A 144,179-nucleotide genomic window follows, 5' to 3' on the forward strand; every position below is an offset into this window, starting at 1 on the left:
TGCTGTACCAAGAAACTGTTGTTGACCCAATACTGAATATTCACCCTAATGTGCTCCTTGTGTCAGATGGAATCCCTGCATAATATACATCTATGAAGCCTTGAAGCTACCCTCCCTCTGTACTTATGTACCATAGAATAAATGGAGTGGTTCCTTTGAGGTATATCAACACATGTTTAGTTGCCTTCCAATAGATTTTGGCTGCCTTAACCATTGCTTGACCACACTCATTAACTACAAAACATATGTTTTTTCATGTGTTCACGAAATACATGAGTGACCCACAAGTTCTTTGTATATAGTAGCCTCCACTACTTTACCTGAAGTAACATATTCCTTCCTCCTATTATATACTAGAGGAGTCTCCATGGGTTTGCTGCTCCCCATGTGGAACTTCTTAAGTATCTCACTGGCATACTCTCCTTGAGCGATAAATGTTGGGTTTTGTTATACTCTTTCCACAACTAGCCCACGTAGTTAACCGGGGGGTTAGAAGGGGGGGGCGGTGCCCCCCTTCGTTGCATTGATTATGTAGTGGTGGGGGGTCATAAGGGGTTCGATGTGTACCCGTAACCCCACTTTATGGGGTCCAGGGTAGCGCCCCGAAAAATTTTGGTTTTGGAACCTATGTTAGGATGGGCGGACCCACCTATGGTTTTGTGCATGATTTTCACACATATTTTTGGACGCGGTGGTTTTTGGTCCATGGTATTGAACGCGATGGTTTTCGGTCCATGGTATTGGATGCTTCGGCATGTATAAATATGTATTATAACATTGAAAGGAACATAATGAAAAATCAAGCTGGTAGTCCTGGTTTTGGGATCGAGGGGAAAATCTCTATGTATATGTGTTTTATGTGTTATGCTCTCGAATTGTTTATTTTCTGTGTTTTAGAATTCGTATGTAGGTAATTTATGTACAGGGTTAAAACCTACAATAAATAGTTCCCCATCTCCTTGCCATACATCCATACCAACGAAATAATGCATGAGCCTCAGGTCCTTCATCTCGAATTCTTTTTCAAGGTGCTCTTTGCAATATTTTATCAGCTTCTCATCACCTGTTAGAATCAAATTGTCGACATATAATACTATAATCAACAATTTACCTTCAACCATAATATGGTAAAGGTTCGCAACTATTTCACTTTTGGTGCAGCCAACCCTAGTGAAATAGCGCCCAATCCTGGTGTACCAAGCATGAGGTGCTTTTTAAGTCCATACAATGCTCACTTGAGTTTGCACACATGCGGCTCTCTGTTGAAGGTCTCAAATCCTTCCAGCTACTTAATAGACACCTCTTCGTCAATCACACCATTGAGGAATTTTGTCTTCACATCCATCTGAAGTATCTTCCATCCGATCTATGATGAAAGTGCTATAATAGATATGATTTAAGCGTACTTTTATATTAGAGAAAAGGTCTCCTTGTAATCAGTTCCATCCACCTAAGATAACCCTCTCGCCAAAAATCTGGCCTTTTATTTCTCTGCACTCCCATATGTTGCTTGCTTTACCTTATAAATCCATATGGAACTTACCACTGACTTGTCTGCTGGTCTTGGGACCACTCCCCAAACATTGTTTCTCATAATGGAGTCATACTTATCAACCCATGGCATCAAATGATGTTGGTTTCTACAGTGCTTCCTCGAATGAGGATGGCTCAACCTCTACACTCTCACTCATTAGATGCATGTAACCAGTGTAGCGATCTAATGACCTTCTCTACCTACGTTGTGATGTGGGTGCTCCTACATTCTCTCTAGCATCACGCATCAATATGTCAGCCTCTCTGGTGCGCTCCCATCCATATCTGTAAGTCTCTGCATGAGTGGGTTCTTCCACTCCCTACTACTATGCATGTGGCTGCTCCACATCATCATGAGGTTCTTCCTTTGAAGCTAAAAACTCCTCATCTGCATGTAACTGAAGCTCCCTCTTAAGGGAACATCTGATAGGCTTCTCTTCTTCAAACTTTACATCATATCATATCATATGAATTACGATAGTAATATAAATTACATCATATCATATGAATTACGATAGTGATATAAATTATTAAAAACTCTTTACACTTTATAAAAAAACAATTCATATAAATTACATCATATCATATGAATTATAATTGTACTTTTCAATTAATTGTTTTGGTAATTTGATTCTATTTTCATATTTTTATATTAATTTGAATGAAATCCATATAAATGTTTAATTTTATCATTCCAAATAAATAATAAAAAACTATAATTTTATTTTTAAATAATAAAAAATTATAATTTTACCTAATAATATTACCTAATTTCACTAAAAACACCAAAGATTCCTTTTCTATCCAATCACTTACATCGCACTGCCTACGTACAAATTATTAATATTAATGGTGCTTTATAGTTTGTAATGTGACACTCCAGTACGATGGAAGCGCAATTTTCTTAAGCCATCACATTTTTAGAGTTCGTATCGTGACACTCGATGTCAACACAATATTGATAGGCCGCACATTTTTATCAATTACATCACGTTGCTTACATCATCTAAATTATTAAAGGTGCCTTAGAGTTTGTACAATGCAATACCTGCACAATATTTTTTTTTGTGAATTATTGTGATGCCAGGACGCAATGTATGGCGTCTAGATACAGAAAAGAGCCTTCTCAATTCTATCATAGATGAGAGAATTATTAATTTTAATTTTAAGACTATTTACCTTAACCCGTAAATAATTTTACTTTTAATTTTAAGATCCACATGTTAAGATAATTTTGAGAATGGTGAGAAATGATGTCTATTTCTGGGTTGATGAAAAAGTCCACGTATCTCATAAATTTTAAATTCACTTTCATTTGCTCGCATGAAATCGTATCTCATAGAGATTTTTTGGGCTAATTTTAGAATTTATATTTTATGATTCCTCACCTTTTTACTTTCTGTATGGTCAGTTTGAGTTGTAAAAGTTATTTTGTCCAATGATATTCAAATTCTATCTATTTTACAAAAGGACCAAACACATTATGATGTCTTATAAAAAGGCGAGTTAATTTTTTTTATGATGCATTACAAAAATGTGAGCTAAATCTTTCTAATTGATGATATAAGTATTGAAAACATAATTTTAAAGTAAATTTGGTTTATTCATTTAAAAATAATAATAAACAATTACGAGGAGTTTAAGAGATTAATTGGAATATAAAATCAAGGGTTATTTGTGTATTTATGTGTAACATATGAATAATATTGGTATCTTATATTTATCTTTAAGTTCTAAAATTAACATTGGAAACATAATCCATTTGGGTTATGTAAATTTGGCTTATTCACTTGAGAGGAAGATGAGAAGCCTCAAATGAACACCAATATTCATGAAAATCCCAAAAAACCTTGTGAAATATGAAAAAACGATAAAAACATTATTGTATTTATGTATATCTCTTGTAAATATATGCATCTCAAATTTTAGCTTACCCCATATTACATTTAGGCGAGTTTGACATTATATCAGAGCACACGTATAACTACCCTACTTAATAGTTTGAGCGACTAGTTTTGTGACCTAGCATGTACACCCTCACTACTCAAAAGCTAGTCAAATTTGTATCTTTGTCGATCTGAGCTCTCCTCCCTAACAATTCTAAGTAATCTTCAATGTTTTTTTCCTATTCTCTCTTTGAATTTTGAAACCCTAGCACCTAATACTATGTGTCTACTCTGTTTGTGGTCGTTTATCTTACTTTGACACCAATCTATGAAATCATAGAAATTTAGTGAAAATCTGCTGCATCGTTCAAGTCTCTTAAGCCCCATAGATGACCAAAATGACAACCACCACTTTGAGCTTTCCCATTATGAAACGCTAAAAAATGCCTCTGCCACCCTGAGTCCACCATCCAACTAATTCTCATATTATAGGTCCATTGGCACCTTCCATTCGCCTATGGTCTCAAAGATCCATTACATGTCCCATAGCCCCTCGAAACGTGAGTTCAAACTGCTCATTGTTAGAAATTAATTAACAGAGCAACGAAATATAGAAAACATTGCAGAAACAAAAATACAGAAACACATAAAAAAACATAGGCAAAAATATAGATGGTTCACCCAATTTGGGCTATGTCTACAGAGAAACAACCAGTCCTTCCTTTTATATTATCTAGCAAAATGAAGAGATACTTTTCGCACCTAAATTTTCCTTAGGCTGAAGGAAGGAAAAATTCAGGGTAACCACAAACCACGCTCAGTCTGGTAGCTAGCCCTACCAGAACAGGATAGGGCTCTCTCCAGGTCACACTTAGGAAAATAAACAATAGGGTCTAAGATGACTTACAATGAATATTGATTTAGGCTAGTAAACAAATGTGACAGAGGTATTTTGATGAATGACTGAGTTTTTTGGGATGTGTGGGGGCCAAGGAAAAGCATGAGCAAAGAATTTAACTCAAAGACGCAGATTATTTAGTGAGGCAAGACAGGCGGAAAGTCTAGCAATTAGATTTGAAATAATATGGAGTGGGGAGATTGTTTAAGAGTGTGAAAAGGGCATAAATACATGAATCCTTTTCAACAGAAGAAAACGTAGAACATGAAAACTATCCCAAGGAAAAGTAGTACACTGAATTCTACCTTTTTAATTAGAAAGCTTTCACTGGAAATGAATATGAATGAAAATATGAAACATAACGAAATACATATGAAACATAAAGAAGATACATTTGCTAAACTCACGCCACAGGAATCTCATCAACCAGAGCTGCAATATTTCATTAATTCTCTGTCAAAATGTACAGTGAGTGACTAGGTGTCTCTCCCACAGTTTCCCAGAAATTCCAACTTTGCAAATAGTGTTGCATACAATAAATAGACTATGCCACTGGGAAGTAGAACGACCCACAGTTGGGGAGTTTTTCAAATGATTACAAATTGGAAATGGAAAGGCAACCATTAGTTACATGTGCAGTATTACAGAAATGACAAATGGCTTGGGTGACTGCTCGCCCTCCTTTGCCACTTAGATAGGAGCCCACTTTTAGTGAAAATACTTTTTAAACATTGCCTTAGTTGCCGAGAAAAATATAGTGTAAATAAGCGGGCCCACTTGGAGAAAGTCGTGAATCGAAATGTCGCGAAGCGGAAGTGATTTTGACCGTTGGGTCCCTATGCGCCGTGCCTGGATGATCTCTTTAAGCTGTGCACTTGTCGTTTCTGTATCTGTATCATCATCATGAAGGAGAACAAATTCGGTGTCTCGTTCACCTAATGGCTCACCTGAAGGCCCCTCATCCTGCATTGGCTCCTTGCCTTTGTCCTGTTCCTGTGATGCTGATGGAGGAAGTGAGGCCCCTTCCACCCCGGGTGGAGGTAACACTCGCTTTGCCGCTGCAAACAAACGTATGGTGCCTTTTTGATATGTGATGAAAACTGGCACACTTGCAGTCTCATGGCGCTCATACCGATGAGAAGGTTCACCCTCATGCTTAACCTCTGATAATACCTATGAAGTGTTGAAGAGGTCAGGGGAGATGAAGTCATCCCAAGAAATGCCCTGCAATCCCAGCTGATGAACCACCAAAATCTTAATAAGAGAAAAGTGATAAACACTGATAAGTTGTTACTGAGGGGTCTTGTGCTGCATGAAGGTGTTCATCCTCTCTATGTTCCTGCAAATGAAATATGGGATGTTCATCATCCGTACCCTGGTAAAGTGCATGAGCAACTTGATGTGATAGGTATATAGACGAGAGAAACTCCCCTCACAGCGGAAGTTCTTCATGATCAACTTCATGAGTGGAGCATATTCATCTTTCAAATATCGGAATGGAAAGACTCTTGTGAGCTGCCTCAAGAAAGTGGCCTTAATGTAAGGCTCATAATGCTGCCAATCAACCTTCTGTTTCTTGTGCCATGTTTCTCCAACATTCAGTATGTCGATTGCTAATGAGACAGTTTCAGGTGTTAGTGTGAAGGTGACACCGGCCAAGATAGAGTGATCTCCATGTAGGTGAAGCAAAAAAAGACGGGCCAACTCATGATGAACTCGAACATTAGCTACTCTTTGAAAAAACACAAAACATGATAGATGCTAGAAACATGACATAGCAAGAGGGCATGCCTGCAATTTTGTTAAGGTGGTTGGCTCATCCCTAACATGTTTTCCACTTTTATGATGTCTACGGGGAGCCTGTTCTTCTAAGGATGAATCACTTTGAGTTTCCATATCATACTCCGATGAATGCTTAGATGCCATGACTGCTGTATGTGTATTGTGCTTGGACTGCCCTTCGATGATGATATGAAACTAGGTGTTGTTGTAAGATCTGCCACCAAGGGGAACAATGCATAAAGGGAGTGTTAGGAAGGGGAATAATATGATGGGAATAGGGGTTATGGGGGGGAATTTTGTTTAGGGATATGTAGGAGGGTTTGGTGGTTTTATAGGGTAGGGTTTTGGGGTTTACATTGACCAATGAGTGGAGGGATAGGGAATATGGGTTTAGTAATGTTTTAGGGTAGGGAAAATAGGGAAAAATGGGATAGGGAGGAAGGGAACAATGGAAAGGAGTGAAAAAATGAGAGTTGAAAGAGGAGCCTTGGCATCAATACCACAAGTTTGCAACCCTAGAAACAATGGCTTTGATGTTTTCTAGTGGTAGGTTTTCGGCGTTTTTATTGCAACTCTAAATAGCCATGAACTATCACTACATTCCATAAAATTTGATGAGCAAGCCAAGATATAGAGCCTACTTGTCAATTTGAAGGGTTTCAAAATGATTGGTTGCAAGTTTGGCACAAATTCGGGCCTCTGTGGGGGTGCACCGTGCAACAAACCCAGTGCGCCGCACTCGGTATATGCATCGCGCCTATGTTAATTTTACACTGCGGGGTCACGCTCTGTGCGTCGTGCTCCCTATGTGCGCCGCACCCCTCTGTGTGTGCAACGCACTCCTGAAAACGACTCCAAACTCACTCCAAACACATGCTTGCACTCTCACACTCACTTTGCAATGTTTCTCTCTTCCTTCGTGTTCACAATAACTTTGTTTCATGTGGAAACTTGTATATAAAGGCTTCAAAGTCATGTGTTTGATTTTTGCTTCTCCAAAACCCATTTTGCTAATGTTTTGTTTTGACACTTTTCACTGATTTAATGGAACACTGAATTTCACTTTTCCCTTTGAATTTTTAGCTAAAATGATGAAATTTTATGGCACTTTGGCAGGGGTCACACGACATGGCGTTTGGCCAAGGAAACCATGACTGCACATGAAGAAATCAACTAGAGACTTTTTTGAAAGCTATCACAAATGACACACTGTTTGACTTTTCTTCAAAAGAGAGTTTTGAAGAACAGTCGTAATCTGTCAACATGATGACGAAAATCTCTGCATCATAACTTTGTAAGGGCCTCCCTCTGGCCTGCATGGCTTTATTGTACATGTTTGAAGACCAATTTATCTAATCCCCAGACCTAATGACTGAAAATGACTCCCCCATTAAACGATCGAACATTGACTATCATGGACTTTAGTGAACCTTGGCAAAAGACATGAGCCAGCAGGTGGCAGACATGAGGGGACCTGACTAACAAGACCTTTTCCGTCAGATTATGGCATGCCCCTAGTGGAATACAGCTGAGTGGATGGAGCGAGACACCTAAAAATGAAATGCAGAAAGAGTTTTGATCTCTGACGGAGGACTGACAACACCGACTCTAACATTGGCTCCAATGGGGGATGGTAGCCCCTTGGAGGTGCCAAGAATGACAGATCTTTGGGAGAGCACACAATGCCTTCGTCCATTGGCTTATGGAGTCCATTATTCCGACAAACCAACATGACTCAATTTATTGACTGAAACTTGACTAAAACTGACTCAATGCAAATTGAAATGACTAAAAAAATTGACTCTAACAAACTAACTCAAAATACCAAGACCTGAACTTAAAACTTAAAGCTTGCTGGTAGTAGATGACCACCTGTGTTTCTTAAAAGACAATATACCATCAAACTATATCAAAATTCCAATGTAACCAATCAAGCAGATGCCTTGCCGACTGATTCTCCTGATCAGATCTCCTGGTCAACAACAGATACTAGTAACTGGGCATCCAAAAAAACAGTTGACCATGATCTCCTTCATCACTGAATACTGCAATAATCACCTTCACTGCTGACTGCAACAGATTTGCCATTGGATCATGAAAAACATGAAGATTTACCTCTTTCTGAGGAAACAAGATGTCTTTTTCTTTTGATTCTGATCTTCCTTCATAATGTACTTAAGAAAAAGTATGGTCCTGGTCCTCAAAAAATTCTGAACAAGTGGATGAGAAGATTTCCTCTTTAAAGAACATTTCAAAACATGAAACATAGGAAGAAGAAAGGGAATCCCGAATGGTCTGGTTTGCTGAAGTCTGAATATATTGTAGGTCATCCCCATATGATATGATAGCCAGATTGTCTTTGTATCCATCAATCATGAGAAAGGAAACTTCAAATGATTCTTGAAACCCAACACTAACATTTATATCATCTACCACAGATTCATCCAGAGAAACATTTTTACCTACTTGAACAAAATTCTCATCTTGTTGTTCATGAACAGACTGGATTACCTCTTTATGAAGGCTTCGTTCTGATGACATGAGAACGTTTAGATTCATAACTCTGTCTTCTTTATTCCAGATGATTTCAGCAGCGGGGTTCTCCTTCATGAGATTCGGCACACTGTATTCTTCGTCATTAAAATCTGACTCTATATCTGAAATAGTTGTCTTGACATTATCACATTCTGGAATTAGAACTGGACTTCCTTGCATGCTATCTTCTTCTATGGACAGATCTAAAACAACACTTTTTCTTTCATCACTTTCAGCCATATGGACATTTTCAACCTGCTAATCTATAAAGTTGTTTACAGGACTGTCATCCTTTTCAGCAGAGGAAGAAGTTCCACCATCACCTTCTTCACCATGTGCACACTACAGATCTGTGTTGACTTGAGTTGTAACATGACCATGCAAGAGTTGATCTATCTCATGTTCATACCGAGGAGATAATACTTTCTGTTGCCTTCTGCTCAAACAATGATTTTCTTCATTAATTTCAAGTGAAGGTGTATACAAATTTTTCTTATACAGCTGATCCATTTCATGTAATTTCTGCTGACTGTCAAGATGCAAAACTCCATCTTCCACCGTACTAAGATCTTGATCTTGCTACAAATTTTCATGATCGTCTTTATGTTGTTGAAATGGATTTTCATACAATGCTTCCATGATTTCTCCGTCCATCAAGTCATCACACCCATAAAAATTCTCAAGATCTTCAATAAAACTACGAACATGGCTACAACAGTCCTAAACTAAAGCCAAGGATGGATATGATTCTTTATACCTTTCAAAGAATATTGCATGAAACTCTTTTAAACAATGAATAGAGGCAGGTGGCAAACTTTCATACCAAGATCGGACTTCGTTTTCCAGATTAGCCATAAACATTTTCATCAAATAGTCTTCAGGAAAATTGATCTTTAGTTTATTCACATGAATGTGAAATTTCACCAAATGAAGAGCAGCGTCATTACCTTCCACATTTCTAAACATAGGCAAATTCTGAAGCCAATCCACCTTGGGAATTTTATTTGGAAAACCTGGGATGTGATCTCGGCTCATGGGAGCGTATCTTCTTGCAACCCGTTCCATTTTGAAAATCTCAAAGCTATTGGTCTCTCTGCAGTGGAGTCACCATGAAGGATTGATTGCTGGATTCTTCAGTGAATGGATTCGCCAGGTGAATGATTTCAGCCTTCTTATGTCTGATCGTTGTTCACCATCAACAATCAGCTATGAACTTGAGATATGTACTGGGGCAAGACAATCTTCAAGCAAACCATTTTCGTCCCCAGTATGGTCACCACTATGTTAGCACCTAAATTTGCCTTAGGCTGAAGGAAGACAAAATTCAGGATAACCACAAACCACGCTCAGTCTGGTAGCTAGCCCTACTAGAAGAGGAGAGGGCTCTCTCCGGGTCACACTTAGGAAAATAAACAATAGGGTCTGAGATGACTTACAATGAATATTGATTTAGGCTAGTAAACAAATGTGACAGAGGTATTTTGATGAATGACTGAGTTTTCTGTGATGTGTGGGGGCCAAGGAACATCATGAGCAGAGAATTTAACTCAAAGACGCAGATTATTTCGTGAGGCAAGACAGGCAAAAATTCTAGCAATTAGATTCGAAATAATATGGATTGGAGAGATTGTTTAAGAGTGCGAAAAGGGCATAAATACATGAATCCTTTTCAACAGAAGAAAACATAGAACGTGAAAACTATCCCAAGGCAGAGCGGTACACTAAATTCTACATTTTTACTTAGAAATCTTTCACTGGAAATGAATATGAATGAAAATATGAAACATAACGAAATACATATGAAACATAAAGAAGATACATTTGCTAAACTCACGCCATAGGAATATCATGAACCAAAGCTGCAATCTTTCATTAATTCTCTGTGAAAATGTACAGTGAGTGACTGGGTGTCTCTCCCACAGTTTCCCAGAAATTCCAACTTTGCAAATAGTGTTGCATATAATAAATAGACTATGCCAGTGGGAAATAGAATGACCCAAAGTTGGGGAGTTTTTCAAATGATTACAAACTGGAAATGGAAAGCCAACCATTAGTTACAGGTGCAGTATTACAGAAATGACAAATGCCTTGGGTGACTGCTCGCCTTCCTTTGCCACTTGGATAGGAGCCCACCTTTAGTGAAAATACTTTTTAAACATTGCCTTAGTTGCCGAGAAAAATATAGTGTAAATGAGCGGTCCTACTTGGAGAAATTCACGAATCGAAATTTCGCGGAGCGGAAGTGATTTTGGCCTTTGGGTCCCTGTGCGCCGCGCCAAAAGCTATATGCGTTGTGCCACTTTGGAGGCGATTTGAGGTACCTTCTGGAGTCCAAATTATGTCCAAGCATGCTTTTTGGAAAGCCTTGCATGTCTACTTTCCAACCCAGGTGGAATTTCTGAAGTTGGTGCTCCTTTTCCCCTCCAAAACTTCATTATCCCAATACTGATTCCTGTGTGTTAAAATAGGGGCAAAGAGGTCATTTTTTGAGTGTTTTTGACCTCCTCGGGACTCAAAACTTGCCGAAACTTCTTTTCCATGCACTAGAAATTATGATTTTTCATGATGAATCCAAAAATTCAAACCATTTGTGATTTGGAGCTCCCAATCCTAAGCGCCGCGGCAGTGGCGTGGCGCACAAGGGGAAAAACCCTGTTTTTTGCACAAAAATTTCCAAAAACACTAAAAATGCCCCAAATTTCTTGAAATTTGGGCTGGAGCTTCCTTAACAAGTGTTGTGTCGGGCCAAAGAGGCTTAGGCCAATATCTAAAGTCAATCGAGCTCCCTTTGCCTCTTTTTCTTCTTGATTGCCTTCCTCAATTTCGCCTTCAAATTCCTGATTCGGGCCTTGCACACATTGTTTCGCGCCATGTAGTGGAAAGCCATGTGTCTCAGCAATGCATGGTACTTGTCAGCCTTGTCCAGCAGCCTCTCCAAGTGCATGTTAACTCTCTCGAGATTGGCCTCTCGATCCTCATTAATCTCTTGCTCCAATGACGTGAGCTCAACTCTTCTCATTTGTGCAGCTTGGCAATGCTCACGAATGTTTTGTAGCTCTATGATCACTTACTGATCCTCCAGTTGTTTGTCCCTATGCTCCAGATATTTCATGTTCCATTTGGCTCTTTCCAAATCGAGGGACAAGGCTTGAATCTCTGCTTGCTGCTCCTGGATGATCTCTTTAAGCTGTGCACTTGTCGGTTCTATATTTGTATCATCATCATGACGGAGAACGAATTCAGTCTCTCGTTCACCTGATGGCTCCCATGAAGGCCCCTCATCCTACATTGGCTCCTTGCCTTTGTCCTGTTCCTGTGATGCTGATCGAGGAAGCGAGGCCCCTTCCACCCCGAGTGGAGATAACACTCGCTTTGCCGCTGCAAACAAACGTCTGGTGCCTTTTTGATATGTGATGAAAACCGGCACAGTAGAAGTCTCATGGCACTCATACCGATGAGAAGGTTCACCCTCATGCTTAACCTGTGATAATACCTATGAAGTGCTGAAGAGGTCACGGGAGATGAAATCATCCCAAGAAATGTCCTGCAAGCCCAGTTAATGAACCACCAAAATCTTAATAAGAGCAAAGTGATAAACACTGTTAAGTTGTTTCTGAGGGGTCTTGTGCTGCATGAAAGTGTTCATCCTCTCTATGTTCCTGCAAATGAAATATGGGATGTTCATCAACCGTACCCTGGTAAAGTGCATGAGCAACCTGATGTGATAGGCATATAGACGAGATAACCTCCCTTCACAGCTGAAGTACTTCATGATCAACTTCATGAGTGGAGAATATTCATCTTTCAAATATCAGAATGGAAAGACTCTTATGAGCTGCCTCAAGAAAGTGGCCTTAATGTAAGGCTCATAATGCTGCCGATCAACCTTCTGTTTCTTATGCCGTGGTTCTCCAACATTCAGAATGTCGGTTGCTAATGAGACGGTTTCAGGTGTTAGTGTGAAGGTGACACTGGCCAAGATAGAGTGATGTCCATGTAGGTGAAGCACAAAAATACGGGCCAACTCATGATGAACTCGAAAATTAGCCACTCTTTGACAAAACTCAAAACATGATAGATGTTGGAAACATGACATAGCAAGAGGGCATGCCCACAATTTTGTGAGGGTGGTTGGCTCATCCCTAACATGTTTTCCACTTTTATGATGTCTCCAGGGAGCCTATTCTTCTAAGGATGAATCACTTTGAGTTTCCATCTCATACTCCGATGAATGCTCAGAAGCCATGACTGCTGTATGTGTACTGTGCTTGCACTGCCCTTTGATGATGGTATGAAACTAGGTGTTGTTGTAAGATCTGCCACCAAGGGAAACAATGCAAAAAGGGAGTGTTAGGAAGGGGAATAATATGATGGGAATAGGGGTTATGGGGGGGAATTTTGTTTAGGGACATGTAGGAGAGTTTGGGGATTTTATACGGTAGGGTTTTGGGGTTTACATTGACCAATCAGTTGAGGGATAGGGAATATGGGTTTAGTAATGTTTTAGGCTATGGAAAATAGGGAAAAATGGGATAAGGGAGGAAGGCAACAATGGAAAGGAGTGAAAAGATGAGAGGTGAAAGAGGAGCCTTGGAATCAATACCACAAGTTTGCAACCCTAGCAACAATGGCTTTGATGTTTTCTAGTGGTAGGTTTTAGGCATTTTTATTGCAACTCTAAACGGCCATGAACCATCACTACATTCCTTAAAATTTGATGAGCAAGCCAAGATATAGAGCCTACCTGTCAATTTGAAGGGTTTTGAAAATGATTGGTTGCAAGTTTGGAACAAATTCAGGCCTCTGTGGGTGTGCGTCGTGCAACAAACCCAGTGTGTCGTGCTCGGTATATGCATCGTGCCCATTTTAACTTTACACTGCGGGGTCGCGCTCTTTGCGTCGCGCTCCCTATGTGTGCCGCGCCCCTCTGTGTTGTTGGGAAAAGTATCCATTCAGAATTCCCCTATCCCACTCTAAGGTGTGACAGTGCCTTAGCAACAAACAAGGAAAACTACTTTCGTATTCTTCTTTATGAAATGTAAACGAAGAGGAAGGATGTAACTAACCTGTGTCTTTCGCTAGTTTGTTGATCCAATCGCTCTCCTCTTTGTTTGCTTCCCGCTGCCTGCTCCCTTAGTGGCCCAGCTTCACCAAGTTCCTGCAAGATCACAGAAGAGGAAAACTACACAAAAGACATAGATTTACATTCATAAATAGTTTAGGATCAGATTTAAACTAAACATGCAAATATAACAAAGCATCATTGATACACAGCATGTAGAAGAAACTCAAATAGTTTTATAGATATAATAAGAAAGTCCAAGAGGAGATACAACCAAGTGAGTCCCGATCTAGCATCTACCTCCCAGCAAAGGAATCCCTTCCTCACCTCCAACAAAGCATAAATCACCCAATGCACTAATCTTAATCTCAAACCAACAACAATTCTCTGCAAAGTACAAAATTCCAGCCTCCTGGATCTCTGGGTGAGGGATCCATATATAGATGTAAGCAGAGAGGATGAGTCAGCCTATGTTTTGACTTGTGGCTTCTCTCTGTCAGTTCTTTCTTCCACTTGGAGGCTGAGAGCCTCTTACTCATCACTGGTCGAATTCAGTGAGGCAAGTGTCATTGGAGAAGATTCTGGAAGCTTCCATTGTCTTTCCACCTCGTTGAATGACTTTGCCATTTTTCATTTCCCGCTCAACGCACCCTGGTAGTGCATTCACCTATGTTGCAACGCACCTAGCCAGTGTATTTGGGTGCTTTGCAACGCAGGCAACTACTGGAGCCTCTGAATTGATCCTGATTTGACTAGTTTTGAGCAGTTTCTAGTGGAGAACTTCTGGGAGAAGCTGTCATTTGTTGACCTTGTTTCTTTAGGAGCTGGAACAACATCTTTAGGGACTTAGGATCCCTTGGTTTATGGACATTTCATGCTTATAGCTGTAAGGCACAAAAATGTCTATAACAGTTGCCCCCTAAAGTATGAGGCCGTTTATCGGGTGAAATGCTTTATTAGGAGGATCCGAAGTTCTTTCAATGCTGGGAGGAGACTTGTAATAAGATACAATACAATACATTATTTTCATACTGTTTTCACGATCTAGCTGAGGCGGGCATTCCCATGCTCAGCTTTATAAATTCATTTTTATGTACAGAGGACAGACAATCGTCTGATGGTAGACTGATGATTCTGATGAAGTCATCATCCTTTTGATAGGATGATTATCTGTGTTGCAATGCTGTACATGTCAAATGTTTTTATTTTTCCTGAATATATATCGCAGCCCGGATGGATGAAACTAGATCCGGGGTCTTCAATCTCGTCTTATCTTCACTCTAAGTACAAGTCGATCCATGCGAGAAATGTTTTGAAGTCGAACATGGAAAGACATCGCTTGATTACCAGTCAATGATGTAAACTGTTAACAAGCGCGAGAGGAATCACCGATAATGATAATGACCCTCAAGGTACTGCAGTACAATTCACGTGGTGTGAATAAAGGACTTGGCGTCGAACACCATGCAAAATCTTTCGGTCGAAGGTCATTGATGTATACCTGTCGCCGGAAGTGAGAAACTTGCCATTGAGGCATGCAAGCTTCAAAGTACTGAAGGGGTGTTCCTAGATCAACTTCTTGGATAATGAGCTGATGTCGACAAGAAGCGATCCGTCAAAGGAGGGCCTTGAAGTATCCCACATCAATGACACGGAACGGAGCAAATGATTTTGATGGAGGTGAAAACGATCTGATGATATATGGTTCAGGGTGGCGGTCATGAAAGGATGAAGTATAATGTATGGTAGTGGATGGGACACGGTTGACTTCTCTGGATGACTTCTCTTGAACATATCGGCGACACTTATATGATGGATTGGTAGCATTTACCCCAAAGGTGGATGGTATGGCGAGACCATGGTGATGTGACCGGTGAATGAAACAACCCAACCCGACTCAGGCACGGAGTGGAAGTGTCATGTTCAAGAGCGACTTGCTACCAATAAAGATTCTTTGAGTTTCTTCCCAATTTTTCCCTAGTCATTGCTGACCAGTACCTCTTTATTTTTGTCAAGCTTGAGGAGGATAACATATGCTAGTTCTATAATTTTCCCTTCGGGCAAACCCATCGCTATGTTTTAACGAGCCTAGCGATAATGAAACTCGTTCTCGTCTAAAGACAAGTTTGTCGCTATTAATGTTTTTAACGAGTTTAACGACAAAGATAACTCAGTCCTTTTCATTTTTAGAGAGTCTGAAAAGGAACGTAAAGGTAACTCCGGAATTCCTTTTTCATCATCTAATCCCTTAAGTCTGAAAAAGTATAAAACAATACAGAAGGGATGAATTTTCGATAGTTTTAATGAGCCGAACAAAACAAGCGCTTGATCATTTTGTGCAATAATCCCTCAGGTCCAAAAAGATTAAAATCTAGAGGAGGGATAGCACTCGCGGTCGCTTTAACGAGCTGGAAGGCCAAAACTCGGCAATCTTTTCATATTTTACGAGTCAGATGAAAAGAGCTTAAAGAAGACTCGTCTTTTGAGGAACGAGTGATAAGACGGGTAGCAGTTGATTCCAGGTAAGGGTTGGAATTTTCCAATCACGACAGTGTCACAAGGATGGCTAGTGAAATCACTCTTCGCAGCTGTTCCTCAAAATGGGTAAACAATCAAATGGAGGCGAATGATCGGCCAATGGACAAGTGGAGGTGACGGTGCAAACACGACCAAGGCTTTAATGGCTGATAATGTTACATTCGCGGTGGTTATTTACCGGAGGATAGTTCATTTTTTAACGAGCTTAAACGCGGATTGAAACACTTGCTCGGTCTTATGTTTATTTTTTAACGAGCATGAGCTATGTGCTAAAACTGCTCGATTAATCCAGTCATATGATAAGAATGTCTCATTTAAGATGCCATTTTTTATGGAGCTTGCACCTTACAAAGCTTTGCCCCGGATCCTTTCGTTATGCAAGTTCGGAAACGACTAATCCTACGAGTTTAAAGGGTTAGCCTACAGGTTTAAAGGGAGGACCTAAAAATTTAAAAAATAAATAGCCGCCCCTTGCTTTCACTCCAAAAGGTTTGCATTCCCCCAGGTATAAAATACGATTTCAAGGTTACCCCTCAATTTGCAGATAAAACATTTGTTCTATTAGGAAGGGCCTACCTCTTTCAGGTTATCCAAAGATTGTCTCATTTGCGCAACAAACAAAAAACTTCTTCGGCGATGTCTACTGAGATAAACAAAGGTAAGCGGCGCCGACCCAACTTACATAACTTTGACAAAAGAATCTTTTTCTAGAATAACCCTCTTCGAGCATGGGTGGGGTACAGACTAGTCATATTCTCCCGCGGAAACCTACCCTATACCCAAAGTTTTCCTGCCGAAGCAGACTAGGACGCATGCCCCCTGGGTTCCAGTCATATCCCTCCGAATTACTCACGCTCATCGGGAGGATGGACCATGGGTTGAGACACTTCTTGCGTGAAGAGACCATTTAGGGATGGTATATGACTATTTGTGATGCGTGATCCGGGAAATGAAAGCTGGTCCATGAGTTTGACCACTTTTCCTTCGTGCGGAAAACACATTACTCTAAAGAGTGAGGAGACGATGGCTCCCATGCAATAAATATAGTCTCGTCCAAGGAGTAGGTTATAATCCAAGGGTCCTTGAACGACCATCACGTTCATTTGAACGGTCTTCCCTTTCAATGTTATGGGCACATTGGGGAGGATCCCTAAAGGTCGACTGGTTCCTTTATCAAAGCCTGTCAGATTTCTCATTTAAGGAAAAAGCGATGGTGAACCAAGCGCTTTCCAAGCAATAGAGGAAAGGATACTCACAGAAGCCCCCTCATCAATGATGGTACCAGCCATGACCATTCTATATATTTGAACGATAATTCGGAATGGTATGCTGGCTGGCAAATGGGGTCTGCCTAGTTGGTTCCAGTAGAAGGATACAACTAGGTTGCTTGGTGGTGGGACTGAGTAGACGGCCGGGTACGGCTCTGATGAACTTCCTTCCTGCGATAAAGGAATGGCTGGATTGCCCCCGTGTTCATCGGAGTCTATGTTGATGAAGAGAATTTGGACGGTGTCATCCTTATCCTCTTCAGTGACTGTATCATTCGAAGATAAAACCTCTGAAGGCAAGACCGGGTCAACTGCCACCTCGACCTTTTGACTTTCGTCTGGTATGGATTCAGTTGGTTTATCTTCAATGATAGATGCTTCAGCTGACCACTTGAGCGGGCCAGCTGTATTCTCAACTAACGAAGGACGCGGCAAGAGTTTTTTATATCCAGGAGGAAGTCGTAACGGTGAAACTGGATGATCTTCCAAGACTCTTTTAGCCTCGTCTAAGAAGGGACAACGGTGGAGGGCATGGTCGCCTTCGCACAATCTACAGGGAGGTCTAGCTCTCCCTTTTTGTCTTGGAACTTCACTTTCGCTAGTTGACGGTGTACTTTCAACATGGCCATCAGAGGTTGTCGACACCGGATTGTGCAAACAGGGAGACCAGTCCCTTAGTATCCGAGGGATGCAACGACAATCTCTGTGAAAGTGGTCTCCCTTGCAAATGACACATGGCGATTTAGGCCTGGTCTGTGCTGTGTGTGGATTTTCATTAGACGACACTTGTTTTCCCTTATTTGCCTTTGGCTCCTTCTTCTTTTTCTCTTTCTTCTTCTTTTCCTTTTTCTCCTTAGGAACTTGGTTTTTAGATTTACCAGTCCCGTCACGCGAAGAGGAAGGAAGAGAGGAAGAATTAGAGGAAGTAGAAGGTTGATGGGAAATTCTGGACTCGTCTAACTGTTGATTTGACTGTTCCGGAATAGTGGTGTTCTGAACGACATTGGTTGAGAAGAGCCAGATTGGCAAGCCAATTGTCAGTCCTGGAAGCGACAATGTGGCCGTATGGGGCGCACCAACATCTCCCCAAGAGGAGAAGGGACTAGGATTTCCACCAAGGGGAATTCCTTGGTTGGTAGGCTCCATTTTCTCAACCTAAAGATCAACGCAGGAAAAAGGGTATGAATATTCCGTTTAAAATAAATTTTAACGACGCTTGGACACAACTTGCTTTTTCAATTTTAAAGAGTTGAGAAAAAGCAAAAGATGACTCTAGTCTCCTTCGATTTTTAATGAGCCTGAAGTGACAAGTGCTCAGATGGACCTTTTCCGTTAAGGAGTCTCAAAACGAACGAAAGGGACTGCTCTGGAGATCTAGGTAGAGGGTGTGCCAAACCAATCGCAAAAGCGCAGAATACTTTTTAGGGTACGGGCGGTCAGTCTTCCCGAATGCTGTGTTTAGTGCATTGCGATTAGTAGGGTGGCCGACACGACTTCCTATGGATAAAGGTTTTGAGCCTATAGGGGTCTCCCAATATATACTCGACGGTACGTGGGAGCACAATTCGTACTGGCACTTATCGTCTCTCAGGAGGAATCACCCAACCATCAGTGAGGCCAATAGTTACCAGGTTTTACGACGCCGGAACACGTCTCTAACCTAGACCTCTATGTTGTGCGTTAAGTTACAAAGCGTTGTTAAGTTCATTCAATTTATTTTAGGTTGATCTTTCTTAGAAGTTTGCCTTTTTGGATCACCACGAGATGTAGATACAATTCCTAAATGCAGTCTAAAGATGATAAGCAAGCTTTTATCTCTTTTCAACAATGAAAATCCTAGCTATAAAGGGAAAAGAAAGACACAATCTTTTCTCAAAGAGCATAGAGCACACTTTAAATGCACTTTTCCTAAATCAAGCCATGCAAACTGTCAAAATGAAAATGCACATATGCATGTATTTGTTTTCACTTTCTTAATATTGATGCCTAAAAAGAAAGTTGTTGTACAAATTTGAATTCGATTTCAAGTGAAAAACACAAACAAGCTTCTTTTCGAAATCAAAAAGACGATTACGACACTTTATGATTTTGAAGTAGACATTTGTTTCGACACTAGAAATTGATAAATTCAAACCAAAAGACAAAAGTAAAAGCGTAATCAACTGTCAACGGGAAACAAACTTACTCCTAAGATCAAAACGACACTTAGGACAGGTCTAGATCTAAGGGCGACAGTATGACTAGTTTACTTTAATAATGGGAAACTGCAAATGATGTAACAAATACACAAAAACAAATACAGTTTCTTTTATACAACTGAGGCAGAATTGAGGCAAAGGAAAGGGGTTTTCAGATAGGTACACACACTGATAATAGGCTGCAAAAATCAGAGATAAAACTGAACAAAATGAAGTAGAGAACCACAACTGCACAGGGCAAAGGCTGATCAACGCACCTGTTGCACAAAGAAACTGAATTGCAGCGCAGGTAGCCCTCTCAGGACGTGCGTTGAAATGCAGAACCTCTTCACAGAGCCTACGCTGAAGCAGAAACGAGAATTGTCTCTGGGTTCTGGGTCACGATTTGCAGTTTAATCTATGGTTTTTGGCCGGATAAAAGCTATCAATAAGGTACAATTAGAGGGATGATTTAAAGGAGGACTAAGAGCTATCACAAAGGGCAATTAGAGCATTTGTGGATCAGCTGTTCAGATCATAAACAGGCCCAGTGAATGGACTAGAGTAGCAGATCTCTACTTTGCATTTATAAATGGCAAATGCAGTTCGATTCGGCACTCCTGAGTTTATGAGGAGAACAATAATGGAAACACAAATAAACTAACTAGATACGCTCCCCAGCGGAGTCGCCAATTTGTTGTTGGGAAAAGTATCCATTCAGAACGCCCCTATCCCACTCTAAGGTGTGACAGTGCCTTAGCAACAAACAAGGAAAACTACTTTCGTATTCTTCTTTATGAAATGTAAACGAAGAGGAAGGATGTAACTAACCTGTGTCTTTCGCTAGTTTGTTGATCCAATCTCTCTCCTCTTTGTTTGCTTCCCACTGCCTGCTCCCTTACTGGCCCAGCTTCACCAAGTTCCTGCAAGATCACAGAAGAGGAAAGCTACACAAAAGACATAGATTTACATTCATAAATAGTTTAGGATCAGATTTAAACTAAACATGCAAATATAACAAAGCATCATTGATACACAACATGTAGAAGAAACTCAAATAGTTTTATTGATATAATAAGGAAGTCCAAGAGGAGATACAACCAAGTGAGTCCCGATCTAGCATCTACCTCCCAGCAAAGGAATCCCTTCCTCACCTCCAACAAAGCATAAATCACCCAATGCACTAATCTCAATCTCAAACCAATAGCAATTCTCTGCAAAGTACAAAATTCCAGCCTCCTGGATCTCTGGGTGAGGGATCCATATATAGATGTAAGCAGAGAGGATGAGTCGGCCTATGTTTTGACTTGTGGCTTCTCTTTGTCAGTTCTTGCTTCCACTTGGAGGCTGAGAGCCTCTTACTCATCACTGGTCGAATTCAGTGAGGCAAGTGTCATTAGAGAAGATTCTGGAAGCTTCCATTGTCTTTCCACCTCGTTGAATGACTTTGCCATTTGTCATTTCCTGCTCAACGCACCCTGGTAGTGCATTCACCGACGTTGCAACGCACCTAGCCAGTGTATTTGGGTGCTTTGCAACGCAGGCAGCTAGTGGAGCCTCTGAATTGATCCTGATTTGACTAGTTTTGAGCAGTTTCTGGTGGAGAACTTCTGGAGAAGTTGTCATTTGTTGACCTTGTTTCTTTAGGAGCTGGAACAACATCTTTAGGGACTTAGTATCCCTTTGTTTATGGACATTTCATGCTTATAGCTGTAAGGCACAAAAATGTCTATAACACTCTGTGTGTGCCGCTCTCCTGAAAACGACTCCAAACTCACTCCAAATGCGTGCTTGCACTCTCACACTCACTTTGTAATGTTTCTCTCTTCCTTGGTGTTCACAATGACTTTGTTTCTTGTGGAAACTTGTATATAAAGGCTTGGAAGTCATGGGTTTGATTTTTGCTTCTCGAAAACGCATTTTGCTAATGTTTTGTTTTGACACTTTTCACTGATTTAATATGATGAAATTTTTTGGCACTTTGGCAGGGGTCGCACGACATGGCGTTTGGCCAAAGAAACCATGACTACACCTGAAGAAATCAACTGGAGACTTTTTTGAAAATTATCACAAATGACACATTGTTTGAATTTTCTTCAAAAGAGAGTTTTGAAGAACAGTTGTAATCTGTCAACATGATGACGAAAATCTCTGAATCATAGCTTTGTAAGGGCCTCCCTCCGTCCTGCATGGCTTTATTGGACATGTTTGGAGACCAATTTATCTGATACGCGGACCTAATGACTGAAAATGACTCTCGTCCATTAAACGATCGAACATTGACTGTCATGGACTTTAGTGAACCTTGACAAAAGACTTGAGCCAGCAGGTGCTAGAGATGAGGGGAACTGACTAACAAGACATTTTCCATCAGATTATGGCATGTCCCTAGCAGAATGCAGCTGAGTGAATGGAGCGAGACACCTAAAAATGAAATGCAGAAAGATTTTTGATCTCTGACGGCGGACTGACAAGACCGACTCTAACATTGGCTCCAATGGGGGATGGTAGCTCCTTGGAGGTGAAAGAACGACAGATCTTTGGAAGAGTAGACAGTGCCTTTGTCCATTCAGTTATGGAGTCCATTATTCCGACAAACCAACATGACTCAATTTATTGACTGAAACTTGACTGAAACTGACTCAATGCAAACTTAAATGACTGAAAAAATTGACTCCAACAAACTAACTCAAAATACCAAGTCCTGAACTTAAAACTTAAAGCTTGGTGGTAATACATGACCACCTGTGTTTCTTACAAGACAATATACCATCAAACTATATCAAAATGCCAATGTAACCAATCAAGTAGATGCCTTGCCGATTGATTCTCCTGATCAGATCTCCTGGTCAACAATAGATACTGGTAACTGGGCATCCAAAAACATAGTTGACCATGATCTCGTTCATCACTGAATACTGCAATAATCACCTTCACTGCTGACTGCAACAGATTTTCCATTGGATCATGAAAAACATGAAGATTTACCTCTTGCTGAGGAAAAAAGATGTCTTTTTCTTTTGATTCTGATCTTCCTTCATAATGTACTTCATAATGTTGAAAAGTGTGCAACAAGAAATGCTTGTTGAGAATGCAACGAGATGATAGAGCTAGATAATTGTAGAAAACGTTTCTACATGGTATCAGAGTTGCTTGATTTGTAGAAGAGATTTTTACAGGATATTTAGCGAGGATTGATCATCGGATCTATTATTCAGGAAGTGTTTACATTTTATTTCTTCAGGCAGAGTCTGTGATTGGGCCAAGTAGCCTCTGGGTTCATCCTTCTTTTGGAAGGTGAGATATCCGGTGAATTCCCATACAGTCGATCTCTGTACAAGAAATACTATGTTCTCACGAATTATAGATCGGAAGCGGTTGAGTTTTTGTGATGGTGGAATTCGAATTTAATTCCAAAGCAAGAGCGAAACTCAGAAACATTCAGTGTGAGAATGGAGACAGTATGCCCCAGTATCTCACAAAGTTCACCCAATGCCGGGATGAGCTGAGAAGTGTGGGGGTGACTGTCGGATGAGGATGGTGAGTCTAGCACTCCTTGACCTTCCTAAGAGTTGGCATAGCTACTAGGACTCAGTGAATGGAAGGGAGAAACTGTCAGGATGGGATAGACTTTGGTCGGATCTTGTGCAGGAGGAGATTAGATGGAGCACTAGAGACAGTTCTTCATCCATGCAGGATGAGGAGAACTGTGCCTTAGCAAGTAAGGCGAAGAATGGGAAGGGGAAGGTTTCTCTTTTCGAACCTAGTTCTTCTAGTGATGGGAAGAAGGTTGACAAGTCGAAGGTGCGATGCTTTCGTTCTCATGAGATTGGTTCATGGGTTAGGAACCTGTATGCTCTTGAGGTTCAAGATGCATGCAAAGCCTTAAGCATCAAGGCAACTGATGGAGACCTGGTGGTTGAGAGGGAGCGTATATTACCTCTCAACATGCAGAGCCAGAAGAAGTCTTAGACGATTGTGGAGGATCCATGATTGGTGCAGTAGCTTCAGGAGGTTGTGGAGCAGCCACAACAAGGGAAGCTAAGAGGAGATCGAGTAGAGACATCTACTCATGCAGAGACCTCCAGTAGGGGGAAACTTCGAGCCAGGTGGGCTGAGGGATCGCATGCAGCCATACCTCCAGGTAGGAGGTGGGGTGATGTGGATTGATTGTCCCAAGGAGGAGGGGCAGGATCCTTGAGGTACACAAACTATTGGATGAGACCTTGCTACGGGAGCCCCGATGTGTAGTAGCAGGAACTGATTGATTGGGTAGAGACAGATGCAGATGCAACGACAGAGAGAGCGACAGTGCAGGGAATCCCAGGAAAGCGCATAGCTAGCAGGCTGCAGCAATGCGAGAGGCACAAGTGTTTTGCACAGTGCTAGGTGGCACATAGAGGTGTACAATGGTGCAAGATGCATGGAGATGTTGCAGTAGCGCGGATTTCAGAGAGGGAGAGCTTGTCAACAGTAGGTAGAGCTTCAACATCAGAGGGTGTTTCTATCCCAACAGTGAGGTCAGTTGGGAGGTGCAATGCGGATGCAATGCTGGGAGATAGAACCGGCAATAGACGGATGCAAACATAGATCAAAGTGACAGAGGCTAGAGCAGTCAAATACTGAAGAGCACAGAGGTGCAGAGTTTTCAGTCGACAGAGGCAATAGCAGTCAGAGACTTTGATGACAGAGAAAGTGGACCAGCCAAATGTGTTGCATGGAGAACATTCCAGAGTTTCAGGATCGGGTTTGAGAGGAAGCCTTTCTTGTTGAGAGGCAGTGTTGAAAAGTGTGCAACAAGAAATGCTTGTTAAGAATGCAACAAGATGATGGAGCTTAGTGGAAAGGAGTCGCCTTCACTAAGTGGGCCCGCAGGCAAATTATGGCGCAAGTTCTATCAGTGATCACAGTGTGGATGATCACAGTGTGGGTGATCACAGTATGAGTGATCACAGTGTGGGTGACCACAGTGTGAGTGATCACAGTGTGAGTGATCACAGTGTGAGTGATCAAAGTCTATTTTTAGACTGGCTGTCAAAAATAGAAAAGTCAAATATTATTGTCTCATAATAATATTTGGACTATAAAATTGATCTTATTCTCTTGGAGCACTTCAGAATGAGCTATGGATGTGGTACATGCAGATCCCAGAAGGAAATACGTGGTTACCTATGGGATGACTAATATTTGCATGCAGGACTTCAGTTAGAACTCAAGTGAGTTGAGTTTAGTGGACTGGAGGTGTAGTTGATGGAGTTGTGTTCAGTTTAGCTTTGTTAAACTGGTTGTATTTAGTCTAACTAGAAAATAGACTAGAGATGAGTTGGGTGAATTAGTTATTAATTAATTCACAAGTTATTAACTCATAATGAAACTATAGAATACATCAGTTAACTTAGTTGCATGTCAGTGCATGTTCAGTTCAGCAGGGACAGGTGTTAGAGGATCAGATTGCTATCAGTTGTGACTATAGTTGTGCATGATGATTTTCACAATTAGAGGGATTGAGTATGCCAATGAATTGGCCAATATCAAGAATTGTAGCCTGTGCTCACGTCCAACACAGTGTGAATGATTATTTGCAGGTCAAATACGAGTTTGGTAAACCATTCTAATCAGTTCTTGAGCAGGTATTGAGCTGTGGAGGCAGGCAAGCAACGAGGGAGATTTGGAGATCAAATCTGAGCTGTATTATGTGTAGCATGTGAAGATAGTACTGGGTACTTGTGAGGAGTATTGTACTATCTATTGTTACATGATTGAATCAATATAATATACAGATAGTTGGGGTTTTTAGTGAGATGCTTTCCCCGGGAAAATACTGTGTTGATATGTGTGATTAATGCTTCTATGTACGCCTGTGAATGTTTCTGCTTCTGTAAATTGATGATCAAGGTAGGGGAGATTATGTATTATGCATGTTCCACTTATAATTGTATGATCAAGATAATCTCTATGAATATGTGTTAAATTATTCAAAATTTCTACACAGAAAAAGTATGGTCCTGGTCCTCAAAAAATTCTGAACAAGTGGATGAGCAGATTTCCTCTTTAAAGAACATTTCAAAACATGAAACATATGAAGAATAAAGGGAATCCTGAATGGTCTGGTCTGCTGAAGTTTGAATACATTGTAGGTCATCTTCATATGATATGATAGCCAGATTGTCTTTGCATCCATCAATCATGAGAAATGAAACTTCAAATGATTCTTGAAACCCAACACTAACATTTATATCATCTACCACAGATTCATCCAGAGAAACCTTTTTACTTACTTGAACAAAATTCTCATCTTGTTGTCCATGAATAGACTGTATTACCTCTTTATGAAGGCTTCGTTCTGATGACATGAGAATGTTTGGATTCATAACTCTGTCTTCTTTACTCCAGATGATTTGAGCAACGGGGTTCTCCTTCATGAGATTCAGCACACTGTATTCTTGGTCATTAAAATCTGACTCTGTATCTGAAATAGCTGTCTTGACATTATCACATTCTAGAATTAGAACCGGACTTCCTTGCATGCTGTCTTCTTCTATGGACAGATCTGAAATGACACTTTTTCTTTCATCACTTTCAGCCATATGGACATCTTCAACCTGCTAATCTATAAAGTTGTTTACAGGACTGTCATCCTTTTCAGCAGAGGAAGAAGTTTTACCATCACCTTCTTGACCATGTACACACTGCAGATCTGTGTTGACTTGAGCTGTAACATGACCATGCAAGAGTTGATCTATCTCATCTTTAGACCGAGGAGATAATACTTTCTGTTGTCTTCTACTCAAACAGTGATTTTCTTCATTAATTTAAAGTGAAGGTGTATACAAATTTTCCTTATACATCTGATCCATTTCATGTAATTTCTGCTGATTGTCAAGATGCAAAACTCCTTCTTCTTCCACCGTACTAAGATCTTGATCCTGCTGCAAATTTTCATGATCGTCTTTATGCTGCTGAAATGGATTTTCATACAATGCTTCCATGATTTCTCCATCCATCAAGTCATCACACCCATAAAATTCTCAAGATCTTCAATAAAACTATGAACATGGCTACAACAGTCCTAAACTAAAGCTAAGGATGGATATGATTCTTTATACATTTCAAAGAATATTGCATGAAACTCTTCTAAACAATGAATAGAAGCAGGTGGCAAAATTTCATACCAAGATCGGGCTTCGTTTTCCAGAGTAGCCATAAACATTTTCATCAAACAGTCTTCAAGAAAATTGATCTTTAGTTTATGCACATGAATGTGAAATTTCACCAGATGAAGAGCAACGTCATTACCTTCCACATTCCTAAACATAGGCAAATTCTGAAGCCAATCCACCTTGGGCATTTTATTTGGAAAACCTGGGATGTGATCTCAGCTCATGGGAGCATATCTTCTTGCAACCCGTTCCATTTTGAAAAGCTCAAAGCTACTGATCTCTCTGCAGTGGAGTCACCGTGAAGGATTGATTGCTGGATTCTTCAATGAATGGAGTCTCCAGGTGAATGATTTCAGCCTTCTTATGTCTGATCGTTGTTCACCATCAACAATCAGCTATGAACTTGAGATATGTACTGGGGCAAGACAATCTTCAAGAAAACAATTTTCGTCCCCAGTATGGTCACCACTATGCTAGAACCTAAATTTCCCTTAGGCTAAAGGAAGGAAAAATTCAGGGTAACGACAAACCATGCTCAGTCTGGTAGCTAGCCCTACTAACAGGAGAGGGCTCTCTCTGGGTCACACTCAGGAAAATAAACAATAGGGTCTGAGATGACTTACAATGAATAATGATTTAGGATAGTAAACAAATGTGACAGAGGTATTTTGATGAATGGCTGAGTTTTCTTGGATGTGTGGGGGCCAAGGAACAACATGAGGATAGAATTTAACTCAAAGACGCAGATTATTTTGTGAAGCAAGACAGGCGGAAAGTCTAGAAATTAGATTCAAAATAATATGGAGTGGAGAGATTGTTCAAGAGTGTGAAAAGGGCATAAATACATGAATCCTTTTCAATAGAAGAAAACATAGAACATGAAAACTATCCCAAGGCAGAGCAGTACACTGAATTCTACCTTTTTACTTAGAAAGCATTCACTGGAAATGAATATGAATGAAAATATGAAACATAACGAAATACATATGAAACATAAAGAAGATACATTTTCTAAACTCATGCCACAGCAATCTCATGAACTAGAGCTACAATCTTTCATTAATTCTCTGTCAAAATGTACAGTGAGTGACTGGGTGTCTCTCCCAAAGTTTCACAGAAATTCCAACTTTAAAAATAGTATTGCATACAATAAATAGACTATGCCATTGGGAAATAGAACGACCCATAGTTGGGGAGTTTTTCAAATGATTACAAACTAGAAATGGAAAGCCAACCATTAGATACAGGTGTAGTATTACAGAAATGACAAATGGCTTGGGTGACTACTCGCCTTCCTTTGTCACTTCGATAGGAGCCCACCTTTAGTGAAAATACTTCTTAAACATTACCTTAGTTGTTGTGAAAAATATAGTGTAAATGAGTGGGCCCACTTGGAGAAAGTCGCAAATCAAAATTTCGCGGAGCGGAAGTGAGTTTGGCCTTTGGGTCCCTGTGCGCTGCGCCAAAAGCTATATGCACTGTGCCACTTTGGAGGCGATTTTGAGGTACCTAATGGAGTCCAAATTGTGCCCAAGTGTGCTTGTTGGAAAGCCCTGCCTGTCTACTTTCTAACCCAAGTTGAATTTCTGAATTTGGTGCTCATTTTCCCCTCCAAAACTTCATTCTCCCATGTCTACTTCTTGTGTGTCAAAATATGGGTAGAGAGGTCATTTTTTGAGTGTTTTTGACCTCCTAGGGACTCAAAACTTGGCCAAACTTCTTGTCCAAAAACACCAAAAATGCCCCAAATTTCTTGAAATTTGGGCTAGAGCTTCCTTATAAAGTGTTATGCTGGGCCAAAGAGGCTTCGGCCAATATCTGAAGTCGATCAAGCTCCCTTTGCCTCTTTTGCTTCTTGATCGCCTTCCTCAATTTCGCCTCCAAATTCCTGATTCGGGCCTTGCACACTTTGTTTCACACGATGTAGTGGAAAGCCATGTGTCTCAGCAATGCATGGTCCTTGTCAACCTTGTCCAACAGCCTCTCCAAGTGCATGTTAACTCTCTCGAGATTTGCCTCCTGGTCCTCATTAATCTCTTGCTCCAATGACATGAGCTCAACTCTTCACATTTGTGTAGCTTGGCGATGCTCACGAATGTTTTGTAGCTCCATGATCACTTGCTGATCCTCTAGCTATTTTTCCCTCTGCTCCAGATATTTCATGTTCCATTTGGCTCTTTCCAAATCGAGGGACAAGGCTTGAATCTCTGCTTGCTGCTCCTGGATGATCTCTTTAAGCTGTGCACTTGTCGGTTCTATATCTGTATCATCATCATGAAGGAGAACGAATTTAGTATATCGTTCACCTGATGGCTCACATGAAGGCCCCTCATCCTGCATTGGCTCCTTGCCTTTGTCCTGTTCCTGTGATGCTGGTGGAGGAAGAGAGGCCCCTTCCACCCCGGGTGGAGATAACACTTGCTTTGCCACTGCAAACAAACGTATGGTGCCTTTCTGATATGTGATGAAAACCGGCACAGTGCAATCTCATGGCACTCATACCGACAAGAAGGTTCACCCTCATGGTTAACCTCTGATAATACCTGTGATGTGCTGAAGAGGTCACGGGAGATGAAATCATTCCAAAAAATGCCCTGCAATCCGAGCTGATGAACCACCAAAATCTTAATAAGAGAAAAGTGATAAACACTGTTAAGTTGCTGCTGAGGGGTCTTGTGCTGCATGAAGCTGTTCATCCTCTCTATGTTCCTGGAAATGAAATATGGGATGTTCATCATTCGTACCCTGGTAAAGTGCATGAGCAACCTAATGTGATATGCATATAGACGAGAGAAACTCCCCTCACAGCTGAAGTACTTCATGATCAACTTCATGAGTGGAGCATAATCATATTTCAAATATCAGAATGGAAAGATTGTTGTGAGCTGCCTCAAGAAAGTGGCCTTAATGTAAGGCTTATAATGATTCCGATCGACCTTCTATTTCTTGTGCCATGGTTCTCCAACATTCGATATGCCGGTTGCTAATGAGACAGTTTCAGGTGTTAGTGTGAAGGTGACACTGGCTAAGATAGAGTGATCTCTATGTAGGTGAAGCACAAAAAGACGGGCTAGCTCATGATGAACTTGAACATTAGCCACTCTTTGACAAAACTCAAAACATGACAGATGCTGGAAACATGACATAGCAAGAGGGCATGCCCGCAATTCTGTGAGGGTGGTTGGCTCATTCCTAACATGTTTTCAACTTTTATGATGTCTCCGAGGAGCCTGCTCTTCCGAGGATGAATCACTTTGAGTTTCCATCTCATACTCCGATGAATGCTCAGATGCCATGACTGCTGTATGTGTACTATGCTTGGACTGCCCTTTGATGATGCTATGAAACTAGGTGTTGTTGTAAGATCTGCCACCAAGGGGAACAATGCAAAAAGGGAGTGTTAGGAAGGGGAATAATATGATGGGAATAGGGGTTATGAGGGGAAATTTTGTTTAGGGATATGTAGGAGGGTTTGGGGATTTTATACGGTAGGGTTTTGGGGTTTACATTGACCAATGAGTGGAGTGATAGGGAATATGGGTTTAGTAATGTTTTAGGGTAGGGAAAATAGGGAAAAATGGGATAGGGGGGAAGGGAACAATGGAAAGGAGTAAAAAAATGAGAGGTGAAAGAGGAACCTTGGCATCAATACCATAAGTTTGCAACCCTAGCAACAATGGCTTTGATGTTTTCTAGTTGTAGGTTTTAGGCATTTTTATTGCAACTCTTAACGACCATGAACCATCACTACATTCCATAAAATTTGATGAGCAAGCCAAGATATAGAGCCTACCTGTTAATTTGAATGGTTTCAAAATGATTGGTTGCAAGTTTGGCACAAATTCGAGCCTCTGTGGGTGTGCGCCGTGCAACAAACCCAGTGCGCCATGTTCAAGATATGCATAACGCCCGTGTTAACTTTACACTACGGGGTCGCGATCTGTGCATCGCACTCCCTATGTGTGCCGCGCCCCTGTATGTGTGCACCCTGCTCCTGAAAACGACTCCAAACTCACTCCAAACGCATGCTTGCACTCTCACACTCACTTTGCAATGTTTCTCTCTTCCTTGGTGTTCACAATGACTTTGTTTCTTGTGGAAACTTGTATATAAAGTCTTGGAAGTCATGGGTTTGATTTTTGCTTCTCCAAAACCCATTTTGCTAATGTTTTGTTTTGACACCTTTCACTGATTTAATGGAACACTGGATTTCACTTTTCCCTTTGAATTTTTAGCTAAAATGATGAAATTTTTTAGCACTTTGGCAGGGGTTGCACGACATGGCGTTTGGCCAAGGAATCCATGACTGCACCTAAAGAAATCAACTGGAGACTTTTTAGAAACTTATCACAAATGACACACTATTTGACTTTTCTTCAAAAGAGAGTTTTGAAGAACAATTGTAATCTGTCAACATGACGATGAAAATCTCTGAATCATAACTTTGTAAGGGCCTCCCTCTGGCCTGCATGGCTTTATTGGACATGTTTTAAGACCAATTTATTTGATCCCCAGACCTAATGACTAAAAATGACTCTCGTCCATTAAACAATCGAACATTGACTATCATGGACTTTAGTGAACCTTGACAAAAGACTTGAGCCAGCATGTGCCAGACATGAGGGGAACTGACTAACAAGATCTTTTCCATCAGATTATGGCATGCCCCTAGTGGAATGCAGCTGAGTGAATGGAGTGAGACACCTAAAAATGAAATGCAAAAAGAGTTTTCATCTCTAACAGAGGACTGAGAAGACTAACTCTAACATTGGCTCCAATGGGGGATGGTAGCTCCTTGGAGGTGCCAAGAATGGCAGATCTTTGGGAGAGTAGACAGGGCCTTTGTCCATTGGGATATGGGGTCCATTATTCCGACAAACCAACATGACTCAATTTATTGACTGAAACTTGACTCAAACTGACTCAATGCAAACTAAAATGACTGAAAAACTTGACTCTAACAAACTAACTCAAAATACCAAGACCTGAACATAAAACTTAAAGCTTGGTGGTAGTACATGACCACCTGTGTTTCTTACAAGACAATATACCATCAAACTATATCAAAATGCCAATGTAACCAATCAAGCAGATGCGTTGTCGACTATTCTCATGATCAGATCTCTTGGTCAACAACAGATAATGGTAACTGGGCATCCAAAGACACAGTTAACCATGATCTCCTTCATCACTGAATACTGTAATAATCACCTTCACTGCTGACCCCAACACATTTCCCATTGGATCATGAAAAAAATGAAGATTTACCTCTTGGTAAGGAAACAAGATGTCTTTTTCTTTTGATTCTGATATTCCTTCATAATGTACTTCAGAAAAAGTATGGTCCTGGTCCTCAAAAATTTTTGAACAAGTGGATGAGCAGATTTCCTCTTTAAGCAACATTTCAAAACATGAAACATAGGAAGAAGAAAGGGAGTCCCGAATGGTCTTGTCTGCTGAAGTATGACTATATTGTAGGTCATCTTCATATGATATGACAGTCAGATTGTCTTTTCATCCATCAATCATGAGAAAGGAAACTTCAAATGATTCTCGAAACCCAACACTAACATTTATATCATCTACCACAAATTCATCCAGAGAAACCCTTTTACTTACTTGAACAAAATTCTCATCTTGTTGTTCATGAACAGACTGGATTACCTCTTTATGAAGGCTTCATTCTAATGACATGAGAACGTTTGGATTCATAACTCTGTCTTCTTTATTTCGGATGATTTCAGCAGCGGGGTTCTCCTTCATGAGATTCGGCACATTGTATTCTTGGTCATTAAAATCTGACTCTATATCTGAAATAGCTGTCATGACATTATCACATTCTGGAATTAGAACTGGACTTCCTTTCATGCTGGCTTCTTCTATGGACATATCTGAAATGACACTTTTTCTTTCATCACTTTCAACCATATGGACATCTTCAACCTACTAATCTATAAAGCTGTTTACAGGACTGTCATCCTTTTCAGCGGAGGAAGAAGTTCCACCATCACCTTCTTGACCATGTGCACACTGCAGATCTATGTTGACTTGAGCTGTAACATAATTGTGCAAGAGTTGATCTATCTCATCTTCAGACCATGGAGATAATACTTTCTGTTGTCTTCTGCTCAAACAATGATTTTCTTCATTAATTTCAAGTGAAGGTGTATACAAATTTTCCTTATACAGCTGATCCATTTCATGTAATTTCTACTGATTGTCAAGATTCGAAACTCGTTCATCTTCCACCATACTAAGATCTTGATCCTGCTGCAAATTTTCATGATCGTCTTTATGCTGCTGAAATGGACTTTCATACAATGCTTCCATGATTTCTCCGTCCATCAAGTCATCATGCCCATAAAAATTCTCAAGATCTTCAATAAAACTATGAACATGGCTACAATAGTCCTAAACTAAAGCTAAGGATGGATATGATTCTTTATACCTTTTAAATAATATTGCATGAAACTCTTTTAAACAATGAATAGAAGGAGGTGGCAAAATTTCACACCAAGATCGGGCTTCGTTTTCCAGAGTAGCCATAAACATTTTCATCAAACAGTCTTCAAGAAAATTGATCTTTAGTTTATTCACATGAATGTGAAATTTCACCAGATGAAGAGCAACGTCACTACCTTCCACATTTCTAAACATAGGAAAATTTTGAAGCCAATCCACCTTGGTCATTTTATTTGGAAAACTTGGGATGTGATATCGGCTCATGGGAGCATATCTTCTTGCAACCCATTCCATTTTGAAAATCTCAAAGCTACTGATATCTCTGCAGTGGAGTCACCATGAAGGATTGATTGCTGGATTCTTCAGCGATTGGAGTTGCCAGGTGAATGATTTCAGCCTTCTTATGTCTGATCACTGTTCACCATCAACAATCAGCTATGAACTTGGGATATGTACTGGGGCAAGACAATCTTCAAGCAAACCATTTTCATCCCCAGTATGGTCACCACTATGTTAGCACCTAGATTTGCCTTAGGCTGAAGGAAGGAAAAATTCAGGATAACCACAAACCATGCTCAGTTTGGTAGCTAGCCCTACCAGAACAAGAGAGGGCTCTATTCTGGTCACACTTAGGAAAATAAACAATAGGGTCTAAGATTACTTGCAATGAATATTGATTTATTCTAGTAAACAAATGTGACAGAGGTATTTTGATGAATGATTGAGTTTTCTGGGATGTGTGGGGGCCAAGGAAAAGTAGGAGCAGAGAATTTAACTGAAAGACGCAGATTATTTCATGAGGCAAGATAGGCATAAATTCTAGCAATTATATTCGAAATAATATGAAGTGGAGAGATTGTTTAAGAGTGTGAAAAGGGCATAAATACATGAATCCTTTTCAACAGAAGAAAACATAGAACGTGAAAACTATCCCAAGGCAGAGTAGTACACTCAATTCTACCTTTTTACTTAGAAAGCTTTCACTGGAAATGAATATGAATGAAAATATGAAACATAACGAAATACATATGAAACATAAAGAAGATACATTTGCTAAACTCACGCCACAGGAATCTCATGAACCAGAGCTGCAATCCTTCATTAATTCTCTGTCAAAATGTACAGTGAGTGACTGGGTGTATCTCCCATAGTTTCCCAGAAATTCTAACTTTGCAAATAGTGTTGCATACAACACATAGACTATGCCATTGGGAAATAGAACAACCCACAGTTGGGGAGTTTTTCAAATGATTACAAACTAGAAATGGAAAGCCAACCATTAGTTACAGGTGCAGTATTACAGAAATGACAAATGCCTTGGGTGACTGCTCGCCTTCATTTGCCACTTCGATAGGAGCCCACCTTTAGTGAAAATACTTTTTAAACATTACCTTAGTTTCCGAGAAAAATATAGTGTAAATGAGTGGGCCCACTTGGAGAAATTCGCGAATTGAAATGTCACGGAGCGGAAGTGATTTTGGCCTTTGGGTCCCTGTGCGTCGCGCCAAAAGCTATATGCACTGTGCCAATTTTGAGGCGACTTCTAGGTACCTTCTAGAGTCCAAATTGTGCCCACGTGTACTTGTTGGAAAGCCCTGCCTGTCTACGTTCCATCCCAAGTGGAATTTCTGAATTTGGTGCTCATTTGCCCCTCCAAAACTTCGATCTCCCAAGACTACTTCCTGTGTGTCAAAATAGGGGCAGAGAGGTCATTTTTTGAGTGTTTTTGACCTCCTAGGGACTCAAAACTTGCCCAAACTTCTTTTCCATGCACCAAAAATCATGATCTTTCATGCTGAATCCAAAAATGCAAACCATTTGTGATTTTGAGCTCCCAATCCTAAGCGTTGCGTGAGTGGCACGACGCACAGGGGGAAAAACCCTTTTTTTTGCACAAAAATTTCCAAAAACACCAAAAATGCCCCAAATTTCTTGAAATTTGGGCTGGAGCTTCCTTATAAAGTTTTATGCTGGGAAAAAGAGGCTTTGGCCAATATCTAAAGTCGATCGAGCTCCCTTTGCATCCTTTTCTTCTTGATTGCCTTCCTCAATTTCGCCTTGAAATTCTTGATTCGTGCCTTGCACACTTTGTTTCGCACCATGTAGTGGAAAGCCATGTGTCTCAGTAATGCATGGTCCTTGTCAGACTTTTCTAGTAGCCTCTCCAAGTGCATGTTAAATCTCTCGAGATTAGCCTCCCGATCCTCATCAATCTCTTGCTCCAATGACGTGAGCTCTACTCTTCTCCTTTGTGCTGCTTGGCGATGCTCACGAATGTTTTGTAGCTCCATGATCACTTGCTGATCCTCCAGTTGTTTGTCCCTCTACTCCTAATATTTCATGTTCCATTTGGCTCTTTCCAAATCAAGGGACAAGGCTTGAATCTCTGCTTGCTGCCCCTGGATGATCTCTTTAAGCTGTGCACTTGTCGGTTTTGTATTTGTATCATCATCATGAAGGAGAATGAATTCGGTCTCTCATTCACCTGGTGGCTCACCTGAAGGCCGCTCATATTGCATTGGCTCCTTGCCTTTTTCATGTTCCTGTGATGTTGATGGAGGAAGCGAGGCCCATTCCACCTTAGGTGGAGATAACACTCGCTTTGCCACTGTAAACAAATGTCTGGTGCCTTTCTGATATGTGATGAAAATCGGCACACTAGAAGTCTCATGGCACTCATACCGACGAGAAGGTTCCCCCTCATTCTTAACCTCTGATAATACCTGTGAAGTGCTGAAGAGGTCACGGGAGATGAAATCATCCCAAGAAATGCCCTACAATCCCAACTGATGAACCACCAAAATCTTAATAAGAGCAAAGTGATAAACACTGTTAGGTTGCTGCTGAGCGGTCTTGTGCTACATGAAGGTGTTCATCCTCTCTATGTTCCTGCAAATGAAATATGGGATGTTCATCATCTGTACCCTGGTAAAGTGCATGAGCAACCTGATGTGATAGGCATATAGACGAGAGAACCTCCCCTCATAGCTGAAGTACTTCATGATAAACTTCATGAGTGGAGCATATTCATCTTTCAAATATCGGAATGGAAAGATTGTTGTGAGCTACCTCAAGAAAGTGGCCTTAATGTAAGGCTCATAATGCTGCCGATCAACCTTCTGTTTCTTGTGCCATGGTTCTCCAACATTTGGTATGCCAGTTGCTAATGAGATAGTTTTAGGTGTTAGTGTGAAGGTGACACTGGCCATGATAGAGTGATCTCCATGTAGGTGAAGAACAAAAAGATGGGCCAACTCATGATGAACTTGAACATTAGCCACTCTTTGACAAAACTCAAAACATGATAGATGCTGGAAACATGAAATAGCAAGAGGGCATGCCCGCAATTCTGTGAGGGTGTTTGGATCATCCCTAACATGTTTTCCACTTTTATGATGTCTCCGGGGAGCCTGTTCTTCTAAGGATGAATCACTTTGAGTTTCCATCTCATACTCCGATGAATGCTCAGATGCCATAACTATTGTATGTGTACTATGCTTGGACTGCCCTTTGATTATGGTATGAAACTAGGTTTTGTTGTAAGATCTGCCACCAAGGGGAACAATGCAAAAAGGGAGTGTTAGGAAGGGGAATAATATGATGGGAATAGGGGTTATGGGGGGAATTTTTTTTTAGGGATATGTAGCAGAGTTTGGGGATTTTATAGGGTAGGGTTTTGGGGTTTACATTGACCAATGAGTTGAGGGATAGGGAATTTAGGTTTAGTAATGTTTTAGGGTAGGGAAAATAGGGCAAAGTGGGATAGGGGGGAAGGGAACAATGGAAAGAAGTGAAAAAATGAGAGGTGAAAGAGGAGCCTTGGAATCAATACCACAAGTTTGCAACCCTAGCAACAATGGCTTTGATGTTTTCTAGTGGTAGGTTTTAGGCATTTTTGTTGCAACTCTAAACGGCCATGAACCATCACTACATTCCATAAAATTTGATGAGCAAGCCAAGATATAGAGCCTACCTGTCAATTTGAAGGGTTTCAAAATGATTGGTTGCAAGTTTGGCACAAATTCGGGCCTCTGTGGGTGTGTACCACGCAACAAACCCAGTGTGCTGCACTCAGTATATTCTTGACACTCGTGTTAACTTTACACTACGGGGTCGTGCTTTGTTCGCCGCACTCCCTATGTGCGCTGCGCCGCTCTGTGTGTGCGCCACGCTCTTGAAAATGACTCCAAACTCACTCCAAACGCGTGCTTGCACTCTCACACTCACTTTGCAATGTTTCTCTCTTCCTTGGTGTTAACAATGACTTTGTTTATTGTGGAAACTTGTATATAAAGGCTTGGAAGTCATGGGTTTGATTTTTGCTTCTCCAAAACCTATTTTGCTAATGTTGTGTTTTGACACTTTTCACTGATTGAATGGAACACTGAATTTCACTTTTCCCTTTGAATTTTTAGCTAAAATGATGAAATTTTTTGGCACTTTGGCACAGGTTGCACAACATGGCGTTTGGCCAAGGAAGCCATGACTGCACCTGAAGAAATCAGCTGGAGACTTTTTTGAAAATTATCACAAATGACACACTGTTTGACTTTTCTTCAAAAGAGTGTTTTGAAGAACAGTCGTAATCTGTCAACATGACGATGAAAATCTCAGAATCATAACTTTGTAAGGGCCTCCCTCTGGCCTGCATGGCTTTATTGGACATGTTTTAAGATCAATTTATCTGATCCCTACACCTAATGACTGAAAATGACTCTCGTCCATTAAACGATCGAACCTTGACTGTCATGGACTATAGTGAACCTTGACAAAAGGCTTGATCCAGCGGGTGCCAAACATGAGGGGAACTGACTAACAAGACCTGTGGGAGCGAGACACCTAAAAATGAAATGCAAAAAGAGTTTTGATCTCTGACGGAGGACTGACAAGACCGACTCTAATAGATACAACATACAACAAATCTTCCATAATTTCCTCTTCGCTGCCACACAGTCTTCTCTATCTTTCATGCTAAGAATAATAATATACAACTACAATACAATTCCCTTATATAAACCGAGGGTTGCCTTCTAGGAAAAAAATCCCTAAATTAACATAACTTCTACCATCAAATCATTCGCCCAGTGAATGGCTTAGATTGACTACGAAATTAGAATATTTTACAAGGAAAATTTTCATCTATTTTTAGCATTGGGGGCGCTACCCTCGAACCCCCATTGGGGGGGCTTATAAAATTTGTCATCACCCCCTCTTTTACCCCTTAAGGGCGATTAAACAGGAAGTGTTGCCACCCCATTAAGAACATGGATCCACTGAGGCTGAAACAAAAAACCTTTAAACAATCAAAAAGATAATCAGGCTCCACACCCAACAATCTCCCACTTGGAGACTGATTATATAAAATCCTTCATTGCCTCACTTGTTTGACAATGACTCCACTTGGATATGGTTGTTTCTAATCTTTTCCATCAAACATGAAGACCAATAGAGACTGAGTAGAATCTTAATTTCTCCATAGTTACAACTTTTGTTAACATATCTACAGGATTTTGGCTAGTGTGTATCTTTTCGAGCTTCAACTATCTATCTTCCAACAATGACCGTATGAAATGGTGTTTCAGTTTCATATGTTTAGTCTTGGAATGAAATGTTGATTTCTTTGCAAGATGAATGGCACTCTGGTTTTCACTGTATAACATGCCCATCTCTTGCTTCTTTCCCAATTCATCCATAAACCTTTGTAACCAAATCATTTATTTACTACCCTCTGTAGCAACAACATATTGTGCTTCCATTATTGAAAGTGCAACAATTTTTTCCAATTTTGAAACCCAATTAACAGTTGTTCCACCCACACTAAACACATACCCTGTGGTGCTTGTCATGTTATCGCTATCTCCTGCCATATATGAATCAATATATCCTTATAGAGCAATGTTTGAACCACCAAAGAATAATTCTTGATTTGTCCTACAACTCAAATAGTGGAGAATCCACTTCACTATCATCCAATGCTCTTTTCTTGGATTGTTCATATACTTTCTTACAACTCCCACTGCATGTTCAATATCAAGCCTTGTTCAGACCATTGCATACATTAAGCTTACAACTATTGATGCATATATAACTTTACACATATAATGCATATATTCTTGAGTCTTGGGACACATCTCCTTACTTAGTTTGAAATGGCTAGCCAAAGGTGTACTAATTGGTTCTGAATTCTACGTATTAAATATTTCCATCAACTTTTATATGTACTTACTCTAAGACAATGTTAATTTGTGCTTTTTCGTGTCTCTAGTTATTCACATACCAAGGATTTGTTTTGTATCTCCAAAATCCTTCATTGCAAATGAATTTGCCAAGTTTCCTTTAAGGACATTTATTTCCTACATGTTAGACCCTGCAACAAGCATGTCATATACATACAATAACAATATAATATATATGCCATCATTTTTCTTTTTAAGATAAATATAATGGTGAGAGTGAGATCTAGTATAACCTTGTTCAAACATAAACCTATCAAATTTGAGATATTTTTGCCTTAGAGCCTATTTTAATCCATACATGATCTTCCTTAATTTTCATGCTAACTTCTTCTTCCCTTTGACCTCATACCCTTGTGGTTGTTGCATATATATTTCTTCCTCCAAATGCCCATGGACAAATTTTGTTTTTACATCTAACTGCTCAAGATGAAAATCGTCTGCTGCCACTAGAATTAAAATTGTTCTGATTGAAGTCATTTTAACAACATGAGAAATTTTTTTGTCAAGTTCTATACCTTTATTTTGTGAAAACCCCTTCACCACAATTATAACCTTATACCTATATTTACCTCCATATACTTCCTTCAACATGTAAACCCATTTATTTTGCAATGTTATCTTACTTGAAGGAAACTTGACTAAGTCCCAAGTCTGGTTAAGCATCAAGGAGTCCATATCTTTTTCCATGGATTTCTCCCACTTCTTCCTGGTTTCTACATGCATTGCTTCTTCATATATTTCCGATTCACCACAATCAGTCAAAAATACATAATATAATGGAGGAGAGTATCGTTCTGGGGTCTACTTATCCTGTTAGATCTTCTAACACCACTTTCATGTGTCTGAGGTTCTTGTTGTTGTTGTGGTTGTTTTGTTATGGCTATTGATCATTATTGTTTTCATACATCTTTAGTTTTCTTTTGGTCTCATCATGAATTGCGTATTCTTTGTTTTATTTTTCGTATTTTTTTCCTTGCATTTGATCGTTATACAAGTCCTTTTCATTGAATATGACATCTCTGCTCCTAATGATTTTATGATTGTCATAATCATATAAGTGATAACCAAAATCATTTACACCATATCCAATAAAGGTACATTTCTTTTATTTTTCCTCAAGCTTTGTTCTATTTTCTTTATTGATGCGGAAAACGGCTTCACAACCGAAAGTCTTTAAAAATGAGTACTTTACCTTTTTACCCATCAATGCCTCCTCTGGAATACCACCATCCACGGAACTTAAAGGCCCTTTGTTTATTAGATAAACCATAATATCTATAACATCTTCCCAAAATTGTAAGGGAAATCATGCACACAACCTCATGCACCTTGCATGCTCCATTATTGTCTTGATCATCTGTTCTGACACACCATTTTCCTATGGTGTTCCCGGAACTGTATTTTCTCTACAAATTCCATGCTCTGAATAGTATTTATCAAACTATTTTCCACAGTATTCACCTCCATTTTATGTTCGGAGACACTACAACTTCTTTCATCTCTCATTCTCAACCAAATATTTCCATTTCTTGAAAGTATCAAATACATCAGATTTATTTTGAATAAAATAAATATAGGTTTTCCTAGTTGCATCATTAATAAAAGTAACATAATAGACAGAGCCACTGAGAGATGATACCTAGGAAAGTCCCCATACATCTGTATGCACAAGCGCTAATTTTTCTCTCTTCTTTTCCTTCCCAACTCTGATAAATCTGACTCTCTTTTGTTTTTCGTTAAGACAATTTTTCACAAACATCCAAATCAACATGCTTTAAACCTAACAACAAATTTCTTGAATGGAATTTGCATCCCCTTCTAACTCATGTGGCTGATCCTACGATGTCAGAGTGTCGTATATTCTCCTGTTGAGGTTAAATATTTAACAAAATTAGAAATATTGTTGCATAAATACAATGTACCAACCTTTTCTCCTTTTTCTCTTACCAAGTCTCCTTCAGTGACCTTCCAGGTTTTGTCTATAAAAGTAGTTACACAAACTTCACCTCCAAACTACCTTGTTGAAATTAGATTTTTCTCCAGATATGGAAAATGCCTTACCTCCTTCAATATCTATTGGTTTCCATTCTATTTATTTATAAAATCCTTACCCATTCCAACGATTTTATAGGGTTTGCCATCACCTAGAAAAACTTGTCCAAAATCTCCTTGAATAGTCATGAAAATTTTTCCTATTAGGTGTGGTATAGAATGAAGTCCATGAATCTACCACCTTAGCATCAATAATATTCTCTAATGAAATAATCAAAGCATATTACAACACATCACCTGTCACATTCTCCTCATGATTGTTCTCTTCTTTTCCATCTCCTTCTTTTCCATTCTGATATTTACAATCTTTCTTCAGGTGTCCTTTCTTCCCACATTTCTAGCACACTATCCCTTATCTAGATTTGGTTCTGCCTTTTGTTGACTTACTGTGATTACCTGGGCTCCTTCCTCTTTCCAGTTTTCTTCTCCTAGTCTCTATAGTAAAAGTATTACCTCATGTCTCACTGGAGATTTTCCATCGCATTTCCTCACTAAGGATGGCACCAACAACATCATCAAACTTTAAAGTACTAGATCCAGAGAGATATTTGCTAATAGCCATAACCAAGCCATTCCAACATTCTCGCAATGATCATTGAAATAATGGAGCCTTAACTTCATCTTCAAAATTTACCCCTACAGAACTTAACTAACTAGTAACCATGTTAAATTCATTTAAATGATGAACAACAGATCCACCTTTTGATATCGTCATATTAAATAGATGCTTCATAAGAAATACCTTATTTTAGGCAAAGTTTTTTTCATATAGTTTGGTCAATGTCATAATCAAGACTTATTTTGTCATTCCCTTTGAAATGTTGAATGCCATTGATGCTTCTAAACACAGTCGTGTTATTGCGAGTGCCTTTTTGTCGAGAATCTCACATTTTGCATCCATCATACTTGTCGGCTTCTTTGGTTTTCCACTCAATAGTAGGTACAAATATTTATGATATAGATAATATTCCATTTACATATTCCAAAGCTAGTAGTTTTTCTCGTTATTTTTCTTGATCCTAAACCTACCATAATTTTCCATTGCTCCCACTCAAACTAGTAACCCTTCTCTCCTGCGATTTTATCATCCAAATAAACCTTTGACTTTGATACTAGTTTTTATAAATTAATTAACGGATCAAAGAAATAACAAAAATATTGTGGAAACATAAATACATAAATGCATAAAACAAGACAAACACAAATATACGTGTTTCACCCAATTTGGGCTACATCCACAAAGAAACAACTAGTCCTTCCTATTACATTATCCAACAAAATGAAGAGGTACAACCTACACCAAATCAACTGTAATTTCCTCTTCGCTCTCACATAGTTGCCTCTCCCTTTCATGCTCAAAATAATAATACACAATCCTAATACACTTCCATCATATAAATGGAGGGTTTCCTTCTAGGGAAAAAAAACCATAAATTAACATAACTTCTACCGTGAAATCATCTACCTAATGAGCAGCAGAGATTGACTATGAGATTACAATATTTTACAAGGAAAATTTTCATTTATTTTTCACTTCACGGGTGCTTACCCTGAACCCCCACTAGTGGGAGGGGGTGGGCAGGGCTCATAAAATTCATCTTCGCCCCCTTACGGAAATTAATTGGGTGACGTTTCTGCCCTGTCAGGAACATGGATCCAATGCGGTTGAAACAAAAAACCTTTAAATAATCAATAAGATAATGAGGCTCCACACCCAACACTCGTCACTCTTCAATTCAACTATAACAACATGCTTGACTACCTTGTGAAGTGAATTCACATCAATCACAAAGCTTCTATTCATTTTTTCTACTATTCAAAATCTCTAAACCTCGAACAAAACCCTCTACTTGGTGTCTTTTACCCCTAGGTGGATTTTTGTTGTAGTAATTGGAAACAATTAGAATTACTCACTTTCTACTTAGAATTGCAGTGCAACTACCTTTAGTTTCTTTATGCGCTTGTCTTTTTGTATATTCCTATTCATGAAGAAATATTGAGCCTCTCACAATAGAACAAAGTCAACGCAAGGAGTTTTTGTACCATGTACAGGAAAAAAAAATGCACTCTAGAGCTAGCTTAGTTACAACCCTTCCTCCGAGCTCCTTTAGAGAGAGACCACTTATATGGTCATTGTTATATATTATTCTTATGTTCATAAGATTCACAAGCCAACGCTCCTCATTGCATCGAGAGGAACATTCTATAGCATAGTATGGAAGATATATGTAAGTTTGTATGTCCGTCCACGAATTTGAAATTTTCATTAATGTTTTCCAAGAAAAAATCTAGAAAATTTAAATTTAAATAATGATACAAAACATATAGGTTGAAACTATATACATAAAAATATGGATTTATCATGCATTGAGAGGGATCCCTCGAGGTGCAAGCCTTTCCTCAATTTCTTTACACTTCAAAAAAAAAAATTGTACCTCCATAGATTTGATCCCTCTAGATGCATGATAATTCAAGAGTTAGGTGGATCTAGGGGAGTTTTGCAACCAAGATAATCTCCATGAGAAATGTGAGTTAGTTTTGATTTACACTCTTTACCTTGGGTATAGTCTTTGGCATAAATCTTCAATTCTCAAAATATGTCAATTTCCATAAGTGAGAAACTATTTTCCCTTTTTCTAGCGCCATTAACAATGGGAGCTCAAATTCAATTTTCGTTATGGATCAATTTCTTTTATAGTTCTTTATTTTCTACACCATATACTTTGTCACTTTACTATTTTCATTTTCTCTCAAATAACCCTCTCTTTCATACGACCCAGTGGGATATGAACCAAGTTCATTGGATTCAATGTCCAAAATGCTAACCACTCCAGTCGTCATGAGTTAGGATATTGCTTAACATAGTAGCTCCAACTATTACTCTGAAAGAGGCATTCCTCATGTGGTAGAATTATAGGAAGTGGGAATTTGGATTAAAAGCCCTCAATCTATAGAAAACATACTCATCATTTAAACATATGTTCCAAACATAAGATTCTTTTAGACAAAATATTCACATTGGATGGATCACTTATTGACAATGGTATTCAATAGGCAAGAAGGTATATTGATCATACCACATAGTTTATTCTCAAGTATTTACACATCTTATAATGAATAGATATTAATATTCTCAGTTTGCATCTGACAAGGGGAAATGGATAGTCAACTACTAGTTTTGAAGTCATACCCAACAAACCTGAGCTGCAACCAGAACTAGATATTGCAACCAGGCCCTAGACACTAAGTTATAGATATAGCGAGAGACATACTGATATTCCATGGGCATGACTTGGTTGGTGTTTGGAATTAAACCATTTCCTATTTGAGACTATGGCTCCTTCTACCCATTTCATTAGTTTGTGATTATATTTAAACCATCATTAAATAACAATTCCATTTCACATAAAACTTCAACTTCTAGCAAGATTTAGAATCGTTCTAGATATTTCTTCAAGTCATGTTCTCTAGTTGGTGGTTATCCTTAAATCACCACTAATACAAGGCTTCAACTTCTACTACCCATTTGGTTTGTGTTCTTCCTCAAACCACCATTTTCAAATAGCACATCCAACCATTGGCTACTATACACTTTTGTATTTTATCCCTCTTCTTGAACTCACATACAACCCTAAGATTAGTGAGGGAGTGTTATAGACATTTTTGTGCCTTACATCTATAAACATGAAATGTCCATAAACCAAGGGATCCTTAGTCCCTAAAGATGTTGTTCCAGCTCCTAAAGAAACAAGGTCAACAAATTAGAGCTTCTCCCAGAAGTTCTCCACCAGAAACTGCTCAAAACTAGTCAAAACAGGATCATTTCAAGTGCTCCACTAGCTGACTGCGTTTCAAAGCACCCAAATACACTGGCTAGGTGCGTTGCAACGCACTTGAATGCACTACCAGGGTGCGTTGAGCGGGAAATGACAAGTGGCAAAGTCATTCAACGAGGTGGAGAGACAATGGAAGCTTCCAGAATCTTCTCCAATGACACTTCCCTCACTGAATTCGACCAGTGATGAGTAAGAGGCTCTCAGTCTCCAAGTGGAAGAAAGAACTGACAACAACATTAAAAGCATTCGACGGAAGGACATATACCCCATATAGTATCCTAAATAACTTGAAAGTCGAACTAGGAGGAAAAACAATAGAAATAGATGTTGAAGTCATCGATGGGAATCTTGATTACAACATCCTACTAGGAAGACCGTGGATATATGCCATGGCAGCTGTTGTGTTGACCTATTTTAGAAAGATTGCATTTCCCTTTCAAGGGGGGATTACGATCGTCGACCAACAAAACTTCCTCCCCAATGGTTCACAAGTTACAGGAAGCATTCCCATGATCCATGGAAGCCCCCATTCGCTTCAGAATATCGGAGTAGGCCTACTAAAAGATCCTATCCTAATGGGAACTTTCGCTCTTCCACCTCCAATTGATTTGGCGGAAGTAGCATCGATAGGAACCTGCAATATGATATCTTCCGCAAAGATCTCAGAAAACGATATCAACATGGATCAAGCAATGGTTTTGCCCCCGAGCCCAATAGAAATATTATAGCAATCAATGTTTCTGGCATGGGAGGCAAACCCAAATCAACGCTCGTCAAGCGTTTGGATGGATAGGTCTAGAGAATATGGTACTCCTTCAGATCCTTGGTCGCAAGTGCATGACACCGACGAAGGAATTCTCCAAGCTATGGTAGTTGAAGGAACGCCATGGAATGATTCCCACCATCGTTCTCTTCTTCCAAATTACGAAGAAGATACTCAAAATGACCTCTACCATCCCTCAGTAATTGATTTTCTATCAAATACTGTAAATACGGTGGATTCCGAGCGAAACTTGTCCAACATTGAAGAGACTGTAGCCATAAATATCTCGACCAAAACAGATATTGTAGAGAATATTTATGTCGGAAAATGTTGTTCTCCTTCAAAACTAGAAATATATAACGCTCTTTTTCGCGAATTCAGAGATGTCTTTGCCTGGTCATACAGTGAAATGCCAGGCATCGACTCGAGTATCGTTGAACACGAAATCAAGATGTATCCAGATGTCGAACCAGTATGGCAACGGCTGAGGCAGGTGCACCCTAAGAAAGCCGTTGCCATCAAGGCAGAAGTCGAAAAACTCCTGCATGCTGGTTTCATCTACCCGGTTCCGCTAACCGATTGGGTATCGAACATTGTCCCAGTTATGAAAAAACAGGGGACAATTAGAGTGTGTGTCGATTATAGGGATGTAAATCAAGCTTGTCCAAAAGACAACTACCCTACACCCTTCATTGACCAGATAATTGATGAATGCGTCAGATGCGAAATATTTTCATTCATGGATGGATTTTCCGGGTATAATGAAAAAAATATCCGCCCACAGGACCAGTCAAAAACTGCATTCATTTGTCCGTGGGGCACATTCGCGTATCGAAAATTACCCTTCGGTTTAAAGAACGCAGGGGCGACGTTTCAGAGGGCAATGAACTATGCCTTCCATGACATCAAGAACATCGTTCAACCTTATCTTGATGACCTTCCGGCTCATTCACGAAAGTGGACTAATCATCCGCAGCATTTAAGAGCGATATTTCTACGTTGCCGACACTACAAGATACGACTCAATATGCACAAATGTGTATTTTGCGTCAGTTCTGGTCGTTTACTTGGCTTTCTAGTCTCCAAGGATGGGATTCGTCTCGAGCCTTGTAAGGTACAGGCAATCATAAATTTGCCTCCACCTTCGAATTTGCTTCAGATTCAGAAACTCCAAGGGAAAGCAAACTTTCTGAGGAGGTTCATTCCAAATTACGCCGAACTTGCTAAAGGTTATACACGTCTTTTGAAAAAAGGGGTACCCTTTAACTGGGATTAGGTCGCGCAAGCTTCCTTTGATGCTTTAAAGGATTCCCTAATGAAAGCATCATTAATGTATGCCCCTGATTATCAAATAGACTTTAACCTGTATCTGGCTGCAGCAGATAAGACCATCGCAATGGTTTTAGTTCAAGAAGTCGATGGAATAGAACATCCAATTTATTATTTAAGCAAGAACTTAAATGATACAGAAAGCAAATATTCTTATGTTGAAAAACTAGCGCTTGCAGCAGTTCAAGTGATACAAAGATTTTGACACTATGTCCTCTTTCGAAAAACTACCATTATGTCAGATTACAACCCCATGACTTATATATTGTCGCGACAGTTGCTGGGGGGCAAATATTCAAAATGGATAGCAATTCTTCAAGAGTTTGATCTGGAATTTGTAAAATTCAAGTCAAAGAAAGCTCTAGTTTTCGCAGAATTATTATGCGATCTCCCATCGTCGTCCAACGATGAAACATCCGAAGAATCAATCGTGGATGAAAGTTTGTTTCTGATATCCGCAAGCAATGAGTGGTATGGAGATATAATCATCTATCTCCAGACCCAAAAATTCAGGCCAAATACCTCTCACTCTGAACAAAAACGTATTCGATACCAAGCAAAAGACTACATGATCATCGGTGATACACTTTACCGTCGTGGTATTGATACAGTTCCGAGGAGGTGCCTCACCCATGAGGAAGCCGAAAAAGCCCTGAATGACTGTCATTTAGGCACATGTGGGGGGAACCAATCTGGATATGCTACAACACAAAAAATCTTACGAGCAGGATACTTCTAGCCAACCATATGCAAGGATTGCATAACCGCAGTCAGAAGTTGCCATGCTTGTCAAATTTTTGATAGCAAAACCAGAAGACCACCCGAACCTTTACAGCTGATAGTTGCTGTTGGGCCATTCACCAAATGGGGCATCGATTTCATGACATGTAACACCACCTCGACCGGGGGGCATGGGTATATTATAGTCGCCGTGGACTATTTTACAAAATGGGCCGAGGCGATGCCTACATTAGATAATACTGGTGAAACAACTGCCCTTTTCTTTTTCAATCATGTAGTCGCCAGGTTCGGCGTACCACAGGCTATAGTCACAGATCATGGATCGCATTTTCACAATCACATGATGGTTGAATTAGCTGCCAAACTAGGGCTATCTCACGACAGCTCTACTCCATATTATCCGCAGGCCAACGGACAAGTTGAAGCGATCAACAAGGTCCTGAAACGCATGCTACAAAGGATGATCGGAGTTCACAAAAGAAGATGGCACCTAATCCTGTACTCAGCTTTGTGGGCTTACCGAACATCGGTAAGGAATGCGACCGGGTTCACACCCTTCCAACTGGTATATGGCCTGGAAGTAGTCTTACCAGTCCAGTGTGAAATCTCGTCTCTCAAACTCGCAATCGATCTCCTCCTCGGAACTTCAGAAGAAGAAGCTCATTTCTTGGAATTAATCCAATTGGATGAAACCCGTCATGACGCCGCGTTGGCTAACGAAGCCCATAAGAAACGAGTCAAGGCGCAGTTCGACAAAAATGTCAAACCCTGTGTCTTCTCGGAAGGTGACTTGGTCCTGCTTTATGACCAAGAATCCGAAAAACTGGGAGCGGGTAAATTTAACTCTTTATGGATGGGCCCCTACATTGTTAAACGGGTGTTAGCAAAAGGAGCCTACGAGTTGATGGATTACGATGGAATTCCACTGGCGCAACCTCGTAATGGGTTGTACCTCAAGCATTACTACGCCTAGTAGTAACCAATATGCTTTTGTTATATTTTTGTTTTCGCTAAGAGTGTTTGTTTTGGTCGAGTAATCCACCTTTTTACATTTATTGCAGATGTCAAACCCATTGGAACCATGTGTTGGATATGCTGACGGAGCGAGTCGTAGTTCGCGGAACCTGTCCTCCGCAGCCTGGGCCATTTTTGATCCAAGCGGCGAGTTAGTAAGTTTCAGAGGTGTATGTATTGGTCAATCAACAAACAATATCACTGAATATAGTGCGTTGATAGAACTTCTCTCTGATGCCATCACTCATGGTATACGCCGGCTAATCGTCAGGCTAGACTCACAGCTCGTAATACTACAGCTCAATGGTATATATTCTGTCTGAAACCTAGCTATTTATCGCATGTTCCTAAGGGTTAAGATTTTGGAAAGAAAATTTAATCTTATTCAATAATAACATATTTCCAGAAACTTAAACACATTGACCGACTCATTAGTGAACTATGTGTTAGATAGACATTTGCAACATTTATAAAAAGAAACACATCATCAATGTTCTACATGTGGATCACATAACTCAATCAGAATAAAACTCCGAAAAATCAAAAATACATATATAGCTGTTTATGGTTTACACCTAATGTTATGTAACCAAGACAAAAATCGGTCACACGACCCAAAAAATCAAAATGCTATGGGGCACCCTAGTCTAATGATGCTCGTGATAGCAAGTCATAGCCTGTGCGATCATGCGTAAGAGACGAGTCCATTGTTGAGGCACACCAGTAGTATGCCGCTGTAACTGCAAAGGTAGCTCGTCAATCCTCACATCCGGGATACCGAGAGTAAGGCTCTCCACCTGCTCCTGCACAGCTGTAAGAGTCTCGGCCACATTAAGGTCACGAAGAATAACCCTTCCGGTGGCCTCTCTTCCCGGGACAACAGCTGGTACTCTCACGCAAGCTACTGGACGAACAGGATCGACATCTGCATGTACACATGAGTTCGATTAGAGTCTTGATAGAACAAAGCACAAGGACATTATAGACAAAAACAGTAAACAACAATATGGTAAGAGATTTTACCAATAACATCCCACTGCTCGCCATCCGGCAGTACCAAATCTAGATCACCTCGGACGTCCATACCAGCATATGGATACTCGGAATAGACCATCTCCTGACGATCAAACCACCTGAAGAAGGTATCAGAAAACGAAATCTGAGATTGACCAGCATGCCTAGACATATGGTCAACCCATCTCTGCATGCGTGGTTCAGTAGGAGAAGGTAAGTCGAGTGCAATGTACTGCGGCTGCATCAGTGGTATCTTCTCCAAGGCAAAGGCGGTCAAAATGGAACCGAACCCAAAGTTCTTCAACTTCCCGTTCTTTATCTTGGTCAACTGCTCTTTCATAACAAGAAGTACTGCGTCGCATTAGTTGAACACCTTCAGTTGAAGGCATTCCAAGGCATGCTGCATATAGGATCTGTTGGCTACATGAAGAGAAGTGCTACCGGCCATCCTACCAAAAGTAAATAGGATAGTCCTAAGGGGCCTATCAGTGACATCACGGATGACGATCTTGCCGTCTTTACTCGGCTGAGACCCTTCCCTACAATACTGACGGACATAATCTCTCACAGAATCGCCTCCTCGGACCGAACCTAACAAAGAGATAGGGGCACCCGTCCTCGACAAGCCAGTCAAGAAATAGATGTCTACTACGGTCAAGGGGATATATTTGCCCCTGATCTGGAAAACCTGGTTGACAGGGTCCCAAGAGTCAAGCAAATGCTTCAGCAAGTTAATCTGCTGTCTCATGCTAGAGATACAGAAGAACTTCAACAAGCCACAGTTCCGCAGCGCGTTCACTGTAATAGGATCATGTAGGGAAATCATGTCCTCTTCTTCATGTTCTGATTCTCACCATGTAAGGGTCATTTTGCTCCAATATCTCTGCAAAAACAAACAAGAGAGGAGATTAGAACCTGATTTTGATGAGAAACAGGGAAAAATTCCATTAAAAACTATGCAACAACTTTCCCTTCTGCGCCCAACGCACCTGCACATGTGTTACAGGTGCGTTGAATGTCAAGTTACCTTCATGAGGACCCACTTTCAGTGCAGGTTTCGATGTACCCAGGGTGCGTTGATGGCAGAACGAGCCCATCAAACCCCAGGGGCTCAGAAAAGCAGGGAACAGGGCACAGAATGCAAAAAGGAAACCATGAAATGAAAGGGCTCGGGTTTAGCTCCTACCTGGTCCAGATGGCACCGAGAATCGTCCACAGAATCTCCCGAAATCAGCTGATGAAAATCGAGGGGGAAAACACCTCCAAAGCTCCAACAAACCAAGTTCAAATGAAATGGTAAAATGAGAGGTAAAAAACACTTTTTAATTGCTTTCACGTAGTTCGGAGTAAGGTATTAGTGTTTTAATCTCATTTTCAAAGCAAATGTTTCTAACTAGTTTGATGAAGCAGTTGAAAAATACAGTACTATCTTTGGAAAGACAGAGCTATCTATGGTAAAAATCAAAATAAGACCACTTAATCGAGCAGTTTTAGCGCATAGTTCAAGCTCGTTAAAAAATAAACATAAGATCGAGCAGTTTTAGCGCATAGTTCAAGCTCATTAAAAAATAAACATAAGATCGAGCAAATGTTTCAACCCGTGTTTAAGCTCGTTAAAAAATGAAATATCCTCCGGTAAATAACCACCGTGAATGAAGCATTTTCAGCCATTAAAGCCTTGGTCGTGTTTGCACCGTCACCTCCACTTTTCATTTGGCCGATCATTCACCTCCATTTGATTGTTTACCCATTTTGAGGAACAGCTGCGAAGAGTGATTTCACTAGCCATCCTTGTGACACTGCCGTGCTTGGGAATTTCCAACCCTTACTTGGAATCAGTTGCTACCCATATTATCACTCGTTCCTCAAAAGACGAGTCTTCTTTAAGCTCTTTTCATCTGACTTGTAAAATATGAAAAGATTGCCGAGTTTTGGCCTTCCAGCTCTTTAAAGCGACCGGAAGTGCTATCCCTCCTCTAGATTTTAATCTTTTTTGGACCTGCGGGATTATTGCACAAAAAGATCGAGCGCTTGTTTTGTTCGGCTCGTTAAAACTATCGAAAATTCATCCCTTCTGTATTGTTTTATACTTTTTCGGACTTAAGGGATTAGATGACAAAAAAGGAATTCTGGAGTTATCTTTACGTACCTTTTCAGACTCCCTAAAAAGGAAAAGGACCGAGTTATCTTTGTCGTTAGGATCGTTAAAAAGATTAATAGCGACAAACTTGTCTTTAGACGAGAACGAGTTTCACTATCGCTAGGCTCGTTAAAACATAGCGATGGGTTTGCCTGAAGGGAAAATTATAGAACAAGCATATGTTATCCTCCTCAAGCTTGACAAAAATAAAGAGGTACTGGTCAGAAATGACTGGGGAAAAATTGGGAAGAAAACTCAAGGAAACTTTATTGGTAGCAAGTCGCTCTTGAACATGACACTTCCACTCCGTGCCAGAGTCGGGTTGGGTTTTTTCATTCACCAGTCACATCACCATGGTCACGCCATACCATCCACATTTGGAGTAAATGCTACGGATCCATCACATAAGTGTCGCCGACATGTTCAAGAGAAGTCATCCAGAGAAGTCACCCGTGTCCCATCCACTACCATACATTATACTTCACTCTTTCATGACCGCCACCCTAAACCGTATGTCACCAGATCGTTTTCACTTCCATCAAAATCATTTGCTCCATTCTGTGTCATTGATGTGGGATTCATTAAGGCCCTCCTTTGACGGATCGCTTCTTGTCGACATCAGCTCATTATCCAAGAAGTTGATCTAGGAACACCCCTTCAGTACTTTGAAGCTTGCATGCCTCAATGGCAAGTTTCTCACTTCCGGCGACAGGTATACATCAATGACCTTCGACCGAAAGATTTTGTGTCGTGTTCGACGCCAAGTCCTTTATTCACACCACTTGAATTGTACTGCAGTACCTTGAGGGTCATTATCATTATCGGTGATTCCTCTCGCGCTTGTTAACAGTTTACATCATTGACTGGTAATCAAGCGATGTCTTTCCACGTTCGACTTCAAAACATTTCTCACATGGATCGACTTGTACTTAGAGTGAAGATCAGACGAGATTGAAGACCCCGGATCTAGTTTCATCCATCCGGGCTGCGATATATATTCAGGAAAAATAAAGACATTGAAATGTACAGCATTGCAGCACAGATAATCATCCTACCAAAAGGATGATGACTTCACCAGAATCATCAGTCTACCATCAGACGATTGTCTGTCCTATGTACATGAAAATGAATTTATAAATCTGAGCATGGGAATGCCCGCCTCAGCTAGATCATGAAAAAAGTATGAAAATAATGTATTGTATTGTATCTCATTACAGGTCTCCTCTCCAGCATTAGAAGAACTTCGAATCCTCCTAATAAAGCATTTCACCCAATAAACGGCCTCATACTTTAGGGGGCAACTGTTATAGACATTTTTGTGCCTTACAGCTATAAACATGAAATGTCCATAAACCAAGGGATCCTAAGTCCCTAAATATGTTGTTCCAGCTCCTAAAGAAACAAGGTCAACAAATTACAGCTTCTCCGAGAAGTTCTCCACCAGAAACTGCTCAAAACTAGTCAAAACAAGATCATTTCAAGTGCTCCACTAGCTGACTGCGTTGCAAAGCACCCAAATACACTGGCTAGGTGCGTTGCAACGCACTTGAATGCACTACCATGGTGCGTTTAGCGGGAAATGACAAGTGGCAAAGTCATTCAACAAGGTGGAGAGACAATGGAAGCTTCCAGAATCTTCTCCAATGACACTTGCCTCACTGAATTCGACCAGTGATGAGTAAGAGGCTCTCAGTCTCCAAGTGGAAGCAAGAACTGACAGAGAGAAGCCACTAATCAACTCATGGGATGACTCATCCCCTTTGCATACATCTATATATGGATCTCTGACCAAGAGATCCGGGAGGCTGGAATTTTGTACACTGCAGAGAATTGCTGTTGGTTTTGTGATTGATATCAGAGTATTGGGTGATTTATGCTTTGTTGGAGGTGAAGAAGGGATTCTATGCTGGGAGGCTGATGCTGGATCAGGACTCATCGGTTGTAACTCCTCCTGGATCTTCTTGTTTTATCAATAAAACTACTTGAGTTTCTCCTACATGCTTGTATATCTGATGTGTGTTATATTTGTATGTTTAGCTTAAATCTGATCCTAAGCTTTTTATGAACATAAATCTATGTCTTTGTGCAGTTTCTCTCTTCTGTGAACTTGCAGGAACTTGGTAACGCTGGGCAAGTGAGGGAGCAGATCGGTGGAAGCTGGCAAAGAGAGGATAGATTGGATCGAACAACTAGCGCAAGACACAGGTCGGTTCATCTTAATCATCTTCGTTTATAGTTCATAAAGAAGAATACAAGAGTATTTTTCCTTGTTTGTTTCTGAGGTCACTGTCACAACCCTTTGGGATAGGGTCGTTCTAAATAGACACTTTTCCCGAAAACAGGGAGGGGGGATGTTGGAAACATAATCCTATTGAGTTATGTAAAATTGGTTTGTTCACTTGAGCGAAATATGAAAATCCTTAAGTGAACACCAAAATTCATGAGAAATCCAAAAAACCTTTTGGAATGTGATTAGTATGCATCATGTTTTGTCTTAAATCATGTTGCATTTATGTGAGTTTTACATAAATAAATTGTCCATATCGAATAGTAGTCTTCCATGTTGGATACAAATCTAATGTGTTCACTCTTACACTTCATCGATTCATCTTGAAATGCATGTGGGTGCTTTACAAAACTACCATTTGATATTTTGTTTTTACATTTCTAGAAAATGCACATTCCCATATTTGAAATGCACATTAAAGACATGGTAAGGATCCAATGCAAGTTCTACAATGTTTTTTTTGAGTTCTTTTAGTTCTCTACATTTTATCTCATGTAATGACTAGGCATGTTTAAGTTCTATAAATATTAAAAGAAGTTGCAAGTGTTTCCATACGGAAGGAAAATACAATCTTTGGTATTTAAAATGCATGTATAGTGTTGAATAGGGATGCGACATTGTAGAATTTCAATGGAAAGTACTTCTAAGAATTCCATTCCTATATTATGAATTCAAATGAAGTGAGTGCACTGCAAACTAAATTGTGAGTTTGTAACATAAGAATAACAAATCGGGTTTTTGTTTATATATTTTGCTCGATAGGTTTTATACCATTATAAAAATCTCATTAGTACAAAATATAAGGGAAAACTAACTAGAGCATAATAATTCATACATATGTTATAGATTAGTGATAAATAATTAATATGCCACATAGATAATATATTGTAATAATGGGAAGGTATATTTGTTGAGTTGCCTTTTCATCTAGACTTTTACAATTCTTATCAAACAATTCTATGCTTGTGACTAGTGTTTTTAATCATTATTGTCTTATTAAGCTGATAGTTAGAGGCATTTAGAGACAATATCTATTAAATTAATAAATACTTCTTGAATAATGTTTTTTGCATAAATTTCATTAATAATATGTCTTCTTGGTGGCATATGAATAAGTCTAGAACCAACAATGACGAAAAGCTTCTTAAAATGCATTTGAGTACGGAATGAGATTAATGTATGTGAAAATATGAATTTTACGATCAAATGGTGAAGAGTCTTGAAATTCCGACACACGGGTTTTGTAAAAAGCACCCTCATTCATTTAGATAACCCAAAAACGATTCAGAAAAATTCGACGTTATGAGGAAGCTATGGTCATGGGAATATTACAACACATGTTAAGTACAAAATCCAGATTTGACTGTTTCGGCCATGGTTTTGATAAGCCTCTTATGCTCAAAAGAAGAAAATGTTGATTCGACTAAGAATTTTAGTTCATTAATGTTCGTTGTTAGTGCAAGAAATGTCTATTGCTGGCTTCCTGATTTCTGGAAATATGAGAATGGTTATGTATGCAGTCCAATGCAACAAAATGAGTATACAAGTGCAGTACACATCCATGGCTCTGAGCTTGGAACATCAACAATATGGAATGGTTGTATACAACTACAATGATCAAGGCAAATGTTGCAAAGTCATCAACCAATGAATGGAGGTGGGTGCACATCCATGACCAAATACATGATTCACTAAAATCTGTGCTAGTCCAAGTTTGGTCGGAGGAAAAAGAAAATAACCTAGTCCAATCACAATAAAGGTTCTTGAGACTCATAATAGAATTAAGAACAACCCCAATTTTCAAAGTCAACTACTGCATAAATGGTTGTTTTTCTCTTACAAAAGATGTTGCACTGAAACAGGTGAAAAGGCAAGATAAGTGATAAGGAAGGATTGTGTATATTTGCTGCTGAGATCTAATGCCCAAGCTGGTTTGGAGTGACCTTCAATGTAATTCCTTTATTTGATATGCTTTGTAATAATTATGGATATATTATAGTTGGTGGTTCAGAATCTGTTTTCTTTAAAATATAATTTCCCGTTGGTGTAATATCTGATTACAAAGCTAGGGGGATCAACATGAATCCAAACCTCTCACTGGACGAGAAATGGTGGTTATAATTTCAACCTGACTTTGAAGAGAAGATCAATTTTGGTTGTGACTCTTTATATAATAGGAAATTGAGTGTCACTGAAGATGATTTTCACTCAAACAACAATCGATATGCTGCACTTCAACAAGGACATTAGTCTCAATGCAATGGCATTTCTTCATTTTTGTGCTCTTAGACTTGCTAAGGAGAGCATTATTTATTCTTCAAAAGGTAGAGTAGCATTTTCCAAGCTTTCCTTCGATACTCGGCCGATGTTAGGAAAGTTTCTTTTGTTGATACACTGTGGTACTATGGACGTGCAACATTTCAACAACAACTGTTGTTTGAGCTGGCTTCTCGAGTTACTCGCCCTCTCACACAACGTTGTGATCGAATGAAGTAAGAAGCTAAACTACATACAACTGAAGTGTGCCAATTGCCCAACATTGAAAGGGTCAACACTGCATCCAGTAGTGTCTTAATGCACCACTGCCAACAATGTGATGAATTCAAATAAGTTCCAGAAGTCAGGATTGCAGCAACACAAACTTGAAATTGGAAGAAAATCTTCTTGGTCTAGTTTTAATTAATTCATATTAACCAAAAATCCTAAATCTATATTATATGCAACCATCGATCCATTTAATCAGAGTAGCACTGCTGCTATATAAGAGATATTTTTGTGCATGCATGAAAGGACCGGGATCACATAGAAGTAGGCTGAGGTTAGGATCACACAGGAAATCATTGTATTATTTGCAGAGTCTAGATTTCAATTGCGCCATGTGAGGAATCTGAAACCAGTTGAATGATCCCTGGAGGAGACCACTGGAGCCCAACATTTAATTATTTAGAATTCATGTAATTTGGTTTTAGATTCTGCAATTAATTTATAGTTCCATGTTCTTTTGAATTTCTGAAGATGGTATTTTGATTTGGTTTTTACAGGAAGATCGAGCTGGGTGGTTGGGCCCATCAGCCAGCTCGTTGCCAAATTACTTAGGATTTATTCATTTCACTGCATTTTATTTCATGTTGGTGTGATTTATTTTATTGCATTTCATTTAATGCATGATTGATTCAAATTCTGATTCTTCAATTTCACTCTTTAGATCTCCTTTATGTTTTGATATTTAATTATGCAGGTTTGATTTATGAATTCGGTGATGTCGTTATTCTAGAATTTATTTATGAGTATATTTGGTTAGCAAGAATTTCCTTTATTTGTGTTCTTCATTTCCACTATTTGTTGTGTTCAATTCATTACCTAACGAAATAGATTTTTAATTGCAAGGATTGATAATGCAAATAATAATTATGATATGATCGTCGGAAACTCTGAATTAATCAACTAATATTATTTGGGCATTTATAAGCATTTTTAATCTTTGGATTTTAAATATTCATCATTGTAATTTAATGCCAGAATTAACATGAGGAGAATTTCAGTTCAAGTTCTTGAATTGTCCAGCAAAACTCTTTGAAGATATCTCCGATCAACAAAATTAAATTTCTTAAATTGAACACTGCAATTCCTTTCCAGTAGTAAGAAAAATTTAATGATTTTTCTTAAGTACAAATTTTAAAATAGTTTGAAATCTAATTTTTTCCATGCTTTCGTATTTGCAGCGTAGCTGTAGTCTTTTAAGAAGCTTTGCATTCTTTATTTGTTGCAATGTGTTTACTTTGGAAAGTCTTTTCTTGAATTATTTCCTTTTAAAATTGTTTTTAGGATTTTGATCCCTGAGGTTGTGTTCTGGCATATATTGTTCTACGTCTCTAAGTCTTATGACCCGAGATTGACAATTTAAATGTGGGTGTAAACCTAGAATTTATACCTCCCAACATTTTGTCACCATTGTCGGGGAAGCGTTGTAGGATAAGGCCTCATGATTTGTTATTCTTTTTCTTTGCAATTGAATTTCTAGATTAATGAGATTACCCTTGCTTGCTGAAGCATACTAGACAGTACTTACAGAAAGCTCACAAGAAAGGTTTTCTTTACAGCAAATGAGTGATTTTCTTTACTGCAAGTGTGGTTGTTTTCTTTACTGCAACTGAGATTTGTTAATTTATTTGTTTTCTGTTACCATTCACATGGCAACTAAAGGGTGAAAATGATGGTAAGATGTGAGTGAAGAGCCATGCATCTGCTTTTGTTTGGGTGACTCCAACATTTGGTTGCCCGAACAAACGAAGATTTCAAGTTTGGTTCTAGCAAGAAAATCTCAAGCAGTGTGATGTTATTCCAAGAATGATCAAATTCTAGTAGAAATTGGGGTCTTTGCTTCATAGAAAGATCACATTTTGACATCAATTAGAGAAAGGTCTATTCGTATGGAAGAGAAGATTCATGAAGATTCGAAAGATCTTCCTAAGAATACTGAGAAGCTATGGATCTTGCATGATGAGGAGAAGCCATTAGAAGCAGAACACATATCTAATTCGGCCTGCACTTTAGAGGATAGACAAGGAAATGTGGAGGATTTGCACGATGCACTGGATGTTGCCCATGAATCAAGTAACCAAGAATATATGGATCCCATAGAATCTTGGTTCCAAATGATTGTTAGTATCCACTTCTCCATTATCATTCGACAATTTGTAGCATCACATCAATTAGTGCAGCTCGTATGTCACGTTTGAAAGAATAACTTCGGCGTAAATCACATGTAGACATACATTTGTCGACGCATTTTGAACCAACTAGTGTGGTTCATCATCAGGACAAGTTGAAGAAACAGATCCAGCTTAGCATGATAAATAGTCTGAGCAGAGTCTCCAACGGCTAATTTTGACTTTAGGACCCAGGTCAAATTCTTATTTATTAATTTAATATTATTATTATAATTATTATAATTATTATTTTTCTTATGGAAATAAGTTAAATTAGGTAAAATGGTTGGTTTCAAAAGGGAACTTATTTATTTATTTAAATTAAAATTAATATATATATATATATAGATATATAATATTAGGTTATTAAGGTAAAAGTTAGGATTAATAATCTCAATGGTTGGTTTGAAACGATAATTTATTTATTTATTCAAATTATTAAGTAATTATTATTGGTATTATACACACACACACACACAGATATATATATATATATATATATATATATATATATATATATATATATATATATTTTAATTAAAATCATAATATTAGGTTGACTAGTATTTTTATTCAATAATAATTCAACGGTTAGTTTATTTTTATGGAAGTTAGTTAAAATATAATTTTAAGGTTAAAGATGTAATTATTTATTTATTTATATTAAATACTTTAAATAAATAAATAAATTATCTTTTTAATCTAACCATTAATCTTTACTTTTACCTTAATAACTTAATATTATAACTTTAACTATAGAAAATATATATATATATATATATATATACTAAAAAATAATTTAATAATATATTTATTAATAATCAAAAAAATAAAAATAAAAATAAATAAATAAATAAATTAATTAATTAATTAACTAATAAATAAATTAAGTTAAAATAAATAATGTAAGGTTAGTTTAAAAAGGTAATTTATTTAATTATTTATTGCTAATATTATATATGTTATAATATTAGGATGTTAAAAAAATAAAAAAATAAAAAATAAAAAATTGGAGGGGGAAGAAAAAATGACTAAGAAGAGAGTGCTGGAATCTAGCACCTACTGATTTTCCAACCATGATCTCTATTGAGATTGTTCGGCCTCTTCTCAATCTCAATAGCTTCCCTCAATTTACGATGGTGAAACTCAGCGACTTTGGCAACAACCTTGGCCTCCTCAATACACACCTGATGCTTGGTCTTTTCCACATGCTCTACTAATGCTGAAGACTTGGATCTCCCATGTCTTAGGTCGGCTGCATGCTTGCAGATCCTTTGATGGATGGAGCGTCTTGTTTCCCAAATATAGGGGGTCCCATAAGAACAAGGGATCAAGTAGACACCCTTCATGTCCTTAGGGTTAACGGGATCTTTCACCGATCGGAGGGAATTGCGAATGGTGTTGAAGGGCCTAAAGGTTGAGGGAATACCATATCTTTTAAGGATCCGAGCAATCTTGTCCGTGGTTCCTTGAACATAGGGAAGGTGGACACCTCGACGACGCTCTTTTGGCTCTTTCTTAATTAATGAATTTTTTGAGGCTCTCTGGAAAGCCTTCTGACCTAGGCGCTTGCTATATCCATTCTCCACAAAGACATTAAGGAGATGGGATCTCTCCTTATCAAAGCTCTCACAATCGGAGATCCTGAGGGCACGAGTAGCGAGGGTGCTAAGAACACCCATCTTTTGAGCAGGGAAATGATGGGAATCAGCATGAAGGTATGTCATGTTCTGGTATTTTCTCGTATATACTTTTCAAATTTGAACATGAGTATAATTGTCCTTCTATTGCGCACATGAATGCATTGGAAGTACTCCGATACTTAAAAAGGAGTCTTCTACTTTTTAGGGTAGAGTAGGGTAGGAGAATAAATGAATAAAGTTGTTATAATAACACTATTAGGTTTCTAATTTTCAAAGTATAACCACTGAAAATTCTTTTGATCCACATTAGTTGTTGACACACATTTGTGGCACATATTGTTGAGTACAATTCACTCTAATGCCTCATGATTTCTCAAAAGTAACCATGATTAATCACTCTAATGATTTGTCATATGAGATATATATTTTCAGTTTCCCTTAGAATGTACTATTGGAGAGACCCCTATGGTGGACCACTCTTGTAAAATACCATAATAAGTTGTTCATGAGAACACTAGCATTATTAACTCAAAGAATCTTTCAGTCATTATCTGGGATATTTTTAATAGGTCTTTAGGGTAGAGGAACTAGCCAATAATGATTAGTCATTAAAAACTTTTCACGCCATCCTATACTCTTAAGGAGTAGATTTGTCTCCCCAGTTATTTAGTAACCTTCAAAGGTTAATCATAATCAAAGTTTATAAATGATTTAGGGAAGGATAGGAGGTCTCTGATGAGCTGACCTACCATAATCATAAGACCTAACATGCATGACATTACTGCTGCTAGTCACCACGCCAAAGTAATGGCTTTCAACCAAAAATCTGGAAGACAGAAGGTCTCATCATGAGCCGAACTGTTCATTCGTGTTACTTTTTGTGAGTTGCACTGCCATCAGTTGGTTACCAAGCCAGGACAGTGGACCTCATCCAAAAGTCAAATAATATAACAATGAATCTATATCTAGTAAGTTGGACACAGACATTTCACTGGTTTAAAAGACATCCCTCTTGAGGTTATGGACACCTGCAGGCAACCGGGCCATGTCTGTGGTATTAAAGTTGATCATATACTATGATTTCTTTGGTTATCATTCTCTTTCCTTGAAACTCGTCATTTTATTTCTTGGACAATGGTTTTAGGACAATTTGAACATGATGCTTTGAGTTCTATTTTTCAAAAATCAAGAATCTTTAATGAAGTGGTACCCTTAGTGAAGGTAATTCTTTGTACTAGATTAAGAAGAAATTTCGTTTTGAATTCGGATGACAACAAAATTTAAGTGTTCAATAAAGAGGTTGTTGATTGGTCTAGGAAAATGTCATATTACTTTCCCTTTTCTCGCATTATAACTCATTTTAATTAGAGTGATAAATTACTCAATGGTGACTACTCACAAGATGTTCACTGACAACCATCAGTATTGATTATGGTTGCCTCTAAATACATGTTACACAGTTTAGGTATAAGATTGCTATGGTAGTAGGAATCTGGTGGTAGTTTTCTTGAAATTGCACCTTTTTAGCAAAAACTTGATCTTTATCATAAGGCTCTGGGTAGAAGCAAAATAGAGAGTTCATTGAGATAAGACAACATTTATGTGCAATACTGTTTCTCCATAATGTCTACTTTTTGTAACTGATCTTGTTACATTCCCACAATCAATACTTTCATTAGAACTGTAACATGGTTTTAGCTAGTATTGTAATATTATGTTGCAAGCTAATGAATGCTTTAAAATACCAGGCATGTTCATCCTTGCTGAAATTTTTGCTGACATTCATCATAAGCATAGTCTGATCTTCAAACATTTCCCCTCCATTATTTCATAGTTTTATAGTCTAATGGTTTGGCTTGCATGAGAATGTGCAAGAAGGTCAGCATGGGGGGATGTTCAGCGTCCTTTTTGTCCAGATTTTTACGATTCTTATCAAACAATTCTATGCTTGTTAATAGTGTTTTCAATCATTATTATCTGATTAAGCTGATAGTTAGAGGCATTTAGAGACAATATCTATTAAATTAATAAATTCTTCTTGAAGAAAGTTTTGTGCATAAATTTCATTAATAATATGTCTTCTTGGTGGAAGATGAATAACTCTAGCACCAACAATGCAGAAATGCTTCTTAAAATGCATCTGAGTACGGAATGAGATTAATATATGTTAAAATATGAATTTTGTGATAAAATGGTGAAAAGTCTTGAAATTTCGACATGCAGGTTTTGCTCAGAGCACACTCATTCAAATAATCCAGAAACGGTTTGGCAAAATTCGACGTTATGAGGAAGCTATGGTCATGGGAATATTACAACATAGGTTAAGTAAAAAATCTGGATTTTACTATTTCGTCCACGGTTTTGATAAGCCTCTTATTCTCAAAAGAAGAAAACGTTGATTGGACTGAGAATGTTGGTTCATTAATGCTCGTTGTTAGTGCAAGAAATTTCTATTTCTAGCTTCCTGATTTCTGGCAATATGAGAATGGTTATGTATGAAGTCCAATGCTACAAAATTAGTATACAAGTGCAGTATGCATCCATGGCTTTGAGCTTGGAACATCAACAATATGGAATGGTTGTATTCAACTACAATGATCAAGGAAAATGGTGTAAAGTCATCGACCAATGAATGGAGGAGGTTGCACGTCCATGACCAAAGACGTGATTCACTAAAATCTATGCTAGTCCAAGTTTGGTCGGAGAAAAGAAGAAAATAACCTAGTCCAATCTTAATACAGGTTCTTGAGACTCACAACAGAATTAAGAAAAACCTTAGTTTTCGAAGTCAACTACTACATAAATGATTGTTTTGCTATTACAGAAGATATTACTCTGAAACAGGTGAAAAGGCAAGATAGGTGATAAGTAAGGATTGCATATATTTGTTGTTGAGATCTAACGCACAAGCTTCTTTGGAGTGAACTTCAATGTAATTCCTTTCTTTGATATGCTTTGTAATAATTACCGATATATTATAGTCAATGGTTCAGAATCCATTTTCTTTCAAATATAATTTTCCGTTGGTGTAATATCTGATTACAGAGCTAGGGGGATCAACATGAATCCAAGCCTCTCACTGGATGAGAAATGGTGGTTACAATCTCAGCCTGACTTTCAAGGGAATATCAATTTTGGTTGTGACTCTTTATATAATAGGAAATTGGGTGTCACTGAAGAATATTTGCACTCAAACAACAATCGATATGCTGCAGTTCAATAAGGATATTAGTATCAATGCAATGGAATTTCTTCATTTTTTTGCTCTCAGACTTGCTAAGGAGAGCCTTGTTTCGTCTTCAAAAAGCAGAGCAGGATTTTCCAAGCTTTCTTTCTATACTTGGCTGATGTTAGGAAAGTGTAGTGCAAATTTTTTTGTTGATATATTGTGGCGCTATGGACATGCAACATTTCAAGAACAAGTGTTGTTTGAGCCAGGTTCTGGAGTTACTCGCCCTCTCACTCAACATTATGATCGAATTTGGTAAGAAGTTGAACTACATACAACTGAAGTGTGCCAATTTCCCAACATTGAAAGAGTCAACACCGCATCCAGCTGTGTGTTACTGCACCACTGCCAACAATGCGATGAAGTCAAATTACTTCCAGAAGCTGGGATTGCAGCAACTCAAACTCGAAATTGGAAGAAAATCTTCTTGTTCTGATTTTAAATAATTTATATTAACCAAAAATCCTAAATTTATATTCTATGCAACCATCGATCCATTTAATTAGAGTATCACTGCTGCTATATAAGAGAGATTGTTGTGCACGCATGAAAGGACAAGGATCACATAGAAGTAGCTTGAGGATAGGATTGCACAGGAAATCATTGTATTATTTGTAGAGTCTGGATTTCAATTGTGCCATGTGAGGAATCTGAGTCCAGTGGAATGATCCCTGGAGGATACCACTGGAGCCTAGCATTTAATTATTTGGAATTCATCTAATTTGGTTTCAGATTTTGCAATTAATTTATATTTCCATGTTCTTTTGAATTTTTGAAGATAGTATTTTGATTTAGTTTTTATAGGAAGATCGAGTTGGGTGGTTGGGCCCATCAGCCAGCGCGTTGCCAAATTACTTAGGATTTATTCATTTCACTTCATTTTGTTTCCTATTGGTGTGATTTATTTTACTACATTTCATTTCATGCATGATTGATTCAAATTCTGATTCAGCAATTTCATTTTTTAGATCTCCTTTATGTTTTGATATTTAATTATGCACATTTGATTTATGAATTCAGTGATGTCATTATTCTAGAATTTATTTCTAAGTATATTTAGTTAGCAGACATTTCTTTTATTTTTGTTCTTCATTTCCACTATTTGTTGTGCTCAATTCATTATCTAACGAATCAAATTTTAATTGCAAGGATTTATAATGGAAATAATAATTATGATATGATCGTTGGAAACTATGATTTAATTAATTAATATTATTTTGGCATCCATAAGCATTTTTAATCATGGGATTTTAAATATTCATCTTTATAATTTAATGACAGAATTAACATAAGGAGAATTTCAGTTCAAGTTCCTAAATTGTCCAGCAAAACTCTTTGAAGATATCTCCAATCAACAAACCTAAATTTCTTAAATTGAACACTGCAATTCCTTTCTATTAGTAAGAAACATTTAGTGATTTTTCTTAAGTACAGATTTTAAAATATTTTGAAATCGAATTTGTTTCATGCTTTCATATTTGTAGCGTAGTTGTAGTCTTTTAAGAAGCTTTTCATTCTTTATTTGTTGCAGTGTGTTTACTTTGGAAAGTCTTTTCTTGAATGATTTCTTTTTAAAAATGTTTTTAGGATTTTGATCCCTGAGGTCGTATTTTGGCATATATTGTGCTACGTATCTAAGTCTTATGATCCTGGATTGATAGTTTAAATGTGGGTGTAAATCTAGCATTTATAACTCCCAACAATATTCAATCTGAACCATTCCACTTTTTTATTGAAGAAACCTATATGATTTAAAAAAAATTGTGTTGAATGAAGAACATTTGTTTTCATATTTATATTCTATTTTGTGTCAATTTATATAAGATCTTGCATTATTGGCTTCCACAAGCAAGGAAACCACATGGAGAAAAAACCAAAACAATACCCTCTATATCCAACTTAAATAGCCAAGATTATATCAATGGACTAACTCTTTTAAATAAGTGATTTGGCATCATTTTTAGAAAATAAATTCCACATGGCTCCTCCTAAATAAACTCAGAGTGAGGAGGTTTCATCTAATAATTTTTAGACTCAAACCTTGCAACAATAATAAATGAATGTTCCATCAACATACACAATTCATGTAATAGAAAACCCAAGTAATATTATGATTGGTAGACAAAATAGTTGATATAACTATTCACAACCCTTATCCATGGAATTTTGTGGAACACATTGGATACTTGTGTTACATTATTCTCCTCATATTTCAAATACAAGAAGAAAATATCAAAGCATGATAATATTTCCATAGTATCCTATCACCTCTAAGTTTTGGCATCTGAATGGTGGGAAATACCATATGATTGATGGGTCAAAGACACAAGGATACCATATGTACTTCTAATGCAATGTTGGCATGAGTTATGTAGAACATGATGTGAGAATTTTTGAACATGCAAGATATAGTGAAGGTTTAAGGGCATGGTGGCTTCCATTAAAGAAATTTTTTAGCGAGGAAATGGAAAAATATATTAAGGTATTTTATTAAAACTAAGTACGATTATCCAATTTTTAATCTAAAGTCGATATTTATTCAAATTGAATCCTAGTTTATTCCCCTTATTGCATACTGAAGTGATTGTAATGTGTACTATGCCTTCCTCTATAGCTTTAGAAAGCTCTTAAGTTAAAGTGAAAAGTAAATGGGCCTACATTTAGTCCTTTTCCTCCTTTATGTACAATTTTTGACACTACAATAATCTCTATTTTTCAGTCAACCTCATTCTTCATAACAACCTTGGTTCCTTCTACATTTATTCCCTTTCTCCACTAGTATTTTAATTTTTGTAATACCATTTCACATAGCATAAACAATTCTTATTCCCTACACCATTAAAAAATTCTATAACATACTTCATTTATCCCCATGAAATTCCTAGTGCTACAACTCCTCAAATTCCAATAAATGTAGCCAACCCTATTGAATTCAATCACCACCCTCTTCTTATGGCATACAATTACAGATTCACCAATAAGGGGTCCCTCTTCATTCACAATTATCAAATGAAGGATCACATGGATGATTTGATTCTAGATAATATGAATGAAAAATATTTTGTCTCATCTACTCGTGTGAAATTTTTTCCCTCCTAATCACTCCTCACCTATAACCATATTGTTTATCTTACATCACAAATAATTCTTTCTCATTATCAGTCTCAAAAACCTATTTTATCACATTTTATATACCTCACTCTTTTACAATACTATGATATGTGATATTGTCCCTCTTGAATATATAAAGTTAATTATAGGAATGAAATACTATAATGATTGTTTTGTCAAATATGATTCCCAAAGAAATTCATACATACTCACTAAGGAAGGTAAGCCTTATCATTCTCATTCACCCACCACTTATATAGAGAAATATCTCTAGAAACAAAATTGTCCATTAAGTCACTCTCACTAAATTCATTCATGTTTGCAATATTTTTAAAGCCTAAACAAATAAAATTAATTCTATACTAAGATGTATTGGAAGAACCATATGTTTCTCCTTCTATGATAAAAAATCAATCATTGTATAATTTTTCATGTATGTTGGTACTTTTTAAGTGGAAATATTATAGTAATTGGCTTGCAATACGCATTTTCATGACATGTCCCAATTTAGAGATTTGGGGCTTGAAACCTTCTAGAGAAAGTTTAATGCATGAAATGATTTTTTGGGATCAAAATTTTGTGAGCATAGATCCTAACCAATTAATGTTGTACTACATAATGATATATTTGCAAAAGTTTGAAAATAAAAATAACTAGAGTTTGTATGTTTCATTTATGCCTCCCACAAGTTGACCAACCCTATTGACTACCATGATATCGAGTGGATGGCACATCAAGCCGCATTACTCAAACCTTTGGGGATTAGTCATGTGTGGAATTTCAAGATTACTGTATAAGGTCGAAAAACATCACATTAATGAATGGTTGAGGCATGAAAAATCATAACCCTAACTGCAGATGTCTATCAAGCTATATTAAATATGATGTTGCTATGAATATAAGGGTTTCCATTCCTTTAGTGTTGTACTTATTCCATCGTTGAGTATGGACTTTAAGATTGGTATTTAATATCTTAACAAAGGTAGTAAAAGGCTTTATAGATCTTTTTTAGGCCATAGTGTATTAAGTAACTCTATAATGGTTGTGCCTTTCTTTAGAATTACAATTCATAACTAAAGGAAATAGAGTATAGGTGTCACTTTCTAGCAGGATTTTCTCTCACATCAAGTTTCCCAAGTAACATCGTATGCTCATTTGTTTGGATAATGCATAGTTACTTATTCTTTCATTTTCATGTTTTATCTATTCCATAATTTTAAGCATTAATGTAGTAATACAAAATCTAGAATGAAAGGAAACAAATTATAATAGAAGAGGTACTTGCTAGGATGGAAAAACAAGTCACCAATACCTGTCACAACATGTACCTCATCATGGTAGCTCTAATCATTTTTGTTTCACATTTTGGGAAAGTTTTTGGCTCTAACCCAGAATTTGGATTAGACAATAACTTGAGAAATAATGAAGACCCTAGAAAAGTGTAAAAATAGCCTAGGAAAGAGCAACCAAGTTCCACTGCTACCACTTCTTCATAACATCTATTTGAAATGGAAGAAAAAGTGGAAATATAACCCTAAAAATGTGAGATTTGTTATATAAAAGATGAATTATTGGTTACAATAGTAATAAGTATAAAACCAATAATATAGATGAAGAGTATAAGATTTTGCTTTTCCTCTTGAAATTAGTTGGTCATGCACTGGCCTAGTGGGAAATCCATGTGGAGAAACTTAGGCTACAGGGTGATCCACCAATAAATAAGTTGGAGGCATTGAAAAAAACCATTAAATCATAGTCGTGTCCAATTGGGTATGTAATTTATGACATAATATGTAAACCAATCAAAATCCTTTAAATTTTAAAATAGGTACATGTAAACATTTTGTAGGGAAAATAAATAAAATAACTACTTTTTTTAATTGTATTTTTTACTTATCTCCTTATAGGGTAACTCAAATTTCAAGTGTAGACACTCATTGGATAACTTTTAGAAGACTCAAAAGTATCCAATGAGTGTCTAAACTTGAAATTTGAGTGAACCTATAAGGAGATAAGTAAAAAATACAATAAGAAAAAACTAGTTTTCTTCATTTCCCTCCAAAATTCATCACTCTAATTTTATTATTTTCCTATTATTTTATTATTTTTCCTTAGGAGGCCACTTTTAGGCTAAAATTTCCTCTAATGGTATATCTCTATACAACAGAAATATACTCCTTAAGTATATGGGGTTTCTACATAATTGATGGGCCCAAACATTATATTCTTTATAATGTCCATCTTCCATCATATTTCACCCACATCACACACTTTTTACCTTGTATTAACAACTGTTTTGACATTTTCATGGTTATTATAGGTACATATGGCTACATGAACTACTGGCCTGAATTTGAATGCTTTTGACCTCTTTTCTGCAACTATAGAGAATATTTGATAGATTTTGTGGAAAAATAAAGAATGAATTATAGGTATTATGACCCATGTTATAGAATAATTCTATTTCTATCCACCATTGTGCATTTAAGGAAACTTGAAGAGATTTTATGGCATATTGATCAACAACAACCTTAATTTCAGGACCTTAGGGAATAAATCATCCCTCCCTTTAAGGTGGTTGTTTCCTCATACTTATATTGATATAGATTGGATAATTATATTTTTTCATCCATATTGATGATTTTAGACTGGAAAAAGTGGAGGAATAAGTTAACATGAACATTTTTACTAGCAGGATTGTCATTGGAAAACTGGGGTATGAAATGTTTAGCGACCAATTTTAGGCATAGAAGGAATTTTTTGGCAGGTAAAACTTTTACTCATAAGAGCTACACATTCTTATGCTATTCTACACAAATATATTTCCAACAACATAATAGTTTCCTCAATCGAAGTACATATGAAAAAGTTATGCCACTTGGAATTTCGTCTTCGTTTTTTCCTCCATAACTCAAGAGGATGTAATTACAACCCCCACTATCCATGGAGAAGGGGCTAGCCACCTCATCAATGTGAATAACACTTTATAAGAATAAATATTGTAACTCTAGTTAATATTTTGGTGGGCCTCTAAAATAGGTACAATTCAATGCCCATCTAACCATCCTTTGGCACATTTTAAAATATCTTTTTTCAATTGGTAATATAATTTTCAAGCAGTAATGTTTTATTAGGAATGTTAGGGAATATTTTCCATGTATTGTATCCTAATGCATTGAATGTGCAAGACAAAGAAGATTTATTGTTCATAACACATCGGATACAAGTAGGAAAATATTTAGGAGGCATATTCCGTGTATCAACCCATCAACAACTTGGTTGACTCATGAGTAGTTAATACCCCTCTGTGACTGTGAGTAAACTAGGAGACCGGGTAAAATTTTGTAGGAGTTCTCGAGGGAAGAAAACCTTCATTCAAGGATTTTTCCCCTCACTCATTTTTCTATAAATAAAAGATCCTATCACCTCAGTAGAATTCAAATTCTAGAGGCAAGATAGTTACCATTAGAGAAGGAGACTTTTTCTTGTTATTTCCATTGTCATGTTATATACTTGAAAAAAATTGAGATTGATGAAAAGCATCATTTTGTTTCTAGTCTGAGTTTTCTTTAAGGGGGCTAAGTTTCCATTGGATAGGGCCCAACATAAGTACTCAAGATCCTTATTTTTTACATTTCTTTATGCCTTTGTTTTGCATGAACTTAGTCTAGTTGTGTTTCTTTCTACAGATCTGGTTTATAAGAAAAACATTGTCTCTGCAGGTTGGCTAGTGGGCTCCTTGGGAGGCTTGGTCATGTACCCTATGTATACAACCATCTAAAATAGTTTCTCTATTATGAAATACGTAGATTATGTTCTAAATTCAACTCACCCTTTCACATAATTTTTTCTTTCCACAATTAGTGTTTGAACAGTGATTTAATCAATTTGTCCTCCTTAGATGAACATTTATTTTGTGTGTAGATTAAATTTTCTGGTTCATAGAGTAGAGTAGCATCATTTATATGCATTTACATCACCTCCTACAACATTCCACCTTCCATTCCTACTTGTTTTTGCAAACCATCTACACACTAGAAATTACCTTACTCAGCTACAAGATGATTGTTAGTTTTGCTTTCCCCCTTGTGCAAGTTAGTCGATTAAGTAAATATGGGCTTCGTAAGTTCTCTTGCACCCTTCCATATCTCCCTGTTACATTATCCCATATTTAGACTTCTCCTAGAACCTTTAGATTTCTCTCGGATGCAATCATGTAGCAAAATAGGGTATCTTGTACCAATTCTGTAGCATCACACATAATTCTTTAGAACGCGCCTAGAATAAACTCTAAAGCTTAATTTTTTCTTCTCGTCAATACAAAATTTCCTCTAAACCTTGAAATTGAACTTAAGAATATTAGAGACCCTTCAGATACCTTCCTTCCATTGTTGTAGTTTCAATTTTACAACTAGGGTATATTATTTTAGTTATGAGTTAAGTAGCATAAAAGTTGATTAGCTTGATCAATTTTGAGCATTTGATTATTCTTTACAAGTAGAATAGAATTGATTTGATTACAATATCATATATTTGTTTTCCTACAGGCTAGGTTAGAGTCACCTTCATTGGATTTACTTTCATGCAACTAGCTTAGGGTTACTTTCCTGTTATTTACCTTCAACAAAATAGATTAGGATTTATTTTCCAACATTTCCTTCCATGCAAATAGATTAGTGTTTATTTCATGTAGTAGGAAAAGTAATTATTCAATTATCTATTTTCATGCAAACTTAAGCTAGGTGGTTTCCTTTTTGGATTTTTCAAAGTGAACTTTGTACATCTTAATACAATTCATTACTTTAGAACAACTTGAGTAGAATCTTGTTTGTTATGCATATAGTAGCAACACCTCTTAAGTTTGTATGAACTATGGATTGATAAATTAAAGTTGGTATGCTTATGAGATGCAACATTCTTGTTGTAATACGAGGACTCATCGCATTAGGGGAATATAGGGGAAGAGGAACTAGATATTTTTGGAGGGGAATATAGGGGAAGAGGAACCTTCATCACCCACTAAAGATATGGTTGGATACATTAAACCTAAACTCCTTGATATTAGAGAGACAAATGGGGAGGCTAGAATGTAGAAAATTAGCCTCACTCCTCTTCCACACTATCATGGATTCAATTTTGAGGACCCTGATACCATCACATTTGAAATTGTTGTAGTCTGCAAGATATATAATTACACCTCTCATGATAATAAGATTAAAATTTTTCCTTCCACCCTCAAGGTTGCAACCCTGTGTTAATTCATGAGTTTTCAAGGAGGCAACATCACTACTTGGGCTCAGATCTAGCAAGAATTCAAAACAAAATGAACATATTATTGAAGAGAAAGGGGAAGAAGAGAATAAATCTGTAGGATGACTCAAGGGCTAGATTATTCCCGAGATGACTTTGAAGAAATATTTCAATTGAGCTATAGGAGAGCTTATTGCACCCTTGATATATATTCAGTGAAGCTAATTTTACTCCAATGCGTTAGGGAAGAGTTGATGGAGACCCTCAACATGCTTCCTAATGGAGATATTTATGAGCCCAATTATGAGGACATCAATATAGTGTTCAAGAAACACTCTAGGGCTTCAAGGAAAAGAGGTATATCTAGCCAAGGTTTGGTAAGTTCTTCACCTTATATCTCAGCCATCAATAATGAAATCAGATGAATGTTAGAGGATTTTAAAAGAAAAATGTTACATAATTTTCTGTTGCAGATGGACACAATGCAGATCAAGAAGAAGCAAGAGGAGACAGAGAGGGCATTAGCCATATTTTTCCCTAAATGCACCAAGAGGCACCTTATAAATGCATTTATAAGGTCAAGTTCTCTTGTGGTAAATGTTACACTAGCGAGATAAGAAGATCTTTCAAAATAAGTCTCAAATAGCATGTTACAATATAAAGAGAGAGAGAGAGAATCAGATCTGCGACACTTCCTTAACATTCTTCCAAGACAAACCACCATGTGTGCCTAGAAGATATGGAAATAATCTCAAGGAACAACCATTATTATAATAGACAGATACATGAAGCATTGGAAATCATGAATCACCCAATCAATCTCAACCGAGAAAGTGGGATTGAAGTCAGCATGAATTGGATATCGCTGCTCACGTAGAACTACAACCCCCAAACTAGTCCCACTCCGCAAAACACCTCTACCACATCTACTCCCTAAACATCATATAATGCCCTCCCCTTTTTTAGTTTTAATCTAATTTTAAAATATCATAATATAATAATAATCATAATTAAGATAAATATAACATATTAATTATCAATATATTTAATTATTATTTAAATACATCAATATATGAGAATTTGTATTTGAATATATTAATATATTTAAAAAAAAATTAATATATTTAGTGTAAATTATAAATTACGTTATTCAAACATTTAATTAATTCATTTATAACTCTCAAATTATAATAAGTAAATGGCAGATAAATTTAAACACTTTAAATAAATAATTAAATTTATTAGAGTAATATTAACATATTTAATAAATGACATATTAATTTAAACATGTTAAAGAAATAATTAAATATATTAAAGTAATCGGAGGCGACAGGCTGGAAAGTGACATGGTCTATAAAACGACCATAACTATAGCCATCGCCCACATGCTCAATGCAAGCAGTGCGGTGTCCAGTGAAATGAATGAATGGGAAGTGCGATTGCAAGGTAGTAGAGGGAGGAATAAGGAAGGGTGGCGGAGGAGGTTAAGGCATTCGACGTGCTGAGAAAGTGAGGGTAGTTGTGGAGATGGGAGGAAACTCAGAGCTGGAGAAGGGTGAAGACACCTTGGCTACAGACAAGAAACAGTTTCCTAGGCATCACTGCTTAGATTATGGCTCAAGCAACGACAGGGCGTGGTCGAGGTAGGAGAGGCCCGACCCAGTGAACAAGTAATGGGCTAAGCACGTCGGAAGCTCAAAGGGGCCAAAAGCCTATCGAGAACCTCATAGCAGAGCCAACACCAACATACCAAGAGGAGACAGATGAAGGAATTTGGAAGTTGATTAAGGACTAGGAAGCAAAGATAAAATAGCAAAGTGAACGAGACGAAGAGATCGATGACTGGAGGATGATGGACCCTGATACAGGGAATACCCGAGGTCCAATTACCCAGCTCAAATACACACTTTACTTGTATTTCTTAAAGAAAAGTCTGCTTGGCAAACCGATGGAACAACTTTAAGTGGGGATGGTGGTCACAGTACAGGGCATGCACAGTTATAAAAAAACATGGAACTAATTCTCTTTCAGATGGATAAATAGGACATCAAGATGGATCAAATCGACTGCCACATCCCTTGCATCCTGGATCTATACGGAATGCCATGGCTAACTATTGAATATCTTGCTCCTATAGCCTCTGTCTCCGATGAGCAGAAAGAGCAGAAAGATTAGAATACTTATGCTTAGTTTTTGTTTATGCGATTAGCTTTTAAGTTTCCTGTTGCATATGCTAGTTATTACAGTTATCTAGTATTTGGACATGAGATTGAGACTTATCTAGGTTAGCTTGAAAGACTGAAGCAAATTGTTTTTGTATGGTGTGTAACGCTGACCGGTGGCCAACAGACTTGGCTTCCCCTCGGGGCAAGTTGAGGCCACCCAATCAATCTGTGTGGTGTAAATTTGCCTAATATATAATAGAAAATGGATGGACCTCCCAAGCTTAACAAAAATAAATATGAAATAATTACTTTCATAATTTTAAGCAATTTCATATTTAAAATTAAAATTTAATAAATTAATAATATAATGCTTTATCATAAAATTAAATAAATTAATATTATAATACTTTATCATAAAAACTAAAGAATTTAATTAAGGGCCATTTTAATAGGTTTCACCTACATTATTTTTTCATTTTGTCATTGCCGGCCAATTCTTCTAATCATTCTCTATTTATTTTGTTATTCCTCTTCTACTTCTCCTCAACCACTTTCCTGATGATGGGTCTTGATATAGAATAAAAGTTGAGATTCAAAAATGTCCACTATGGATTTTCCAGCATCTCAGTTTCAAGATCAATCCCACATAAATCTATAAACCCTAATCATTCAATTGACATATATCCATTTCTTCTAGGTCTGAAAGCACTGTATCAAGGAGTAGAAGGAGGCATGGAGAAAATTTTCTTCATTAGGCAAAGGAGGAAACAAGGCCCTAGGACATATTAACAAATAATGAAACATATACATTATCCTCATTCTTTTAATTCAAGTCATAATGCACTTTTGGAGTCTTGGTATCCTCTAAACAACTCACCATGGTCCATGCCTTCTCCATGGCTCTATTATCCTCAACTTGTCATTCCTCCTTTCTAATCATATCAACATCATCCTCCTCATTGGGTAATCCCTCAAAATGATGGAGGCCCCAGGTAACCAAAGAAACTACCCTAATGCATCCTAATCAACCATAAATGGCTGCTCAACCTAATATGAACCCAAACAATAAGCAAGCCCAACAAGTGTACAATGGAGAAACTTTGTATCCTACCTAGGTTGTAGAAAACCATGAAATCAATCTCAGGTCCAAGAAGGTATGGAAAATAATGGTGTACTTCAGCATTGTTTAGTCTCTGTTATGATCCTTATTCCTTAAAACTAATAAGAAACCAATAATTATGGTGATATTCAAGGGGGAAACATCCTTTTCAAATGAATACAACATGTAAGACAATATTTGATGACCTTAAGATCAGGTCTCTTTAGTGCATATGTAGGAGACAAAGGGTACAATTAAAATAATAATGGGATTATGAGGGGTTCTAGCCTACATAAAAATAGAATAATAGAAATGCAATAACCTAATGTATATGGCTGAATAAGGGATTTTTGCTTAACATGGTGGTTATATAAGCTTAACATGCCCCTCCCCTTCAAAGGAGTGTTGTCCTCAGCACTTGAGTACATGTGGTTGTTTGTAACTAACAATGTTTGTATACATGGCAGAATACTAAGAATATCTAGTATATGTAAATATCCATTATAGGATAGTAATATGTAAATAAGAATGTACAAGAGATATGAGATATAATGTTACAAATCAGGGGGCTACTTATATACCTAGGTAGGTGCCCTTTCATGACTGGTTATGTCTTTAGAGACATGCCTCTACAGTAAATAGTTATTTTTTGAATTACATTTATTATCTATTTATATATTTGTATAATTTACATATATTTTATTCATAACATTTCCTTCCCCTTTAGAAAATCTTTGTCCTTAAAGCTTACTGATGAAAATGTTTGATCTACTTTTTTGTTTTGAATGTCTTCTTCTCTTAGAGCTATCATCTTCATTGATACAAAACTATATGATCATCTGAGTGATAAAAAAGATTGTAGAAATGAGAATGGATTTGACCATCCTAGATTAGTCTTCCATGGAATGCTTTATTTACTATATATTTTAGAGAAATTTTTTATGACAATATTGAATTGTGTTGACATTAGTAGTCTTTAAAACATTTGTTTGTTGTTTCTTTTCTCAGTGATACATGTTTGTAGATTGATGGAGATCTCAGCTCTTGCAATTCAGATGTTGACAATGAATTTTTATCATTTGATTCTCCTTAAAAGTGTTTGTGATGATTTCTCGACTTACTTGAGGTATTTGATTTCCTTCAGGTACATAGGACACTTAGTTAATTGTTGGATCTTTACTTGAAATATTTTTTATTTGAATTGTAACATTCAAATATGTTTTCACTTCTACAGGTTTTCCATCTTCTTGAGCTGTGATGTTCACTAGATCAATATTCGTTCATTTTTTTTTAACTTGAATTGTTTCATCTCAAGAATTCAATTTTTTCATAATTTCTTCTAATTTTTGCTCCAATGATTTCTTATCATTTTAATGTTTCTTTATTTGCACGTGTAGATTTTGATTGTGATTCTTGATATCTGAAAGTTCATTGCTCTCTGGATTGTTGGTTTTATTCTTAATGTCCTTCTCCTCATCTTTTAAAGTTTTGATTTGTTGTTATAATGTTCAATTAAGGTTCTTTAAATGTAAATTTTACTCTTCTTGCTTTGATAGGTGCTTCTTGAGTTCTTTATTTATGGCCTTAGCTTTATTGGCTTGATCGAGTAGTTTTTCATCCTGATCTTTGAGGCGTGAAATTTATTTGTCTTTATTGAAGATGACTTCTCCAAGCTATTTCTACTTCTTTGATATTATTCTTTTATTATCTTGAAACATCAGTTTTGAAATATCTTTAAAATTTTCTGATTAGGGCATTATCCTCTCTGACTTTGTTGTCATGTCATGGAGTGTGATCAATTTCCTTTTATAGCAAAACGTCAATTTATTTTCCTTTATGTTTAACATGAATGTACCCAATTATATAAACCAAGGTAGACTAATAATTATGTCAATATCTTTCTTAACCATAGTTACGACACTAAATTGAGACATGCATTCATAATGATCAATTTCCACTTGTAAATCATTAATTTCATATTCCTTTTGGCCAAAAATGTATTTTCTTTCACCAATGCTTGGCTCTTGAATTAATAGTTGATTCGCCAAAGTAATATTGATGTCATTTTTCTTGTGGCTTGTGTTGATAGCGATATTAGTTTCTTTCCCTTTGATACTTCCTTTTAATGTAATTAATTTTTTATCTATAATTGAAATACCTATATACGAAAATATTCCTTTCCCTTCTGATATAGATTTTATTGCTTTCTCATTAGTGATTAAATCCATTTTGAGTTTGTCAAGAAAAGATTATGGTTTTAAAGATAACCCCTTCTAATCCTTATAATAAAATATTAGTATTTTCTTTTAATTTTTTTATTTTTTATATAACTTTCAAAACTTTGACCTTTCTTCAAACTTTAATATTGAATCCTTGAAAATATTTTAATTTGAGATTGAAATATACTAATTTATCTCCCTTTTAAAAACATTTATAGCCTTTATATCTTTTAGTCCACTTTTAATTTAAGGTATAACTCACTCACCAGGGAGTGGGTATGAATTTTATGATCATGGAATTTTTTATCCGTCTTGTAACCTTTAATGGAATCCTTGTAATCTTGAATGGAAAACTAAAATTTAGCACAAAATGGTAAGAGAGATCTAACAAGGAGAAATAGATGAAAAATTAGTGGCAATGATAGGATCATTCAATGGTGACACTGGAGAGGATAGAACACAGTGTTGGCAATGGGGAAACAATGAGAAGGCGGTGTCAGTGGTTTCTAAAAGCATATGAGCAGGAAATGATATCTTCAATAGACCTAGTGGTGGGCTAGATAATTTTTGGAGTAGTGATTATGGCTGTAGACAGTCAATTTGTTAGGTTTTTCATGAAGCTACTTCGTCAAGACAAAAATAAATTGGTTGGACACAACATTCAGGGGTTGGTGGCAGCTAAGTGTTGTTGCATATTCTCAATTGGTGTGAATAGATTCACATTGTTATAGGTTGGAGTCGGAAGTGGTGATGGGTTGGGATGGTGGCTATGAAAAGCAACCATGAGAAGTCTAGTACCAGCACTCGAGGCGGCGTTGTTGATGGTCGGGTAGGCAGTTGAGTGCCGAGGAGCGTTGTTGAGAGTTGTATGTCATGGTTGTTTTGTCATTTGTTTTTTTTTAATTATATATATATATATATCTATCTATCTATCTATATATATATATATATATATATATATATATATATATATATATATAGATATATATATATATATATATATATATCATTTTCGTTTTTGTTAATTATTATTTTTATTTAACCTTTTTTGTTTTCCTTTAATAAACTCCTTTTTTTTCTTCTTTCTTCTATAGTCCTTTTTTCCATAATCCTTTTTTTTTGAATTAAATATAAAAATTCCTAAATTATGGAACTACCATAATGGAGAATTTCAAATTACGTAGAAAAACACTTGATCACAACGGCAACGAAGTTGATAAAGAGTTGATGGCCAAAAGTCAGGGTCAACCAATGTGGCTTTGATACCAATGTAACGAACAAAGTTTGTATACATAGCAGAATACTGAGAATATATGGTATATGTAAATATCCATTATAGGATATTAATATTTATATAAGAATGTACCAAAGATATGATATATGATGTTACAAATGAGGGGGCCCACTTATATACCTAGGTAGGTGTCATTTCATGACTCGTCATGTCTTTAGAGACATGCCTCTTCAGTAAATAGTTATTGTTTAATGAACTATTATTACATTTAATATTTCTTTATATATATTTTAATCATAACAATGTTTCTGCATGAAAAACTCATCTTAACATGTAATGTTATCCACTTCTAGGTTCTTTTATTTGATGAGGTACTTAGTAATTTCTGGGAAATTTCTTAGCTACTTTGTCCTTGTTTCCAAAATTGTTTCTGGTTCTAGTATTATTTTCCATTCTTCATTAACCTCTAGTATAATAGTTTGTACTAGGATATTTTCATCGATTAACTTATTTAAGAAAGAAACATGGAAAACTAGATGTACACAGGAAGATGGAGGCAACTCTAATTTGAAATCCATACTTCCAATGCTTTACAACACCTTATGGGGGCATAATACGTCAGAGCTAATTTATTGTCCTTCTTTTGTTGCTTCACAAGCATCTATTTATATTGTTGTAGTCTCATAAATATATAATCCTCCACATCAAATTCCAATTCACTACGATGTTGATATGCTTGTTGTCTCATTGAATATTGTGCCATCGCCAAATTGTCATTCGATATTTTGGGAACCTCTTGTTGGTGTTTTATGTGGTCCTCTACTGATTAAGCCTTTATATTGCCTTTTCAAGGGTGATGTGATGGACAGGGGATGACATCCATCAAGTTCCATAAATGATGACATTTTTTATGAAGTATAGATGGATGTTTTCTACCATTATTCTGCCAAGGGAAAACATTTGGCCAATTGTGTATGTTTATTAGATGCAAATAGACATACACATCATTTTAAACATTTATTAAAAATCTTAGTTTCCCATCAAATTGATATTGTTAAGTTGAACTGTGAGCCAATTGAGTACCCAAACAAAAAAATAATTCAATCTAAAACTTTCATGTAAAAGTCGCATCTCTATCACTTACAATAATCTTTGGTACTCCAAGTAATTTTGGATTGTTTCCATGAATGCTTCTGCCACAATAATTGTTTTAAAAGAATGAGAAAGAGAGACAAATGGGCATACTTTGTTGTTCAATATACCACTACCATGATGACACTCTTTCCTTAGGATTTGGGTAAACCAGGGAAAATTTTAAGAACCCCCCCTAAATTTATAAATATAATAAATGGGCGAATCTCCATGGTATATAGGAAAAATGGAAGGCGATTTTATCAATAATATAATATGTATATATAATTTTTTGGCGAATCTCTCACCAGGCATGGCGAATATTTTACTCAATTATAAAATCTTGTAAGATCTTGGCGAGTCTTTCACTAAATAATAAAACTTTGTAAAGTCCTAGTGAATCTTAGCATATGGTACATGCTGGTTTAATTCCCCCATTTAAATAGGCTACATTCCAGGTGAATACCATGGGTCAATACCATGTGCCATTTTGGTGAATACCATGGGTCAATACCATGTGCCATTTTTATTTTTATTAATTCTAATATTAGGGTTAATAATGGTTTTTGACATGGTATTACTAACAATCTAGTCCATGGTATTTGTCCCATAGTATTTTGGCCATAGGTTTCACCTAAATATAACCCATTTTTTGAGTGTTCGTAAATATAAGGTGACTTATGGAGTAAATATAAAAAAATGTTTTATTTGTTTACCATACCTCTCCTTTATTTATATTTTTATTAATTTACCATACCTCTTTTACAAATATGGTATTTGGCCCATAGGATTCACTTAAATAAAACCTCTTTCTTGAGCCTTCATAAATAGAACGAGGGTTATGGACTAAATATAAAAATAGGTTTTATTTATTTACGATACGTCTAGTTTATTTATATTTTTATTTATCTACCATACCTTTTGAGTAAGTATAAAAAGACGTTTTATTTATTTACCGTACCTCCACTTTACTTATATTTTTATTTGTTTACACCCTTACATGTATATAAGGTGACTTATGGAGTAAATATAAAAAATGTTTTATTTATTTACCATACCTCTTTTATAAATATGGTATTTGGCCCATAGGATTCATTTAAATAAAACCTATTCTTGAAAATGGGCGAATGGATTCACTTAAATAAAACCTATTCTTGAAAATGGGCGAATGGATTCACTTAAATAAAACCTATTCTTGAAAATGGGCGAATGGAAGGTTGTAAGTCCTAATTTCAAGGGCTAAATTTACCTTTTTTACCCTCTCCCTTAAAATAAGGTGGGCTATTTGAGGTGATTTGTAAAAATGTACTATGATACAAAATATTCGCCCACTAAAAATTTAAAACCCCTTAATTTCGCCAAAGGGTGAACATTCGCCCCTAAAATTATCCTTGGGGTAAACTGTAATAAAATTCATTGAAACTTCTTTCCAAAAGATGCATGGTATTGCTAATGGATGAAGGATCCATGGGGACTTGATAATCTCTCCTTTATTTCGTTGGAATACCACACATTCCACCACAACATTTTACACGTATTCTTTAAGACCTTCCAAAAAAAAATAATTATTAACCTTATGGTATGTCTTAAACAACCTTGAGTCTCCTCCTATAGGAAATTGTGTAATTTCAAAAGGACCTTCTATTTGAATTGAAAATTCTTACATAAGTGTTTTTTATGCTATAAAAAATCATTTTTACACATAGGTGTTTTTTGTTGGGTGACTAGGGTCATCCTTTAGTCGTTGAATGATCTTGCAGAGTATTCTCATTTTACTACCATTATATCCTTTCTTCTTCCACGCAATCAAATTATGAAGTGGAAATAGCACGCAGTAAGCCATTTATCTCTTCCCCTTTCCTTGAGACTGCATTTTCCACAATATTTTGTTTTCCCTTTCTTTAGATTATTTAAAAGTCATAACCCTACATATTTGTGACCCATTCTTGTTTCTCTTCTAATGATGATATTTTCTCCAAGAATGTAGCAGCCTCCTCCCACACATACTTAAGTTCGCCAGTCCACTGGGGTAAATATTTGATGAGGTGTTACTATGATATGACTTAAACTGCTAGGTACAATTAAGGAACTGGAATCATGCAACCAACACTTTACTAATCACCCTCAATAACTACAGGACCCCCAGGAGCTAACCAACGACTCCAGGTGCCCAACCCCTAGTTAACTTGAATTTTTAATGATCTAGACTCCTAGTCTCTCCCTTGACAAAGAAATGCAGTGACTGTAACCCTTCAGTTGCTTCTATAAGCTTTCTTCCCAACGCCTGTAAACTAAATTACTCAGTTATATACCAACGACCTCAATATCTAAGCCACCTTTTTAGGGCTACGATCCAGACCTCTACTCAAAACATGATGAAACTCTTAGAAATAATAAATGACACAAAACCATTCCGTCAAACAAGTCATGAACAAGTAATCTATAATATATAGGTCTTAATTACATGTCTAAACATAGGGTTCTGATACTTATTTGAGAATCGTCAGCAGGTGTGATGCCTTCTCTCAATATTTTCACTATCATGTATTAGGTCATGCATTCCTTAAACATTCATTTAATGATGAGAGCCATAACTAAAGTATGTGATAAAATCATGCTTATAACCAACATATAACCAGAATAATAACAAGGATAGAAAAACCATCAAAGCTAGAATATAACAATCATAAATGCTCACGAAATACAAGAGGAAGAGAGCTCTTATTAACATATGAAAAATAAAACCAAGTCATCGTGTTTCACGTACCACCTGACTATAAATTGGGTTGAACCAAATATTTCTTTTAGCCAATCACCCTCAAGCAATATTTCAAGCATGAATATGATACTCACAACAAAACAAGCATGGCTTCCTCAAGCTTTACCGTATATCCCACCATTATCATTCAAGGGATTTCTAAGCCTAAAACCCTCATCTATATAACTAGGCTCTGTTGTGTATCCCACCATTACCAGTCAAGGGATTCCTAGGCCCAAACAAAGAAACATACACTACCAGGTTTTGTCGCAATCTCGCCAAAACTGGTCAAGGGATTACTAGGCCTAAACAAGCTTGGATGCCTCTGGATTTATTCACCAGTACCTTAAGGAATTTTCCCGTTTCCACCCTCAAGATTTACTGTGTCCCACCATTGTCTCTCAAGGGATTCCTAGGCCATTGGGTATTTTCGTGAGACCACCTCACTGAGTTCCAAAACCATCCAACAATCCAAAGTTAAACCAAATGAAATAACCCCATCACACCATGGTTATCCAGAAATAGCAAGGCAATGTTGAGATCATTGTCACACACAAACAAAACCATGCCAATGATAGCAGGAGAACCAAATACAAACATTCATGTACCATGCATGCCAAAACTAGTAAGGAAATCATACATGAAACTCAGTACCTACAAGTAATCCCACTATAGCCACTTGATCCAACTCTTGGTTAATATTTTCTTCCCTTTGTTTTCTTGTCCTTCCTTTATCCAATGTTAGAGTGCTCCAAGAATTCTCTCTGTGTGCAAGAGTATGAGAGAGAGAATAGAGAGAGAGAGTTCCAAAATTGAACTGAAAAAATATTAAACTGGAAAAACCTGTGAACTAGTCCTCATAAGACCTTTTATTAATGAGGCATCTATTTTCACCATTTTCCTCTATTTTTCCTTCAATTTCCTCCTCACATGCAACCTATGACCTTTCACCTTCCTTTTCTCCTATTTCCTTTATTTTCATAAATAAAATGTCAATTAATGCCTCTTTTCCTTTTCAAAGTCTTTTCCATTGTTTTTGCTAATTTCCTTAGCCATAATAAAACAAATGAACACCCACTACGATGTTTTTCCCAACATTCAGCTTGGAATAGGTGTCCCATGCCCTTGGTCTTATTTTTCATTTATTAAGTTTATTACATGAAATTTTAACCCAGGGTTGTTACAGACCCCTCCCCCTTAGGGGAACACCATCCTTAGTGTTCTATGACACCTATGACTAGCAAACCACTGAAAAGAAAAAGCATATTTCCCTTGGAGATTCATAAAACAGGTCATTGCAGTATTTATAATGACATCTTGTTCTAAGCATGACAACCATACCATTTAATGGAGCTTTATAATACAACTCATTTTGTTATTTACAATAACAACCACATATACTTATGCATATTTGATTCAACAAACAAATAATCATACTGCCTATGGAGCTTTATAAATCTAGCTCGATAAAGTATTCATAATAATATACACATACATACATATGAAAATTTTCTTCAATCAACAAACAAAAGGATACGATGTTTGCCTCTTAAACAAAGGAATCCATAGGCTCACTCCTCCACCCTCAAAGTAATACTAGGACTCACCGCCTTCCCAAGAAGTCCAGAATCCACTGCCAAGGTTAAACCTATATCCCATGTCTAGCGCTATCATCCTTGTGTTTCTTATTCTCTCAGTGAATAATTACTGGGTCATTGTCCTAGAGAACACTCCCAATGTGCTTCTAATTCAATTTGGAAATTCTAATGAGCAAAAAAAATCCATCTCCGACCTTCCCTTCATTGCTACACAGTCCCTGAGGAAATCCAATCACCCGTTGCGTGCAGTCACTCACCTTCCAAGTTCCCCGACATCACCTTTCTTGGGTGATCCATCCCTTGCCAAGGCTTCCTCACATTGGAAGGTCCAGAAACCAAGGCATATCCCTACCTCAAAACCCTCATAATGGTCATAGCATGTCCATCACTAGTAGTAAATGATGAAATTAGTGACTAAGTGACATAAAAATTTGGTCACCGCAATTATTTGAATTGAATTACTACTAAATTTGAGAAATTTTAAGTGACCGAACTAGAAATGACTAACTTAAATGACCAATTTAGTTTAGGTATAAAATATACGACTAGATAATAAGTGACCAAACTAAAAGAAAGTAACTGAAATGACCAATTTAGTTCAGGACTAAAATATATGACTAGATAGTAAGTGAAAAAATTAGTAATTATCAACGTAAATGACTACTATAGTCAAAGAATAAAAATATGACCAAATAATAAGTACCGTAAGGATATGAATTATTCATTTATGTTAGTAATTTTTAATTGTGTCACTCTAGAAATGGAAAATTGCAATTTTGATACTGAAGTGTTTCATTTCACTAGAGGGGTTTCTAAATCCGTTTTCAATGTTAAAATTTAACTACATAGATTTAATGATCCCCTTAAAGGGGTATATGAATCCATCTATAATGCTAAAATTATAAAAAAATTATACAATATAGAGTATAAGTTTAAATATATATTAGTTTTATAAGGGACAAAAACGAGAGTTTGAAACTGATATAGAAGGGCTTTAAGCGTTAATAAGAATTTGTTCCTCACATCTTAAAGAGACGACACACTATTTGTTGTGGGGTTTTTGTGGTTTTATTACATACCATGGTTGATTGTTGCACTAGATTCATAGAGATAATGATTTTATTAATTTGAATTAAAAGTATGTTGATTTAAACTTGGTTAATTAATATAAATCTAGATTACTCTTAAACCGATATTATTCTATAAATGATTCCACAGATACATGCATTACAAAAATGTGTACAAATTCTAATAGCGCATTCACATTCTTAGAATGTGCACACACTATTATTATAAAATGATACATACTAACAATTCTTGTGGTTCTTTATGTAGAATAACATGTCGTGGCTCCCATATCCAAGTTGAAATTCAAATATCCTTTAGAGAGTATCTAAGTGGTTGTTTGGGGCTTACTTCGTCTTCCTTGAAGTCTACAATATTTATTTAGGGCCTAAGGCCCTATTTATCCTCCCCTCGAGATAGTACATTCTCCAAGACCAATTCTTATCATGTAAACCATACAAATGGTGGCAAAGATGCCCCATAAATGCCAAATATCGCCTAGAGTTGTCATCTGTGGTAATTAAAATAATTTTCCAAGAATATTGATCATGGGAAGATGCAAATATGACCCAAGAAGCCTATGATCCTTCCTTCACAAGGATTAAGGCCCCAGGCACCATACATGGTGTAAGAAACCTCCTGATGATATTGAGGCCAAACTTAGAGGTCCGAACCAACTACGCCACAAAAAAAATTCAAATAACACCCATAATGTACCTGAAGGCTAGATATATCTTATAAGATAGGATATGTGTGGTGGTTTGAGGCCCTATTGACATCCATTGAACTACTAGAGAGGTTTTTATTAGGGAATAAAAATCTTGTTTTCTTTCCCTATTTACTGTAGAGACCATAAAACCCATTCGTATTATGAAAAACATATTAATTGTGCCCATATTCCCATTCTAATATCTTGTTCAATATGGAGATTAAACATGAGAAGTAATTGTTTTAGGCCTAGGGCCCTTTTTCATTCCTTAGCCAAGATATAAGCGTTAAATCCTTTAAATGACGTGGAAAACCTAATAATGAAACCATTATCCTAGACGTCAATTCACATCGAGTTGGAACCCTTTATAGTTCCCTGAACCTCACCATCTAAGTTGTCCTATTTTCATTAATTTTTATTTCCAGAGTTATGGTTTAGTTTCTCACATATAGATATATAATAATACCATAAATTATCTCTATCAAACTCATAATTGAAACTAAGAAACATAAAATAATATTTATATCTATCATAATATTTATAATTTATATTTTCAAAAAATAAAATAATATTTATTAAAATATAGTATGGTATTCTAATATAAGATTCAATAAATAAAAAAATTGACCATTAATGTTAATATATTATTCAAAATATAAATTAATCGATTGGGTCTGGAATATGCCCTAAAATAACTTCGTTTTGCTTGGCTAAGAGCTCGTCTTCCTCAAAAGTAAGGAAACTCGCTAACCACCCAAGACATAGATGCATCTAGTAGAAGTGAAGGCCTACTCATTTACAGACCACCAATGGTTCACTTTAAGTTGCCTAGTTTTCCTTGAATAACTAGAGAGAGTTGTCCTCACTGCCAATTTAACAACTAAATTATGATAGGTTTTTCTACTATTAAAAAAATATAAATTAATCAATTTACATGTGGTTTAGTTTTTATTAAAATTAAATTTCTCTTGGTTTTTATTTATATTAATTTAATCAAATTGAAAGAGTACATGTTTCAAAGAAAAATAAAAAATTACAACAAAATTATTGTTAATAATTTTTTTTTTTAAATTACGCGATTTTAATAACGAGAAAAATTCATCCTGGGAAAATGTAATCCCTCCAAAAAAATCCATGTTAACTTTGGACTCCCAGACAACACTTCCTTCTAAGTTCAGCTCTTCTCTTTTTGCCCAAAACCCCATTGATTTGTTTTTCAGGGTCTGAAATGGCTTCAATCTGCGAGTCGGCCGGAGTCTTCTGAAAGAAGTGGTATTCATTTATCTAATTAAGCTTTATGGCACTGCCTAGAAGAGTTGGAAACCCGTTTCACCTATAGGCAGGAAACACCAACAACATCAGTAGCGCAGGGTAGTGCAGGGCAAGGCAGACATGGTTTGTGGTTTTGAGAATGGTCTTCTTCTAGTAATTCGCCATGTAGATTATCTCCTTGAATAAGTCTGTGTAGGAATTTACAGGGTAAGTTCCTCAGAAAGAATACCAAGAGGACACCGCTCACAACCAGATCTCAAATCAATACACCAGTATTTTTGACGTGGTTAAAACCCTCAGAGTGCAAGGAGGGAAACAGTCCACGGCCTGTCCCAACGTGGGTACAGACAATTTATTAATCAAAGAATGAAAATTTACATAAGCTTCTCTCATGCACGGATTTCCCGAACAATGACCCTCCATGCGCTTTAAATAGAACTCATGGACCAATCGGGTGTCAAGCCACGGATCAAGTGTCGGTAATACCGAGGTGAGAGTGAACCGTCGGATCACTACATATCGTGACCGTCGGATTGTAAGTTACAAAATGTACAACGGTAAAGAAACACACTTTACCTAACTCTAACCTAACTCTATACTAGACCAAGTTGAACTTAACTATATCCTATGTGTCGGAATATCCTAACATCCCCCCTTAAGAACAACTTGGGATAGGATTGAAGGATTTACAAATATGACACAATAGGAGAAGGAAGGAGGCACTAGAGCCTATCCCCCCTTAGTGACAACTTCCTGAACTCCAAGCATATATCGAAGTTTAGTGAACTTCGCCTCTGTGAGAGCCTTTGTGAAGATGTCTGCAACCTAATCATCTGTTGGACAATATTGCACTTCAAGAACATGGTCATGAATGAGCTTTCTGATGAAGTGCATGTGTAGTTCAATGTGTTTGCTGCGCTGATGCTGGACTGGATCTTTGCATAGCTGAATGGCACTTTGATTATCACACCAAAGTGTGGTTGGATGCTGCTGCTCAAAGCCAAACTCTGATAGGATCTGACGAAGCCACAAGGCTTCCTTACTAGCTTCCACGGCACCACGATACTCTGCTTCTGCTGATGAAAGAGAAATGGCAGCCTGTTTCTTACAAGCCCATGTAATAGGTCCTGAACCAAGAGTGAAGACATAACCGGCAGTAGACTTCCGATCATCAAGGTCACCAGCCCAATCAGAATCAGTGAAACCAACTAACAGAGGAGCTGCTTTGGCACTGTAATGAATCCCAAACTGTACTGTACCTCGAACATAACGAAGTATTCTTTTAGCTGCTTTCCAATGACTTTCACGGGGGTTTTGCATAAAACGAGCAACAAGGCCAACAGCAAAGGAAAGATCAGGACGAGTATGGGTTAAATACAAGAGTTTTCCGACAAGTTGATGGTATAAGGTAGCATCAACTTCAGGAGAAGTACAAGAGACTGAAAGTTTGACTCCAGACTGAAAGGGAGAAGTGGCTGGCTTACAGTCTTCCATGTGAAAATGACGAAGAATATCACAAGCATACTTGGACTGGGAAAGGAAAATACCCTCTTGGGATTGCAAGACTTGAAGACCGAGAAAATAGTGTAAGTGTCCTAAGTCTGTCATTTCAAATTTCTTTTTAAGGCTGGACTTCACATGGTTTATAAGGTTGGGATCACTACCAGTAAGAATAAGATCATCAACATAAAGAACAAGGATGATGAGAGAGTTGCCCACTTTCTTGGTGTAGACAGTATTGTCAGAATGACACCTAGAAAAGCCAGATTCTAAAAGAAAGCTATCCATTTTGGCATACCAAGCTCGAGGAGCTTGCTTGAGGCCATAAAGGGATTTCTTAAGTCGACAAACGAGGCTGGAGTCTGTTTGTATGAAGCCAATGGGTTGTTCCATATAGATTTCTTCCTGCAAGTCACCATGCAAGAAGGCAGATTTAACATCCATTTGATGGACTTCCCATTTTAAAGAGGCAGCAAGGGAAAGAACAAGGCGGATAGAGTTCATTTTGGCAACTGGAGAGAAGGTTTCAGTGTAGTCAATGCCTTCAACCTGTGAAAAGCCCTTAGCAACTAGACGAGCTTTATGTTTATCAACTTTCCCATCTGGTCCATACTTGGTTCTGTAAACCCATTTGCATCTAACAAGTTTGCGTCCCTTTGGTAGAGGAACAAGATCCCATGTATCATTTGTCATCAATGAATGATATTCTTCATTCATAGCTGTTTCCCAATGTGGATGGCCTGAAGCTTCTGCAAAAGTGTCAGGATCATGATTTACTGGAGCTTGAGCCAGTAAAGAAGAGGCTCTTTCAAACTGAGAACGTGTACGTCACTGATCTGTAGGATCACCGGCAAGATCACCTGCTGCATCCCGAGTAGCACGGACCCATCTTGGAAGTTGAGGATCCTGAGAAGGTGGGGAAGGATTATCATCCTCGCTTTCATCATCAGAAGAAGAAATGTTTTCAAAGATAGAAGAGATAGGAAGAGGTGGCACATCCGCCGGACTAGGCTCGCAGGCCGATTTATTTTCATCAAATTTTACATCTCTTCTAATGATAACATTTTTGGACTTAAATGGAATAAGTCTATAGCCTTTTACATCTTCAGAATATCCAACAAAAGTACATTTCTCACTCTTAGGTTCTAAGGCTTTATGCTTTTCATCTGGAATATGGGCCCATGCTTCACTTCCAAACACACGAAAGTGACTTACATCTGGTTTAATGGAACTCCAGGCTTCTTCTGGAGTGATATTCTCTAGAACCTTAGTAGGAGTGCGATTGATTATATAATTTGCACAATTAATTGCTTCGGCCCAAAAACTAAGACTGAGTCCTTTAGATTGCAGCATACAATTAGCCATTTCCTTTAAGGTGCGATTTTTCCTTTCAGCTACACCATTTTGTTGTGGAGTGTATGGAACAGTATGTTGCATTTGAATTCCATTTTCGGTGCAAAAGTTGATGAATGCATTTTTAACATATTCTCCACCATTATCAGTTCTTAGCTTAAGAATTTGATGTCCAGATTGTTTTTCAACGAATGCTTTGAAGGCCAAAAAGGTGGTAAATACTTCGCTCTTGAGTTTTAAGAAGTATACCCAAGTGCGTCTGGAGAAATCATCAATGAAAGTTAAGAAGTACTTGCAGCCAGAGAATGAAGCAACAGGAAGAGGACCACATAAATCACTGTGCACAAGCTGTAAAGGGGCTGAGGCGTGCCAAGAGGCACGTTTGTCAAAACTATCCCGATGATGTTTTCCGAGTACACATCCGGAACAAACACCATCTTTGCAAGATACCATAGGAAGACCTGTCACCATGTTTTCTTTACATAGATGCTGAAGGGAGCGATAGTTTAAGTGACCATACCGCTCATGCCAAAGTTTGCTCACTTCATCATTATGAGCAACAAATACTGAGGGAAGATGGGATGACCCAAAGTTGTGAAACTTATACAACCTTTTGGAATCATCAGAAAGACCAGTAGCTAGAATCTGTTTAGGATCTTTTAGATCCTTGATTACAACATCATGAGGTGAAAATTCAACAATTTTACCTTCACCTGAATGAGTTATCTGATAGACAGATAGAAGGTTGCAGGATAAGTTTGGAACACATAATACATCATTGAACTGACCATTGTCTAGATGAACAGTTCCAGTCCCTACAACATTAAGAGATCTATCATCACCAACATATATATTTTTGGTGTTACAATCATTTAAAGAAGAAAACATGGCTTGGTTTTTGGCCATGTGACAAGAGGCTCCAGAATCAATGAGCCACTCATGAGAATGAGAAGAAGAAGAAGATACATTTAATGCATAACCAGACTGAGATGATTGACGATGACATGCAGAAAATGTCGTTCCGGAAGTTGAAGTTGAAGTAGGCTCCAGATGGATGTTATGTTTCTTCATTGCGGCTTCCAAGGCTTCCATCTTCTTAAAGCATTTAGATTCTAAGTGGCCATCTCGATTACAAAAGTTACAATGTCTGTCAGTCTTCTTCCATTTGTTTTTATTGGTCTTGTCATATTGCTGAAATGATCTTTCATCTTGAGGTTGAGTTGGTTTAGGACCATTCCTTTGAGGATAAGACTTCTTAGGATTCTTTGAATTTGGTTGCTGCTGGGCGGCTAACGCTTTCGAGGAAGAGTTTCCAAGATTAAGAAGACCAAGGTGTAAGAGTTTTTCTTGTTCTCTTATTAAGGAATCACAAAAGGAGTCAAAGGAAGGGGGCTTGTAGTCTTTGCCTTGACAAATGAAAGCTTCCCTGGTAGAATGGAAAGTGGAAACAAATACAGAGTAGGCTGGTCCCAACTTAGTAAGGATGGAATAAATAAGGTTACCATCTTCTTTCTTAACTTTAACACCTTCCAAGAGATATCTAAGGGTCTTGAATTTGGACAAGAAATCTTCAATGCAAGAAAAATTATTAGGATCCAAAGTAAGCAACTCATTCTCAAGTTGATGGGCTCTAATTTCATTTTTAATCCCAAAAACTTTAGCAAGTTTTTCTAATGCTTCATGAGGAGTTTCAATTTCTGCAATGTGGAATCTAAGATCAGGAGAAACAGACATTCCTATCAAACCACGTGCTTGATCTTGTCGATTTTCCCATTTTTCGGCCTTGTCTTCATCTTTGGGTTTCTTCTCTTGGTCTGTGGCTATTCTGAAGAGACCTTTACTTCTAAGTAAATCTCCCATGTAGGCTACCCATTGGAAGTAGTTAGTGCTGTCAAGAATGACTTGGCATGGACTTTCCATTTTTTGAAAAACAACTGAAGCTGAAGATGCTGAAAGTAAGTGGTCCAATGGATAGATCTCGAAAAAATAGGCGGTTTTAAAAAAAACGGCTCTGAAAAAGGCTTCCGGATGAAGAAGTTATGGCTTTTTGAAAAAAAAATTGTTGACGTTGCCGGCAAAGTGCGCGAATGTGCGGGAATGAAAAAATCCGCCCCCACAAAATGGAGACTTGAACCCAAGACCTCTACTCTCTTAAAAGGTCTTTGAACCAATTGATCTATACAAAATATTTGAGAGAGAGAGAGAGAGAGAGAGAGAGAGAGAGAGAGAGGGGGGGGGGGGGGCCTCGATTTGCGTGCTTGCCTTGGGAAGACTCTTTTCCCCTACAAAACACATGTAGGAATTTACAGGGTAAGTTCCTCAGAAAGAATACCAAGAGGACACCGCTCACAACCAGATCTCAAATCAATACACCAGTATTTTTGACGTGGTTAAAACCCTCAGAGTGCAAGGAGGGAAACAGTCCACGGCCTGTCCCAACGTGGGTACAGACAATTTATTAATCAAAGAATGAAAATTTACATAAGCTTCTCTCATGCACGGATTTCCCGAACAATGACCCTCCATGCGCTTTAAATAGAACTCATGGACCAATCGGGTGTCAAGCCACGGATCAAGTGTCGGTAATACCGAGGTGAGAGTGAACCGTCGGATCACTACATATCGTGACCGTCGGATTGTAAGTTACAAAATGTACAACGGTAAAGAAACACACTTTACCTAACTCTAACCTAACTCTATACTAGACCAAGTTGAACTTAACTATATCCTATGTGTCGGAATATCCTAACAGTCTGTTGATCAGGTGATTCGTATGCCAAATATATTTTCTAAGGGTGAATACCTTGTAAGTACATCGTAAAGCTTGACCATGCTTAGGGTTTGCTTCGGTGTTCATGCCCTATTTTTATGCCCTTTACATTTTTAATCATAGGAGTTTTGAAACCTGGTGAAATTCATCAAGTTTTAGACACTCTAACAATATTTCAAGGAAATTAAAAGGTAAAACGATTACTGGGTTTCCTTTGAGTTTAGAGTTAATATGACTTTTTTATTGGTACATTTCATTTTTTTATGGATCAGTGATACACAAGAAAGATTTCACATGGTTAGAGAGATTTTTTAACTTGCACTTCTTTATACCATTCATTAACAACGTGTTTTCCAATACACCATTAGATCATCCATAGGTTTAGGGTTTATGGAAGACAGTTTAGGTATCTAGATAAGTTTTTCAATACATCATTTGGATGCAAATGATACTCTATGTTTTCCTCTCCTCCTATGCGACTGCCACAATGGCAAGCTAATTTATTGGTAGCTATGAACACAAAAATCCAATTTATCATGGAGGGAGAGAGTTTGAACCATGTATCTCCATAAAATTAAGAAGGCCTCATCAATACACCAGGGTTATCCTTGAATTAGGGGTTCATATAAACAAGTTTTCTCTCTGTTTCTTTATTTGAAATTTTTTGGTTTTGAAATCCGATGGTCAACAACAAACTACTCAAATCAATGGAAATTTGTCAATTCAACAAAGGGGGTTTGCTATCACAGTTCCACCTCTTGGTTCTGGGCCTCATATCAACACAAAACTAAGACTCTCCAAATGTTTACTGTGCACACAACTAAGCCTTGTTATGCTAACTGCATTTTTGTTTTTCAGCCAAAAATGATTTCATTAGATTTTCAATAAAATACAACTTACAAATATCATCATGGCAGCCTCTGCTCTCTCATTTTGACCAGAATTTTTTAGAATGGGGGATGGGACATACCAAAAAGGATGACTAACATACATTATTTCAGAGGGCATTCAAGCCTAGACATAACTAACATAAACAAAAAGAAAACCATAACTGATAGTTGCATATCAGGGTGGCAGGTGAGGAAGAAGTACAGGAGAAGCAGTGAAGAAGCTGACAAGATCATGGATATGGAAGTCAATATGTTCCACCTTCTCTCCCAGACTGCGAAGGTGGTCGTGTGTATGACGATATTGATGTCGGAGGCTATCCAACTGCTGCAATATCTAATTTTGGCTATACAGGATATCCTGGGAATAGGCCATAGTCTCATTCTTGTCTTCATACCTGTGATCTCGGAGGATATCCATATTGATTTAGATTTGATGAAGTTGTGCTGCAAGAGATTCGAGAGTGATTCGAGCTACCACTTGGCCATGCGAATGAATTGGAGATACAGTCTCTTTTTCCTCAGTGTCCTAGCTAGTAGAATTGGTCAAGGATTCATTATGTTAAGGCTCAGGTAACCTCTCTAGCTACCACTACCCACCCCCATGGTGGGGTCTACCCCATTGACTGGGCATTGAGAAAAGAGGCAAATTAACTAGAGAGAAGGGGAAGACTCCCCAAAAAAATGACACTTGCAATAACAATAACCCATACTTGGGTTGTTGAACTACCCCCAGGAGACTGCTACAATAGACTAGTCACCACGTTCCTGCAAGGTCGGGATAAATAAGCTGCTAACCACATCAGGTGGCTCGCACCCCCCTCTGCCACAACCACCCTAAGCACACTTCAATTCGCAAAGCCACACCGTATGCACTCCAGTCACATCAAGGTCATCCTTACGCCACACAATTTTAAAGGATAGGCACACAAATCCCACAAATTCACGCCCGAGCACCACCTAATGGGCAAGGTTCTGAGAAAAAAACCATACATAAATGGGAGGTTCAAACACCTTAACCCACACACTACTCACCACCCTTTGACAGGAATACGACAAACAAGTCACGGTCCACACTGCATAGCCTTCACCTCTTTTGCCATAAACACCCGAGGCATAATTCAATCCACTAAGAACCCACTAATTTCCTCTCGAGCACCACTAGATGGGAAGAGCTCTCGACTAACCACCATACAAAGAGATGAAGAGACTCACACTTCTTATCCCACACATAGGAAAGAAGGAGTAATGAGACAAATTCCTTCTGCTCGAACTAGTGACGGGCCAGATTTTTGTGGTGGCTCACCTTCGCGCTTATTCGCATCCCCGGGTCCCAAGTGTAAAGTGAGCCATGAGCCCCAAACGACACCACATGGCCTTGATCCCCAAAAATGCCTCTCAGCCAAGGTCAAAATCTAGAGGAGCCACCATGGATACAGACCCACAGTCCTTGCTTACCAAAACTCATCTCCCAAGCTTCCACACTAAACTTCCTTTGCGACCATCTTGCAATTATAAACATGGTAGGACCCTCCCACATACCTTTGTATTGAATGCACTAAGTTCTCATGAGTGTGAAGTTATGAAGCACATGGAGCCAGAGTAGGTCCCGAGGGCCGCTCTGGTGCCACTTGTACCACTGTCTAATCACCTCCATCGGGGGGAGGAGAGTCTTTTTCTATGAGGTCCCAAAGCAGTTGAGCATTCCTAGGGTCTAAGTTAGCTGCACCGAGAACTTTGTGTTAAGGGGAGGTGAAATCACGATATTTATGTGATGCTCTCCTGTTAGCCAACTAGTCTGACACTTTGTTACCAACTTGGAGAACATGACCAGTAGTGACATAATCAAATCTTACCAAGAAATGTTTTATGCGTTCGAGTTGAGCCTCTAGTTACCCACTCTTGGAAATTCTAGTGGTAGGAAAACCATTAATGAGCATCTGGGACATCTAGATGAACAATTTTGAGACTCCTGTGATATGAAATTTGTGACAATCCAGATTCCGAGCAAGCGAGAGGCCTTCCTCAAGAGCCATCAATTCTTCTACATTGTTTGTCATGGAGCCACATAAGGCAACATAGATCCCAAAGGGAGAGTCATTAAAGGATCTCAGTGTTGGGTCCCTATAATACTAATGATTAACCCGTTACTATTGTAGTTATACCCCTTATTTATATTTTTGTGCCCCTATTACCCCCATGTTGTTATTTCTATGCCCCATAGAATCCCTCTATTGTTATTTCTGTGGCTTTATATTATTATTGTTAGGAGGACTGGATTATATTGTGACTCCTTAGACTCCAATATATGGAAAGGAGGTTTTGTCATTTGTATCATCCAAGAATTATTCATTTATGTAATGTAAAGGAGGTTTCCCCCTCGAAGAGGGTGAATTCTAAGGCGTTGATCTATCTATTCTATCTTTTCTTGAGCTGGTTTCATAACATTTGGTATCAGAGCTTTGGATTCTAGGGTTTCGCTGCTCCAAACAGGTCATCGTGGCATTTTCGCTATAACTGTTTTTCTGTAACGTTTCAGAAGTCGCAAAAAAACCCATTTGAGAAGAAATTCTGTTGAACCTTGGTTCCGAATTTCACAGCTTTTAGCGTGAAATTTGCGGAAATACGATCTGAGGAATTTGGTCTTTTTGCAGACTTCTGAATTACATTCAAAACAGGTGACCTGGGGAAAATCGTCATAACTTTCTCTCTGGGGATCAGATTGAAATTTCGTAAGAATTTAGAGAAAGAGGACAAAATTTAGTTTCTTGTGTGAATGTTTCAGATCCAAAGGTTGAAACAGTGACTCAGGGTACGTCATACAAGTTCGCTCTACTGAACTAGTCTAGAATCAAGTCACTGTGGGAGATTTAACATAACACTTCCTTGGAGAATCCAATTTGGGTCAGACTTGTGACATTGGAAAGAGGCCACAGACGGATACTATAGATAACAATTTCAAAACTGGATGATCTGAAATTATAGAGATACATCAGATTCAATATCAAGCTTCTATAGAGTGAAAAAAGGTGTGTAGGTTTTTTTTAAATTTTTGCGTAAGCTTGGTTTAACGGAATTCAAAGGGCATAGTAAAGCATTATTATCGGTAACTGATGCCCCGAGGAAATAAAATGCAAACACCTAGTAAGGAACCTGAAATCTCTAGTATGACTCATGAAGAAGAGCAAGAAATGCTACATGATATATCAAAATTACAAGAACAAGTGCAACAAATGTCACGCTCACAAAAGCTAACATAAGCTAAGATAAATGGCGTGGAATCTAGAATGAATGGCGTGGAATCTAAGATAAATGGTGTGGAATCTAAGATAAAGGGCATGAAAGATAAGATGGATGATTCAAAGACAGATTTGAAGAGAGACATAGCAGATTCGAAGATAGATTTGAAGACAGACATGGCAGATTTGAAGACAGATTTGACAAATTTTCTACAAGAAATACTTACTAATGGTGAAAAGGTTGTAAAGGAAACTCATGATGTGAACAAAAGTAATGTTAATCATGATTCCACAGACTCTAATGTTGGATCGAAGACCCACCATATTCCAAAAATCGATATGAGGAAGTTTGATGGCAAGGATCCCACCACATGGATATTACAGATGGAGTAGTTCTTCGATCATAATAATGTGCAAAACACACAAAAGGTACTTATGGAAACTGTATATTTGGAACCAAATCAGTTTGTATGGTATCAATGGCTTTGCTCTCATAAAAAAATTATCACTTGGGCAATTTTTACGGAAGAATTGATAGCACATTATGAAGATACAAAAAGCAACACTTTTTTTAGCCAATTGATAAGTCTCAAACAAAAGGGTTCAGTAATGGAGCACATTGAGGAGTTCCAAAAATTGAACATAAGGGTAAAAGATATTCCAGAGGAGCATAGGATTGATGTGTTCATAGGGTCTTTAAAGGATAATATCCAACATGATGTTCACCTTTGGGAACCTGATTCATTAAGGAAGGCATTCAGGTTAGCAAGAAAAATGGAAAGAAAAATTATGGCAACCAGGAAGCATACCACTCACAACTATAAAGACAGAAGTGTTGTTGGCCCTAGTCTTCCACAACCTATAAGGTTGACACCACAACAATTGGAAGAAAAAAGAGCAAAAGGGCTTTGTTACAGTTGTGATAGCAAATACACTAAAGGTCATAAGTGTGCTGAGAAGAAATTATTCTACATAGATTGTGAAGAGGAAGAAGAAAAGGAGCAAGAAAGGTCAAAAGGAGAACATACACTCCAGGAACAAAGCCTAGATGAAGAACAAATAAATCCGACCATATCTTGTAATGCATTGGCGGGAATTACCACTCCTCAAACCATCAAGATAGAAGGACAAATCAAGAAGAAAAAGGTAATAGTGTTGATTGATTAAGGAAGCACCCACAATTTTATTCATTGTAGGGTAGCAAAAGAATTGAATTGCTTCCTATATCCAGCACCAGAGTGTCAAGTGATGATTGCAAATGGAGGAACAATAAATTTCTCTGGAAGGTGCCATAATATCAAGCTATCCATGGGAGAATATGTATTGACTAGCCCAATGCTTTCCATTCCAATGGGAGGTGCTGATGTTGTACTAGGAGTCCAATGGCTACAATCCTTGGGTACAATAGCTTTTAATTTTCAAGAATTTTCATCAAATTTTCTACGGAAGGAAAGGAAGTTGAATTAAGGGGTATTGCAGGGAAACCAGGAAAGATAATCAGCTCTAATGGTATGACAAAGCTTCTAAAAAAGGAGCAAAGAGGTGTAATTGCACAATTATGTTCGCTAGATGTTTCCACATTGGAATCATCTATTTCTCCAGATCTCCAAAAAGTCCTGGACAATCATTCCAAGGTATTTGAGACTCCCAAAGGTCTCCCACCTATGTGTGATCATGATCATGCTATTCATCTGATTCCAGGAAGTGTTCCTCCAAACATCAGGCCGTACAGATATCCCTATGTCCAAAAAAGTGAAATTGAACGTATGGTTGCAGAAATGCTAGAGGCTGGTATAATTCAACCAAGTCAAAGTTCTTTCTCTCCTCCAGTAGTATTGGTGCACAAGAAGGATGGATCATGGCGCATGTGTCTGGATTATAGGGAGCTCAACAAGCTCACTATTAAAGATAAGTTCCCCATTCCTGTCATTGATGAATTACTGGATGAATTGCATGGATCAATTTACTTCACCAAGTTGGATCTTCGTTCGGGATATCATCAAATCAGAATGAAGATTGAAGACATTTCGAAAATGGCATTTAGAACTCATGAGGGTCATTATGAATTTTTGGTCATGCCTTTTGGCCTTACCAATGCACCTTCAACATTTCAAGGTTTGATGAATTCAATTTTCAAACCATTCCTTAGAAAATTTGTGTTAGTATTTTTTGATGATATACTAATCTACAGCAAGTCTTGGAAGGATCATGTTGAACATGTTGACAAGGTGCTACAACTATTGGAGGAGAAACAATTATATGCAAAAAGATCCAAATGTTTCTTTGGAGTCCAGGAGGTGGAATATTTGGGTCATATTGTATCTCATGAAGGAGTTAAGGTAGACCCTAGCAAAATTAAAGCCATTAAGGAATGGAAAATCCCCACATCCATAAAGCATCTGCGAGGATTTCTTGGGTTGACAGGGTATTATCGCAAGTTTGTTAAGAATTATGGGAGAATAGCAGCACCTCTAACAACATTATTGAAGAAAGATGCATTTTCATGGACTCCAGAAGCAACAAAGGCCTTTGAACATCTTAAAGAGGCAATGTGCCAAGCACCGGTCTTAGCTACATCGGACTTCACAAAAACCTTTATTGTGGAATGTGATGCTTCAGGAAATGGAATTGGTGTTGTTCTAATGCAAGATGAAAGACCCATTGCTTTTGAAAGTCGTCCAATCAAGGGAAATTTTTTAAGCAAAGCTATTTATGAGAAGGAAATGTTGGCAATACTCCATGCACTTAAGAAATGGCGACCCTACCTAATGGGAAGACACTTCAAGGTAAAAATGGATCATGATAGCCTTAAATACTTTTTAGAACAAAGATTATCCTCTGAAGAGCAACAAAAGTGGGTCACAAAGATGTTGGGTTATGACTTTGAAATCATCTACAAAAAAGGGAAGCAAAATGTGGTGGCAAATGCACTCTCAAGAAAGGATGAGGATGTGGAAGCATTGTTGTGCACAATTTCTATTATCCAACCAGATTGGATAAACGAAGCAAGGGAGGAATGGAAGAATGATGAAGAAGTGTGGGCACTTATTCGAAAGCTACAACAAGATTCCAGTACATCTGATACATTTAGCTGGCAAAATGATTCGTTATGGTACAAAGATCACTTATACCTCTGTAAGAATTCCCAGCTAAAACAAAAGATTCTTATGGAATTGCACACTTCTCCCTTAGGAGGGCACTCAGGATTTTTAAAAACTTACCACAGGGTTAAGAAGGAATTTTTTTGGGATGGCCTTAAATCAGATATTCAAAAGTTTGTGGCGGAATGTTTGTTTTTCCAACAAAATAAAGTTGAAACAATTAAGACACCGGGTCTATTACAACCTTTATCCATTCCAACCCAACGTTGGGAGGAGGTTTCAATGGATTTTATCACAGGTTTACCCAAGTCTGAGGGAAAGAGTGTCATCATGGTGGTAGTTGACAGACTTACCAAGTATGCACACTTTTGTGCATTATCACATCCATTTAAAGCCAGTACAGTTTCTACTGCATTTATGGAAACAATTCAAAAGCTACATGGAAACCCAAAGATTATTGTAAGTGACAGAGATCCCATTTTCACTGGAAATTTTTGGACAGAATTATTTTCTTGTCTTGGTACTCAGTTAGCTCATAGCTCATCTTATCATCCTCAATCTGATGGGCAAAATGAGATAGTAAACAAATGTTTGGAAGGATATCTTCGTTGCTTTGTATCTGATAAACAAACACAATGGGTCAAATGGTTGCCTCTGGCTGAATGGTGGTATAACACTTCCTTCCATACAACAACAAAAATGACCCCATTTATGGCACTTTATGGGTATCAACCACCATCCATCACATCATATTTAAGAGAAAATTCTAAGGTTCAGGCAGTGGAACATCACATCGAACATCAACAACAAGTCCTCCAATTCTTAAAGGATAACCTCGCGTTTGCACAAAATAGAATGAAACAACAGGCAGATCAACATCGCAGTGAAAGAAGTTTTGATGTAGGTGATTGGGTATTCCTATGGCTACAAACATATAAGAAAATGTCCCTAAAGCAAGCTAAGAAGGATAATAAATTATCACCAAAGTATAATGGTCCGTACAAGGTGTTGCAAAAGATTGGTACTATGGCATACAAATTGGAGCTTCCTGCAGCTTCTCGATTGCACCTAGTTTTCCATGTTTCATGTTTAAAGAAGGTTATAGGTGACAAGCTCCCAGTTCAAACAATATTGCCAGAACTTGACGAGGAAGGAAAAATTATATCGGAACCGGAAGCAGTCACAGAAACAAGAACTTGACAGCTACGAAATCGATCAATTTCAGAGTATCTTATCAAGTGGAAGAACTTATCCGCTGAAGATTCCACATGGGAGGATGAGAATTTTATGCAGAAGTATCCAGAACTACTCAAGTGTTGAGGACAACACTTTTTTGAGGGAGAGGGGAATGTTGGGTCCCTATAATACTAGTGATTACCCCATTACTATTGTAGTTATACACCTTATTTATATTGTTGTGCCCTTATTACCCCCATGTTGTTATTTATGTGCCCAATAGAATCCCTCTATTGTTATTTTTGTGGATTTATATTATTATTGTTAGGTCGGTTGGATTATATTGTGACTCCTTAGACTCCTATATATAGAAAGGAGGTTTTTTCATTTGTATCATCCAAGAATTGTTCATTTATGTAATGTAAAGGAGGTTGCCCCCTCGAAGAGGCTGAATTCTAAGGCATTGATCTATCTTTTCTATCTTTTTTTTGAGCTGGTTTCATAACACTCAGGATACCCCTATACCTAGTAGGGCCTACGTTCCCTTTAGAGGTTCCGTTGAAATTGATTTGAATGAATCCCTCTGGGAGTAGTTGGAATATATATGGTGAAGATACAGGGGGATCTTTTCTAGAAGGCATTTCAGGAATGTACATGTTCTGAGGTAGTTTAAAGGATATAAGAATGGTTGTCTCATGCAGGTTGGCCTTCCAATCATCTAGATCACATCTCTCTGACATGATTATCTCCCTTTTGTTTTCTTTCATAGGACCCCAAGTAGAGGCACTGGAAGAGGGTTGGTCTTGAAATATAGCTTTGTTCCTGTCTTTCAAAACATTCCAAAGGATAAATCCTAGGATTAGGCTCCAAGATCAGTTAATAATGGGGTTTTTGAAATGGTTGTTGGGATAATGCTCAATCATAGCTAGAAGGTCCTCTTGATGAATATCTGTGGTTCCAAAGATATCAACAACAAGATTCCACACTTCCCTAACAAAGGGGAAAATGAGCAGAAGGTGTTCCATAGTTTTCTCCTAAACACAGCACAAAGGGAACTGAGAGGGACCAACAAAGTCGTGTTTCAGCAGATGGTCTCAGATAAGGATCCACTTGTGCCCTATCAACCATAATAAATGAGAGACTTTGGGTTGTATGTTGTCCCCCAAAAGTCTTCTCCATGTTTTCTATCTCGGCATGTTGTGGGCCTGAGTCCTCTTAATGTAGGACTCTTTAAGGGAGAAAGATCTCGTAGATAAGTATTCCTAGCACAGTTTATCATGTTCCAGGGAGAAGGGGATGCGTATTTGTTGCATCTGTTGCATAAAGTGCTGCAAATTGATGAGTGCCAGTATTACAGCAAGGATGCTGCAACTCCTGGGCTACTAGCTTTACTTATCAACCCGGGGTTCGTAAAAACTTGGAGGTGACAATGCTATATGCACATGTATAAGTGAAGGTCTTGCCTATTGTCACTTGTTCATTTGGTGAGAGACCCCAGGGGTTCTAAGCCAGACTCCTATAGAGTCGGAAGAAGCTTGATTCTTTGATGGAAGAGGAGAAGATCTATTCTAAGGTAGCTACTCTACTACAGCAATGAAGAAAACAACATGTAATGCTAAATCACACCATATCCTAATTAACCATTTAAATAGCTAGGCTAAGAAAAATTGCTAAATCAACACTAACCTAATGCTACTATCTAAGTTACAGAAGTAAAGAGAATCAAACCAAACTAATGGGTAAGCAAGGAAACTAGACTAAATTTGTTTTCATGTTTTACGTTTTTTTGGTAAAATCAAGCATTCAAGGAGTCAAGAAGAAGAGCAAGCGAAGATTGAAATCAGTGAGAGGAGGACGTAACCAAGCAGCAGTGCATCGGTACCATTGGATCAGTTGGATAAATGAACAGTATAAACGAAAGACAAGTGGCAGAGATCAAATCACATGGGATTAAGTGGATAGAGGGACAAAAAGGATTAACAAGAGATGAATGGTAGAGATCTTATCATGGGAATTAAGTGAATAGATGGATGGATTAATCAACGAACAAGATTACTAGGAGATGAATGGTGGAGATCTTATTGCAGAGTTTAAGTGAATCGAGGGACGAACAGGATTAATGAGAGATGAATGGCAGAGATATTACCGCGACGATGAAGTGAATAGATGGATGGATCACATCAAGTCACGTGGCAAAAGAAGGGTAAAAAACGTGTCGAATGATGGAGTGGGTTTTGTAGGTGGTAAGATTTTTTTTGAGTGCCCTCAAAGCTATAAGTTGTATTTCTAAATTTTGTGTGATTAGCCTAAGTGGGTGACACGTAGCATGAGAAAACCACTTTTCTCGTGTTCTCTCGAGAGAATATTAGCCACGTAATAATTTGACTGAGATTGCACAATAGACATTGGATCATGCGAGATTGATCAATGGTGGAGATCGTCCAAGCTAGTTGGTGATGGGATAAGCGTTGGATCGAGGGTGCGACAGATCAACAGTGGAGATTTGGAGTGCATAAAGTAGGTGGAAAAATTCACCATAGTCGTTGGATCAAGCTAGACATATCAACGGTGGAGATCTGGAGCCCATAAAGTAAAGCATTGAAATGAATCAGCTAGTGATTGGTCAGGTTTGTTGTGGATCGGATGGTAAGGAAATCTATGGGTATAATTTGATCAAAACATGTTTTATTAGCTCCCGCTTAAGAATTTCATGCTGAAGGAAATGAGCATATGAGTGAAAAGTGATGGAAAAAGACGACAATGAAATGAACCTAGTATTGAATCAAGACAACAAACTTCATTCAACAACTCCTGGCTAACCTACTAATTGAAAGAAGGCACAAATGGAAGAAAACTAAAACACAACTAATCTACACTACACTACTGTAATGGAAATGCAACTAATTAAGGAAATGAATGATTAAACCATAAATCTATGCTAGCATACATGTACAATAAAGAGGAGCCTTAGCTGCTAGGGTTGGGCGCTAACCCAAGAACTTCAGCCCTCTGAGTTAAATGAGTGCTAGCTCAAAACAAAACTCATTCTTATTATCAAAACAATGGATTACGTCAAAACTGTCACAAGTCTTGTAGCTCAAAAATACAGTAGATTTTTACAATCAAAAATCCGAATCCTACTGAGGACCTAGGCCTCTCTACTTATACGTCTTAAGTCTCCAACAACCTCCTTAAAATTAGGGAGGCTCGGCTCCCAAACTGGAGATAAACTAGTGCTTTGACATCCACTTGTTCGGCTGCCTTCTAGTCCTCATGATTTGGTTGTTTATACTCTGAGACGATGGAGGAATATTCAAATGAAGCGGTAGTAAATATGGAGGATTTCCCTCCTATAATTCCTATCCCTTGTCCCATTCGAGTTTTGACTAAGGTATTTGATAAAATTCCTTGCTTTTATCCTTTAATCATGCATTAAATGCACATTAGACCACAAAGAAAAATATCCAACTCTAACTCGTCTCATAAACAAAATATGATGATCAAAAGAATGCAATAAGTTGTGAGAATAGTTGGTTTGACTAAGCTATGAGGTGAATTAAGGCCCATATAATTACCCAATGATGAGGCTCATCATCACCCCCCTACTAAAAGTGTTTCTCATCCTATGAGCAACTTAGTCAATGTCCATGTCCTTCATGGCTTTGGTAGCCTCTCTGACATCCCATGCTTCTGTTGTGGTCTCTTCTTCTTGTTCATAGAATTCTGGTTTCCTTTATACTTCATCCCACTGCCTCTTTTCCTCTTCTTCTTTTCTCCCTTCTAGCATCCCTAGGAGTAGTGGTGGACTGAGTTTTAGGCCTATCCAATTGACCTTCAACCTTTACATTGATTGCTTATACATTGGTGTTTTGTTGAGTGCCTCTCTCAACCTTTGAGGGGAGTGATATTCTTTGGTCATCAAGCTGTGTGGTAGTGTGTTCCATCTCCTTAAGTAGGCATGTATACTATCTTCTCCTAGCAGCCTAAACGTATCCTCAAAATGTGAAGTTGCTTGCTCTTGGGCAGCAAGATATTAGGTGCTAGCTGAGGATCATTTGCGATTAGATTATCGGTGCTGATTAGGTCCATGGGATTTGATTGTTCAACTCTGATGAAAAGAGGTTCATTTTTCTCTCTGGCCAATATTCTTTTCATCTCTGCATGCCTTTACTCCTCATGGTTCATCCATGATGCCAAAGCCATTAATTTTAGATCTCCTAGCTCGGCATTAGGATCCCAAACATTCATGTCTGTGAGAGCCATGTTGTGCAAGTAAAACTTAGCCATTTTGGCCCTATCCTCTAGTGTATTTTGGTCACCAAGGTCAATAAACTTCATGTAGTCCTGAAATGGCATGGTGCCCCTTTGTGCTAGTGTTTTAATCTAAAATTGTAGCCATTGTTCTCTGAGGTAAAGAGCATTGGATTTAGATGGCATCCTACACTGGATGGCCTCCAAGGAGAGGCTGGCCATACATGCTAGTTGGTTTTCCCTTTCCTACAGTTGTCCTCTTTGCCATGCATTTTCCCTCTCAAGTCAATCTCTCATTATTGCTTCTCTGTCCCTTGGTGTAGGGTAATCTTCAATCTCAATAGGTATTTTTGTTGATATTTGTGGCTTCCCTTGTTTGATTCTTGTGCTCTTTCTTGTTCTGAAATATAGAGGGATTTGTCTCCTTCTTTTCCCTTTTTTCTTGACTAGGGTGTTAAGAGCAGTGAAGGTAGCTGCTGCCTCCCTCTCAGGTGCCTATGGAGACACCCTAGGTGACTCCTCCTCATGTTCTTCCCCTTCTATTTCAACGCCTTCTTCCTCTCTATTTTTCTTATCTTCTTCCTCGTGTTGTTCTTTCTTCTCTCCATCAGTTTCTTCCTTCATTTCCTCCTTTGTTTCGACATCATCCTCCTTCTCTTCTCCTTCATCATGTTCCTCTATATTAGTTTCTTATTCATCCATCTCATCCCCATCTATCTCAATATCTTCTTCTTTTTGTTCTTCCTCCTCCTCACTAACAGAAGGACTAAAATCATAGGTGAGGGTTTTGATGTCATCCTCTGTTGGTAAGTCTCTGAAGACTGACCATGTTATAGGGATCCTGAGGTTTTGGAGGGCATCCTCAATGAGGATCCTGATCAACCCATGGTGAGACAATTGTTGGGAATTCCCTTCCTTTACTTTGCTACTGGAGTCTATGAGTGATTGCATCAAGAAATAGGGTATGTTGAGTGTTTGGTGAACTGGTGTTTCTACCCCAAATCTTAATTCTTCAAACATCCTAAAATGATAGCCATAAACAACATTTTATCTACCCTCACATGAGATATATTTTATGAGTTGGTAACTTACCTCACTCCATGGGTATGGTAGACTGTCTCTCCTTCATTGTTATCCTCTTTGGGTTCTTCACCTTCTAAAAAGAATTTCCTTTTTTCCACCTGACTATCTGCTTTGTCTTCTTTTCTCCATGGAATTCCTAGGGGAAGTGTGGTGACCCTACTGATGAGCTCTGGGGTGAGATATAGAGTGAGCCCTCTAACTATAATAGTGGCATGGATTCTTTTGTGTGGAGTGAGGGAATCAGAAAATTCTTGAGCCACCTCATCTTCATACCCTGTGAATTTTTTGAAAAACCCCATCCATTGGTGTCTTATAACAATTTCAAGCACTTGGGGGTGTTGTTGTATCCTCATAGTGTTTGTGGGTTCTCTCCTATTAAAACCTCCTGTCATCTTGCTTATGAGGCTTCAGGAGGAAATGAGAGGTTTGAAACAAGAATTTTAAATTCAGGAGAAAGGAGAGTTTCCTGTGTATGTAATTCACCTCCAACAGTTGTTATATCCACTAGCTTTTAGACAATTTCTAGTTCATTTTCTTGTAAATGGGGATGGATTTTTAGATCCTACCTCATTAGAATGGTGGCAGTGGAGAGTTCTTGTGATATTCCTTCTTGAACCCCTCTTTGCCTATCTTGTAGACTGCCTCTGTGTATCCTATAGACTGCTCCTGTAGACTGTTCCTGTAGGAATTCCTGTGCATGCTCCTGTAGAAATTCTCTTGTAGAACGATGGATCCTTGCTTCTAGTGGGTGGCTAGAGTTATAAGCGCGACTTGAGTGAGGGAGTTTCAAGGAGGTGGAATGCATGCAAATGATGTTTTATTTCCCACTCCTCATAATCAGCTCCCACCTTGTAGATTCGTAGTTAACCACTTCTTGTCCTACTCCTCATCTGTCTTTGAGTTGACTGCAGTCATGTGTGAGAGGACACCCGATTTTGTATGTGATGACTAAATGAGGGTGGCCAAGTTAACTGGCCAACTTTTCCCTTATAAACCAACTACCTCATAACCTTTACAATGTTTGATCAAATTATGCATATGAGTGAGTGAGTGGGATACTTACTTGTGGTCTTGATGCCATATTGCAGTGGCTGAAGATCAGATGTGTTGCATTTTTTATTTGTTGCATGGTCATTCTTCTTCCTCCTCTGCTGTCTGTCGCTGAAGAAATGATGATGCCACTGTCGTGGAGCTCCTGGATCATCCTAGTGAAGACCTATCACTAATGATTGATATTTTGTGGGATAGGCTGCTACAGGACCTAACCAACCTTCCATTCACCCTTAGATTGCTTCCTATAGGTTTTTGGGGGATCCTGTAGGAATACAGGGGACCCTGTAGAAAACATAGTCTTCACCTAAATAGAACCAATGAAGTGAATAAACAACGAAATTGATGGAGGGATGCATGGTAAAGAGTGGAGGAGATGACTATATGTGAGGCAAGATTCCCTTTGGATCTTCTCTTTACTCCTTGATTGTCTTTCTCACCCACCTGCAAATAACAATTATGTCTTTTTCTCTTATTTTTTTAGGTTTTTTTTATTTTTTTTTGTTTTTGGAAAAGTTCCTAGGCTGCCTCAGAGAGGTTTTGACCCTAGATGTTTTCCCTGGGCACCTGAAGGAAGGTTTTCAACCCAAAGATGGGACTCAGGCACCTCATGGAGGTTTTCACCTGAATCCTCATTCTTTTTTCCTTTTCTCTCTTTTTTTTTCAATGGCATGATGAGGGAGGAACTGGAACTTGCTCCACCATCATCACTGTCTTATTGATATTGTTAATGAACTATTGTTTTGATAAAGGCCTCTTGTACATTTTCAATTGGTGTCCATTAACAAGCAATCGAATGACTTCTTCATCTACAGTCCTGAATTGCATTGAACCATTATCATGGCATATTTCCACCACATAAGGTCCAAGCCATCTTGTCCTTAGCTTGCCCTTGAAGTCTTTATACCTAGAATCATATAAAAATTCCCAATCGCCCACTTGAAATTGCTTCTCCTTAATATGCTTATCATGCGAGATCTTCCTCTAAAGCTGAAATATCTTTGTATGTAGGAGGGCCTGCGTTTTGAATTCATCCAAGCCATTCAAATGGAACAATCTTTCTTTCTATGCATGAATGAGATCCAAATCTAGTTGGGCTGCCATCCTCAATGTGTTATACTCAAACTCAATGGACAACAAAGCCTTTTTCCCATAGACCAGCTCATAGGGTGTAAATCTAGTGGTGGTCTTCCATGTTGTATTATAGGCCCACGTGGCCTCAACTAGTCTCTTTGCCCAATCCTTCTTGATGTTGCTCACTACCTTGGTTAAGATGCTCTCTAGTGCCTTGTTGGTCACCTCCACTTGCCCATTAGCTTGTGGATGATAAGGAGTGGAGGTATTATGCTTGATTTTTTTATGTCTCAATAGTTCTTCAGTCATGTTGGAGGTAAACTAGCTACCTTGGTCTGTGACTAGCTCTCTAGGGTACCCAAATTTGTAGCATACATTCTCCCTTAGGAACTTAGCCACCTTCTCTTCTGTTACTACCTTAATTGCCTTGGTTTCAGCCCACTTAGTCAAATAAACAGTGCACACAATAATGTATTGTTTATACTTTGAAGGAGGGTTGGTAGGCCCAATGAAGTGGTGACCCCACTTGTCAAATGGCTCGAAAGTCACTTGAGGTTGTAGCGGCATTTCATCTCTTGGAGTAGGCTTTCCCATCCTTTGACACCATTTGCACTGAATAATGTACTTCTTCACATCCTGATGAAGGGTGGGCCAATAATAGCCCGCTTGTAACACTTTTAATGATGTCCTCTTTATTGCAAAGTGACCTCCACAAGGCCCATCATGACAGGTCATAAGGATGTCAAAAGCTTCCTCTTCCCTTACACACCTTCTCAAGATTTGATCTGGGCCAAGTTTGAAGAGTTTGCCCCTAATCCAAGTGAAGGGGGTGCTTTTCCTGACTATCTTGCTCTTTTATTTGGAGGGCAAGTTTGGTGGGAACTGTGCTGATACCAAATAGTTTGTTATATCAGCAAACCATTGGGAGAGAACTGAAATAGCAAAAAAATGCTCATCTGGTAGCTAGTAATCCACCATTCCTTCTTCACCTACAGGTAGATTCATCCTAGATAGAAAGTCTACAACAACATTTTCCTTACCAGGCTTATCAACAATAGTTAGATCAAACTACTGTAATAAAAGTAATCATCTTATAATTCTAGCATTCACATCTGGTTTATTCATTAAATATTTGATTGCAACATGGTCAATATGCACAAATGTTTGGTAGACTGTAATGTAATGCCTAAATTTGTTTAATGATTGAATAATAGCCAGGAGTTCCTTTTCGGTCACAATATAATTTAGCTTAGCCTTTGATAGGTTCTTACTGATAAAATAGATGGCATAGGGCAATTTCTCCTCTACCTTACCTAAGGTTGCTCCTATGGCTTTGTGTGAGGCATCAACATGAATATGAAAAGGGAGGGCCTAGTTTGGGCCTCAAAGAATTGGTGCAATGGTTCACTTACCCTTTAAAATTTCTAAGGTCTCTTGACATCTCTTTGACCAATAAACTCAGAATCTTTGGCCAACAACCCAAATAAAGGAGAGGCCAACTTGTTGAAGTCCTTTATGAACCTTCGGTAGTATCTAGCTAACCTCAAGAAACTCTTGACATCCCTCTACTTCTTAGGAGGTGGGACCCTTTGGATGATTGCTATTTTGTTTGGGTCCACCTGTAGTTCTTGCTAAGATATTGAATGACCTAGCACGATCGCTTCAATCATTTGTTAGAAAATTATATATTACGGAGCAATGGAACACATAAAATATTGCAGAAATATAAACACAGAAAACACACAAAACAAGAAAGACACAGATATACGTGGTTCACCCAGTTTGGGCTACGTCCACCCCGAACAGCCAGTCCTTCCTTTCTATTATCTAGCAAAATGAAGAGATACAACCTACAGCAAAACCGCTGTAATATCCTCTGTTTTCTCTCACAGTCTCACCTCTATGTTTCTCGCTCACCGAATACACATCTATATCACAGCCTCAAATACAATGCCCTCATATAAAGAGAGGGGTTGCCTTCTAGGGCAAAAAACCCTAAACTAAACATAAGTTCTACCGTCAGATCATCCGGCTAATGAACGGCCCAGATTGACTAGAAATTACTATACTTTTACAAGGAAATTTTACAGATGTTTTTAGCTTTGGGGGCACTGCCCCCGAAACCTCCCGCTAGGGGGGGGCTCCCAAAAGTCGCTGCCGCCCCCCCCTGGACCCCCCACGGCAGTGATTATTTTATGGGCGGCATTGCCGCCCCATTTTGAACTGGGGTCCAATATGCCGGTACTATAGAAGATAATCAGGCTCCACACCCAACAATCTCCCACTTGGAGACTGATTGTAGCAACTCCACCACTGCTCCATTTGCTGGACAATGACTCCTCTTTGGACCTGGTTGTTTCTCATCTTCATCCTCATCCTTGAAGACCAACTGAAACTGAGCATATTCTCAGTTTCTCCCTAGTTACAACTTTTGTTAGCATATCTGCAGGGTTCTGGCTAGTGTGTATCTTTTCCAGCTTCAACTCTCCATCTTCCAACACTGATCGTATGAAATGGTACTTGAGCTATATGTGTTTTGTCCTGGAATGAAATGCTAAGTTCTTTGCAAGATGAATGGCACTTTGACTATCACTGTATAATGTGCCCATATTATGCTCCTTACCCAATTCACCCATAAACCTTTGTAACCAAATCATTTCTTTACTAGCCTCTGTAGCAGCAACATACTCTGCTTCTGTTGTTGAGAGTGCAACAACACTTTGGATTTTTGAAACCCAACTGATAGCTGTTCCTCCGAGAGTAAATACATATCCTGTAGTGCTCCTCCTATTATCTCTGTCACCTGCCATATCTGCATCAACATATCCTTGTAGGGATATGTTTGAACCACCAAAGCATAATGCCTGATTTGTGGTACCTCTCAAATATCTGAGAATCCATTTCACTGCCATCCAATGTTCCTTTCCTAGATTGTTCATGTACCTGCTTACAACTCCCACTGCATGTGCAATATCAGGCCTTGTGCAGACCATTGCATACATTAAACTTCCAACTGCTGATGCATATGGAACTTTAGACATATAATCCATTTCTTCTTGGGTCTTTGGGCACATTTCTTTGCTAAGTTTGAAATGGCTAGCAAAAGGTGTACTAACTGGTTTTGCATTTTGCATGTTAAATCTTTTCAACACCTTTTGTATGTACTCATTCTGAGACAATGTTAATTTTCTGTTTTTCCTGTCTCTAGTTATTCTCATACCAAGGATTTTTTTTGCAGCACCCAAATCCTTCATTGCAAATGAATTTGGCAATTTTCTTTTGAGCACATTTATTTCCTGCATGTTAGATCCTGCAACAAGCATGTCATCTACATACAATAACAATATAATATAGCTGTCATCATTTTGCTTTTTCAGATAAACACAATGATCAGAGTGACATCTAGTATAACCTTATTCAGACATAAACTTGTCAAATTTTAGATACCACTGCCTTGGAGCCTGTTTTAAACCATACAAGCTCTTCTTCAACCTGCACACAAGTTTCTCCTTCCCTTTCACCTCATATCCTTGTGGCTGCTGCATATATATCTCTTCCTCCAAATCCCCATGGAGAAAGGTTGTCTTTACATCTAACTGCTCAATATGCAAATCTTCAGCTGCTACAAGACTTAAAATAGTTCTGATTGAAGTCATTTTAACAACAGGAGAAAATATTTCATCAAAATCAATACCTTTCTTCTGTGCAAACCCCTTCACCACAAGTCTAGCTTTGTACCTTTGCTTTCCTCCATCTTCTTCCTTCAGCCTGTAAACCCATTTATTCTTCAATGTAGTTTTTCCTACATGCAACCTGACTAAATCCCAAGTCTGGTTATGCATTAAGGAGTCCATCTCTTCTTCCATGGCTACCTCCCACTTCTTCTTGCTTTCAACCTGCATTGCTTCTTCATAACATTCAGGTTCACCGGAATCAGTCAACAATAAATAATATAATGAAGGAGAGTATCGTTCAGGAGGTCTACTTGTCCTGGTAGATCTTCTAACACCACTTTCAGGTGTTTGGGGTGCCTGTTGTTGTTGTGATGGTTGCTGTTGTTGTGGTTGTTGATTATTATTATTTTCAGGAACCTTTACTTTTTTAGTAATTTCATCAAGAACTACGTATTCCTTGTTTTCTTTTTCTTGTTTCTTTTCCTGCAACTGATTCTTATACAAGACCTTTTCATTGAATATTACATCTCTGCTCCTAATGATTTTGTGATTTTCATAATCATATAAGCGATAACCAAAATCATTAACACCATATCCAATAAAGGTACATTTCTTTGACTTTGCCTCAAGCTTTGTTCTATTTTCTTTATCAATATGTACAAAGGCCTCACCACCAAAAGGTTTTAAAATAGAGTAGTTTACCTTTTTCCCTGTCCATGCTTCCTCTGGAACACCACCATCCAAGGAACTTGAAGGTCCTCTGTTTATTAAATAAACAGCAGTATCTACAGCATCTGCCCAAAACTGTAAAGGCAATCCTGCATGCAATCTCATGCACCTTGCACGCTCCATGATTGTTCTGTTCATCCTTTCTGACACACCATTTTCTTGTGGTGTTCTTGGAACTGTCTTCTCTCTGCGAATTCCATGCTCTGAATAGTACCTATCAAACTCTTTGCTGCAATATTCACCTCCATTGTCTGATCTAAGACACTTCAATTTCTTTCCTGTCTCAATCTCAACCAAAGCTTTCCATTTCTTGAAAGTATCAAATACATCAGATTTATTCTTAATACAATAAATCCAAGTTTTTCTAGTTGCATCATCAATAAAAGTAACATAATAACGAGAGCCACCGAGAGATGATACCTGAGCAGGTCCCCATACGTCTGTATGCACAAGCTCTAATTTTTCGTTCTTCTTTTCTTTCCCAACTCTGAGAAATCTGACTCTCTTCTGTTTTCCATAAATGTAGTTCTCACAGAAATCCAAATCAACATTCTTCAAACCTGGCAACAAATTCCTTGAGTGAAGAATCTTCATCCCTTTTTCACTCATGTGTCCGAGCCTATGATGCCATAATGCTGCATCTTCTCCTCTGGAAGTTAAAGTATTAACAGAGTTAGAAATACCATTGCATAAATACAATGTACCAACCTTTTCACCTTTTGCTATTACCAGGGCTCCTTTAGTGACCTTCCAAGCTTTACCTGTGAAAGTTGTCACACAACCTTCACTGCCTAACTGCCCTGTTGAAATCAGATTTTTCTTTAGATCTGGAACATGCCTTACCTCCTTTAGTAGCCATTGGTTTCCATTCTGCTGTTTTACAAGAACCTTACCCATTCCAACGATTTTACAGGGTTTATCATCACCTAGACGAACTTGTCCAAAATCTCCTTGAACATAGTCATGAAAGTATTTCTTATCAGGTGTGGCATGGAATGAAGCCCCTGAATCTACCACCCAGGAATCAGTAATATTTTTGAAAGAAAGAATCAAAGCATCTTGTAACACCTCACCTGTCACATTTGCTTCATGATTGTTTTCTTGCTGTGCATCTCCTTCTTTTCCCTTCCGAGATCTACAGTCTTTCTTTAGGTGTCCTTTCTTTCCACATTTCCAGCACACTATCCCCGATCTGGACTTGGATATGCCTTTCCTTGATTTACTGCGATATCCTGAGCTCTTTCCTCTTTCCATTTTTCTTCCTCTAGACTCTGCACTCAAAGCATTTCCCGATGTCTCACCAGAGCTTTTCCGTCGCATTTCCTCGCTAAGGATAGCACCGACAACATCATCAAACTTTAAAGTACTAGATCCAGAAACAGAGTTACTGATGGCCATTACCAAACCATTCCAGCTTTCTGGTAACGAGCATAAGAATAACAGAGCTCTAATTTCATCATCAAAGTTTACCCCTACAGAACTTAACTGACTTGTAACTGTATTAAAATCATTTAAATGGTCTGCAACAGATCCACCTTCCGACATCTTCATATTAAATAACCGTTTCATAAGAAATACCTTGTTCGAGTCCGAGGGTTTTTCATATAGTTTCGACAACGCCTCCATCAAACCTGCTGTCGTGGTTTCCTTCGAAATGTTGAAAGCGACTGACGCAGCAAGGCACAGCCGTATTGTTCCGAGTGCCTTTCTATCGAGAAGGTTCCATTCATCGTCTTTCATACCCGTCGTCATCTTTGTTTTTCCGCCCAATGGTAGGTATAGATCTTTCTGATACAGATAATCTTCCATCTGCATCTTCCACAGTGAGAAGTTTTGGCCGTTAAATTTCTCGACCCTAAACTTACCATCTTCCGCCATTGCTCCCACTCGAACCAGGAACCCTTCTTTCCTGCGAGTTTATCAGCCAAATAGACCTTCGACTCTAATACCAGTTGTTAGAAAATTATATATTACGGAGCAATGGAACACATAAAATATTGAAGAAATATAAACACAAAAAACACACAAAACAGGAAAGACACAGATATACGTGGTTCTCCTAGTTTGGGCTACGTCCACCCCGAACAGCCAGTCCTTCCTTTCTATTATCCAGCAAAATGAAGAGATACAACCTACATCAAAACCACTGTAATATCCTCTGTTTTCTCTCACAGTCTCACCTCTATGTTTCTCGCTCACCGAATACACATCTATATCACAGCCTCAAATACAATGCCCTCATATAAAGAGAGGGGTTGCCTTCTAGGGCAAAAAACCCTAAACTAAACATAAGTTCTACCGTCACATCATCCGCCTAATGAACGGCCCAGATTGACTAGAAATTACTATACTTTTACAAGGAAATTTTACAGTTGTTTTTAGCTTTTGGGGCGCTGCCCACAAAACCCCCCGCCAGGGGGGGGGGGGCCACGGCAGCGATTATTTTACGGGCGGCGTTGCTGCCCCATTTTGAACTGGGGTCCAATATGCCGGTACTATAGAAGATAATCAGGCTCCACACCCAACATCATTAAGAATTCACATTTTTCTAGACTAAGAGACATGTTCATTTCAATGCATTTGTGCAATACTTTTCTTAGGTTAGTCAATGCTTCTTGAAAATCATAGCCATAAGGTGTAAAATCATCCATATAAATTTCCACCACATCATGTATTAATTTAGCAAAAATACTCAGGATTTCTCTCTAGAAAGTGGCAGGAGCATTACATAGGCCAAAAGGAAGGACCCTATAGGCAAAAGTATCCCAAGGAAAGGTGAATGTGTTCTTATCTTGGTCTTCTGGGCAGATTTGGATTTGGTTGTGCCCACTGAATCCATCTAGGAAAGAAAAGAACTTCTTCCCTACCAGGCCATCTAGCACTTGGTCAATGAAGGGTAGGGGGGAATGATCCTTCTTTGTGGCTTTGTTCAACTCCCTGTAATCAACACGAATCCTCCACTTACCATTTTTCTTGGGAACTAACACTAAAGGAGAGATCAACTCACTATTAGAGATAGGGTAAATGAATCCTGCATCTAGCAGTTTTCGCAGTTCTTTTTTGACTATATCTTTAAGAGGTGGATTCATCCTCCTTTGTGGTTTCCAGACTAGATTGCAACCTTCTTTGATGTATATGTGGTGAGTACACACTGAGGGGTGTACTCCCTTCATTTCCTTGTAACTCCAAGCGACGGCTTCTAGGTTTTCACTCAACATGTTGCATAGCCTTTCCTCATTGAGAGTAGAAATAGATGGATTAATTTTCAAAGTTTTCTCTAGGCCAAATTCTATGGTTTTGACATGGAGTGGGTAGGAATTGACCAAGAATAAGTCAATTGGATGATTTTTTTGGGTTTCCCTTACTTCTTTTTCTAATTGTAACGAACTAGGAGTTGGACTTTGGAGCAGGTGTTCAATTAAGTCATCCTTATCTTGTTGTCGTCCTCCTATGGTTGCTTCCAAAGCATAAAGCTATGCTAAAGAAACCTTTTCTTCTTCCTCCTCCTCCAACCATAAACGTAAATCATGCTCTAGAGAAGGTTGAGCAGGAGGGTATAGAACTAACTCCTTGGACATATGCCCATTCTTGATGGTCATATGCCCAGCTCTACAGCTAATGTAAGCATCAGTGGTGGCCAACCATGGCCTCCCAAGGATGAGAGGGTAACGAGTAAGCTTAGCCTTAGGCTAGAGAACTACGAAATTTGCAAGGTACTCTTAGGAGTCAATGGAGACCATCACATCCTCCACAATTCTCTCAGGGGTGATTATGGAACAGTCTGCAAGTTGCAGAACTATTGTGGTCTTCCTCAATGCCCCTTGGAGGTTGAGCTTGAGCATGTTGTCCTTGGTCATCACATTAATGGTAGCCCCCAGATCAATCAAAGTGTTTGGGACAGTGGTGCCATTGATGTGCACATCTACTACAGGGCTTCCAGGGTCCAAATATTTTGGACATATTACTTGCCCCAACATTATGTCCGATAGCTACCTAATGACATTAATGGTAGGGGCATCCCTTTTTCCCCTTCCTGGATGCTTGAAGCCTTTCTCATTAATCAACTTATTGTAAATGGGAACATATTTTATTGCTTGAAGAAGGGGGATCTTTACACATAGACTTTTCAATTCTCCCAGAAGTTGAGTTTCTTCTGGGGCAGGCTAGAGTGGTTGGGCTAATCTCTCAGGAAAGGGTGGATTTACTTTAAGGTTTCTTTCCTCTATTTCTTCCTCAACCTCCCTATGTGGATAAGGAGGTTGGTTATCTGGGAGAACTCTCCCAGATTTGAGATTGATCTCCTGGATTTCTACAACATAAGCTAGGTATGATGTCTCTCCACTGTATGCTTGTTGAGCCTGCCTATTGTTTGGTTTCAGATTTGGCCGAGCAGGCATCCGAGGTTGCTTGGGTGGAGTAGAGTGTAGGAGTTGTGGTTGGGTAGGTGGTGGAGGCAATAGAGATGGAGCATTGTTGTATTGGGGCCTCCACCACTGGAGAGGGGTATTCCACTAAGGTTGTGGCGGAGCATAAGGTTGAAATGACTGGTTGGCTGGCTGGGAATGATACTGAGATGCATAGGACCAAGGAGGGGGTGTAGGCTAGGAAGGATGAGTAGGGGTCCCCAAGAAGGTATAGTTGTGGTTTGGTTGGGGTTTTAATACGCATGGGATGACCCTTGCATATCCTGCTAGTATGGTCTAGGCCCAGGGGGTATCCTTTGGTTGATTTAGCAAAGTTGCTCAATGACCCCTTCGCTCCTTGATATACAACTTTGAGTCTGGGTAAAGAAGGGCACTTGTCTATGGAGTTGTTTTCTTCACAGACCAAGCAAATCTCAATCCAGTTCAATGGAAATTCATTCCTAGGATGCCTCCTGGTGCATCTAGGACAAAGGTTATCCAAGGCTCTATCTGCTTCCTCTTGCTTCCTTTTGATGTTCATGATGTCCAATTACATGGCAAGGGTTTATAGCATCTCACTTTTGAAATCTTCCAGCATCTTTCCAATTTCACACTTGATGGATGAGTTGGAAGATGATGTATTGGCCATAGGTTGACTACTCCGACCCTTTTTCTTGGATGCCCTAGAATGGTTTCTAAAGACAATCTTTATATCCTCGTAGGGTAATTGGTAGATATCCCCTCTTGCTAACAAGTGTAAGGTATCCAGAAGATCTTCCCTTACTCCTCTAAGTAGGACCAACTTTAGTGACTCGAGGTCAAGTATGCATCTGGCCCTTTTGTAACTGAGCTGGAATATTTCTTCGTAGTCTTCTAAGGATTCATCCTAGCCTATGGTCATCCTAAAAATCTCTTCTTTAGTATCCTTTGACCTACAGTAGTCCCTATATTTTTTGTTGAAATCCTGCTGCATCTGAGCCCAAGTTGTGATGCTATCTCCAGGTAAACCCATGAACCAGTGCAATGCTGCATCCTTCAGGTTAGATGGAAATAGTTTTAACTTTTTCTCATCATTTGTATAGTCATAAGTTCATAATATAACAAGAAACTCAAATAGGAAAGTGTCAGGGTCCTATGTGCTCAGGCCATGGAAATGAGGTAGGGAAGAGGGGCTTATATTCTTCATCTTAGTGTCCCCATTTGTTTCCCTGATGGGGAAGGCACCCTCAACTCTCTCTCTATTCCCTCTGTCATTTCAGTTTTCAGCCATTTGTTCAGTAGGAATGGGTTCTTCTTCTTCTTCTTCCCCTATAGTTTCTTCAAATATGTCAGGTTGCTCACCTAAAGGTTCCTCCAGTTCACAGGCACCGACGAAGAGAGAAGGTTGGTTGTTGGATGCAGTGGGGGTATTTCGCAAGAATTTCCCTACTCCTATGAGGCATGAAAGGAAATGTTTTTGGGTTGGATTTTAAGAGATTTTTCTTAAGCTGGAAAGTACTTTGCAGAGATGAAATTCTTGATTGAATGAAAACTAATGACAGGAAGAAAAGTTACTTGCTGAATTGAAATGCTACTTGCAGAATGGAAAGTAAAGCAAATAATGACAAATGAAAGAAAGGAAGCTACTAGATTACTTTTGCAGAAATAAACTAATGGAAGAAAGTTGAAGACTAGAAATAGAAGGAAATAAAGCAGACTAGAAGTAGAAGAAAAGAGAGCAGTACTCACATTCTACTCAGACACCTCCCCGGCAATGGCACCAAAAAGTGGTGAGTGCTAGTATTATAGCAAGGATGCTACAAATCCTGGGCTACCAGCTTTACTTATCAACCCGGGGTTTGTACAAACTTGGAGGTGACAATGCTATATGTACAAGGAGAAGTGAAGGTCCTTCCTGTTGTCACTTGTTCATCTGGCAAGAAACCCAGGGGTTCCAAGCCAGACTTCTATAGAGTCAAAAGAAGCTTGATTCTTTGATGGAAGAAGAGAAAATCTATTCTAAGAGAGCTACTCTACTGCAGTAATGAAGAAAACAACATGTAATGCTAAATCACACCATATCCTAATTAACCATTTAAATAGCTATGCTAAGCAAAATTGCTAAATCAACACTAACCTAATGCTGCTATCTAAGTTATAGAAGTGAAGAGCATCAAACCAAACTAATGTCTAAGCAAGGAAACTAGACTAAATCTGTTTTCGCGTTTTTTATTTTTTTTGGTAAAATCAAGAATGCAAGGAGTCAAGTGGAAGGGCAAGCGAAGATCAAAATCAATGAAAGGAGGATATAATGAAGCAACAGTGCATGGGAACCATTGGATCAATTAGATCAACGAATAGTATAAACGGAAGACAAGCGACGAAGATCGTATCGCATGGGATTAAGTGGATAGAGGGATGAACATGATTAACGGGAGATGAATGGCAGAGATCTTAAGTGAATACATGGATGGATCGATCAACGAAAAAGATTAACAGGAGATGAATGGCGGAGATCTTATCGGGCGATGAAGTGAATAAATAGATGGATCACATCAAGTCACGTGGCGACACAAGGGTACAAAACGTGCGGAATGATGCAGCGGGTTTCGTAGCTGGTAAGCAATTTCTCACGTGCCCTCAAAGCTGTAAGTTGTATTTCTAAATTTTGCGTGATTAGCCTAAGTGAGTGACATGTAGCGTGAGAAAACCACTTTTCTCACATGCTCTCGAATGGATATCGGCCGTGCAAGAATTTTCTTGAGATTGTGTGATAACCATTGGATCATGTGGGTTTGATCAATGGTGGAGATCGGCCAAGCTAGTTGGCGATCGGGTGATGCAATAGTCGTTGGATCGGGGCATGACAGATTGATAGTTGAAGAATTCACGATACCCATTGGATCAAGCTAGATATATCGACAGTGGAGATCTGGAGCACTTAAACTCAAGTATTGAAATGAATCAGATGATGATTGGTTAGGTTTGTCGTGGATCAGATGGTAAGGAAGTCTACGCGTATAATCTGATCAAGATGTGTTTTATTAGCTTCCGCTTAATCATTTCATGCTGAAGGAAATGAGCATATGATAAAAAAGTGATGGAAAAGGACAAAAATGAAATGAAGCTCGTACTGAATCAAGACAGCAAACTTCATGCAAGAACTCTTGGCTAACCTGCTAATTGAAAGAAGGCACAAATGGAAGCAAACTAAAACACAACTAATCTAAGCTACACTACTGTAATGGAAATGCAACTACTTAAGAAAATGAACGATTAAACCATGAACCTACACTAGCATAAATGTACAATAAAGAGGAGCCTTAGCTACTAGGGTTGGGCCCCAACCCAAGAGCTTCATCCCTATGATTTAACTCAGTGTTGGCTCAAAACAAAACTCATTCTTATTATCAAAACAATGGATTACATCAAAACTGTCACAAATCTTGCACCTTGAAAATACAATAGACTTTTACTATCAAAAATCTAAATCCTACTGATGTCCTAGGCCTCTCTACTTATACATCTGAAGTCTCCAATGACTTCCTTAAAATTTGGGAGACTCAGCTCCCAAACTCGAGATAAACTGGTGCTTTTACTTCCACTTGCTCGGTTTCCTTCTAGTCCTCATGATTTGGTTGTTTGTACTTCAGGTTTATGGAGGAATATTTGAAAGGAGGGGTAGTAAATGAGGAGGCTTTCCCTCCTATAATTCCTCTCCCTTGTCTCATTCGACTTTTTACCAAGGTCTTTTCTAAAATTCCTTACTTTTATCCTTTAATCTTGCATTAAATGCACATTAGACCAGAAAGCAAAATATCCAAATCTAACTCATCTCATAAACAAAATATGATCAAAAGTATGCAATAAGTTGTGAGAATAGTTGGCTTAACTAAGCTAGGAGGTGAATTAAGGCCCATATAGTTAACCAATGATGAGGCTCATCACCAATCAGCTTGAGTGACCTCTATATTCCAATCAAATTCAGATTTCCATTGTCACCATTCTTGTAGAGCCTGGTCCTCAATCCCGTAATCAACTATACAACACTAAGAATGAGGAAGATGCGAGAGGTAAAGATCCTGTATAGAGGCTTCTTGAGTCATGTGGAGTAAATTTTGCCACAATTCCTCGCAATAGTTTGTTGTTTTTCTGTTGGGTCCCTATAATACTAGTGATTACACCATTACTATTGTAGTTATACCACTTATTTATATTGTTGTGCCCCCATTGCCCCCATATTGTTATTAATGTGCCCATAGAATCCCTCCATTGTTATTTTTGTGGCTTTATATTATTATTGTTAGGTCGGCTGGATTATATTGTGACTCCATAGACTCCTATATATAGAAATGAGGTTTTGTCATTTGAATCATCGAAGAATTGTTCATTTATGTAATGTAAAGGAGGTTGCCCCCTCGAAGAGGCTGAATTCTAAGACGTTGATCTATCTTTTCTATCTTTTCTTGAGCTCGTTTCATAACATTTGGTATCAGAGCTTTGTATTCTAGGGTTTCGCTGCTCCAAACAAGTCATCATGGAATTTTTGCTATAACTTTGTTTCTGTGACGTTTCCAAAGTCGTAAAAAAAACCAATTTTGGAAGAAATCGCGCTGAACCTTCGGTCCGAATTTCAGAGCTTTTCGCGTGATATTTGCGGAGATATGATCTCAGGAAGTTGGTCTTTTTGCAGACTCCTGAATTACACTCAAAACAGGTGACCTGGGGAAAATCGTCATAACTTTCTTTCTGTGCATCGGATTGAAATTTCGTAAGAAGGTAAAGAAAGAGGACGAACTGTAGTTTTCTTTTGTATATTTTTCAGAGTCGAATATTGAAACAGTGACACGTGGCACTTCATACAAGTTCGCTCTACTGAACTAGTCCATAATCCGGTCACTGCGGGAGATTGTGCATAACTCTTTCTTGGAGAATCCAATTTGGATTAGACTAGTGGCACCGGAAAGAGGACATAGAAGGCTACTACAGGTCACAATTTCAGAACTGTATGATTCGAAATTACAGAGATACATCAGATTCAATATCAGGCTTCTACAAAGTAAAAAAAAGGTTTGTAGTTTTTATTTTTTATTTTTGCATAAGCTTGGTTTGAAGGAATTCAAAGGGCATAGTAAAGCATTATTATTAGTAACTGATGCCCCGAGGAAAGAAAATGCAAACACCTAGTAAGGAACCTGAAAACTCTAGCATGACTCATGAAGAAGAGGAAGAAATGCTACATGATATATCAAAATTACAAGAACAAGTGCAACAAATGTCACGCTCACAAAAGCTAACAGATGCTAAGATAAATGGCGTGGAATCTAAGATAAAGGGCATGGAAGCTAAGATGGATGATCTGAAGACAGATTTGAGGATAGGTTTGAAGAAAGATTTGACAAATTTTCTACAAGAAATACTTACTAATGGTGAAAAGGTTGTAAAGGAAACTCATGATGTGAACAAAAGAAATGTTAATCATGATTCCATAGACTCTAATGTTGGATCGAAGACCCACCATATTCCAAAAATCAATATGAGGAAGTTTGATGGCAAGGATCCCGCCACATGGATATTACAGATGGAGTAGTTCTTCGATCTCAATAATGTGCAAAACACACAAAAGGTACGTATGGAAACTTTATATTTGGAACCAAATCAATTTGTATGGTATCAATGGCTTTTCTCTCGTAAACAATTTATCACTTGGGAAATTTTTACGGAAGAATTGATAGCACATTATGAGGATACAAAAAGCAACACTTTTTTTAGCCAATTGATAAGTCTCAAACAAAAGGGTTCAATAATGGAGCACATTGAGGAGTTCCAAAAATTGAACATAAGGGTAAAAGATATTCCAGAGTAGCATAGGATTGATGTGTTCATAGGGTCTTTAAAGGATAATATCCAACATGATGTTCGACTTTGGGAACCTGATTCATTAGACAAGGCATTCAGGTTAGCAAGAAAAATGGAAAGAAAAATTATGGCAACCTGGAAGCATACCACTCACAACTATAAAGACGGAAGTGCAGTTGCCCCTAGTCTTCCACAACCTATAAGGTTGACACCACAACAATTGGAAGAAAAAAGAGCAAAAGGGTTTTGTTATAGTTGTGATAGCAAATACACTAAAGGTCATAAGTGTGCTGAGAAGAAATTATTCTACATAGATTGTGAAGAGGAAGAAGAAAAGGAGCAAGAAAGGTCAAAAGAACAGGATATGCTCTAGGAACAAAGACTAGATGAAGAACAAATAATCCGACCATACCTTGTAATGCATTGGCGGGAATTACCACTCCTCAAACCATCAAGATAGAAGGACAAATTAAGAAGAAAAAGGTGATAGTATTGATTGATTCAGGAAGCACCCACAATTTTATTCATTGTAGGGTAGCAAAAGAATTGAATTTCTTCCTATATCCAACACCAGAGTGTCAAGTGATGATTGCAAATGGAGGAACAATAAATTGCTCTCGAAAGTGCCATAATATCAAGCTATCCATGGGAGAATATGTATTGACTAGCCCAATGCTTTCCATTCCAATGGGAGGTGCTGATGTTGTACTAGGAGTCCAATGGCTACAATCCTTGGGTACAATAGCTTTTAATTTTCAAGAAATTTTCATCAAATTTTCTGTGGAAGGAAAGGAAGTTGAATTAAGGGGTATTGCAGGGAAACTAGGAAAGATAATCAGCTCTAATGGTATGACAAAGCTTCTAAAAAAGGAGCAAAGGGGTGTTATTTAACAATTATGTTCGCTAGATGTTTCCACATTAGAATCATCTATTTCTCCAAATCTCCAAAAAGTCCTGGACAATCATTCCAAGGTATTTGAGACTCCCAAAGGTCTCCCACCTATGTGTGATCATGATCATGCTATTCATCTGATTCCAGGAAGTGTTCCTCCAAACATCAGGCCGTACAGATATCCCTATGTCCAAAAAAGTGAAATTGAACGTATGGTTGCAGAAATGCTAGAGGCTGGTATAATTCAACTGAGTCAAAGTTCTTTCTCTGCTCCAGTAGTATTGGTGCACAAGAAGGATGGATCATGGCGCATGTGTCCGGATTATAGGGAGCTCAACAAGCTCACTATTAAAGATAAGTTCCCCATTCCTGTCATTGATGAATTACTGGATGAATTGCATGGATCAATTTACTTCACCAAGTTGGATCTTCGTTCAGGATATCATCAAATCAGAATGAAGATTGAAGACATTCCGAAAACGGCATTTAGAACTCATGAGGGTCATTATGAATTTTTGGTCATGCCTTTTGGCCTTACCAATGCACCTTCAACATTTCAAGGTTTGATGAATTCAATTTTCAAACCATTCCTTAGAAAATTTGTTTTAGTATTTTTTGATGATATACTTATCTACAACAAGTCTTGGAAGGATCATGTTGAACATGTTGACAGGGTGCTACAACTATTGGAGGAGAAACAATTATATGCCAAAAGATCCAAATGTTTCTTTGGAGTCCAGGAGGTGGAATATTTGGGTCATATTGTATCTCATGAAGGAGTTAAGGTAGACCCTAGCAAAATTAAAGCCATTAAGGAATGGAAAATCCCTACATCCATAAAGCATTTGCGCGGATTTCTTGGGTTGACAGGGTATTATCGCAAGTTTGTTAAGAATTATGGGAGAATAGTAGCACCTCTAACGACATTATTGAAGAAAGATGCATTTTCATGGACTCCAGAAGCAACAAAGGCCTTTGAACATTTTAAAGAGGCAATGTGCCAAGCACCGGTCTTAGCTACACCGGACTTCAAAAAAGCCTTTATTATGGAATGTGATGCTTTAGGAAATGGAGTTGGTGCTGTTCTAATGCAAGATGAAAGATACATTTCTTTTGAAAGTCGTCCAATCAAGGGAAAGTTTCTAAGAAAAGCTATTTATGAGAAGGAAATGTTGGCAATACTCCATGCACTTAAGAAATGGCGACCCTACCTAATGGGAAGACACTTCAAGGTAAAAACGGATCATGATAGCCTTAAATACTTTTTAGAACAAAGATTATCCTCTGAAGAGCAACAAAAGTGGGTCACAAAGATGTTGGGTTATGACTTTGAAATCATCTACAAAAAAGGGAAGCAAAATGTGGTGGCAGATGCACTCTCAAGAAAGGATGAGGATGTGGAAGCATTGTTGTGCGCTATTTCTATCATCCAACCAGATTGGATAAATGAAGCAAGGGAGGAATGGAAGAATGACGAAGAAGTGTGGGCACTTATTCGAAAGCTACAACAAGATTCCAGTACGTCTGATACATTTAGCTGGAAAAATGATTCGTTATGGTACAAAGATCGCTTATACCTCTGTAAGAATTCCCAGCTAAAACAAAATATTCTTATGGAATTGCACACTTCTCCCTTAGGAGGGCACTTGGGATTTTTAAAAACTTACCACAGGGTTAAGAAGGAATTTTTTTGGGATGGCCTTAAATCAGATATTCAAAAGTTTGTGGCAAAATGTTTGGTTTGCCAGCAAAATAAAGTTGAAACAATTAAGACACCGGATCTATTACAACCTTTATCCATTCCAAGCCAACGTTGGGAGGAGGTATCAATGGATTTTATCACAGGTTTACCCAAGTCTGAGGGAAAGAGTGTCATCATGGTGGTAGTTGACAGACTTACCAAGTATGCACACTTTTGTGCATTATCACATCCATTTAAAGCCAGTACAGTTTCTACTGCATTTATGGAAACAATTCAAAAGCTACATGGAAACCCAAAGATTATTGTAAGTGACAGAGATCCCATTTTCACTGGAAATTTTTGGACACAATTATTTTCTTGTCTTGGTACTCAGTTAGCTCATAGCTCATCTTATCATCCTCAATCTGATGGGAAAACTGAGATAGTAAACAAATGTTTGGAAGGATATCTTCGTTGCTTTGTATCTGATAAACAGACACAATGGGTCAAATGGTTGCCTCTTGCTGAATGGTGGTATAACACTTCCTTTCATACAGCAACAAAAATGACCCCATTTATGGCACTTTATGGGTATCAACCACCATCCATCACATCATATTTAAGAGAAAATTCTAAGGTTTAGGCAGTGGAACATCACATCAAACATCAACAACAAGTCCTCCAACTCTTAAAGGATAACCTCGTGTTGGCACATAATAGAATGAAACAACAGGCAGATCAACATTGCAGTGAAAGAAGTTTTGATGTAGGTGATTGGGTATTCCTACGGCTACAACCATATAAGCAAATGTCCCTCAAGCAAGCTAAGAAGGATAATAAATTATCACCAAAGTATTATGGTCCGTACAAGGTGTTGCAAAAGATTGGTACTATGGCATACAAATTGGAGCTTCCTCCAGCTTCTCGATTGCACCCAGTTTTCCATGTTTCATGCTTAAAGAAGGTTATAGGCGACAAGCTCCTAGTTCAAACAATATTGCTAGAACTTGATGAGGAAGGAAAAATTATATTGGAACCAGAAGCAGTTATAGAAACAAGAACTCGACAGCTACGAAATCGATCAATTTCAGAGTACCTTATCAAGTGGAAGAACTTATCCGTTGAAGATTCCACATGAGAGGATGAGAATTTTATGCAGAAGTATCCATAACTACTCAAGCGTTGAGGACAACACTTTTTTGAAGGAGAGGGGCATGTTGGGTCCCTATAATACTAGTGATTACACCATTACTATTGTAGTTATACCCCTTATTTATATTGTTGTGCCCCCATTGCCCCCATATTGTTATTAATGTGCCCATAGAATCCCTCTATTGTTATTTTTGTGGATTTATATTATTATTGTTAGGTCGGCTGGATTATATTGTGAATCCATAGACTCCTATATATAGAAAGGAGGTTTTGTCATTTGAATCATCCAAGAATTGTTCATTTATGTAATGTAAAGGAGGTTGCCCCCTCGAAGAGGTTGAATTCTAAGGCGTTGATCTATCTTTTCTATCTTTTCTTGAGCTGGTTTCATAACATTTTCCATTTTTTATTTCCTAGAATAAATGGTCTCTAACGAAGTGGTTATTCTAGTTAGCCAAGCTCCAAATGGCAGAGCCTTCTGGGTAGGAGGGATCTCTTAGTAGCATACTCTGCGTTCTTATTTGACCATACTCTTGTGTCCAAAGTTGTTTCCATTGCTTTGTTCTACCCTGTATCCAATGTGATGATAGCTCCACCCCCAGTGTCATGTTAATATCTCTAGGATCTCTCAAACCAAGACCCCATCGGTCCTTGGGAAGACAATGTTTTTCCCAACCAATAAGGGGCCATTTCTGTTTAGGGTTTTCACCTTACCATAGAAACTTCCTGAAGATAGAGACCGTTTCTCGGTATATTCCCTTGGGGATAGGGAGAATAGAGAGTTGATAAATAGGGATCACTTGCAAGACCAAATTTAAGAGTGTAGCTCAACTAGCCAGATTCATAATTCTACAGGTCCAATTTGACAGTTTTTTCATTATTTTGGCGCATAACTCCTTCCAATGGCTAATACAAATAGGATTTACCAAAAATGGAATGCCCAAATAATGGCCCCAATAGGAAATCCTAGAATACGGGCCGAAACACTTGGATGGACCGAGGAGTATTGAAAAATAGACATTAGACTTTTCCTTGTCCATAAGTATAATTGAAGTAGCTTGGAATTCTACTATGATTCCATGATACATTAAGGCTTCTTGAACTGTCGACACCACATATAGTAAGTTATCATCCAGAAATTGTTGGTGGGTCATTGAGATGTTAGTGCATAGGATTTGGATGCCCTTCAGATCATTCTACAATTTTTCCGCCTTAATAGCATGACTGAAGCCCTCTGCTAAAATAAATAGAAAATGAGAGATATGATCTCCTTGCCTGCATCCTCAAGAGGATCAGAAGGTAGGAGAAGGAGCCTCGTTAACCAAGATAGAGAAGAAGGAGGTAGAGATCGTTGAGTAAATACAACGCAACCATTCATATTCAAAGCCAAAATCTCACATCACTGAGATTAGGTAAGACCAACTAAGCTGATCGTAGGTCTTTAAGAGGTCCAATTTAAGTCACATTACCCTTTTCTTTCAACTCATGAGAGAATGAATGACTTCATGAGCGAAAACTATTCCATCCAGAATTCGTCGCACCTTGACAAACCCAGATTGCTCTTGGTTGATGACGTAGTGAAGGATGGGCTTCAATCTTTGGACCAGAATAAAGGAAATGATTTTATATATCACATTGAAAAGGGTGATCAGTCTAAACCCACCTGGGGTATTTGCCTCATTGGTCTTAGGGATAAGGGTGAAGAACGTAGCATTGATACCTAACTAAATTTGACGCCTTTGGTGAGACTCTTCCATAAGATATACAATCTTAGAGCTGAGGAAACGAAAACATTCTTTGAGCAATTTAGAAGTTAAGTTGTTTGGATCAGGAGCCTTATTAGAGGGCATTTCCTTCATCACTGCTTCCATCTCTTCATATGATACATGTTGCATAAAGCCCCATTCTAATCCTCAATCACAAGCCAAGTAATATGACAGGTGATTCTCTCTATTTTTGTGCTTGTTATGTCTCTAGACTCTACCTACATTCCTTGTTTCTAGTATAACATTTCTGGATCAGTCGGTTTTGGTGCTTATCCTTCTGTTTATAGGACCTCATATTTTGTCTTGCTGAATAGGGGAAAAAGTTGAGATCAAGAAACCTCAATGCATTATTGTCAGAAGAATCAATAGGGTTATGTGTTGAAGATATTTTCAATTATCTATTGAAATCAATGATGTTGTTAGGCCCTGTGATCCAACAAATTACATACTAAATTTTCTTTTAAAACAGGCGCAACTTTTGCTTATTTCTGTGAGATGGATGTCTAGTTGTATAATATCAACAAAAAATAGGATACAAACTTGGACACTTTATGCAAAAGAGATCAAAACATTGATCACAAGCTTAAGATCATTGATGGATATCAAGTCATCTATTCCATATGGATTTGAAACAATGCTTAGATGTCTCCTCGAAGTGCTTCTAACATTATTAGAGCTTATTCCTTCTCAACATAAAAAGTACCATGAAAATGGAGAATCAACTATAGATAGGAAGAATCTAGAGATGTCCTTTCTGATGTTTCTCTTATGAGGTTGGGATTTCTACATGTTCTTTGTAGTTGTGTTGAAAAAAACAATGTTACAAACCTATCTTTAGTTGTAATTGATATTCTCTTAAACGTTTTCCTGGCATCTAATACCTAGATGCTTGTTTTTCAAAAGAATTTTCTTACACAATGTGTAATTAGTTGGCTTCAACATGATAGTTGGAGAGATTCACTCCTGTAATCTTGAATTTTTGTTTATCTCTCGCATGTGTTAGAGGAGGTTTTGAGATGCTGCAGTCTGCTAGGATTTTTTCAAGCTTGTCAACATTTAGTCACTTCCTATGGGATGAACTTTCATTAGGCTCTAGAGACAGAGAGGGTCCATTCTCTGTGTTGCATAAAGATAGACAATGTGATGGGATATGGGGTATAGGGCTAACAGTTGTAGCAATGATGGTGAATTATCTTGATGGAAATGCTACTGGTGATTCAATTACTCATGGAAGTTAGAATGTAACAATGACTATCTTTTTAATTTTAAGAAACATCTTAATTTTTTTTTTGAGGCATGTGGACACAAATATTTTGGATACAACACATTCTTTTGTGAGTACTTTGAGGAAGTCAAATTTGCAGAGAAATATGATTATTGTGAAAGAAGCAATGCCCGAACCCTGCACATAGTTGGATATTTTATCCATTTGTTAGAATTTTACTTGGTGTTAAACCAATATGTATAACTCCGCTGCATGCGAGATGATTTCTATTAATGCGAAATCGAATTTATATAGACTAAGTGACTCTTCAGTTCATTTTTCCTCAAAATGATCGAAATTGGACCTCTATTTAGCATAAATTCCTTGCACCCATACCCATCTGTGATACCCTATGCATACCCATTTAAAAACACAACATCAGGGTATTCAATGTAGCTAAATGGGTGTTCAAATATGGTTAAACATCTCGTAAACTAGATTACTTTCATTACCAAAACACTTGGATATTCTCATGATGCAAGGAATCCTTCAACTACTGTCTATTCCAATGTATACCATTTTCTGGGAGGGAAGTTCACCTCAAGATTATCCCATTGTGCAATATTAAACTACCTCTCTAGCGATGTTCATTTTCTTTCAATGCATTTTCACTCACCATGATGTACGATGCCACATCCTCTATAGTATTTGTACCTTGCATATCATCGATCCTTCCAACTCTGCCTTCCTTTGAGGGGAAATCTTAACATTAATGTCCCTGCCCTTGCCTCGACATCTGGAACCGATCACATCAATTTCATCTCCCTCACATGCATTAGAAAGTTCCTTATTGTCATGTAAGCATGGCTGGTCTTGGCCATGACATATGGATGAAGGTTGTAACCATTTTGACATCTGCATATGTTCTTTCTCCTCATTTTCCTCTATTCATGCCTCTATGTACTTAGTAGTAGTCTCTAAAGCCTCAAAAGAGATGGATCAGTCTATTGAGGTCTAGAGTGATCTACTTTGATGTGTCTTCTACTCAGATATCTATAAGACAAAAGTCAATGAAACATCAATATGTTATTTCAACATTGTCCAGACACATTTTGTTATTTTCACTGATAGATTCGTTGAATTTCATATGGTTCTTAGAGTTGTGTGGAAGGTTGGTTGGTTTACATTCTTATTCAAGAGAGAAGAGGTATTGTTTCCATCTATGGAGTGACCAACAAATGATTTTATTGATGTGAGGTTTAATGGCCCCCGGGGCCAAAAACTTGCCATATTACCTCAAAGAGGACAAAACCATATTGAAAATTTTAATTATACATGTTCAAAATCCTGCATATCGAAAGAATAAAAGCTTTACTACATGGTTTCTAGAAGATCAAAGGATTATCCAGCTCAATTAAAACCAGTTGCTTCTAAACCTCAAGAGTATCAATGACAGAATAGTGAGATTGGAGATAAAAATGGTGGAGTTATGATTATGTGAATATTTATACGACTAGAGAGCCTCCTTCATCTCTTCTACTTTTCTCCTTACTTAAAATAAAGTAAAAGAGTAGGTTATTTTGTTACCTCCTTTTAGAGGACATTGAAATAGTTTAGAAAATTGTACATCTTGAAATCATTACAATTATAAATTGTGTTGACCAACTATCCAAAAGATGAAATATAACTAGGAATTTGACTAATCATGCAATAACTTATATGGATGACATCTCCTCTTCAATAAAACGAGTCAGGACCATTGGGAGGATCATGAGCCTCATAAATGGGTAATTATATGGGCTCATTTTACCTCGTAACCTAGTCAAACCAACCATTCTCTTAGCTTATTACATGATTTTCTGATTATATTTATGGTTATAGAGTGAGTTGAGTTAGTTATTGTGCCATGTGGTCTAACATGTATTTAATGCAGATTATCGATGAGTTTTGAAGTCAATGTCAAGGACCCAATGGACAAATGGCAGCAATAACTTGAAGTGGAGAAAGGATAGAACTTATAGGATGTAATACCCCTCATTTATTACTCCTCACTTTTAATTCCCCTTCATTTAGCTCGGAGTACAAGTAGCCAAATCATGCACTAGAAGGTAGCCAAGCAAGTGGAGGATGACTAATGATTATCTCAAGTTTTGGGAGCCAAGCCTCCCTGATTTTAAGGAAGCTGTTGGTAGCTTCATTTGTATAAGTAGAGAGGCCTAGGGCCTCACTAGGGTCAGATTTTTGTTGGATTTTTTCCTATGTAAACTTTGCTTAGGTTTCAAGCTTATTATTTTGTGATAGCTTCATGTAATCTTGTTATTGTTTTGAAAATAAAGATGAAATCCTTTCTGAGCTAGAACTGAGTTACCTCAGAGGGATGAAGCTCTTGGGTTAGGCCCCAATCCAAGTAGCCAAGCTCCTCTTTACTTGTATCTGTATGGTTTGCTTCAGTTTGTAGATTATTTGCTTTTAGACATATTTCTTTTGTGGGTAAGAATAGGTTGCTTTTGATGATTTAGTAGTTTGCTTCCATTTGTGCTTTCTGTAGTAGGTTGAATAGTGATCAAAAAATATTCAAAAGGATAGCAAGAGTGCCTTGGCATCTCTTCCTCCCTCTGAGACCATGATTTGAGGCAAAGACTCTCTTGTTTCCCCAAAAACACAGATTTTCCTCCTTCATAGGACATCTATTGTTTGCAGCTTTTTAGAAAGTTAATAGTCTAGTTTTGCTTCGCTTTAGATCTTGTTCATCATGCTCACTTCCTGATTTGCAATAGTCTTCTTTCATTCTTTTCTCTCCCATATTATTTATTAGCAGTTCCTTTCATAGATCATAGTTTAGACCCTTTTTATGCAAAACTGTATTTTTCCTAAACGCATTCATTTCACTTGTTGCTTGATTTCCTTGGTTGAATGTTAGATTCTATGTAGCAGATCTCTTCCAGCAGTAGTCCAGCTTATCATCAATCACACCGTCCATCTAATCCATGCCCTATTGGTCTCCTAGGACTTCTTCCTCTCTCCTTGAGAAAATCCAATCATCTTTCTCTCTCCTAGTGGTTCATGGTAGAACATAGGCACCCTAATACCTCATTCCAAACTTCATCCGGCTTTTTCACCCACTCTCGCACCCTCAAAATAGTGAAAACTGCTCTCGGCCTCCTCCTGTAGGCCTCCTGTAGGATGTTGTTTGTCCTCCTATAGATTTTCCTGTAGGCTTTCTTTTGAAGACTGAGTGTGGGAAAAGCCTCCAGAAGGCCACCTGAGACCTCCTAGGACCCATCCACACCATCCTACATCCTCTCAAGTACCAAAACCGCCCTCTAATGCCACCTACTCGCTACCACATTCACACACAATAAATTACAAGCATGTCAATTTCAAATAAAAATACAAGATGTTCTTTGCTTATTTAGTTCCAGAAATAGCATAGTTAGATGTTGTTCACTTCCTTGAGTAGGTAATGGCATTCCTTTCATGGTTTTCATAGTGCTTTCTACAAAATTAGAATTAGTTGGTTAATTAGGGTTTACTAGGTTTGCTTTACATTTCAGTGTTTCTCCTTTCTGCAGTTAGAATAACATCTGTAGAGTAATCTTCCCTTCCTTTCATCACAAATAGAGCTTCTTCTGGAATCCATAGAAGTTGGCTTGAGCTCCTAGAGATCTCGTGCCGGTTGACCAAGTGACAACCTGCAGTGAGAACTAGTACTTGTGCATACAGCACCGACGCTTCCAAGTTTGTTACGAACTGCCAGGTTGATAAGAGTAAAGTAGGCAGCCCAGGAGTTGCATCATTATTGTTGCAATACTGGTGCTCACCACCTTTTTGGTGTCATTGCCGTGGAAGCATCAGAATATTCTGTGATTACTGCTTTCTTCCATTTCATATTGCAAGCTTCTGCTAGACTAGTCATTTCATTTCTTTCAAGTTCTGCATTTTTTTGCTTTCCTTTTCAATTTTAAAAATTTCATTTCAACAAGTTCATTTCAGCTAGTGACAATTTGTTTTGTTCAATAAATTTCAGTTTCTGTAGGTACCATCAATGTGGGGAAAATAAAAAAAAACCAAAAAGATTTCCTTTCATGCCTCATAGGAATAGAGATAACTTAGGAAAATTCTTGCCCAACACCCCCATTGTTTCACACAGCCAACCTTCTCTCTTCTCCGGTGACTGCGATCAAGATGAACCCTTAAGTGAATAGCTAGACATATTTGAAGCACCTATAGGGGAAGAAGAAGAAAAAACATTTCGTTGGAGCCAATGGTTGAAAACAGAAATGCTAGGGTGAATGGAGAGAGAATAGAGGGTACCTTTCCCATTCGACAGACTAATGGGGACACCAAAATGAAGAATATAAGCCCTTCCACCCTACCTCATTTCCATGGTCTGACTACAGAAGATCTTGACACCTTATTTTTTTAGTTTGTTGTCATATGTCGAACTTATGACTATGCAAAATATGAGCAAAAGTTGAAATTGTTCCCTTCTACTCTCAAGGATGAAGCACTACGCTGGTTCATGGGATTACCTGGAAATAGAATCATAACTTGGGCTCAGATGCAGCAGGCCTTTAACAACAAGTATCAAGACTATTGTAGGTAAAAATATACTAAAGAAGAAATCTTTCGAATGATATAGGAAGTGATGAGTCCCTGGAAGACTATGAAGAGAGGTTCCAACTCAGTTACAAAAGGGCCAGGTGTACACTTGACCCCGAGTCTCTGAAGTTGGTCCTGCTCAGGGGAATCCGAGAAGATCTCTAGACACCCTCCATCTACTCACTGGGGGAGACATCTACCAAATACCCTATGAGGACATAAATACTGTTTTTAGAAACCATTCTAGGGCAGCCAGAAAGAAAGGTAGGGGGAATCAACCCATAGCCAGTACCTCTTCCTCCAACTCATCCATTAAAGGAGAAATTGGAAACATGCTAGAAGACTTCAAGAGGGAGATGCTATAGATTCTTGCCATGCAAATGGACACCTTACATATCAAAAGAAAACAAGAGGAAGCAAAGAGGGCTTTGACCATTTTTTGCCTTAGATGCACGAGGAGGCATCCTAGGAATGAATGCCCATTGAACTCTATAGAGGTTTGCCCAGACTTAAAGCAATATATCAAGGGGCTGAGGGAGTCACTGAACAACTCTATTACATAAACCAAAGAAGGCCGCATGGACCTAGATCATACCATCAGGCGATGCAAGGGACATCTTAAGAATACTACAACCCTAACCAAGTGCCCTCCATACCTTCTTGGGGTCCCCCTACTCATCCTTCCGCATTCACACTACCTCCTTGGTCCTTCACATCTCAATATCATGCCCAACCAGCCACTCATTCATTTCAATCCTATGCTCAGCGACAACTTTAGTGGAATGCATCTCATCAGGGGTGGAGGTCCCAATACAACTCTCTTCCCGCTCTTATGCCTCCACCACCTACCCAACCACAACCATTGCCTTCTACTCCACCAAGGCAACCCCAAATGCCTACCCAACCAAATCTGAACCCGAACAACAGAAAGGCTCAACAAGTGTATAGTGGGGAACCATCATGCCCAACTTATGCTGTGGAGATTCAAGAAATCAACTTACGATTTAGGAAATATTTCCCAGATAGCTAGCCTCCACCCAGAGAGGTTGAGGAAGATAAAGAGGAAAGTGAACCTAAAGCAAATCCACCCTTTTCTAAGAGACTATCTGTGACAGTCCAGCCTACCATAGAAGAGACTAAACTCTTGGGAGAATTGAAACATTTATGTGTAAAGATACCACTTCTCCAAGCCATAAAAGATGTGCTTATCTACAATAGGTTGATCAAAGAGAAGTGCTTTAGGCATCGAGGAAGGCGCAAGAGAGATGCCCCAACCATCAATGTCATAGGACAACTCTCGGACCTGATGTTGGGGCAGGTAATCTGTCCAAAATATTTGGACCCTGGAAGCCTAGTAGTTGATTTCCACATCAATGGCATAATGATCCCACATACCTTTATTGTTCTGGGAGCTACCATTAATGTGATGACAAAGGATACAATGCTAAAACTCAACCTCCAGGGCTCCTTGAGGAAGACTACGACAGTGCTACAGCTAGCAGACCGCTCCACAATGACCTCTAAGGGGATTGTGGAAGATGTGCTAGTCTCCATTGATTCTTGGGAGTACCCTACTGACCTCTTAGTTCTCCAGCCAAAGGCAAAGCTCACATGGTATCCTCTCATTCTAGGAAGACCCTGGTTGGCTACAGCTGATGCCTACATTAGTTGTCAAGCTAGGAACATGACCATAAAGAATGAGCACTTGTCCAAGTAGTTAATCCTATATCCTCCTACCCAACCCTTTGTAGAACATGATCTACCTCTCTGGTTGGAGGAGGAAGATGAGGATGAAGTTTATTCTGCACCACTTTGTATATTAGAAATCGCCATGGGGGGAAAACCGCAAGATGAGGATGATATGATCGAAAATTTGATTCAGAATGCACTTCCCAGTGTATCACCATTAGAAGACATAGTAAGAGAAACCAAAAAAAACCCCTCAACTAATCTCTGTGTGGCCTATCCTACTTCTCCCTGTGTCAAAAATATATAGTTCAACCTAGAAAGAACATTGAAGACCAATCCATCCTTATCTACTTCCCAGGAGAAGGAGCTATGCAACCTTCTGAGAAAACATCTAGATGCCTTCGCCTAGAGTTATAAGGAAATGAAGGGAGTGCACCTTTCAGTATGTACTCATCATATATACATCAAGGAAGATTGCAAGCCAGTCAGTCAGCCTCAAAGGAGGATGAATCCAGCACTTAAATATATTGTTAAGGAAGAACTACAGAAATTGCTTGATGCAGGATTCATCTATCCCATCTCTGAGAGTGAATGTGCCTCTCCTTTGGTGCTACTGCCAAAGAAAAACGGTAAGTGGAGAATCTGTGTTGACTATCGAGAATTGAACAAAGCCACTAAAAAGGACCATTTTTCTTTACCTTTCATAGATCAAGTGTTAGACGGTCTGGCAGGGAAAAAGTTTTTCTCTTTCCTAGATGGGTTTAGCGAGTACAATCAGATTCAAATCAGCCCGGAATACCAAGATAAGCCAACTTTCACTTCTCCTTGGGGTACCTTTGCATATCAAGTCCTTCCTTTTGGTTTTTTCAATGCTCCAACCACTTTCCAAAGAACGGTATTGATTATATTTTCTGAATTGGTTCATGATGCAGTAGAAATATAAATGGATGATTTTACTCCTTATGGTTCTGACTTTCAGGAAGCTTTATCTAACCTAGGAAAAGTTCTAGATAAGTGTATTGAGATGAACCTGTCCCTCAATTTGGAAAAATGTGAGTTTTTGATGACTAAAGGGAACCTGTTAGGGCATGCAATATCTTAGCAAGGATTGTAGGTGGGCCCCAACAAAATTGCCATCATCCTAAGGGTCCCACCTCCTCAAAGGGTGAGAGATGTCAGAAGTTTCCTAGGCTTAGCCAGATATTACAGAAGATTCATTAAAGATTTCAGCAAGCTAGCCTCTCCTTTGTTTGGCCTCTTAGGCAAATATTTTGAGTTCATATGGTCAGAAAACTGTCAAGAAGGTTTAGATACCTTGAAGAGCAAGCTAGTGACTGCACCAATTCTCAGAGACCCAAACTGGGCCCTGTCATTTCACATTCATATAGATGCCTCGAACAAAGTGATAGGAGTAGCCTTAGGACAAATTCATGAAAAGCTACCTTATGCCATATACTTTATAAGAAAGAACTTGTCAAAGGTAGAGTTAAACTATACAGTGACCGAGAAGGAACTCCTAGTTGTCGGGCATTCCTTAAACAAATTCAGACATTATATCATAGGCTATCAAACCTTTGTGCACACTGATCATGTTGTAATTAGATATTTAATGAAAAAACCATATCTAAATGCTCACATTATTAGATGGTTGCTTTTACTACAGTAGTTTGATTTGACAATTATTGATAAGCCTCGTAAAGAAAATGTTGTTGCTGACTTTTTGTCTAGACTAAATTTGCCTGCAGGTGAAGAAGGAATGGTGGTTGACCAAATGCCATATGAACATCTATTTGATATTTAGTACTCTCTCCATGGTTTGATGATACAACGAACTACTTGGTTTCAGCACAGTTCCCATCACACATGTCCTCAAAAGAGAAGAGGAAGATAGTAAGGAAAAGTGCCCCTTTCACCTGGATTGGGGGAAACATCTTCAAGCTTGGCCCAAATTAGATCTTGAGAAGATGTGTCAGGGAGGAGGAAGTCTTTGAAATACTCCTGACCTGTCATGACGGGCCTTGTGGAGGTCATTTTGTAGCGAAAATAACTGCCTTCAAGATACTACAAGGAAGCTACTACTGGCCCACTCTTCATTAGGATGTGAGGAGATATACAAGTGAGTGTGATCGGTGTCAAAGGATGGGGAAACCTACTCCAAAGGATGAGATTCCCATGCAACCTTAGGTGACCTTTGAGCCATTTGAGAAGTGAGGCATGGACTTTGTGGGGCCTATCAACCCTCCTTCAAAGAAGAAATAATACATCATTGTGTTCTCCGACTACCTGACAAAGTGGGTAGAGACAAAAGAAATCAAAGCAGCGATAGAGGAAAAAGTAGCTGAGTTTTTGAGAGAAAACATATTCTATAAGTTTGGGTATCTAAGAGAGTTGGTCACAGATCAAGGTATCCAGTTCACTTCCAACCTGATTGAAGACCTGCTCACACATCATAAGATCAAGCACAGGACTTCCACCCCTTACCATCCACAAGCCAATGGGCAAGTGGAGGTCACTAACAGGGTATTGGAAGGGATCTTGACCAAAGTAGTGAGAAACAGTAGAAAAGACTAGGCTGACAGATTAGCTAAGGCCACTTGAGCCTATAGCACCACATGGAAGACCACCACCGGGTTCACACTATATGAATTGGTCTATGGGAAGAGGGCTTTGTTGTCAATACAATTTGAATTCAATACACTAAGGATGGCAGCTCAGCTGTACCTAGACCTCAGCCATGCATAGAAGGAGAGATTACATCAGCTCAATGGATTGGATGGATACAGATTTCGGGCCCTTCTTCACACAGAGGTAGTTCAAGCTCAGAGAAATATATGGCATGACAAAAATATCAAGGAGAAGTAATTCCAAGAGTGAGATTGGGCACTACTCTATGATTCAAGATACAAAGATTTCAAAGGAAATTTGAGGATAAGATGGATGGGACCATACACTGTGGAGAAATGGAATGACAATGGTTCATTTCTGATCAAAACCATTGATGATGAAGCCATCCCCATGCTTGTAAATGGACATTGGTTTAAGGTCTACAAGAAACCCCTCTCCAAGCAAGAGTTTATTGAAGGTTTGAATAAAACAGTGATGGTACTAGAGCATGTCTTAGCTACCAATTCACCCACTCACTGAAGAAAAGGAAAAAAATAAAAAAAAATAATAAGGACTCAAGTGAAAACCTCCATGAGGTGCTTGAGTCCCATCATTGGGTTGCAAACCTCTTCTGAGGCGACTTAGTGATGTCCAAAAAAAAATAGAGAAAAAGAATAAGATCCATAGGTGAAAACCTCCCTTGGAGGCTCCCGAGGTAGGCAATTAGGGTGAAAACCTCTCTGAGGCACCCAAGGTAGGCAATTAGGGTGAAAACCTCTCTGAGGCACCCTAGTTGTTTTTCAAAAAAAAAAAATGTTGCATTGCAGGTTTGCAAGAGGACTACAGGGAGTATAAGAAGGTGCCAAGGGGACCCTGCCATTCATAACAGCACCCATCTCACCTTATCCACACCTTCCTCCATCATATTTGGTATTTATTTCACCCCACTATACCTCTTTTTCATAAACTATATTTTCTACAGGAGGCTCTGTGTTTTCTACAGGAGGCCCCTATAGGAATTACAAAGAGCCAGAAGTGGGTACACAAGGCAGTTTGAGGGACAAAGAAGCTTCATGAAGGACCTATAATCCCTCCTACAATCTTTAAACCTCCTTGCCATCATTTCCAAACCTGTGTCACACCCCAAGCATCATTTTTCTTCCCATCAAAGAAAAACACAAAAAAACAGTTTTTCAGTTTTTTAGAGACAAACAAAAGAAAAAAGAGAGGAAAAAGAACCATCAACCTCACCTGAAGCCTACATACTACCTCTCCATCTTTATCTACACCTCTGGCATCATCCTTGAATCTCCAAGCATAGGGAGAAGCTGAAGTTTCAAGGGGAGAAGCAGCTAAAGGAGCTCCTGTAGGAATTCCTGTAGCAACTAATCCCATCAAAACCTAGTACCAGCAGGAAGAGAGTGCAAACATGAAGGATGAGAAGGCACCTGAAGCTTAGATCTAGCCAGAGAAGAACCTGCACAAGACATAGCCACACATCAGCAAGCAAATAGAAAGCATCAAAAGAAATAAAGGCATGCAGCATAGAGAGAGCCACAACGCCTCACATCAAGTAAATTCGGATCATAGGTAAGTAACTAAATCGTTCCTCTGCTTGCATTTGTGTAATAGGAAGTCATGCAAAAGAAACGAGATGGTTGAGGTTGAATGAAGGAAAGGTCACCAGTTAACTTGGCCACCTTCATCTAGTTGACTCTACTCATCTGAGATGTCACCCACACGTGCACACAGTCAACACAAGATGCCAAGGATAGGTAGTGGAGGAAGTGTGAACTCTGATGCAATGATGGGATATGATTACAAGGAGAAGCCATGATGACCAAGAAATTTGGGATCAACAGTCCGAATATGGCCAATGTATACCTTGCTAACTCACCCCTCATCACCGGAAATATCCATAAAGGGTAATACGTACTCCTCCCCCAGCATTCTCACCACCTTTTCCTTCATTCTCTCCCCATAACTCAGCTACAATAGTCTCCTTGTGCCCCCACAGCCTTGTAACCATCGTCCTCCATCGATCTCTCCCATATTCATGCTCTTGACGTTTTCTACAGGAGCACCTACAGGAATTCGATAGGAGGGACAACATGCTTCTACAAGAGGGGTAGTGAGTTGGTTTGAAGGGAGAAAACACGAGTTTTAGCACGATTTTCAGTCTGAAGAGGTAGGGTTCATGCATGCCCCCTATTGAATATCAATTTATGAAAGAAATGGTCTCAATTTGAGGAGGAAATAAGTCTTTAGGAGAGGAGAAAATACATAAAAAAAAATCTGCTTATTTTAAAAAAAACACAGTCTCCTCTGTTTCTCTGTTTTTCTCAAAATTTGTTGTCTCCATCTCCACATTTGGTTTCCCAAAAGAGTATAAACAAAATGACAGGAGGGTTTATGAGAAAGGAGCCCACTAACTCCACTAGGCTCCATGCACATCCACAAGTGGTGGACATCTTCACAAGGGCAAATTGGATGAATTTCTTTGAGAAATTCCAAGGTTTTGATGAGGAAATTGCCTAAGAGTTTGCTCTCTCTCTGGTACCCCACACAAGAAATCATGCCACTATCACCTTTAGAGATATTTCCATTGATATAACCCCTAAATTTATCAGTAGGGTCACTACCCTTCCTCTTGGGCTGCCTTGGAGTAAGGATGAGAAACCAATTGGCCAAACTGCCAAGAAAAACTTTTTCCAAAACAATGAAACCCCTGTAGAAGATAAAAATGGCATTAGAAGAGCTAGCATACCATATCCTTGGGATGAGGTTAGCTATCAAATAATCAAATATATTTCCTAAGAGGGGAGGTACAACATTTTTTTATGGTTATCACTTTAGAATCCTACAAGAATTAAGGTATGGCATGGAAACTTCAGCACCTCAGAAGCTCAGTATTCCCTACTTCCTCTTGCAATCCCTCATTGACTCTAGCACTAAGGTTCAAGCAGGAAATTTAAAGAAGCTAGCTCACCATGGCTTAATCAAAATCCAAGTGGAGGAATCCATCCATACCTTTACACTCCCTATAGCATGGGAAGTTTTCCGAAACATGACAGCTGAGGATGACATAAAGGCCTTAACCTATGATGTCAGTCCTACTGGCAGTGAGGAGGAAGAAAACCAAGGGGGAGAAGGTGAAGTCACTCGTGACATAGAAGAAAAAGGAAGGAAGGAGGATGGAACTGAAATAGAGGAGGAGAAAGCTGAAGAACGAGAACAAGAAGAGACAAAAAAAGAGACAAAGAAAGAGACAGAAGAAGGAGAAAAAGAGGTAGGGAAGGCAGAACAAGGAGAAGAGTTCCCTGAGACTCTGGAAAGAGAGGCAGTAGCTACCCTTACTGCCATCAATACATCAATCAAGCCAAGGCAAAAGAGGAAAAGACATAGCTCCATGTAGTTCAGTGCTAGGAAGAGCACAATAATCAAAACAGGCAAATCGCAGCCCTCTACAAAAGTGCCAATTACCATTGAAGATTCACCATCTGCCAAGGGGAAAGAATCCCCTTCCAAGACACCTATAACATATGAAAAGGGGGAATCCTAGATCTTCCACATGGAAAGAAAAGGTAGTATTACAGGACCCAAAAACAGTCCTATAGGAGGCTCAGACAGTTCTACAGGAGACACTCTCAAAACTACAGGATACCCAAAAGGTTGAGAAAAGGATAGAAGGACAACCACAGGTAAAGGACGAAGTGACAGAGCTACAAGAACTTGATCCCTAGCCTAGTCTTGCCTCCTATTACAATCTACTTGAAGGAGGAAGGATAATACCACAAAAATTTGCAATAACACTATTCTTTGAATTGGAGAAAGAAAGAGTAAGAACACATAGGTAGATGCAAATAGCCAAATCCAAAGGAGTTGAGGATGTTGGCCACACGGAAAACAAACTCATAGAAATGGGGAGAGAGTTGAGTGCTATCAGAGACAGGGTAGAAATTACAAGAAGCCACCTTGAAACTGAAAATGAATTATTAAGGAGGCAACTGTAAGAGAAAGAGACTTAGCTAGCATGCATGGCCAGCTTATCCATGGAGGCATTGCAATGTAGAACACTAGAAAAATCCTATGACCTCTATCTCGAGGACCAATGGTTACAATTCCAGATAAAGGCATTGGCACAAGAAGGCTCAATGCCTTTCCAAGATTACAGGCAGTCTATGGATCTGTGCGACCAAAGCACATCAGAGGATAAGGAAAAGATGGCAGAATTCTACCTACATAACATGGCCCTTACAAACATGAATGTGTGGGACACCAATGCCAAGCTAGGGGACTTGCAATTAATGGCCACGGCCTCATGGATGAACCATGAAGAATAGAGGGCAGTAGAAATAAAAAGATTGATGATAAAGGAGCAGAATGAGCCATTAATGATAAGAGCTGAGCCGTCAGATCCTATGGCACTCATTAGCACACGCAACCTACTTTCCAATGACCCTCAGATTGCCCATAGATATCTCACCAATCAGGCACAAGCCATTTCACATTTTAAGGATATGCAAAGGCTACTTGTGGATGATTGTGTGCATGCA

The sequence above is a fragment of the Pinus tabuliformis genome, chromosome 8 (assembly GCF_031772625.1).
Source record: "Pinus tabuliformis cultivar Carrire ecotype Pingquan chromosome 8, CPIR1, whole genome shotgun sequence".
NCBI lineage: Eukaryota > Viridiplantae > Streptophyta > Pinopsida > Pinales > Pinaceae > Pinus > Pinus tabuliformis.